The 121,896-nt window shown below is 42.3% G+C and overlaps 2 protein-coding genes, 1 long non-coding RNA gene and 1 pseudogene across 9 annotated transcripts; 3 read left to right on the top strand and 1 right to left on the bottom strand.

Moving 5' to 3' along the window:
* The first annotated feature begins 2,023 nt into the window (after nucleotides 1-2,023).
* On the top strand, nucleotides 2,024-106,500 carry LOC309667567 (olfactory receptor 10V1-like; annotated as a pseudogene). The gene is made up of 2 exons (XR_014268530.1): nucleotides 2,024-4,680; nucleotides 106,177-106,500. The product of XR_014268530.1 is annotated as an olfactory receptor 10V1-like (transcript).
* Nucleotides 23,822-66,023, top strand: PATL1 (PAT1 homolog 1, processing body mRNA decay factor). 4 transcript variants are annotated; one of them, XM_082476093.1, is made up of 19 exons: nucleotides 23,822-23,984; nucleotides 25,957-26,068; nucleotides 33,708-33,925; nucleotides 34,229-34,309; nucleotides 34,906-35,100; nucleotides 36,037-36,138; nucleotides 36,565-36,654; nucleotides 36,876-37,096; nucleotides 38,489-38,578; nucleotides 46,650-46,830; nucleotides 47,341-47,464; nucleotides 47,940-48,037; nucleotides 48,482-48,541; nucleotides 49,570-49,718; nucleotides 51,370-51,529; nucleotides 55,401-55,556; nucleotides 57,398-57,489; nucleotides 57,586-57,735; nucleotides 58,054-66,023. In XM_082476093.1, the coding sequence occupies exons 1-19, from the start codon at nucleotides 23,970-23,972 to the stop codon at nucleotides 58,073-58,075; spliced, it is 2,316 nt and encodes a 771-aa protein (XP_082332219.1). In that variant the 5' UTR covers nucleotides 23,822-23,969; the 3' UTR covers nucleotides 58,076-66,023. The 4 variants fall into 4 exon arrangements, with proteins under 4 accessions (XP_082332219.1, XP_082332220.1, XP_082332222.1 ...); XM_082476094.1 differs by lacking the exons at nucleotides 47,341-47,464; nucleotides 47,940-48,037; XM_082476095.1 differs by lacking the exons at nucleotides 23,822-23,984; nucleotides 25,957-26,068; nucleotides 33,708-33,925; nucleotides 34,229-34,309 and adding an exon at nucleotides 35,482-35,555 and having other exon boundaries at nucleotides 35,035-35,100.
* On the bottom strand, nucleotides 72,911-74,286 carry LOC309667603. Its single transcript, XR_014267834.1, has 2 exons — nucleotides 74,257-74,286; nucleotides 72,911-73,159 (listed from the first exon to the last, which is right to left on the bottom strand). It is a non-coding gene; the product is annotated as an uncharacterized lncRNA (long non-coding RNA).
* OSBP (oxysterol binding protein) lies at nucleotides 75,363-110,079 on the top strand. Of its 3 annotated transcripts, XR_014267811.1 has the most exons (15): nucleotides 75,363-75,871; nucleotides 82,158-82,366; nucleotides 84,842-85,092; nucleotides 89,554-89,752; nucleotides 90,010-90,112; nucleotides 90,437-90,491; nucleotides 90,690-90,821; nucleotides 95,744-95,989; nucleotides 96,271-96,391; nucleotides 103,469-103,572; nucleotides 104,957-105,052; nucleotides 105,808-105,989; nucleotides 106,770-108,248; nucleotides 109,472-109,708; nucleotides 110,023-110,079. XR_014267811.1 is itself a non-coding variant. In XM_082476085.1 (14 exons), the coding sequence occupies exons 1-14, from the start codon at nucleotides 75,510-75,512 to the stop codon at nucleotides 107,233-107,235; spliced, it is 2,424 nt and encodes an 807-aa protein (XP_082332211.1). In that variant the 5' UTR covers nucleotides 75,363-75,509; the 3' UTR covers nucleotides 107,236-109,441. The 3 variants fall into 3 exon arrangements, 2 of the variants coding, with proteins under 2 accessions (XP_082332211.1, XP_082332210.1); XM_082476085.1 differs by lacking the exons at nucleotides 109,472-109,708; nucleotides 110,023-110,079 and having other exon boundaries at nucleotides 106,770-106,990; nucleotides 107,093-109,441; XM_082476084.1 differs by lacking the exons at nucleotides 109,472-109,708; nucleotides 110,023-110,079 and having other exon boundaries at nucleotides 106,770-109,441.
* Nucleotides 110,080-121,896: the final 11,817 nt, after the last annotated feature.

Genomic DNA, 121,896 nt, shown 5'->3' with positions numbered 1-121,896 from the left:
GGTTTACGTCGCTCTCTCCCCCCAAATGCACAGTGCTCTAAAATGTTCCCTCTTTCCAGGGCCTGAAAAAGAAGCTGAATTGATTCTGGCAAATAAGATCAGGTAAGGTGCTGTTGACCAATACAACGGGATCATATCTGACCCTCTTAATGTACACCCCACCCCCATCCATCTTAGCTCACATTTTTATTTTAGCTGGGTAAATTTTCTTTTTACCAGGGAAAAAATTAATTTTATGAATGAGAGTCTTTACAAGGCCTTTAGAATCCTACCCTTCAGGTAAATGTCTAAACTTCCTTCCTGTGAGAATGACCCTGACCCAGGTCCAAGCAGTAATGAACAAAACACATGAGAGTTTGGATGACTTGTTATGTGATGATTTCTGAGTGGGAGGAAGGTTTGTCTGTGTGACAAAGCACCTGAAACAAGACCCTTGTTGTTTTAAATTCTCTAGTTTCCCTTTGAGAGTCTATTCTAGCCTAATCTACTCCCAGTAGTCTAGAAAATGCCGTACATTCAGTGTTCAGTCCCTTTTAGTGGTGCAGCCCAGAGCAGGGCAGTGCCCAGACCAGAAATGCACATCAGCCTGATTTCCTTCAAGCAGAGATTCAGGGAGATGGAGAGGGCGGTTATTTTCCTCATACAGGAAAACAGTTGGAGCTTTGAGCACTAAATTATTTAAAGTCTAACTAATGAGTGCTAATAAGATGGGCACATTTTTAGTGACCATATTTTCTAAACACAAAGGAATTAAGCTGTAGCAGGCTTGTAAAAGGAAGGTTTTCCATCCATGAACACTAGGTCACACTTAACAAGACCGTGTGCTCTGCCTAAATAAAAAACTACCCAGGCCGTGAAAAAGACATGAATTACTTATGCATTCAACAAACATTTATTAGTCACCATAGTAGGCATTAGAGGGGGAGGAACAAGATACAGTCCTTATCCTGCAGGAGATTATATATCTAGGAGAAATAAGACATATATAAAACAAATTATCATAAAAATAGAATGAGTTTGTTTTAGAAAGGTGTACAAGACATTGTACTTGATTTACCATCTAGAAGAATGTGGGCATTGTCCAGTTGTGATGGGGAGAAGAATTTTTAGAAACTCCCCAAAGCTAGAAGTCTATATTGGTGCTGTTTCCAAAACTGCTGTACTTTGCTTTACCCTTGGTGAGAAGCATGAAGAAAGTTTATAAAAGCTATGGGAGTGTTATGCCTATAGTTAAGGGCCAATGTACTAGAAGGCTCAGAGCTTTCTCTGCAACCACAAAACAATAATGAAGCCATCATGCTCAGTGCTGCTGAACTGGCACAAGCTGACCTCTTTTTCTCTCTAGGAAAATAATCCTTCAGAGAAAAATGAAGCATCTTTTATACGGGACAATATGACCCTGATGTATATTATAGGTCTTGGAATCAAGATCATTACGACCTTATATTTGATGGCCAGTATATTAATGCTAGGCAATGTATACGTTTAGAGGCTCAGTGTTTTTAGCTCAGCTTGTCCTTGCAAAACAAAAATGAAGTCAAAATCCTGAGCTCAATTGCCACATGGGGCAAATTAACTTGACTCTTATTCATAGTGATAGACTTTACAGTTAACCTCAGCCAACTCTCTTGAAAATGTGAGCTGACCAACACAAGCAAAGATAGAGAGTGGCCTGCCCAGCATAAACTCATCTTCAAAATTATTAAAGCTTTTTGAACTTCCCTGGTGGCGCAGTGGTTAAGAATCCACCTGCCAATGCAGGGGATACGGGTTAGATCCCTGGTCTGGGAAGATCCCACATGCTGTGGAGCAACTAAGCCTGTGCACCACAACTACTGAGTCTGCGCTCTGGAGCCCGCGAGCTACAACTACTGAAGCCCGCACACCTAGAGCCCATGTTCCACAACAAGAGAAGCCACCGCAATGAGAAGCCCGTACACCACAACGAAGAGAGCCCCTGCTCGCCGCAACTAGAGAAAGCCCGTGTGCAGCAACGAAGACCCAACGCAGCCAAAAATAAATAAATTTTTTAAAAATTATTAAAGCTTTAGGATAAATTAGGAGTTTGGGGTTAAAATATACACACTACTATATATAAAATAGATGACCAACAAGGACTTACTGTATAGCACAGGGAACTATACTCAATATCTTATAATAACCTACAATATAATGGAAGAGAATGTAAAAGAAGAATATATAGATATAGAGAGATATATAGAGAGATATATCTATATATATCGGAATCACTTTGCTGTACACCTAACACAACACTGAAAATCAACTATATTTCAATAAAATTTTTTAAAAATTATTAAAGCTTTAGGTGCTGAAACAGTATCATCGCTGTCACCCTAAAGCACACAGCACTTTCCTTCCTAATATATTTCTTTCTTTTGTCCTAGAAAACCCAATGTGCCACTTTTATGGGGGATGAAAACCAAACCACAGAGATCCAGTTCCACTTTCACCCATTTTCACCCATCCTGGAGGTGCAAATGTTAATTTCTGTGGCTTTCTTGCTAATATATATTGGAAGTCTCATTGGTAACACCACCACCTTTCTCACTGTCTGAGCAGAGCATTTGCTCCACACACCCATGTACTTCTTTCTGGCCAATCTGGCAGTTCTGGAGACCTTTTACTCTTCCACTGTTGCCCCTCTGGCTTTGGTCAGCTTCCTGACCTTGGGGAGAATACTCATCTCTTTCACTGGCTGTGGCACACAGATGTTCTTCTTGGTCTTTCTGGGCAGGGCTGACTGCATCCTCTTGGGGATCATGGCTTATGATCGGTTTGTAGCTATCCGGGATCCCTTCTGTGACTCCTTCCTCAGGAGATGGCAGCTGTGCACCCAGCTGGCTATGGGAGCCCTGGTCCTTGGTTTCATTCCAGCCTTACAACTGACAATTCTGATCTTCCTTCTGCCGTTTTGTGGCCACAGTAGAATCCCTCACTTCTATTGTGACGTATTCCCGATCTTGCGGTTGGCATGTGGAGATACTCGAATGCAGGAAGCCATGATCTTCATTGTCAGTGTCATCATCCTTACCATTCCCTTTTCCCTGAGCTCCATCTCATACCTCTTCATCGTGGCTGCCATCCTGCAGATCTACTCAGCAGAGGGACGGCCCAAGACCTTCCCCACCTGCTCTTCTCATCTGACTGTGGTTCTCCTCCAATACAGCTGCTGCAGCCTTATCTATTTATGCCCCAGCTCCAGCTACAACCCAGAAATGGGCCGGGTGGTGTCTGTTGTCTACATCTTTGTCACCCCTGTCTTGAATCCCTTGATCTACAGTATAAGAAACAAGGAGCTGAAAGATGCACTGAATAAGGTAATGTAGAGACATTTACTGAAGTTGGAAACGTGGGAGTTTCTGGGCTCATGTAAATGGCAGGAAATAATTCTTCAGAAAATGATAAACTCAAGGATTAGATGACATAAACATTTGGGGAACTGGATTTACTACTTACTTTCCTTTACTACTAGGAAATAGAATAGTTCCTATATCTAGCTTCCAAGTATAGTGTAAGCTCCTGAAAGTAAGATAGTATCATTTAAAATAAGAGTGAGTAGGGGAATTCCCTGGTGGTCCAGTGGTTAGGACTCAGTGCTTTCACTGCTGAGGGCCTGGGTTCAATCTAAGATCCCTCAAGCCACGTGGTGTGGCTAAAAACATAATAATAATAATAAGAGAGAGTAAACTCTTGATGGGCAGGTATTTCTGTTTTGTTCACTGATCTATCCCCAGGGCCTAAAACAGTGCCTAGCTAAACACTCAATATATATTTATTGAATTAATGAATTCATTCAAGTGATGGCAAATAATGTCTCTATTTCCTTGTATCTCCCCACAATGTTATTCAGAGATTTGCATACACTGGCTATTCAATAAATATTTGTGGAGTAACTAAAAAGAGATTCCCTCTAAGAGCAATAATGATTCTTCAAGTTTCTACTCATAAACTCTTATTTTTCTCCTTTCTATTGACTGAGTCTTGGGAAATGTTTATTGTGAGACCAATCAGTGTTGAGAAGTTGTAAAAATATAAGACATATATATCTGGTATGTATTGTAATTTTAAAAAGTGTAAATGGTGACTTTAAAATTAGAAACAATATCTCCATTCCACTTTCTTCTCATTACAAATGGGAAATTTCAAGAAGGGGATGAAGGGACCAATGGTTGTTTGGGAGAACTGATATGAGACCTTCCTTTCTCCATTCTTGCCAATCTGTCTTCTTATAGTTCTACTTTTAAAATAACATTTTTCCATTTTTAAATATAGTGATATCTATTTTAGAAAAACTGGAAAACATAAAAGTAGACAGAAAAAAAATTAAAAATCATTTCTAACCCCACCAATTAAAACAAACCTCAGGGGGCTTCCTGGTGGCGCAGTGGTTGAGAATCTGCCTGCCAATGCAGGGGACACGGGTTCGAGCCCTGGTCTGGGAAGATCCCACATGCCACGGAACAACTGGGCCCGTGAGCCACAACTACTGAGCCTGCGCGTCTAGAGCTTGTGCTCCGCAACAAGAGAGGCCGCGACAGTGAGAGGCCCGCGCACCGCAATGAAGAGTGGCCCCCGCTTGCCACAACTAGAGAAAGCCCTTGCACAGAAATGAAGACCCAACACAGCCAAAAATAAATAAATAAAAATTAAAAAAAAAAAGTCCTAGGCTGATTCCAATAAAAAAAAAAAAACCACCTCAGGTAATATTTGGGTACTTTATACATTTCATATATTATATTATGAGGAGCTTTTATACCCTGCTTCATTCTCTAACTCGTAACACAAACATCTGCCATGCTGAAGTAGCCTTCTAAAACATGGCTCTCATAACATATCTATTTATTTGTATTGGCATTTAGATGGCTACCAATTCTTCACTATTCTAAGTATCACTGTGATAAACAGCCTTATATCGTGCGTAATAAATTGTGCGTAACTCTGATTACTTCCTTAAGGTTAAAATATTTTAACCCCCTACTTACACATCACCAAATTGCATTCCAGAAAGACTACTAATTTGTACTCCCACAGACTATTCACAAAAGTACTGGCCTTATAATTTTATGGTCAACACTGGACTGGTTTCCTTCCTTCCTTCCCTCTCTTCTTTCCTCCTTCCCTCCTTCCCTCTTTCCTTCTCCTTCTTTTTCTTTCTCTCTTATCATTTGTCAACTTGATGGTTTTACAATAGCAACTATCTAGTTTACATTTGTTTATGAATTGATCTTTTTATATATTTATAGCCATTTAAATTTTTGTGAGTTTTTCTAAGATTCTTAAAGAATTTTAAGATTTATTTTTAAGTCTTTGTATTCTATGTCAACACTTTATCATATGTGTGGAAAATATTTCAAGATTTTGTTAATGCTTATATATATACATATACATATATAGATTTATTATTATGGAGTTCAGTATTCAAATTTTGCTTTGTGATTTTTCCATTTTTATAGTAAATCCTGAAATTATACAAATGTTCACTCATATTTTGTTCTTGCTGCCTTTTGTTTAAAATTTCACATGGAACTTATTTATTATTCCATCGTGTGCTGTGTATTTATTCTGCTTTACACTGTGCATTAACTTTTCTCCCCAAATAAGTAACCAGTTGCTTTAGCATAATTTTCAGACCCTTTACCCACAGAATTGAGATGTCATCTTTATCACATACTAAAGGCATGTTTATGCTAAGTTCTTGGCTGTTTACTCTGTTCCATAAATCAGTCTGTATATTCCTGCACCAATATCACCTTATTTGCATCACTGGTATTTTATAATCATTTACATCATAATATTAGAATCTGTTTATCTTTCCAGAAAAGTACCATGGTTAAAAGGTCTGGAGTTTGCCTTCACCTAGGCTGTGGTGGTTTTAAAATATATCCATAAATTCATAATATATCTCCCTTTACAAGGTGGGGCTTAATCCTGCTCCCTTTGAGTGTGGACTGTACTCAATAACTTATTTCTAGCAAATAGAATGTGGCAGAATTGATGACATATGACTTCTGAGTCTGGGTCATAAAAGATACTGTGGCTGCAGCCTTGCCCTCAGATTGCTCACTCTGGGAGGAGCTGCCATGTCCTGAGGACAATCAGGAAGCCCCATAGAGATGAACATCCACATGGCAAGGAACCACAGCCTCCTATGAACAGCCAGGGAGGAACTGATGCCTTTTGCCAACAGCCATGTAAATGAACAATCTTGGGCCCAGATCCTCCAGCCCCAATCAAGTTTCAGATGACTGGAGCCCCAGCCAACACTTTGACTGCAACCTCCTGAGACACTCTGAGCCAGAGCCACCCAGCTAAGCTGCTCCCAGATTCCTGACCCGCAAAAGCTCTGTGAGATGGTAAATGATTTTTGTTTTAAGCTGCTACATTTGGGGGTAATTTTTATCCAGCAATACATAACTAACACACCATGTTAGTGAACATAGCCCCCATTGTCTTGGAAGTGATTGCAATGAACACAGCAGCCACTGACAAGTTGAATTTTAGGGGGATTTTACGTGCACTTTGCCTACACTCCACCGTAGAAATCAGGGCATATCCTTACCAGAGATTTAATAAGCCCCCAAATTACAAAGATTTCCCAAGCCTCCTCCAATTCTATCCCATCCTCATACACCATTATAATAAACACAGGTAGTGGTCATGGTGGTGATGACTTCTTAAGGGGAGAAAAATATTTACCTTGTGAGATTTGACTTTTGTTTCCAGAGGTTTCTGAGCCTTTCTTATCCTAAAAGCCTTATCTCCTACTCCTTAGCCGTTGTGACAGACTGTATTTTCCAAAACGATCTTGATGTCATATTCCTTCCCATACGGTCTCCTCACATTATGATGCTGACACTCTTCCCATCCAGAGGTGAGGTCCATCTTTCTTTCCCTCGAATGTTGATGGGCCTATAACTAGAGCAGAAGTGATGCTTTGTGACTTTCTAGGCTAGGTCATAAAAAAGAGACACCCAACTGACCCTTCTGGGACACTTGCTCTTGGAACCCAGCCACCATGCTGTGAAGAAAGTAAGAAACCACATAGAAAGCCCACATGTAAGTGCTCTGGTTGAAAACCCCACTGGGGTCCCAGCTGGCAGCTAGCACCAACTGTCAGATAGTGAGTGAAATGTCAAATGCTTCCAGCACCCAACCGTTGATTCACTCCCAGCCTTCAAGCAGTACCAACTGATGCCACCTGGAACAGAGGTAAGCTGCTCTCATTATGTCCTAGCCAAACTGCAGATTCAAGAGCAAAATAAATCATTAGTGTTGTTTTAACCCACTAAATCTGGAATGGTTTGCTATACACATTATATAATCCCAACTTCACCCTCAAAGTCCTAAATCTCTTGTGTTTTATGTTATAAATATCCTAACTCACTTAATAGGGAAAAAACAAAAGAAAAACATAATGCAGGCATCACCCCGATCAAAATTTTCCTGTCTTCAATGTCAGCTAATAGGTGAGGAAAGCAAGTGTGCCTGAGTGCTTAAGCACCCTTGTAATTTCATCAGGCTTCTACATGATTGTTAATAGAATACCTCCAGACTTTCAATAGTGTTCATGGAATACTGACAAATTTTCAGACTTTATTGAACAAGCCTCTCTTCCTTGAGTTTTGCCCCAAGAAACAGATACAGCCAAGGTCCCTCCAGTACAACAGGCTCATGAAAGCATCTGAATCTCTCTTTGCTTCTCCCAATTGCCCCAGAAAAAGGCCAGAAACTAGAAGCTAACCTATCCTCCCTCACTTAGGTGTGAGTATGGGAGTCTGACTAATGCCAGAAACATAGTACCATTAAGCCTTAGGCATAGGGAATGCCAAGGTATTGGACAGAGAGTTAGGCAGTAGGAGCTGATTAAGCTTTCATAGGATTTCCTTCCTTACTCCTGATCCTTCCCATCCTCATTCTGTTAGCACCAGCTATTGCCAGTAAAATGGGCAAAGATGTATTTTGAATGGGATGCTGCCATCCAACCCTGTTCTGATGATTCTACAGCAACCACAAGAAATCAAGGTAAGGATATATACTAAGAGGTACTTGAAGAGGACCTGGACCTATAAGGTATAGCACGTGAAGACATTGCCTATGAACCAGTAGATAGAGTTATTTTCCCATTTCTTTTCTATACATTGGTTTGTAATTAAAAGAAGAACTCAGAAATGTTTGAACAATTACTATTGAGTGCTGAAGTAGGTGTTGCGGAAAGAATGAAATGCTGAATAAGAAATAGTTTCTGAGCCAAAGCAATCTTGAGAAAGAAAAATGGAGCTGGAGGACTCAGGCGCCCTGACTTTAGACTATACTACAAAGCTATAGTCATAAAAACAGTATGGTACTGGCACAAAAACAAAAATATAGATCAATGGAACAGGATAGAAAGCACAAAAACAAAAATATAGATTGATGGAACAGGATAGAAAGCCCAGAAATAAACTCACGCACCTATGGTCAATTAATCTACGACAAAGAAGGCAAGACTACACAATGGTGGAAAGACAGTCTCTTCAACAAATGGTGCTGGGAAAACTAGACAGCCACATGTGAAAAAATGAAATTAGATCACTCTTTAACACCATACACAAAAATAAGCTCAATATGGATTAAAGACCTAAATGTGAGACCAGACAGTATAAAACTCCTAGAGGAAAACATAGGGAGAACACTCTCTGACATAAATCGCAGCAATATCTTTTCTGATCCATCTCCCAGAATGATGGAAATAAAAACAAAAATGAATAAATGGAACCTAATTAAACTCAAAAGCTTTTGCACAGCAAAGGAAAGCATAAAAAACAAAACGAAAAGACAGCCCACAGATAGGGAGAAAATATTTGCAAATGATGTCAATGACAAGGGATTAGTCTCCAAAATTTACAAACAGCTCATGAGGCCTAATATCATCAAAACAAACAACTCAATCAAAAAATGGGCAGAAGACCTAAACAGACATTTATCCAAAGAAGACATGCAGATGGCCAAGAGGTACATGAAAAGATGTTCAACATCGCTAATTATTAGAGAAATGCAAACCAAAACTACAATGAGATATCACCTCACACCAGTCAAAATGGCTATCATCAAAAAATCCACAAACAATAAATGCTGGAGAGGGTGTGGAGAGAAGGGAAACCTCCTACACTGTTGGTGGGAATGTAAATTGGTACAGCCACTATGGAGAACAGTATGGAGGTTCCTTAAAAAACTAAAAATAGAGCTACCTTATGACCCTGCAATCCCACTTCTGAGCATATATCCGGAGAAAAACATGGTCCAAAAGCATACATGCAACCCAATGTTCACTGCAGCACTGTTTACAATGGCCAAAGCATAGAAGCAACCTAAATGTCCATCAATAGAGGAATGGATAAAGAAGATGTGGTATATATGTACAATGGACTATTACTCAGCCATTAAAAAGAATGAAATAATGTCATTTGCAGCAACATGGATGGACCTAGAGATTGTCATACTGTGGAAAGTAAGTCAGACAGAGAAAGAGAAATATCGTATGATATCCCTTATATGCGGAATCTAAAAACAAATGATACAAATGAACTTATTTACAAAACAGAAACAGACTCACAGACTTAGAGAATGAACTTACGGTTACCAGGGGGTAAGGGTGGGGGGAAGGGATAGTTAGGGAGTTTAGGATTGACATGGACACACTGCTGTATTTAAAATGGATAACCAACAAGGACCCACTCTATAGCACAAAGAACTCTGCTCAATGTTATGTGGCAGCCTGGATGGGAGGGGAGTTTGGGGGAGAATGGTTACATGTATATGTATGGCTGAGTCACTTTGCTGTGCACTTGAAACTTTCACAACATTGTTAACTGGCTATATTCCAATATAAAATAAAAAGTTAAAAAAAAATAAAGTTCCCCAAATGAGTTCATTGTGCGGCCAAAAAAAAAGAAAGAAAGAAATAGCTTCTGGGGAAGAAGAACTACAATCCTGCAGCCTGTGGAACAAAAACCCCATTCACAGAAAGACAGACAAGATGAAAAGGCAGAGAGCTATGTACCAGTTGAAGGAACAAGATAAAACCCCAGAAAAACAACTAAATGAAGTGGAGACAGGCACCCTTCCAGAAACAGAATTCAAAATACTGATAGTGAAGATGATCCAGGACCTCGGAAAAAGAATGGAGGCAAAGATCGAGACGATGCAAGAAATGTTGAACAAAGACCTAGAAGAATTAAAGAACAAACAAACAGAGATGAACAATACAAAAACTGAAATGAAAACTACACTAGAAGAAATCAATAGCAGAATAACTGAGGCAGAAGAACGGATAAGTGACCTGGAAGACAGAATGGTGGAATTCACTGCGGTGGAACAGAATAAATAAAAAAGAGTGAAAAGAAATGAAGACAGCCTAAGAACCTCTGGGACAACGTTAAACGCAACAACATTCGCATTATAGGGGTCCCAGAAGAAGAGAGAGAGAAAGGACCCGAGAAAATATTTGAAGAGATTATAGTCGAAAACTTCCCTAACATGGGAAAGGAAATAGCCACCCAAGTCCAGGAAGTGCAGTGAGTCCCATACAGGTTAAACCCAAGAAGAAACACGCCGAGACACACAGTAATCAAACTGACAAAAAATAAGACAAAGAAAAATTATTGAAAGCAGCAAGAGAAAAATGACACATAACATACAAGGGAACTCCCAGAAGGTTAACAGCTGATTTCTCAGCAGAAACTCTACAAGCCAGAAGGGAGTGGCATGATATACTTAAAGTGATGAAAGGGAAGAACCTACAATCAAGATCACTCTACCCAGCAAGGATCTCATTCACATTCGATGGAGAAATCAAAAGCTTTACAGACAAGCAAAAACTAAGAGAATTCAGCACCACCAAACCAGCTCTACAACAAATGCTAAAGGAACTTCTCTAAGTGGGAAACACAAGAGAAGAAAAGGACCTACAAAAACAAACCCAAAACAATTAAGAAAATGGTCATAGGAACATAAATATCAATAATTACCTTAAATGTGAATGGATTAAATGCTCCAACCAAAAGACACAGGTTCGCTGAATTGATACAAAAAAAAAAGACCCATATATATGCTATCTACAAGAGACCCACTTCAGACCTAGGGACACATACAGACTGTAAGTCAGGGGATGGAAAAAGATATTCCATGCAAATGGAAATCAAAAGAAAGCTGGAGTAGCTATACTCCTATCAGATAAAATAGACTTTAAAATAAAGAATGTTACAAGAGACAAGGAAGGACACTACATAATGATCAAGGGATCAATCCAAGAAGAAGATATAACAATTATAAATATATATGCACCCAACATAGGAGCACCTCAATACGTAAGGCAGCTGCTAACAGCTATAAAGGAGGAAATCGACAGTAACACAATAATAGTGGGGGACTTTAACACCTCACTTACACCAATGGACAGATCATCCAAACTGAAAATAAATAAGGAAACAGAAGCTTTAAATGACACAATAGACCAGATAGATTTAATTGATATTTATAGGACATTCCATCCAAAAACAGCAAATTACACTTTCTTCTCAAGTGCGCATGGAACATTCTCCAGGACAGATCACATCTTGGGTCACAAATCAAGCCTCAGTAAATTTAAGAAAATTGAAATCATATCAAGCATCTTTTCTGGCCACAACGCTATGAGATTAGAAATAAATTACAGGGAAAAAAATGTAAAAAACACAAACACATGGAGGCTAAACAATACGTTACTAAATAACCAAGAGATCACTAAAGAAATCAAAGAGGAAATCAAAAAATACCTAGAGACAAATGACAATGAAAACACGACGATCCAAAACCTATGGGATGCAGCAAAAGCAGTTCTAATAGGGAAGTTTATAGCTATACAAGCCTACCTTAAGAAACAAAAAAATCTCAAATAAAAAATCTAACCTTACACCTGAAGGAACTAGAGAAAGAAGAACAAACAAAATCCAAAGTTAACAGAAGGAAAGAAATCATAAAGATCAGAGCAGAAACAAATGAAATAGAAACAAAGAAAACAATAGCCATGATCAATAAAACTAAAAGCTGGTTCTTTGAGAAGATAAACAAAATTGATAAACCATTAGCCAGACTCATCAAGAAAAAGAGGGAGAGGACTCAAATCAATAAAATCAGAAATGAAAAAGAAGTTACAACTGACACCGCAGAAATACAAAGCATCCTAAGAGACTACTACAAGCAACTCTATGCCAATAAAATGGACAACCTGGAAGAAATGCACAAATTCTTGGAAAGGTATAACCTTCCAAGACTGAACGAGGAAGAAATAGAAAATATGAACAGACCAATCACAAGTAATGAAATTGAAACTGTGACTTGAAATATTCCAACAAACAAAAGTCCAGGACCAGATGGCTTCACAGGTGAATTCTATCAAACATTCAGAGAAGAGCTAACACCCATCCTTCTCAAACTCTTCCAAAAAATTGCAGAGGAAGAAACACTCCCAAACTCATTCTATGAGGCCACCATCACCCTGATACCAAAACCAGACAAAGATACTACAAAAAAAGAAAATTACAGACCAATATCACTGATGAATATAGATGCAAAAATCCTCAACAAAATACTAGCAAATAGAATCCAACAACACATTAAAAGGATCATACACGATGATCAAGTGGGATTTATCCCAGGGATGCAAGGATTCTTCAATATACGCAAATCAATCAGTGTGATACACCATATTAACAAATTGAAGAAGAAAAACCATATGATCCTCTCAATAGATGCAGAAAAAGCTTTTGACAAAATTCAACACCCATTTATGATAAAAACGCTCCAGAAAGTTGGCATAGAGGGAACCTACCTCAACATAATAAAGGCCATATATGACAAACCCACAGCAAACATCATTCTCAATGGTGAAAAACTGAAAGCATTTCCTCTAGGAACAGGAACGAGACAAGGATGTCCACTCTCACCACTATTATTCAACATAGTTTTGGAAGTTTTAGCCACGGCAATCAGAGAAGAAAAAGAAATAAAAGGAATACAAGTTGGAAAAGAAGAAGTAAAACTGTCACTGTTTGCAGATGACATGATACTATACATAGAGAATCCTAAAGATGCCACCAGAAAACTGCTAGAGCTAATCAATGCATTTGGTAAAGTTGCAGGATACAAAATTAATGTACAGAAATCTCTTGCATTCCTATACACTAATGATGAAAAATCTGAAAGAGAAATTATGGAAACACTCCCATTTACCATTGCAACAAAAAGAATAAAATACCGAGGAATAAACCTACCTAGGGAGACAAAAGACCTGTATTCAGAAAGTTCTAAGACACTGATGAAAGAAATTAAAGATGATACCAACAGATGGAGAGATATACCGTGTTCTTGGATTGGAAGAATCAATATTGTGAAAATGACTCTACTACCCAAAGCAATCTACAGATTCAATGCCATCCCTATCAAATTACCAATGGCATTTTTTACGGAACTAGAACAAAAAAATCTTAAAATTTGTATGGAGAAACAAAAGACCCCGAATAGCCAAAGCAGTCTTGAGGGAAAAAAACGGAGCTGGAGGAATCAGACTCCCTGACTTCAGACTATACTACAAAGCTACAGTAATCAAGACAATATGGTACTGGCACAAAAACAGAAACATAGATCAATGGAACAAGATAGAAAGCCCAGAGATAAACCCACACACCTATGGTCAACTAATCTATGACAAAGGAGGCAAGGACATACAATGGAGAAAAGACAGTCTCTTCAATAAGTGGTGCTGGGAAAACTGGACAGCTACATGGAAAAGAATGAAATTAGAACACTCCCTAACACCAAACACAAAAATAAACTCAAAATGGATTAGAGACCTAAATGTAAGACTGGACACTATAAAACTCTTAGAGGAAAACGTAGGAAGAACACTCTTTGACATGAATCACAGCAAGATCTTTTTTGATCCACCTCCTAGAGTAATGGAAATAAAAACAAAAATAAACAAATGGGACCTAATGAAACTTCAAAGCTTTTGCACAGCAAAGGAAACCATAAACAAGACGAAAAGACAACCCTCAGAACGGGAGAAAATAGTTGCAAATGAATCAACGGACAAAGGATTAATCTCCAAAATATATAAACAGCTAATGCAGCTCAATATTAAAGAAACAAACAACCCAATCCAAAAATGATCAGAAGACCTAAATAGACATTTCTCCGAAGAAGACATACAGATTGCCCAGAAGCACGTGAAAAGCTGCTCAACATCACTAATTATGAGAGAAATGCAAATCAAAACTACAGTGAGGTACCACCTCACACCAGTTAGAAAGGGCATCATCAGAAAATCTACAAACAACAAATGCTGGAGAGAAGGGAACCCTCTTGCACTGTTGGTGGGAATGTAAACTGATACAGCCACTATGGAGAACAGTATGGAGGTTCCTTAAAAAACTAAAAATAGATTTACCATATGACCCAGCAATCCCACTACTGGGCATATACCCAGAGAAAACCATAATTCAAAAAGACCCATGCACCCCAGTGTTCATTGCAGCACTATTTACAGTAGCCAGGCTATGGAAGCAACCTAAATGCCCATCCACAGACGAATGGATAAAGAAGAGGTGGTACATATATACAATGGAATATTACTCAGCCATAAAAAGGAACGAAATTGGGTCATTTGTTGAGACGTGGATGGATCTAGAGACTGTCATACAGAGTGAAGTAAGTCAGAAAGAGAAAAACAAATATCGTATATTAACGCATGTATGTGGAACCTAGAAAAATGGTACAGATGAACCAGTTTGCAGGGCAGAAGTTGAGACAGAGATGTAGAGAACAAACGTATGGACACCAAGGGGGAAAGCCGCAGGGGGGTGGGGATGGTGGTGTGATGAACTGGGAGATTGGGATTGACATGTATGCACTGATGTGTATAAAGTGATGACTAATAAGAAATGTATAAAAAAGTAAATAAAATAAAATTTAAAAATTAAAAAAAAAAAAGTGTGGGACACATAGCCGAGGCTCAGATACACGTGCTGGTGTATAGTCAGATGATTACAGGGAGAAGTAACATGGATATTGGGGTTTGTAGGCACAAGCAGAATCTGAAATAAGTTTAGAAGGGAATATTGAAGGTTTTTTACATCTTGCTCTTAAAAATATATTCATTTCTTGAGAAATTGAAGAAGTTTTTTTGTCTTTTTCCATTAATAATCAAAATAAGATTATATTTAAATATATTTTTATATATAGTCCATGCATTTAAACTCCAGTGAGTTAGCTGTCTGTTTTGATAAACTGAATAATCTGTTGTAACTTGTCTGGTGTTCTGTTAATTTGGTGTGAAGATGCAGACAGTCTTCTGTTCTTTTGTTTACAGGGTCCCTTTAATTTTGTGGCTCCCCTGGCAGTAATTCATATTTTTTGCTAAAAGGTAACAGAGTTACAAGTGCAAAACATTTACTTAATTTGTTTAGATTTATTAAACCATGCCCATTCTCTAGGCCTTTGGGACATGATCTAGATAAGAACATATGGCATAATTTATTATTTTCTCAACTCTAGTTATGTGGTAAAGCATTGTTTAACTGTCAATGAGAAAATCTCAGATTGCTCTCCTTGGGAAAGTGATTTTTTGGATAATGTTCAATTAAATTTAACAAAGGAACATTTTGTTTTCTTTAAAAAAAAAAAAGCTACAAACAATAAATGCTGGAAAGGGTGTGGTGAAAAGCGAACCCTCCTGCACTGTTGGTGGGAATGTAAATTGATACAGTCATGATGGAGAACAGTACGGAGGTTCCTTAAAAAACTAAAAATAGAACTACCATATGACCCAGCAATCCCACTACTGGGCATATACCCTGAGAAAACCATAATTCAAAAAGATATATGTAAAACAATGTTCATTGCAGCACTATTTACAATAGCCAAGACATGGAAGCAACCTAAATGTCCATCAACAGATGGCACATATATACAATGGAATATTACTCAGCCATAAAAAGAAACAAAACTGAGTTATTTGTAGTGAGGTGGATGGACCTAGAGTCTGTCATACAGAGTGAAGTAAGTCAGAAAGAGAAAAACAAATACCATATGCTAACACATATATATGGAATCTAAAAAAAAAAAAAAAAAAAAAAGGTACTGATAAACCTAGTGGCAGGGCAGGAATAAAGACACAGACATAGAGAATGGACTTGAGGACACGGGGTGGTGCGGCAGGGGGAAGGTGGGGGGAAGTGAGAGTAGCATCGACACATATACACTACTGAATGTAAAATAGATAGCTAGTGGGAAGCAGCCACATAGCACAGGGAGATCAGCTCGGTGCTTTGCGATGACCTGGAGGGGTAGGATAGGGAGGGTGGGAGGGAGGCTCAAGAGGGAGGGGATATGGGGACATACGTACGCATATGACTGATTCACTTTGTTGTACAACAGAAACTAACACAGTATTGTGAAGCAATTATACTCCAATAAAGATCTAAAAAAAAAAAAAAGTAAACCCGAAAAAGAAAAAAAGAAAAGGAAAGTAGTATTTGGAGAATTAATGGAAAGAAACAAAGTATCACTGGTTGAAAACATTTTCATTGATATCCTAGCTTCCTTGATGCTATCATTAAATTTTTATTCGTAATTAAAAATAGCAATTTTTAATTACTTAATATTTATTCCTAGTTTTTTTCCATTTCCATGTGAATAAAAGTATTCCATATTATGTGCAAAAAAAAAAAAAAAGGAATAGTTTCTGGGAATTCCCTGGCAGTCCAGGGGTTAGGACCTGGTGCTTTCACTGCTGAGGACCTGGGTTCAATCCCTGGTCAGGGAACTAAGATACCACAAGCTACACAGCCAAAAATAATCACTATCGTCATCATCATCATCCCTTTCCCAGATTGTGTAAATGATGAGGGGAATAGCTCCCAATGCCCCCACCCCCGCTCTGCAATGCTCAGAGAGTCAAAAGGAAATAAGGGGGGCAATGGCGCTGTAAGCTCCCCGTTCTCTCACCAGTTCAGTAATAGAAAAATGTGCAACAAAACTGGCTTTCTGCTCTTATCTTCCAATGCCATGATCTAACCCAACAAACCATCGTATTTCCTCACCTCTAACTGACATCCAATCACATACTCATACAGGAGAGATGTCCCTACAACCTGTTCTTACTGTCAAGGCCTGGTCAGCACGGAGCTGCCCCTTCTGGGATCCATGGCAGGAGTGGGGGGCCTGCATGTTCTCTTACTCATTCTTTTTTTTTTTTTTAATCTCATTAATAGCTTTTTAATATGATTTTTTAAAATTTATTTATTTATTTTATTTATTTATTTTTGGCTGTGTTGGGTCTTTGTTGCTGCACGCGGACTTTTTCTAGTTGAGGCGAGCAGGGTCTACTCTTCGTTGCAGTGCGCGGGCTTCCCATTGCGGTGGCTTCTCTTGTTGCGGAGCATGGGCTGTAGGGCATGCAGGCTTCAGTAGTTGTGGCATGCGGGCTCAGTAGTTGTGGCTCACGGGCTCCAGAGCGCAGGCTCAGTAGTTGTGGCGCACGGGCTTAGTTGCTCCGCGGCATGTGGGATCTTCCCGGACCAGGACTCAAACCTTTGTCCCCTGCATTGGCAGACGGATTCTTAACCACTGCGCCAACAGGGAAGCCCTCTTACTCCTTCTTGATTCTCCTTTTAATGGCCCTTCATAGTTTCACCTAGTAAATCTTTTTTCACCTTTAAATAGTATAGGGATGTCCCTGGCAGTCCAGTGGTTAAGACTCTGCACTTCCACTGTAGGGGCATGGGTTCCATCCCTGGTTTGGGAACTAAGATCCCACATGCCACACAGTACAGCCAAAAAAAAAAAAAAAAGTATACAAAACAAACACTTAAACTTTAAAATGTTTTCTCATTATACTATCAAAAATCATTTTGGATACCCCCAATGGTTACCACATACCACATGTGGTAGGCTGAAAAATGGTCCCCCAAGTCCTAATCCCCAGAAACTGTATGTTCCTTTATATGGTAAAAGGGACTTTGCAGATGAGATAAGGGTCCTGAGATGAGGAGATTATCCTGGATTATGCAGTTGCCCCCACTGTTATCACAGATTATTTATAAGAAGGAGGAAGGAGGGTGGGAGAGAAAAATGTGACAACAGAAGGAGGGTGAGAGAGGGAGAGCTTGGGAGATGCTATGCTGCTGGCTTTGAAGATGGAGGATGAGGCCATAAGCCAAGGAATGGAAGCAACCTCTAGAAACTAAAAAAAAGGAAGAAAGCAGATTCTCGCCTAGTGCTTCCCTAAGGAACACAGTACTAGAACCCATTTTGGACTCTGACCTCCAGAACTATAAGAGAATAAATTTGTGTTGTTTTAACCCACTAAGTTTGTGGTAATTTGTTACAGTAGCAATAGTAAACTAATATACTACCATTCAGCACTTAACTCATACCTAATAAACTACCCCCATCCTGCTCAAGACACTTTATATAACAGATTCTCAACTTTTTACATAATAGACTCTAAAATATATTATTAGCTGTTGGAGGCTGTCATTGAAAGGACATGATCGGGACTCCCCTGGTGGTCCAGTGGTAAAGAATCCACCTTCCAATGCAGGGGATGAGGGTTCAATCCCTGGTCGGGGAACTAAGATCCCACATGCCGAGGGGAAACTAGCTCCATATGCTGCAACTACTGAGCTTGCGCACCTCAACAAGAGAGCCCGCCGCAAACTACAGAGCCCATGCGCCCTGGAGCCCACGCCACAACTAGAGAGAGAAAACCTGCACGCCACAATGAAAGATCCCGCATGCCTCAGCGAAGATCCCAAGGGCCACAACTAAGACCCGAGGCAGCCAAAAAAAAAAAGAAAGAAAGAAAAGATAGATAGATAGATAAATAAATAAATAAATAAATAAATAGGACATGATCATCCATGGAGCCATGAGCTGGACCCTGGCAACTGGACACTCCACACCCCCTCCTCTGTCCTTGTAATGTACACTTTGCCCACCATTCCCACAGTGGGAGCTATTTTCAAGGACAAGAGAGTAGGATGTTGTTGAGACCACCTGGACGGTATACGTGACTGGCCCTGTTCTGGGCTCCATATAAACTTTTAAGATTCTGGCAGGCGGGTAAGGAGACCTACTTGCTTGCGGCTGCCCAAGACAAGCCCGTGTGTAAGTTCTCTTGCTCTGTAGGTAATTCCTACCACCTACCAATCTGGAGTGGCTGCCTCTTTCTTCAGTCTCTCCTTGCCCTCTATGTATGGGGGGCCAGTTTGTGAACCAGCATGAGCACGGGCCATTTATTTATCTTGTTAATGACAGAACCGGCAGGATGTTAAGGCTGATTCAAAAGAGATATAAGAAACTATGAACTACAACTAGTGTGGAGAAGAATGCTGGAGTGGGCTTCCCCGGTGGTGCAGTGGTTAAAAATCCGCCTGCCAATGCAGGGGACACAGGTTCGAGCCCTGGTCCGGGAAGATCCCACATGCCGTGGAGCAGCTAGGCCCGTGCACCACAACTACTGAGCCTGTGCTCTAGAGCCCGCGAGCCACAACTACTGAAGCCCACACGCCTAGAGCCCGTGCTCCGCAACAAGAGAAGCCACCGCAATGAGAAGACTGAGCACCGCAACGAAGAGTAGCCCCCGCTCGCCACAACTAGAGAAAGCCCACACGCAGCAACAAAGACCCAACTCAGCCATAAATAAATAAATAAATAAATTTATTTATTTAAAAAAAAAAAAGAATGCTGAAGTAAGACTCAAATGTTAAATATCATACCAGTTAATATCCGGCAAGGCAATAAAACTGTCCCCTGTGGGATTATCTTTTCTATCAAAATGAAATCATCTCAACTGGACAAAATTAATTTGCAATTTAGCAATCTTCTACAAATTAACATCTAACGTCACTGAGTCTGGTACCTCACTAATAGTAAATACTAAGTCAAATAAAGTTGCCTCCCCTAGAACTTCAAATTATCCTGAAGCAGGCTCGTTAGACAACGTTCTTGTTATAACATAGAAAGGGCACACAAAAACCTTTTTTCCTTATTTCCCAGTTTTGTACAATTTTTCTAAACACACTTGTCCCACTTACCTATTAGTAAGTAATAAACTACTCCAAAATTCTGTGGTTTAAAACCACAACCATTTGATTATAATACCACAACCATTTGATTATGATACCACAACCATTTGATCATAATACCACAATGTTATGGGTCAGGTATCTGGGAAAGGCTCAGCTGAGTGATTCTCCTGCTCCCCATGGTGTTGAATGGGGTCACTCGATGACATTCAGTTGCTAGCTGAGCTGGTCTGGACAGCTTCATTCACGTGTCTGGTGGGGCTGGTAAGCTGGGTATAGCTGGACCCCTCTTCCTCTTCACGTAGCCTCAGGGCCTTTCCGTGTGACCTCTTCAGCAAGGTAACTGAACATCTTACACGGACTTACACCATCAATCTTCTTAAAGACCAGACACAGAACTGCCATAGCATCACCCACCCCGACCCCTACTCCATTGGTCAAAGCCATCATAATCCAGTCCAGATTCAAGGAATAATGGAAGTAGAACCCACCTCTTATTTATTTATTTTTATTTTTGGCTGTGTTGGGTCTTCGTTTCTGTGCGAGGGCTTTCTCCAGTTGCGGCAAGCGGGGGCCACTCTTCATCGTGGTGCGCGGGCCTCTCACTATCGTGGCCTCTCTTGTTGTGGAGCACAGGCTCCAGATGCGCAGGCTCAGTAATTGTGGCTCACGGGCCCAGTTGCTCCGCGGCATGTGGGATCTTCCCAGACCAGGGCTCGAACCCGTGTCCCCTGCATTGGCAGGCAGATTCTCAACCACTGCGCCACCAGGGAAGCCCCAGAACCCACCTCCTGATGAGAGAACAAAGAATTTGTAGCCTTGTTTAATCTACCACAAGTTTCGTCTTACACATTTTTATTTTCATTATATTGCTAATCCTTTTGTCTAAAGTCTGCTGCACCAAGAGTTCCCATAGCTTTCTGGGATGTCCGTCACAACTTTGTTGGCTACATGAGAAATGACCCTCTGGGCAGCCCACCACTCTTTTTCTCCCTCTCTGTAACCCTTTGCAAGCACTCATGGACAATATCTTAAAGCAGCGGTACGCACTTTAAGGTCCTAGAACCAACAGCATCAGCGTCACCTGGGAACTTGGCATAAATGCAATTCTCAGGTCCCACTTCAGACCTACTGAACCAGAAACTCCAGGGATGGGGTCCAGCAGTCTGTTATAACAAGCCCTCTTGGCGAGGCTGGGAACCACTGTTGCAGAGCTGTACGTTACTTAATGAAAATGAATACAACATCTGAAACTAGTCTCACAAGAAAGTACATTTTATGTTCTTTTACCATGATCTAAAAAAAAAGAAGCATGTATAGAATCTGTAAATACCACAGTGGATTATTTACAGCCTCTGGAGAAAGGACAGACAATGCCAAAGCACGGTGGCTTTCACTAACTGATGTTTTCTCTCAGCTGTGAAGAGCCTTTTCCGTATGCCCGGGCTCGCAGGAAAGACTTTTCTTCCACCCACTCAAGGGACACTCTCCAGAGGCCTTGTATCTTATTTCTACAGAATTACTTGTGAAAAGAATTTGTATGCTCTCCATCTTAATAATGGGACTATTACACAGCTCAAAAAAATACATTATTCACCTAAAGGGACTCTCATTAATCTCCTTCAAAGACAGTTGGTGCATGAGAAAAACAGGTAATTTTATTGATTGTCTATATGACACCTTGTTTTCTGTTTCCTTCTCTGCTCTGTATTCTTTCCTTATCTTTTCTTTAAAATTTTCCTATAGTTCATTTATATTCAAGCTTTCCTATTTTCTTATATAAACTGCTTTAGCTGTATCCTAAAAGTCTTTATATGTTAATAAGTTTATCATTCAGTTCTAAGTATTTTCTACTTCCCATTATGTTTTCTCAAGTAGTCCATTAATTAGAGGCATGGAATTTTTGTTTTTTTTTTTTTAATTTCTGATCTCTAACATAATGATCAGAAAACAGTATCTGCAACATCAGGAATCAGCAAACTCTTTGTGTAAAGGGCCAGACAGTAAATATTTCAGGCCTTGCTAGCCAAATGGCCTCCATTGTAAGTATACAACTCTGCCTTGGTTGCCCTAAAGCAACCAAAGACAATATGCAAATAAATGACGGTGGTTGTATTCCAACAAAACTTTACTTACAAAAACAGGCAGCTGGCCAGATCTGGCTGTGGGTCACAACTCGCCAACCCTTGGCCTACACGGCACCAATTCTTTGGTCATTGTGCTGTTACCTGTACTACAGGAAGTTTTGTAATGTTCCATGAATGCTTGAAAACTAATTATCATCTTATCCTTGGCCTGCTCCACTTTAAGCTTTAGGCCTGGCCCATGCAAACATTCGCTTTTGTAAAACCATCACAGTGATTAAGAGACTGGATTTTTGGAATCAGAGAGAACTGGTTGCCACTTTCCACTGGGTGGTTTAGGATAAATGAATTAACATCTCTAATCCTCAGGTTCCACATGTCTAGGGAAAATAACAGTACCTACCTCACAGGGTTGGCATAAGGCAGACTTCAGTCATTAGTAGAAGTAGTATTAGAATCATCACTGAACCACTACTCTGTGAGGCAGGTTTCATTAAACCCATTTTACAAAGAGATTAAGCCTCAGACGTGTTTAGATAACCTGCTCCACATCTGACAGCCAGTGACAAAGTACTGATTCCCACCCATAACTTCTAGTTCCAAATCCAAAGTTTCCACTACTCATACTCTGATTAATCAATCTGGTCATACTAACATGTAAGGAATTTATGCCACTCCTAGGCGAGGCTGTATTTTAAGACACCAGGAGAAAGGAGTTGAGAAACCCACTCCTTAATTCTTCGAATTAATTCTTTGTGGTCCAAGTTTAGTCCTTACGGGGAAAGAAAAAGTTCTCCAGGGCCGAAAGGGCATGCAAGGCGCTAGCGGAGGTATACCTCCCAAACAGACTTCTGGAAGCAAGCTGCCGAGGCTTACACCCAGGACAAACGTTTTTCTGGGCTTGATCCTCTAAGCAGGTGGTGTCACCCAGCGGCACACTCAGCCTCGATGACCTTGCTGCCCACAGCTGTGCTGCCCTTCTTGGCTCGCCCACTTCACCTGCCTGGAGCGCCTGGGACCTAAAAATACCTCCCTGGTGGAACCTCCCGGAACATGCATTCGGCTTTTTTTTTTTTAATCGCCCTCATCACTTTGAGACACATAAATCACAGCCCTGACCCGCTGTCGACTCAGCAGATGACGTGCCGCCGAAAGTGGCGACGAATTCAGCCCTTTTCAATGACCTGAACTTTTATTTTTTTCCCTAGACTCGGCGCATATTGTATGTCGTGAGGACTGCCAAGCAAAACCCGCGAAGACCGTGATGGACGCTGGCAAAACAGTCTAGAAATCTCCATTTCTCCCAGTCCAGGCTAATCCTGGGACTCTTCAAAGCCTTACCCTGTGACAATCACAAGGCTTTTCTCCGCCCCGTCGGTGACGGAAAACTCGTGACTCGAACCTGAGCGCCGGGCGGGCGCAGAGAAGCCAGGGGCGGAGCTACAAGTCCAGATCGCGAGGAAGCCCCCGACGGGCGGCGCGTGCGCAGTGTCTCGCCATGGGACCTCCTTCCCGCCGCGGAGACTAGGAAGCGGGACGCCAAATCTGTCCCCGCGCAGCCGCCGCCGCCGGGCGCCGAACGGGGCGGCCGCCCTCCCCGAGGCGCGCCTGCGCACGTTCCCACGCACGCTCCGGCGTACGGCGGCGGCCAGGGGTCGCGAGCCGGTGGAGGACCCGCGCGCGGAGGAGCGCGGAGAGTCAGCGCTTCTTCCCTCCCTCCCCCATTCCCCTCCCCGCTCCCTCCCCCCCCTCCCCAAGAATGTTCCGCTACGAGGTGAGTTGTTGCGACCGGAAGTGACCCCTCCCTCCCTCCCTCCGTCCCGCACGCGCCCCTCTTTCTCTCTCACCCCCCGCGCGTCTGTCCAGCGCTCCTGGGGGGAGGGGGCGGGCGGCGGGACCCGCGGGACCGAGCGGAGTGCGTCGGGTCTGGGGTCGCGGGTTTAATCCGAGGGCTGTGAGCTGGCTTCGGGGGGCGGGACTGTCCTATCAGTTGCCACCGAGGAGAGCTGATCTCTGTTTTGGGGTGGGGAGGGCCCCTTACGTGCCTTAACCAGACCACTCCCCCACCCCCGGAGGAGCGAGGAGTAGAGAGCGTTGCACCCACCCTCGGTGGCTCTTGAGGAAGCGTCACTCGAGAAAGCCCAGAGACGCGTTTCCCGCCCTGGACCCGGAACCATCTCCCCTCCAATTACTTATACACACCCCCTTACAAACCGGCGACCGTCAGGTCCCGGGGGCGTGGACTCGCCCTTTGACTGGGGCCGAAGACCGTTTACTAAAGAGGACTCCGAGTTGGGAAGGGGCGTGTCCAGCAGAAGTTCCTTCTGGGAGAGTGGATGGGGACGTGGGTTTGGTGACGGTCCGGGTATGTAGCAACAGTCGAGAGCCCTGACAGTGTCACTGGTTCGCTCTATGACCTTTAGCGACTCCTAATCATTGGACAGGGTTTCTGGATTTGTAGAACCAAAGGGTTGGTTTAGATGACCCCTAAGAGTCTTTCCAATGTAAAAAGCAGTGATTTGGTTAAGTAGATCTTTGTGATTTGGGAGTGCTTCTGGAAGTTGCCTGTGATGGGGAGGCAGTTGCATGCTTGCTTTGTGTAAGTTTGGGAGACTTAAGATGGGTAGGATGGCCCTTTGACCTAACCTTTCATTTGGGAACAGCCTGGCTAAGAGGTAGCCAGTCAGGGTGTATCAGAAATGTGACTGCAGAGAGAGTGTGGAATTCCGATCCTGAGTCTTTGAAAACTGGGGACACATATACTTGGTATTTGATAGGAATGGTTCAAGATCAAACTGCCTTTATGTAAACATGGAGAGAGATGATGAGATGCAGTAGGCAAAGTTTCCAGAAGAAAAGAAAACTTGGAAAATAAATCAGTTGAAAACTGAAATGGGGGTGGGGGGGGTATGTTTAAGATAGTACACGCCTAAGTTGTTAAACTGGTGATATCTAGCATTGTTTAGCAATACCCAATGTTTGCCTAAATCTTTGCCTCATTTGATCCTCACAACAACTTTCTGAGGTAGGTGGTATTCTCCCTGCATTACCACTTAAGAGATTGTGGCTTAGAGGCTAACACAACCTGAGACAAAATAGATGCTCAGGGGGTATTCATGAATTAATCAGAAAGGATGTGACTTGCCCAAGTTGGTATCACTTGTAAGAGTAGAGACACAACTTAAACCTGTCACATCACAGCTTTTCAAAAGTCCACTTAATTGTGATTGAACACTTAGCTTTCTCATTTATCACCAGAGTTTGGGCCTGTAGGAAAACAGAAGGGGAAAAGGAAAATGAAGAGAAAGCTTTAAAAGGGAATAATAAAATAGTTGAAAAGGTGACATGAATATGGGGAAGATGAGAATTTCATTGGAAAATATGGGTAGAACTCAAGCAAAATAATAAAGTGTTCATTTTCAGTTGTCATTATTATTGTAACCAGTGATGGAAAGGAAGTTGGCAGGCCTCATTTCTTGGTTGCATGAGGAAATGCTATTATTAGATTCCTGATAAATAGAGAAATGGAAGTTTGGGGGAAGAGGTTAAATAAGGAATAGGAACGAGAAACTGAAAGAAAAGGTACTGAAGTCTTCCAGTGTCAGGGAAATTGGGGGATAGAAAAAATGCCATCTGCACAAAAAGTCATAATGAAGCTATTGTGTTGATCGGGAAGATAAAAACATTTTTTTAGAACGAGGTTGTGAACTTCATGAATAGCTGATCTCTTTTTTCTCTTTTTTTAGTCTTTGGAGGATTGTCCTCTGGATGAAGATGAAGATGCGTTTCAGGGCCTGGGAGAGGAAGATGAAGAGATTGATCAATTCAATGATGATACATTTGGGTCAGGTGCAGTTGGTAAGTGACGTCTTTCTTTTATAATGTCATCTTGGTCTCTTGCTGTTTTCACATGCTCTCTTTTATAAGTACTTTTGTCTAAGTAGGCGTAACCTCATTCACAAAGTTGGCAAACTGTTCTGTTCTTCACTCCAAGCATCTACCCTCCTCCTCTGGGCTTCCTTTTTGCCTCACTTATAAAACCAGGTGTTTTCTAAGCCCTGTCCCTTCCAGCTTTATGATCTATGGCTCTAAGTTGACACTATAAGGAATTCAGATGATTAAAGAAGTGGACATTTTACAAAGGTTTAAAATAATCCTAGAAGAAGGAAATTTTTATTTGTGGAACATGGAACTTAAGGAAAACTAGTGGACTAGGAGAAAACTCAGATTCAGGTGTATATGTTTTAAAATTCAGTTGATCAATAATATATTGCATGACCCTGCTATTGCCCTATAGTATATTCAATAAATAAAGCTTTTCATTCCAAGAATTTTGGTGATAGAAAGTCTTCATAAGTTAGAAAAGTGTTGTGCACAGATGAAATTTTCTCATCCTTGGGTATAGATAAATATTCCTGGTGTTGGAAGTGGTTAAAAAATTAAAGAGCCAAACTAAACTAGAGGCCACAGTTGTAATTACTGAGATGAAAGGTTTAGGGAGCAAGCTTACATAATAAAGTTTGAGAGTTAGAGATCCTGGAACAAGTATACTAATAAGTTAAAATTGAACTGTACTTTGGAAAGATGAATAGGTAAGGGAAGTCCCTGGCGGTCCAGTGGTTAGGACTCTTCGCTCTCACTGCCAAGGGCCCGGGTTCATCCCTGGTTGGGGAACTAAGATCCCGCATACCCCGTGCAGCCAAAAAAAAAAAAAAAAAAAGAATACGTAAGGCCAGAAACTATAAAACTCTTAGAGGAAAACATAGGCAGAACACTCTATGACATACATCACAGCAAGATCCTTTTTGACCCATCTCCTAGAGAAATGGAAATAAAAACAAAAATAAACAAATGGGACCTAATGAAACTTAAAAGCTTTGCACAGCAAAGGAAACCATAAACAAGACAAAAAGACAACCCTCAGAATGGGAGAAAATATTTGCAAATGAAGCAACTGACAAAGGATTAATCTCCAAAATATACAAGCAGCTCACGCAGCTCAATAGCAAAAAAACAAACAACCCAATCCAAAAATGGGCAGAAGACCTAAACAGACATTTCTCCAAAGAAGACATACAGATTGCCAAGAAACACATGAAAGGATGCTCAACATCACTAATCATTAGAGAAATACAAATCAAAACCACAATGAGGTATCACCTCACACTGGTCAGAATGGCCATCATCAAAAAATCTACAATTAAATGCCGGAGAGGGTGTGGAGAAAAGGGAACACTCTTGCACTGCTGGTGGGAATGTAAATTGATACAGCCACTATGGAGAGCAGTATGGAGGTTCCTTAAAAATCTAAAAATAGAACTACCATATGACCCAGCAATCCCACTACTGGGCATATACTCTGAGAAAACCATAATTCAAAAAGAGTACCACAGTGTTCATTGCAGCTCTGTTTACAATAGCCAGGACATGGAAGCAACCTAAGTGTCCATCGACAGATGAATGGATAAAGAACATGTGGCACATATATACAATGGACTATTACTCAGCCATAAAAAGAAATGAAATTGAGTTATTTGTAGTGAGGTGGATGGACCTAGAGACTCATACAGAGTGAAGTAAGTCAGAAAGAGAAAAACAAATACCGTATGCTAACACATATATATGGAATCTAAAAAAAAAAATCATAGTTCTAAAGAACCTAGGGGCAGGACAGGAATAATAAACGCAGACGTAGGGAATGAACTTGACACAGGGAAGGGGAAGTTGGGATGAAGTGAGAGAGGGGCATGGACATATATACACTACCAAATGTAAAACCAATGGCTAGTGGGAAGCAGCCACATAGCACAGGGAGATCAGCTTGGTGCTTTGTGACCACCTAGAGGGGTGGGGTAGGGAGGGTGGGAGAGACACGCAAGAGGGAGGAGATATGGGGAAATATGTTTATGTATAGCTGATTCACTTTGTTATACAGCAGAAACTAACATATCATTGTAAAGCAATTATACTCCAATAAAGATGTTAAGAAAAAAACCAAAACATTGTATAGAGGTAACATTTTAACCACAATTCTGTCAGTATTGTGGTTTTTTGTTTTAGTATGTTTTAAAATCATTTCTGTAATTGCTTTAAAATATTATCTCGTAGTTTTAATTTTGTCCATTCCATTTCAATAAGATTTGACAAACACATTTGAAGAAAAAAAAAGATGAATAGGTAAGAGTCCATGCAACTCTCTTTGCTTTGACTGTTGGTGTTGAAAAGCAGCAATGACCACATTTATGTTGGGATGTGTGAATATGTGGGATTTCAAATATTCAAGTTAAGTAATAAGAGGAAATTTATCAGTAGTGGGTAACCCCAAAATGTTCAATATCAAAAACAAATAAGAGGTCTTAAAAATGTTGTATTAGGACTTCCCTGGTGGTGCAGGGGTTAAGAATCCACCTGCCAATGCAGGGGACATGGGATCAATCCCTGGTTGGGGAAGATCCCACATGCCGGTGAGCAGCTAAGCCCGTGCGCCACAACTACTGAGCCTGCACTCTAGAGCCTGCGTGCCACAACTACTGAAGCTTGCCCGCCTAGAGCCCGTGCTCCGCAGCAAGAGAAGCCACCGCAGTGAGAAGCCCGCGCACCGCAACAAAGAGTAACCCCTGCTCGCCTCTACTAGAGGAAGCCCGCGTGCAGCAACAAAGACCAAACGCAGCCAAAAATAAAATAAAATAGTTGTATGGGTTACTGGTTTTGCACTGACCTAAACAGCTTAAGTTTATTTAAGCTTAGACTGAGTTGAATGAACCGGCAAAAATGAAAGAGCATACTATTTTCAATCAGGGTTTACAAAATTCCTTGGAGAGCTAAAACTGCTGCTGTTGGAAGCAGCAAGAGAAGCATTTAAGGTAGAAGCTAGGCTTATTACAGAAGGGAACCAAAGACCTTTTGGATTACAGCCATAGTTTAGGGGATGAGATTGTCCAAGAGGATGACGTGATCTCAGATGCTGTTCTCTCTCCATGGAGATCACAGGGAAAGGGACATAGAACAGAATGACGAAAGCAGGGAACTGATGTGAATTGCAAATTATATTTGAAACTTTAGTAAAAACCTATAGAATACAATAGAAGCTACAAACAGTGTGTGCTTGTTTCTGGAACTCTTTTTCTCTTAAAATATTGTACTGAATGTTACCATTTTTTAGCAAATTCATCTGTATTAAAATGAAATTTATTAAAATGAAGTATGTTGAGGTTAGCCAGCATAGTAAATGTCCTCAGTTTTTAACCTGGACAGAAGAGGAATAGTTTTGCCTTCTCATTGACTTCCAGAGTGCTAGTCTTTTTTTCTGAGTTTTCTATGTTTCTCACAAGATGAGGAAAGTATTGCCTTAAAAGAATTTTAGTGTGTGCAGAACTGCATTTTATGTGGTGGAAAATGAAAAAGCCCCTGGGGTTACACAGTAACGGAACAGGTGATAAAAAGTAAAGGCAGTGAAGTAGCATATGGTTAGCCCATTTTGTACCCTGAGGCACAAGGATGATTAAGGACTTCTTGGTCAACAAAGTTTATAATGGAGAAAAGATTTCCCAGTGTGAGCCCTTTCCATTGAGAGTATAATATGCTTGAATTGTGAAGTTAAAACCTTAGTTCCTCATCTTGATATAAATACTATACGGGTTTATAAAAAGAAAATTGCTTTCTAAGTCGACCTGTGACTTGTTTAATATACTTCTAAAGGTGGATATACAGCTGGTGTAGAGAATTTAAACCAGGAGGTAAAATGTCAGACCTATGACATACATTTTGGTTTGTTGGTTTTTAACTCAAGGAGTATCTTGAGTAATACCTGTTAGTACAGTAGTTATTTTAAGTCACTGGCTACAGATGCTCTGATGTCACCTTTCCTTAAGAAACTAGTCACTGTCTAATGCATGGAAAAATGTTTGCATCATCTTTGAGCAATAAATGGGCCACAATAATCTCAACTCGTTCTCTAAAAATAAAAGCTTACACTTAAAAGGTGCTTATTACATGCTAGGGACCGTTCTAAGTGTTTCACGTATATTGTTAATCCTCATAGCAACCTTGCAAGGTAGGTACTATTATTATCCTCATGTTAACAAATGAAGAAGGAAAATGCCAGAGATGTTAAGTAACTATAAATACAATCAATGTAAGCTACCAGTTATGTTTTAACAGTCTTTGGGGGCTCTTTGGGGATCTCCTGCCTCCACATGGAAGGGCTCCCCATTCTTTCTACTTCCTTTTTATTGATAGCTGCTGAAATCTTTAGGGACTGAGATTGCTCTACAATTAAATCACCTCTACTTCCTGTTCATTTTGTTTTTATTCAAAAACAAATATCCCTGAGACAGACTTGAGGGGAATTACCACAACAAGCATACATTTATAAAAGCAACCAGGAATTCAGTAACCCACATCAGGGTATAGGTTAATTAGTTGAAGGAAAACAGTTACCTCTTTCCCTTCATTTCTCTGTTATTTTTTTCCCCTACCCTTTATCATTTTGACCAATGTGGGTTGAGGTCAAGCATTGGCATAACTAAGTATGTTTCTAGGTCATTTGAAAAAGATACAGAGTGAAGTATCCTTTTATACTAAGGACCTGTGATCTCTGACACACTGTTTCAGATGATTTTTCACAAGAGCAAGAAATACCTAAAATGAACATGATGGTGTTCTGTGTGGCATAGGTTTCTTTGCTTACATGTTTGAAAAAGTAACAATTCACAGCAGAGCTTTTCTCACAGAATATGGCTACTTAACCAGCATTTTTTAAATTAATTATTAAGGACAAATAGATTATCATCTTTGGTGGGGCCTAGTAAAGTTAGTAAATAGGATTATGAGAAGTGAATGAAAGCAATGCAAATTAGAACTCTTTTGCATTAGAATCAATCTTAACAAATCAGTTTCTTAAATTTGGGAAATGTTTAAAAAAATCCCTTAATTCAGGATTATAGACTCCCTTTTTTTTTTCTGGCATTGTTGAGTCAGTAAAATTGCAAAAAGCAGTTAGTCCTTCAAAACATGCTTAGCTTACTCTTCCTTAGCAAAGATGATACAAATATTAATATCACAATGGATTTTTAATTACACTGTTCTTTAAGCATATTTTTTAAATAACTGATAACTTAAATTAGTGCTGTAATTTTCATCTAAAGTAGACTTTTCCCTTTACCACAAGTAGTACATTCACATCTACCACAGTGCTCAAAGACTAGACAGTGGTTCTGATCATACAAATTATAAATTTGGGAGTGTCACTTACCTCGTTTTTTTTGTTTTTTGGCCGTGGCATGTGGGATCTTAGTTCCCTGACCAGGGACCAAACCCGTGCCCCCTGCATTGGGAGCATGGAGTCTTAACCACTGGACCGCCAGGGAAATCCCTTACCTTGTTTTTTTTTTGGATCACCAGTGTTATATGATACATTGTTATGTAATAAATGTAGCAATTTTAAATGTTTATGATCTGACCCTGAAAGGGACTTAGGCTACTTAAATTTGTTATACACCTGAAACTAATGTAATGTTGCACGTCAACTATACTTCAATAAAAAAATTAAAAATTGCAAATAATCCAAATTTCCATCAGTAAGGGATAAGTTAAATTAGTTTATTAGTAGAGTAGAATCTTATATAGGTATGAAAAAGAATGAGATGATATTATCAGTAGTTATGTGTTCCCACTTTAAAAAATTTAACATTCCTGAAGAATTATGGGGAACTTTTACTTTCTAAGTTACATATTTGTGTAATGTTTAAATTTTTTTAACAAACATGTATTTTAACAAGTTGCATATGAGCCCCTCAGAAAGTCTAAATCTTTTTTTTAAGTGGCTACCATTAATTACACCCTTAGTATATACGAGGCACTTTTTTTTTTTCTTGTCATGGTGCTTCCACTTTTTCCTTCTCCTTTCTTTAAATGAGGTATATAGAAAAATTATATGGGGAGGATTGTCATTAAGGACACTTTTTCAGAATTCTGTGTTTTTATGTTAGTCATTACCTGTTATCTCTGTTTTGAATTTTGCAGGACATACAAAACAAAACTAAAATAAGAATAAAAATATATAACATTTACAAAAGAATACATGGGGTTTTGGTGGGTTAGAAAGTAGTGCATGTTCAAATGAGATGAAGGTAGAATTAAAATGAAAAGATTATTTAAGGAAAGCTTCAGTGAGGGGGTAAAGGTATCTGAATTTGAATGCTGAAAGGAGCAAAATAGTAAAGCTTTTATGCTGGAGTCAGAAGGGAATGATGAGTGATGAGGTTGAGGAGCACTGGAATGAGAGAAGCGATGGAAGTAAGGTCTGGTCCTAGAGGAGCTGATAAAAGGTTCTGAAGATTTTCATCTGTGCTGTAGCTGGACTCAAAAATAATGCTGTGTCAGCATAAAAAACAAAAAACAACAAAATAACCTAGTGTCGGTGCCACAGATTATATAGTAGTATGTAGAAATAGACAGTTAAAGCAGGAGAGGACTGACGCGGGTCCAAGTCACCCTCACCTTTCCTGTGGCATACTTGTAGTAGCCTCCTAACAGGCCTCCATGCTTCTAATAGTGCTGCCCCCTTCTCTGCAAATCTGTTTTCAAGACAGCAGCCAGAGTGATTCTTTCAGTCAAGCCACATCCAAACCTGCAGCAGCCCCCCTTTCAGAGTGGCTCTAAGGGCCCTGCAGGAGCCCTCCCACTTTGACCTCATTTTTCTTCTGCTCTTCACCCCTGTTCATTCCAGTCCAAGCACAGTCCTTGCTGCTTCTCAGAATCGTCAGTCTCTCATCTTAAGGCCTTTGTACTGACTGTCCCTCTGCCTGAGACACTCTTCTCCTAGATATCCACATGGCTAACTTATTCTTGATATTTTGCTCAAATGTCACCTTCTCAATGAGACATACCTCTGACCATCCTATTTAAAGTTTTCAATTTGTTTCTCTTCCCCCGTATTCCTGTAGCATATCATCTTCTAATACAGTATCTAATTTACTTATTCATTATGTTCATTATCTATTATCTGTCTCTTCCCTGCTTAAAAAGCCACAGGAGGGCAGGGATCCTTGTCTATTTTGTACACCAATGTACCCCATGCACCTAAAACAATGCCTGTCACATAATAGATGCTCAAAAAATACCAATTGAATGACACGAATGGATTTAAAAGCTTGTAAAGAAGATGACAGTTACCTAAGAGAAAGTTGTACGCTAGCGCGAGTTTTAGCCTGAAATGTCACAGAATCTCAAACCAACGGGTTGTACTATATCACCAACTTAGAGATTGGTTTCAGAATGTAGTTTGTACATCGTTGCTAATGTATTAAGCTATTAGTCTAAAAGTTTGAGTTTATTCCTGGTAGGATGTTAGTTGTTCTCAGTAGTGAAAAGCCCACTTTAAATGTGCCCCTTAGTTTAAACCTTATTTCATGTCTCTAGATGGATAACAGAAGAATTTTATAAAACTTTTTTATTCCAATATGAATTCTGTTTCTTTTTTATGATTTCCTTATAGATGATGATTGGCAGGAAGCACATGAGCGCCTGGCTGAATTGGAAGAGAAGCTGCCTGTGGTAGTTAATGAACAAACAGGCAATGGAGAAAGGGATGAGATGGACTTGTTGGGTGATCATGAGGAGAATCTGGCAGAAAGGCTCAGTAAGATGGTGATTGAAAATGAACTAGAGGATCCAGCTATCATGAGGGCAGTACAGACCAGGCCAGTGTTGCAAGTAAGTTACTGTGATCTGAGAGCTATAGCAGACTGATAATTAAAGCAAAGTATTGGGCTTGGCTATTGTATTTCATCTACTATACTGAGAGAATTACATGTGTTATAGAAATTTGGTAGTATAATTCCTGATGATAGCAATTCTAGACATGAAGTTGGGAAATAAGGTATATTCTAGAACACTGTAGTTTCTATTCTCAAGCAGTTGAGGCTCTTTGGGAGCTTTGCTCACCGAAAGCTGGTAAGTTGCCCAGCGAGCCCACACTCTTCTAGACTGTGTGTGTATGTTTTCCTTTTTTGTTAGCCCCGACCAGGAAGTCTCAATTCCAGCATCTGGGATGGATCTGAAGTTCTGAGGCGAATCCGAGGACCACTGCTTGCTCAGGTATTAAACGTTTTCTCGTTATATAAAAATCCTAATACCCGAAAGCTGGCTCCTGTTGTTATCCTTTCCTTACTGGAACGATGTATGGATGTATATCCTTTGCCAGTCTTACGTTGATTATGTCATCCAGCACCCATAGCTGGACCTGTTTACTGTACCCTCCCCCAGACTCTATGGTCATGCTCACTTGACTGTGCTTTCTTTGAAATGGTTGAAAGGGAGCCATTGGAACTCCAATTTGACAGCTTATGATTTGAATTACTTAAAGTCATTTTTAGGCAAAACTATAGGGACAGAGAACAGATCAGTGTTGGCCAGTGGTTGGGGGTGGTAGGAGAGGTTGACTACAAAGGAACAATACAAAGGAAGTTTGGGGAGTAATAAAACTTCTGTGTCTTGATTTTGGTGTTAGATCCAGGACTCTTTGCATTTATCAAAATTTAGTGCTATACACTAAAGAGGGTAACATTTTTACTGGATGTGAAATAAAACTAAATAAAAATTTTTAAAATAATTTCTCAAGATATCTGGCATCTGTAAAGGTTATTAAAACATTTCAAGGTAGCTAATTTTTTTAACACTACTTCCTCAATTAGGAAATGCCTACAGTGTCTGTGTTAGAATATGCCTTGCCTCAGAGGCCCCCACAGGGCCCAGAAGATGATCGGGACGTTTCTGAGCGTGCATTACCGAGGCGGTCAACGTCGCCTATCATTGGGAGTCCTCCTGTTAGAGCTGTCCCCATAGGCACCCCACCTAAGCAGATGGCTGTACCCAGCTTCAACCAACAGGTACCTCTCATTAACAGGCACTCAGCCCAGGATATTGGGAATCTGGGCAAAATTATTTGGGAAATTGGTGATGCTGGGAGGAGGGTGGAAGTTTGGGGTAGGCATTAGATTAGAGAGAAAAGTAGCCAATTAGAGGAAAAGTTAGTACAAATAAGAGACACATTCCCCAATGCCCATTGCTGGTGCTACTACTGTTGCTGCTGCCTTTTAATTGGGGGAGAAAAAGGGTAGTTAACCACATTTAGTGTAAATGTCCTTTTTAAAGTGTTTTGCTGGCTGCCCAAAACATTGGCAGAGAGGTAACTGAAAGCTGGGGGGAGTGGGAACACACAGCATTGTCCACATCCCTTTTTACCTTTAAGATATCCCTGCTTTCCCTAGAGCCTGTGCAGTCCTGTTCCATAGACTTTCCTCCTCCTGAAACCAGCAGCTGAAAAGGAAGGCCAATTTGGAAGGTATGGGGGGAGGGTGGTATTGGTATGGCCTAGTTAGGCTCAATATCCTATGAAATGGTGGAGTCACAACGTACACGACAGAGCTGAGCATGGCGGCCATATCATAGGGGCTTCAGAATAGGACTTAGTTAATCCTCCAGCTTTCTTATCATTCCATCTCCCTCACTGCTACCAAAATATATCCTCTTGGAGAGAATTTGCAAGTCAGAATATCTGCTGGTACCTCCCTCAGATAGCATGGAAGGGTGGGGATAACTGGAGAATTAGCTAAATCTTCCTCACTTAAAAGTGGCACATTGCTTGATATTTGTGAGAGGAAGTGACCAAAGGTTCTGTATGTGGACCAAAGCCATAGCAATTTGCTTAGAAGTAGGGCTTTGCATTGAGTTCTGTGTCTCTGCCGGTACTCGAGGGGAGGAAGAATAGGTAGAGGAAAAACTGACTTCACTGAGTGTAGTTGTATATATGTTTGTCCTGATAGATTCTGTGTCCGAAGCCTGTCCATGTTCGACCCCCAATGCCACCACGCTATCCTGCTCCCTACGGTGAGAGGATGTCTCCAAACCAGCTCTGCAGTGTCCCGGTATGTCACTTTACAATCTAGTGAAAATATTTTCTGATCACTGCCTAGTATATAGACATCTCCTAAATCTTACATGTTCTTTATAATCTCCATACTTGAATTTCTGGATCTTATAGTCCCCGGGTCAGAAGACATAGTTCATCATGTTCAGCTATTTCTTACCTCAACTCTTTTCTTATCTTAAAAATCTAAACTTGACATGATCTGGTTTCTTGCTATTATAGTCCCTCATTCTACTTTCTCTTTCACGTTGCATGATCATAGTGCTTTCTCACTTCTAGCATTACTCTTTCGTGTTCCTTCAGTGGACCGCTCAGCTCTACAATTTGAGAGTTTTTCTATCCAAGTTAATTCTGTATTTCTGTTGAGTTCCCCTGTTATTTACCTGTTTTCATGGTATAAATATAATTTTTTTTTTTTTTTTAGAACTCTTCTCTACTGGGTCACCCTTTCCCTCCTAGTGTTCCTCCTGTTCTCAGCCCCCTGCAGAGAGCACAGCTTCTTGGAGGAGCACAGGTAAGCCTAGGGTTAGCTCAGCCCTTAAAGAGCTTTCTCACTTTCCTAAGGTTCACTAGCTGATATCCCCCTTTTTTGCTGTTAATCAATCACTGCCGCCTCTTATTTTTTCCTTTACTTTCTCAACCAAAGTTACTGATGGAAGCAGTATTCACTTTTCTGTGGATAAAAGTAAGGGGACTTGCTGACCAACTAAATCTAAGATCTTGTCCGTCTTGTAGCTACAGCCTGGACGGATGTCTCCCAGCCAGTTTGCACGGGTCCCTGGATTTGTTGGTAGTCCACTTGCTGCCATGAATCCCAAGTTGCTGCAAGGGCGAGTTGGGCAGATGCTTCCCCCAGCACCAGGCTTCCGTGCCTTCTTTAGTGCTCCAGCCCCCGCTACACCGCCGCCTCCTCAGCAACACCCTCCTGGCCCAGGGCCTCACCTGCAAAACCTAAGGTACGCAAAACAAATGCCTCCGTTTATCCGTTGTCATCTAAGTCTCTTGATCATTGACGTTTAGTGATATAACACAGAAGTCTGTTGATATTTGCAAGTGATATATTTTGAGATGTTATTTGATCCTCAAGTTGCCAAACACAGAAATGTTTGACAGTCTCCAGGCTTTCTTATGAATCACATTTCCCTCCAGTCACATGCTTCCTGTGTACATTTGCACATTACTAATCACCTTTTTTATTTCTCCTGAAGTTTCTTATGTCTCACTTATTTTACAAACACACACATACTTACGTATGCACAAAGTGTTTGTCATTTAACAAGAATTATCGTATACTAAGGAACAGAGAGGAAGTTCCCTAGCGGTCCAATGGTTAGGATTCGGTGCTTTCACTGCCATGACCTGGGTTCAATGCCTGGTCGGGGAACTAAGATCCTGCAAGCTGCACGGCTCAGCCAAAAAAAAAAAACAAAAAGGGAACAGAGATATAGATGTTGAGTTGTCAGCTAATCTCAGTGCTGGCTAGTTGCTTGCTTCCACTGTGATTTTATAACAAGAGGGGTTTTAAGTTCCTGCTTCAGTGAAATTGTGTTTTATTACATATCGTATTGTATCAGTTAGCATTCTCCAGAGCAGCAGAACCAGTAGGATATAGATAAATAAGTAAAGAAGAGATTTACTGTAAGGAATTGGCTTGCATGATTGTGGGGCTGGCAAGTCCAAAATTCATAGGGCAGGCCAGCAGGCTGGACATTTTGGTAGGAGTTGAGGTTGCAACCTTGAGTCTGAATTTATAGGGCAGGTGGGCAGGCTGGAAATTCAATCAGGACTTCCGTGTTCTAGTCTTGAGGCAGAATTCCTTCCCTGGGAAACATGTTTTCCTTTCAACTGGTTGGGCAAGGCCCAACCACATTATCGAGGGCCATCTCTTTTTTTCTTAAGGTCAACTAATTGTAAATGTTAATCGCATCTACAAAATACCTTCACAGCAACATCTAGATGAGTGATTGTCCAAACGACTGGCTAGCTTAGCCAAGTTGACATATAAAATTAACCATCACACATATATGTTTCAATGTCATTCCCAAATAGTTGAAACTAAGTACATTAAATATATTAGAGACTTCTCTTTAACAGTAGAAAAAAGAAAAAGAATTAAACTGCTTTACTGCTGATTCATTCTAATTTTATGATTGTCCTCTTAGGAGTTGAGAATTGGCTTTTGTGGGAGACATAAAAATACAGTGGTGTCTTCCTTCTGAAAGATCTTAGAATAGACTTTAGCATTACCTTGGGTGAACCTGTATGAAGTTATCCTGTACTGACCACATTGTTAAAAACTTCAAGTCATCAGGATGACAGAATTGCACATCTTTTCCCTTTTTGCTTAGATCACAGGCCCCAATGTTTAGACCAGACACAACCCACCTTCATCCACAGCACCGTCGACTCTTGCATCAGAGACAGCAACAGAATAGAAAGTAAGTACTTATCCTACTCCTTTGTGGTTTCTTAATTTAGCATTCATTTTTGACTGATTTAGTTTACTTTTTAAGTAAATCTGATCAGTATTGCACTTATTTTAACTGGTTAAATCAGATCATATATGCTGTTATTTTATGTTTTCAATGCACAAATTTTTTTTTTTTAATTTTTGAATTTTACTTATTTTTTATACAGCAGGTTCTTATTAGGTATCTATTTTATACATATTAGTATGTACATGTCAATCCCAATCTCCCAATTCATCCTGCCACCACCACCCCACCCCTGCCACCTTCCCCCCTTGGTGTCCTTGTCCATATGTTTGTTCTCTACATCTGTGTGTCTATTTCTGCCCTGCAAACCGGTTCATCTGTACCATTTTTCTAGGTTCCACATATATGCATTAATATAAGATGCTTGTTTTTCTCTTTCTGACTTACTTCACTCTGTATGACAGTCTCTAGATCCATCCACGTCTCTACAAATGACCCAATTTCGTTCCTTTTTATGGCTGAGTAATATTCCATTGTATATATGTACCACATCTTCTTTATCCATTCATCTGTTGATGGGCATTTAGGTTGCTTCCATGACCTGACTATTGTAAATAGTGCTGCAATGAACATTGCGGTGCATGTGTCTTTTTGAATTATGGTTTTCTCTGGGTATATGCCCAGTAGTGGGATTGCTGGATCATATGGTAATTCTATTTTTAGTTTTTTAAGGAACCTCCATACTGTTCTCCATAGTGGCTGTATCAATTTACATTCCCACCAACAGTGCAAGAGGGTTCCCTTTTCTCCAGCATTTGTTGTTTGTAGATTTTCTGATGATGCCCTTTCTAACTGGTGTGAGGTGATACCTCATTGTAGTTTTGATTTGCATTTCTCTTATAATTAGTGATGTTGAGCAGCTTTTCATGTGCTTCTTGGCAATCTGTATGTCTTCTTTGGAGAAATGTCTATTTAGGTCTTCTGCCCATTTTGGGATTGGGTTTTTTGTTTTTTTAATATTGAGCTGCATGAGCTGTTTATATATTTTGGAGATTAATCATTTGTCCATTGATTCGTTTGCAAATATTTTCTCCCATTCTGAGGGTTATCTTTTCGTCTTGTTTGTAGTTTCCTTTGCTTTGCAAAAGCTTGTAAGTTTCATTAGGTCCCATTTGTGAATTTTTGTTTTTATTAACATTAGGAGATGGATCAGAAAAGATCTTGCTGTGATTCATGTCAAAGAGTGTTCTTCCTACGTTTTCCTCTAAGAGTTTTATAGTGTCCAGTCTTACATTTAGGTGTCTAATCCATTTTGAGTTTGTTTTTGTGTATGGTGTTAGGGAATGTTCTAATTTCATTCTTTTACATGTAGCTGTCCAGTTTTCCAAGCACCACATATTGAAGGGACTGTCTTTTGTCCATTGTCATAGATTAGTGTGTGGGTTTATCTCTGGGCTTTCTATCCTGTTCCATTGATCTATGTGTCTGTTTTTGTGCCAGTACCATATTGTCTTGATTACTGTAGCTTTGTAGTATAGTCTGAAGTCAGGGAGCCTGATTCCTCCAGCTCCATTTTTCTTTCTCAAGATTGATTTGGCTATTCGGGGTCTTTTGTGTTTACGTACAACTTGTGAAATTTTTTGTTCTAGTTCTGTGAAAAATGCCATTGGTAATTTGATAGGAATTGCATTGAATCTGTAGATTGCTTTGAGTATTATAGTCATTTTCACAATATTGATTCTTCCAATCCAAGAACATGGTATATCTCTCCATCTGTTTGTGTCATCTTTGATTTCTTTCATCAGTGTCTTAACAGTTTTCTGAGTACAGGTCTTTTACCTCCTTAGGTAGGTTTATTCCTAGGTATTTTATTCTTTTTGTGTGATGGTAATTGGGATTGTTTCCTTAATTTCTCTTTCTGATCTTTCATTATTAGTGTATAGGAATGCAAGAGGCTTCTGTGCATTAATTTTGTATCCTGCAACCTTACCAAATTCATTGATTAGTTCTAGTAGTTTTCTGGTCGGGTCTTGAGGATTTTCTATGTAGTATCATGTCATTGGCACCAGTGACAGTTTTACTTCTTCTTTTCCAATTTGTATTCCTTTTATTTCTTTTTCTTCCCTGATTGCTGTGGCTAGGACTTCCAATACTGTTGAATAATAGTGGCGAGAGTGGACATCCTTGTCTTTTTCCTGATCTTAGAGGAAATGCTTTCAGATTTTCACCATTGAAAATGATGTTTGCTGTGGGTTTGTCGTATATGGCTTTTGTTATGTTGGGGTAGGTTCCTTCTGTGCCCACTTTCTAGAGACTTTTTATCATAAATGGGTGTTGAATTTTGTCAGACGCTTTTTCTGCATCTATTGAGATGAACATATGGTTTTTATTCTTTAATTTGTTAATATGGTGTATCACATTGATTGTTTTGCGTATGTTGAAGAATCCTGCATCCCGGGGATAAATCCCACTTGATCATGGTGTATGATCCTTTTAATGTGTTGTTGGATTCTGTTTGCTAGTATTTTGTTGAGGATTTTTGCATCTATATTCATCAGTGATATTGGTCTGTAATTTTCTTTTTTTGTAGTATCTTTGGTTTCGGTATCAGGGTGATGGTGGCCTCATAGAATGAGTTCGGGAGTGTTCCTTCCTCTGCAGTTTTTTGGAAGAGTTTGAGAAGGATGCGTGTTAGGTCTTCTCTAAATGTTTGATAGAATTCACCTGTGAAGCCATCTGGTCCTGGATTTTTGTTTGTTGGAAGATTTTTAAACACAGTTTCAATTTCATTACTTGTGATTGGTCTGTTCATATTTTCTATTTCTTCCTGGTTCAGTCTTGGAAGGTTATACCTTTCTAAGAATTTGTCCATTTCTTCCAGGTTGTCCATTTTATTGACATGGAGTTGCTTGTAGTAGTCTCCAGGACGCTTTGTATTTCTGCGGTGTCTGCTGTAACTTCTCCTTTTTCATTTCTAATTTTATTGATTTGAGTCCTCTCCCTCTTTTTCTTGATGAGTCTGGCTAAAAGTTTGTCAATTTTGTTTATCTTCTCAAAGAACCAGCTTTTAGTTTTATTGATCTTTGCTATTGTTTTCTTTGTTTCTATTTCATTTATTTCTGCTCTGATCTTTATGATTTCTTTCCTTCTGCTAACTTTGGGTTTTGTTTGTTCTTCTTTCTCTAGTTCCTTTAGGTGTAAGGTTAGATTGTTTATTTGATATTTTTCTTGTTTCTTGAGGTAGGTTTATTGTATTGCTATATACTTCCCTATTAGAACTGCTTTTGTTGCATCCCATAGGTTTTGGATCGTCGTGTTTTCATTGTAATTTGTCTCTAGGTATTTTTTAATTTCCTCTTTGATTTCTTTAGTGATCTCTTGGTTATTTAGTAACGTATTGTTTAGCCTCCATGTGTTTGTGTTTTTTATGTTTTTTTCCCTGTAATTGATTTCTAATCTCATAGGGTTGTGGTCGGAAAAGATGTTTGACATGATTTCAATTTTCTTAAATTTACCGAGGCTTCAGTTGTGACCCAAGATGTGATCTACCCTGGATACTGTTCCATGTGCACTTGAGAAGAAAGAGTAAGCTGCTGTTTTTGGATGGATTGTCCTATAAATATCAATTAAATCTATCTGGTCTGTTGTGTCATTTAAAGCTTGTGTTTCCTTATTTAATTTTATTTTGGATGATCTGTCCATTGGTGTAAGTGAGGTGTTAAAGTCCCCCAATATTATTGTGTTACTGTCGATTTCCTCTTTTATAGCTGTTAGCAGTTGCCTTATGTACTGAGGTGCTCCTATGTTGGGTGCGTATATATTTATAATTGTTATATCTTCTTCTTGGATTGATCCCTTGATCATTATGTAGTGTCCTTCCTTGTCTCTTGTAACATTCTTTATTTTGAAGTCTATTTTATCTGATATGAGTATTGCTACTCCAGCTTTCTTTTGATTTCCATTTGCATGGAATATCTTTTTCCATCCCCTCACTTTCAGTCTGTATGTGTCCCTAGGTCTGAAGTGGGTCTCTTGTAGACAGCATATATATGGGTCTTGTTTTTGTATCCATTCAACAAGCCTGTGTCTTTTGGTTGGAGCATTTAATCCATTCACTTTTAAGGTAATTACTGATATGTATGTTCCTATTACCATTTTCTTAATTGTTATGGGTTTGTTTTTGTAGGTCCTTTTGTTCTCTTGTGTCTCCCACTTAGAGAAGTTCCTTTAGCATTTGTTGTAGAGCTGGTTTGGTGGTGCTGAATTCTCTTAGCTTTTGCTTGTCTGTAAAGCTTTTGATTTCTCCATCGAATGTGAATGAGATCCTTGCCAGGTAGAGTAATCTTGATTGTAGGTTCTTCTCTTTCATCACTTGATATATTAGGCCACTCCCTTCTGGCTTGTAGATTTTCTGCTGAGAAGTCAGCTGTTAACCTTATGGGCGTTCCCTTATATGTTATTTGTCATTTTTCCCTTGTTGCTTTCAATAATTTTTCTTTAATTTGTGCCAATTTTATTACTATGTGTCTCGGCGTGTTTCTCCTTGGGTTTATCCTGCCTGGGACTCTCTGCGCTTCCCGGACTTGGGTGGCTATTTCGTTTCCCATGTTAGGGATGTTTTCGACAATAATCTTTTCAAATAATCTCTTCATCTCGGGTCCTTTCTCTCTCTCTTCTTCTGGGACCCCTAATGCGATTGTTGGTGCATTTAATGTTGTCCCAGAGGTCTCTTAGGCTGTCTTCATTTCTTTTCTTTCTTTTTTCTTTATTCTGTTCCACGGCAGTGAATTCCACCATTCTGTCTTCCAGGTCACTTATCCTTTCTTCTGCCTCAGTTATTCTGCTATTGATTCCTTCTGTTGTATTTTTCATTTCAGTTATTGTATTGTTCATCTCTGTTTGTTTGTTCTTTAATTCTTCTAGATGTTTGTTCTTTAATTCTTCTAGGTCTTTGTTAAACATTTCTTGCATCTTCTCAATCTTTGCCTCCATTCTTTTTCCGAGGTCCTGGATCATCTTCACTATCATTATTCTGAATTCTTTTTCTGGAGTTGCCTATCTCCACTTCATTTAGTTGTTTTTCTGGGGTTTTATCTTGTTCCTTCATCTGGTACAAAGTCCTCTGCCTTTTCATTTTATCTTTCTGTGAATGTGGTTTTCCTTCCACAGGTTGCAGAATTGTAGTTCTTGCTTCTGCTGTCTGCCTTCTGGTGGATGAGGCTGTCTAAGAGGCTTTTGCAAGTTCCCTGATGGGAGGGACTGGTGGTGGGTAGAGCTGGCTGTTGCTCTGGTGGGCAGAGCTCAGTAAAACTTTAATCCACTTGTCTGCTGATGGGTGGGGCTGGGTTGCCTCCCTGTTGGTTGTTTGGCTTGAGGCGACCCAGCACTGGAGCCTACCCGGCTCTTTGGTGTGGCTAATGGTGGACTCTGGGAGGGCTCATGCCAAAGAGTACTTCCCAGAACTTCTGCTGTCAGTGTCCTTGTCCCCACGGTGAGCCACAGCCACACCCATCCTCTGCAGGAGACCCTCCCACACTAGCAGGTAGGTCTGGTTCAGTCTCCTGTGGGGTCACTGCTCCTTCACCTGGGCCCCAATGCACACACTACTTTGTGTGTGCCCTCCAGGAGTGGAGTCTCTGTTTCCCCCAGTCCTGTTGAAGTCCTGCAGTCAAATCCCACTAGCCTTCAAAGTCTGATTCTCTGGGAATTCCCCCTCCCGTTGCCAGACCCCCAGGTTGGGAAGCCTGACGTGGGGCTCAGAACCTTCACTCCAGTGGGTGGACTTCTGTGGTATAAGTGTTCTCCAGTCTGTGAGTCACCCACCCAGCAGTTACGGGATTTGATTGTATTGTGATTGTGCCCCTCCTGCCGTCTCATTGCAGCGTCTCCTTTGTCTTCGGATATGGGGTATCTTTTTTGGTGAGTTCCAGTGTCTTCCTGTCGATGATTGTTCAGCAGTTAGTTGTGATTCCGGTGCTCTCACAAGAGGGAGTGTCCTCCATCCATTTCCACCTTCCAAAACCCAGAGCCCTGAACTTTATGTTATTAGATTCAATACCTGCCTGCATACCAATGCACAGGCTTTAAATGACAAGAGCTTATCAACTTATTTCCAAGTTACTATAATTCTGAAATACAATTTAGATCTGGGGGGTGGGGAATAAACATTTTATATTCACTGCTTACCAAGTTCTTACCGTACTTTTAACTACCTTTTGTTGACCATCTCAGCTCAGACATAATCTTGAATATAGTCTTTCGCATTACATTTGGGTCTTATGTAAAGCCAGCAGTCACTCTTTATCTTTGCCTCTGTTTAATCCTCATTCAAATATATATTTATATATGTGACCTCAGCTGTGTACCAGGCACTGTGGTCAGTTTTGGGGATTGAAAGAAGAACAAGACATATCAAACCCTTGCCTTCATGGAGCTTATATTCTATCACCATTCTTATATGTAAAATAGGAGAATTAAACATAATTTTGAGGGGTTTTTTCAACCTTCCATTTTATGGTTCTTTGTGTGTCGTTTATTTTTTCTTTCAAAAAAGTTCCAGAATATTTTTTTCAGGGGGAAAAAAACCAATATGGGCTCTTAAGACACAAAAAGTACAAACCATAAAGGAAAAGATTAATACATTTGACTGTTAAAATATGAAACTTCTTGTGCCTGCAGTTAACATTATGGTATTGTGTACTTCAGAATTTAAGAGTGTAGATCTCATGTTAAGTGTTCTTACCACCACCAAAAAAAGAGAAAGAAAGGGACACAAGGAGTAGGTGTTGGATATGTCTATTACTTTATTTATGGTGATGATATCACAAATGTTTGCATATGTCCAAACTTACCAATTTGTACACATTAAATATGTGCAGTTCTTTGTATATCAGTTATCACTTAATAAAGCAGTTTAAAAATATTTTAATAAAATTGCAAAAATATATTAAACTTCTGTGTAACAAAAGGCATCAAACACATGTAATTTTCAATAGAGGAAACCTACATGGCTCATAAAAATGAAAAGATTTTTCAGATTCACTTGTAATCAGAAGAGTGCAAGTTAGATAGCCATTTTATATCCTCAGGCAAAACGTGAAGTGCCTCAACTGTCATTGTTGGCAGGAATGGCATGCACAGCCTTTTGAGAGAGAATTTGGCAATAAATAATAATGTCGATAATGTGGATACACTGCATCCTAGCAGTTCTACTTTTCAGTATATACCTGTGTATATTATCGTCAACATGGAGAAATATGAAAGGCATAATGTTGAATAAGAAACAAGGAGCAGACCTGTATAGACAGTACCAGTTATGTAAAATGGAATAATACTGTATAATATTTAAAGGTGGATGTACAGGTAATAAAAGTATAAAAACATTTCATGGAGGTTGCATAACAAAGTCAGGATAGTGGTTCCTATAGGAAGGAAGGGAAGCTGGAAACCGTGATCCGGAGGGGTATAGGTGGGCCTTCAACTGTAAATGTAACACTGTATTACTTTAATATTACTTTTTAAAAGTCTGAAGCAAATTTGACCAAATAATTTTTTTTTCATTAAGTCTAGATGGTGAGTAAATGGATTTTTTTTTAAATAGTATTTGCTGGGCTTTTCTGTATGTTTGAAGTATGTCATGATTTTCATCAAGTTTTTTTAAAAGTATATAGACTTGGGGTCAAATTGGCATGTGTTCAAAATCTCTCACTCTGCTGCCTGGTGTCCTGCTTTAGGCAAGCTACTTGATCTCTTTTGGCCTCGGCTTGTTGTCTTAAGTGGAGAAAATAAATCTACCTTATTACCTCATAGGGTTATTGTGGGGCTTATACAAAAGTCCATAGGTGAAAGTGCTTAGCTTATGGTAGGGCACTTGGATCTTAGTTTTATTTCCTTAATTATGTATTGCACAGCTCTTTCCTTTCAAATTCTGTTAAGGTTCGATTCTTTTTCACTCCTCTCTTAACAAAAGCAAAGGGGAACCTTTTTTTTAGTTGGCCTGGTTTACTCCAGTGCTGTTACAAGGCATAATGCTTGTATCCACTTGGAGTGAATGTGGCGTATGTTTCTTTCTCAGTCGGCATCGGGATCTCAACGGTGCAGGAGACAGAGGAAGTCACCGGAGCGGTCATCAGGATCATCTCCGAAAGGATCCGTACGCCAATCTCATGTTGCAGCGAGAAAAAGATTGGGTCTCTAAAATCCAGATGATGCAGCTGCAAAGCACTGATCCCTACCTGGATGATTTTTATTACCAGGTGAGTACTCTGTGCTAGTTTTGAGGATAATAGTTTAGTCCCTTACCCTGGTGAAGGTACTCATTTAAATATTGGTAGAATTAAATATTGATAGAATTTTCTTTTGAGGTAGTCTTCAAGTGGATAAGAATTGACTAAGCAAATTCTGTCCTCTTTTCAAGCTGAAGAACCTGTCACACTATTCACTCAAAGGTTTGCATATATGCCTTTTATTTCTTACCTACGGAGGCTCTCAGACCAATATTTTCAAATCTTTTCGGCATCAATAATCTGGTTCTTTCAATGAAGAAGATTGGCAGTCTAACTTTAAAGATATTTCCATTGATGATTATTTTGAAGGCTGGGATTTTTTGATAAAGTAAATTGATAGCAATCTAACAAAAGTTAAAGATCAATATATTTATAGAGTACGAGTAGTGTTGCTACCACCAGTATAAGTTAATTACTTCATGATAAAGAAAGACCATATTCTGTGCTTGTTGCAACTGAAATCATCTTCTCATGTGGTAGAATTATTTTGAAAAACTGGAGAAACTGTCAGCTGCTGAAGAAGTGCAAGGTGATGGCCCAAAAAAGGAGCGCACCAAGCTCATTACCCCTCAGGTGGCCAAACTGGAGCACACCTATAAGCCAGGTGAGGTCCTGGAGACCATGATGGAGAGATGATGGAGAGATGGGGTGCTGCTGGTAGGATAGAATAAAAATAACTGTATAGATGATTGGATAGAGATGTTTGAAACTGATGTATAAAGTATCATTGTCCTTGACAAACGCACAGGTCAGCCTTATTCGAGCATGGAGTGAATGGTTTGACAGATGGCCTTTTAGATCCTTTTCTACTTGAGAGTCCATGACTTTTTAAAACCTGTTATAATTTCTAGTATCCATAAAATAGATAAGGGGGAAATACTTCAGATTTTTATTTATTATTACAACCAAAAAAATGGGAAAGGATAGATGTTGATAAGAGATTGCTTTAGATAATACATAGATTTTTGTAGTAAATTGTTAGGCTCTGAGTAAAGAATAGACAATATAAAGATCTTCTTTGAAAGCTGTCTGCCTGCATTGCTGAGTTTTTATTTGTTGGAAATTTTTTGTCCCTGCAGTGCAGTTTGAGGGCTCTTTGGGAAAGCTTACTGTCTCTAGTGTGAATAATCCCCGAAAAATGATTGATGCTGTTGTGACGTCTCGGAGTGAGGATGATGTAAGTGTCTGTAGAATTGTGTGTTTAAAAAAGTCTGGGTCATCACTACTTCTTTGGGGGTCAGTGGATTGGAATCCTAAGGCAGCCAGGCAGGACCTGGGTGGCAGGAGTCTTTGAACTAGGTAACTCTGGCTGCAGACAGCATCAGCTATTTACTCCAGTTTTTAAAACTATGATTTTCTCTGTCTTTTAAGATTTTCCTATGATATCTTCATCTTCCACTGCATTGTGCAATTACCTTTTGCCTATCTATGAATTCAGTTTATGTGTGGGTTGATTCAGTCAACTCTATGACCTTTGTCCACATTAGTTTTGTTTTAGAATATTAACTTTCAAAGAGTCAGTATTCTCAAAGTATTGTTACAAATGGAATTACCTATGTGCCAGTAAATTATTTTTAACATGGGTAAAGAGTTCACATTGAATAGTCTTGTCTTTTTTTAGGAGACAAAAGAAAAACAGGTTCGGGACAAAAGACGAAAAACCCTTGTCATAATTGAGAAGGTAAGTTTTAGAATTTGTTACTGTCGTTTGTTTCAAATAAGGAACTATTAAATGTATGTGTACTCAACAATGGGAAAGTAGACAATCAGTTAGTGTTCCATGATTTTAATTAATGGATATATTTGTGTAAAGTGCCTATTGTGTACAGGGCACACTAGAAAGGAATGTGGTATACCTCACCTATGGCCTCATGAAAAGAACACTGCAATTAAAAGTCCTGGGTTTTTGTCCAAGCTTGTTCAGTTAACAACTGAATGTTTTGGGGCAGGTCATCTTCCTAAGAAAATGAGAATAAAAATTACACTGTTCTGCCTATGAATTAATTCAGGTCTATTCAGTCAGCTCACATATACTTCTTGGACATTCCCTGGGTGCTGGGCACTGTCCTGGGTTCTAAGGAAAATCAGGTAATATATAAGCAGTTAGTGTTAAAGCATAAATACATATTGCAAGGCATAGAGCATAGGGTTAGGAGCACAGACTCTGGAAACAGTCTACAAATCATGTCTTTTCCGTTTCTCAGAGCTGTGACTTGAGGCAAGTTATTTAACCTTTCTATGCTGTCCTCAGTTTCTTTATCTTTAAAAATGAAAACAGTAAGAGTCTCACTGGGCTGTGGTGAGTGAGTATTCAGTAAATGAGTACTTGCAGAGTGTTTAGAGCAATATGCCTGGCACCCAGTAGTAAAATTAGCTGTGACCATTTTTATTAATATAAGGCATTACTTGGAGCAGTGGTACACATTGTTTATCTTACAGTGCTGTTGCTGCTGCTGGAGAATTTGGAAAGTGTGTAATCATTTCACTGTCTGCCTTCTGGATTAGAGGTCAAGGAGGTACAGGGAATGATGTTCGAAGAATTTTTTAAGTTATTTCACTATGTTTTTCTGGGTTTAAAAGAGCACTTTTTTCCTCTCAGTCTTATTACAATGCGCTCTCACTCTTTTGTCTTTATCTAGTATTCCTAAACTGTGAAGTTGTTTATCTAATACTCTGAGCTTGCTGAGGCCTGTTTTGTCTCTCACTTAGACCTATAGTTTACTCCTTGATGTGGAGGATTATGAAAGGCGTTACCTCCTAAGTCTGGAAGAAGAGCGACCTGCCCTGATGGATGAAAGAAAGCACAAAATTTGTAGCATGTATGACAACTTAAGGGGGAAATTGCCTGGACAGGAGAGGTAAGAGTAGTGTACTTTGGTAAAAACATAGACTAGCTAGACTCCTTCCTCTGCTACATTGAACTTTATACGTTCTACCCTTTGGATATCCTTCCTTACCCTCTCAGTAAGCTCAAAATCTTTCCTTTTGGCCTCAAATGCCACTTCATATAAAACATTTCATAATTCTTTCCAGCCAGGAAAAAAATCTATTTATCCGGAATTCATTTTTCAGCAAGTACCTCTTCAGGTATCAGCTAGGAACTGTGCTGGGCACTGGAGACACAGTGGGGAGCGTTACTTAGCCTGTGTTGTTGAGCTTACAGGTTGCATCTGGCTTATGCTTACTAATGGTCAGCCTTGTGATCTTTACGTATTTTCTTTCCTACTAGGAGGGAGAGTATTAACACTTACACTTCCTTGGGATTTCCATACAATACTTATTTGCTATGGAAACCAATTGGTTTTCCAGTGGAGACTAAGCTCCTTAATATAACGTCTCTATATCTCTCTCATCTCTCTCCCACCCAGTATCTGGAACAGAATCTTGCTAATGGTAAATGTTCTATAAATCACAATATTTATTTGATGAATGTAAGAGGACTGTGTCTCCTAATCACTCCCTTTCTCTTTGCCCATTCAAGAGAATTGATGATTCTTCTAAGCCAGGACGTAGGCAAAACAGAACTTCAAAAAAGGACCTTCTTTTCGACACACCTTTTCTGGAGTCGGGCTGACAGGGAACTGGTTGAATAAATTTGGGTTTATCCATAGATTTGACTGTTATGCAGCCATTAAAATGTATGTAGTTAAAGTATTATTTACTGCCGTAGAAAAGTGTTCACAAGAAGTTGTTCAGTGAAAAAAGTCAAGTAACAAAGCCATATAAATTATATGGACCCTTTCTTTTAAATGAAAGATAAAAATATACAATAGACAGCAAAAATGTCTTCAAAATGGTAACACTAATAAATTGTCTCTGAGAATATGAATATTTTATTCCTTTTTTCTCATATATATTCAGATTTTGCTGTTTTAACCATGTCATTTGTGTAGTTACTTAAAAGTTAATAAAGGAAATTAATGCATATAGTTTGATCAGTTCTTTAACATACAGTTTTTGAAATGATGATTTTCAGTATTTATGAAACGAAGAATTACTTTTTTTTTTTTTTTTTTATTCTTTGAGACTATACCAAAACTCCACAGCAGCTTCTTTATTTATTTAGTTTTGGCTGCATTGGGTCTTCGTTGCTGCGTGCGGGCTTTCTCTAGTTGCGGCGAGCAGGGCTACTCTTTGTTGCAGTGCACGGGCTTCTCATTGTGGTTGCTTCTCTTGTTGCAGAGCATGGGCTCTAGGCGCACGGGCTTCGGTAGTTGTGGCGCACGGGCTTAGTTACTCCGTGGCATGTGTGATCTTTCCGGAGCAGGGCTCGAGCCCATGTCCCCTGCGTTGGCAGGCAGATTCTTAACCACTGCGCCACCTAGGAAGCCCCGAAGAATTACTTTTTATTATTTGGTTGAGAGTTGGAGAAGTAATTCTATTTTGGAGTACAGATAATTGTAGAGTGAAAATAAATGCAGTGTATTCACTCAGTAACATGTAAGAGGAAAAAAGGGATTTTTTACATTGTTCTTGCCGACCTAAGTTAGCATTTTTCTTTCCCTGCAGGCCCAGTGATGACCACTTTGTACAGATCATGTGCATCAGAAAAGGGAAGAGAATGGTTGCCCGTATTCTTCCTTTCCTCTCCACAGAGCAAGCAGCTGACATTCTCATGACAACAGCCAGGAACCTCCCTTTTCTTATCAAGAAGGATGCACAAGATGAGGTGATCCACTTTATGTGGGACATCTTTCCTTTGGGTCTTCATAGTTGATAAGATTTCTAGAGTCCAGATTTCTTTTTGTCCCCTTTTCCCTTTTGTATTCTTTTATCTTTGGCAGAGTAATATGATTATTTAAAGCAAAAACTTTACTCCAGGCCTGTATTTTTAATGTCACTTTTTATCCAACAGACCATGTTCCTAAACAGGAGGAAAGCGGTAATTCCGTCTTACTTGACGTAGTTGTAAAAGCTGTGGTCTGTATCAGAATTGCTTGGGAAGCAGATAATTCAGCCCTACGCCAATCTCGCTGAATCAGAATTTACAGAGAGATGATCAGGGCTTCTGGGTTTATAACAACATGCCCAGCTGAATCTGATGCTCACTAAATTTGCAACTTATGATCTTGGTTACTTTGTTGGATATAAAGTATCATTCATTGGGTTGTTATTAGCAGCTAACATTGACCTGTAGACTTAGTTGAATGGTGTCCCACAGGAATTGGGCCAGTGCTTTTAAATTTTATCTAACCTAAACTGGGCTGGAATTTGAAACATGATTATCAAGTTTATAAGTTAACTCTTGGTAAGAATTGCTCTCTGCTTATGCCTGTCGTAATACTTGAAAGATTAGCACAATTGAAAATAGTGTTAGAATTTCAAAACAAGGAATTGATAAGGTTAGCACAAAGGGCTAGTATTACTAAATGTGAGATTCAGAATAATAGAATTTATGAGTGTGAACCTGAAAGATGTGAAAATTATTCCTTCTGAAATGATAATAGAATTGAAAGAATTTCTTCATTCAGCAAATATTTATTGAACACTTCTGTGTACCAGGCACTGTTTAGGTCCTAGAAATATAGAACCTAGTTCTAGGTGCTGAGAGTTAGGAGTCCAAAGATGCCTGCTTTGGTAGAGCTTATCTGCTAGTGAGGAAAACTTGGTTAAATGTAGAGGCTAAGTTTTTACCTGTATGCATTGAAGAGTAATAGACCACATCTCTAAACACCATTTCTTTGAAGTAATAGCGTGTTCCAGGTCCTGAGGCATAAAATGTACAAGATAATTCTGGAATATCTTGTAATCAGAAAGCAAGGAAGCTAAAAGATTACTAGGGTCCTGTGTAAAAGATGCACAGACCAATTTGAAGGGGTCTCCTTTTGGTCAAAATGGGATAATTTGCATCAGAAAGAATAATTATAGGAGTGGATTGAAGTAAATCAAATATATTTAATTTAATGAGTTCATAATGGTATGAAAAAAATATACTAATCACCTTCAGAGATTGCTAGGCTATCAACTCATTATTCTGAAAAGTGGTAAATAAAGGAAAAGAAGTATTTATCCTGCCGCATTACAACCAGATGTCATGGTGACCAGAGAGTGATAATAGAAAAGTTCTTCTTTATAGAAGATATATCAGCTAATAAATTCAAAAGAAATGATAAAATTAGAAGATTGCAGTTTTACAGCTCCTAATGGAAAAGCAGTCAATCTGGGCAGCAACCATTACTGGTGCTACAAAAGCATTAGGTAAAAGGTGGATGGGGACCTTTACGGTGGTTGGAGCAGGCTGGCGACACCTGAACCCACTGATGACTGTTTTTGGTTTTATTTATGTATGTATATATTTATTTATGGCTGCATTGGGTCTTCATTGTTGCGCGCAGGCTTTCTCTAGTTGCAGCAAGTGGGGGCTACTCTTCATTGCGGTGCACGGGCTTCTCATCGCAGTGGCTTCTCTTGTTGCGGAGCACAGGCTCTAGGCACGCGGGCTTCAGTAGTTGTGGCACGTGGGCTCAGTAGTTGTGGCTCATGGGCTCTAGAGCGCAGGCTCAGTAGTTGTGGCGCACGGGCTTAGCTGCTCCGCCGCATGTGGGATCTTCCTGGACCAGGGCTCGAACCCGTGTCCCCTGCATTGGCAGGCAGATTCTTAACCACTGTGCCACCAGGGAAGTCCCCCACTGTTTACTGTTAACACCACTAAGGGGAACAACCGGACACTATGTGCACCTTGATGTGATGCAGTAGAAAACACACAGTTCTCTCCATGAAGTTTCCTTGCCATGCACCACCCTGACCCCTCCATTGAACTTGAATTGAACCAAACCTCTAATTATCAGTTTTTATGGGAAAAAACAGAGGATGGTGAAACCTGTTAAGTGACACCACAGAGGTGCAATTAGCCAGATCCAAACTATGGGACAGATGACCCAGTTTCTTCAGCAAATAAATGACATGAGAAAAGGAGATGGACAGTGACAAAGGAGCTATTAACAGATTTTAAAAGCCTTGCCAGCCAAATGCAGTGTGTGGATTTATTTGAATCGTGATTAAAATAAATCAGCTACTGGGACTTCCCTGATGGTCCAGTGGTTAAGACTCCACTCTCCCAACGCAGGGGGCCCGGGTTCGATCTCTGGTCAGGGAACGAGGTCCCACATGCTGCAACTAAGAGTTCGCATGCCGCAACTAACGATCCCGCCTGCTGTAACTAAGACCCAGCGCAACCAAATAGATAAATATTTAAAAAATAAAAATAATAATTCACATTGCTGGTTCTAGACTGAATGTCCTTCAAGCTAGGATGGGCATGTACCGTATTGGCCAAAGCATTGAGGAAAGCCTTTGCTGTGTTGGACTATATTAACTGATGGCATTTTAAAAAAAATAAATAAAAAGAATAAATCAGCTGTTAAAAGACATTTTTGAGACAGTTGGACAAACTGAATTTGGAATAAATATTGGATGATAATTAAGGAATTAAACTTTGTTAGGTATGATAATATTGTGAGATATTTTGTTAGCGATGCCAATTGAAGTATTTATGGATGGAATGATCTTATATGGGAAGAACATAGATTTAATAAGGTTGGCAACCTGTTGTTGATTGAATTGTTGTTGAAGTTGGGTTATGGGTATGTGGACTTCACTATACTGGTCTTTGTACATTTTGTGTATGTTTAAGAATGGTTTCATTTTTAAAGCTCTGTTTATTTAGAGTAGTAGATCATGAAAAGGAGTCTTCTGCATCCTTGGATGCTGTTTAAAGTAGAACCAGCCATCACTTTTTATGCCATGGGCATTGAGTGCTGGAAGCACCCTCAATTTCCTTTCAAGTGTCATAACCTAGTTATACCAGTAGCTCTGTATTTTAACTTCCCAGTCCGGGCCTTAAGGCACAACGGAATGAGTGGACAGCAGGCTGGAATCCAGCAGCCTTGGAGTCTGGTTGTAGCTCCTAGCTTTGTAACCAAACACTGAGTTTCTGATCGCTTAGCTTCTCTAATAATCTATAAACATTGATTAATCATTTCTCCATTTCCTCATTGAGCTTTTATAAAAAGATAAAACAAGATACAGTTAACTCTGAAAATACTTCTCGATAACTCTGTAGCACTGAGAATTTCACCTGTGTTAGAGTCCCTCTCAGAATATGTTAAAGTTGCCAATTTACTCATGGCTTCTCCTCTATCCTTGAGACCTCTGAGGGTCTGTGCTGTTCACTATTTGTTTTTAGCTCACACGCCTGGAACACTGTAAGCATCTAAATATTTGTGGAGGGAACACTGATGTTTTATCCTGAATCTTGCTATGCATTTGAGAAGTGATTTTTACACCCTTGGTTCACACAAGGAATGCTGTTTCCTTTACAAGTTGAGTTGAAAAAGTTCTCAGTAGCTACCATAGAATCCGCTGTTAAGATGCTGGTAGTATCTGCTAGGCTTGTCAGCCCTTCTTGGTTAAATCTCGCCTCGGGAAGTTGAATGTACAGCTGAGCATCCTTCCATCCATGCCCACTGACGGGGTGTGACTGAAGTAACAGTTGCCAAGATGTAATGCCTTTTTTTTTTTTTTTTTTTTTTTTTTGGTAGGTGCTGCCATGCTTATTGAGTCCCTTCTCTCTTCTCCTCTATCATCTTCCATCAGTGACTGTCACCAGCCTTCTGCAACAGCTAATGAACCTACCTCAGAGTGCAGCTGCACCAGCACCCGCCAATCCTCACCTCACTGCTGTGCTCCAGAACAAGGTGGTCTTGCCCTTTTGTGTCCCTGAACTTTGAGAGGCGCATTTAAATTTGAGTTATGAGTAAAAATAATGACTGCTGTGGCAATTGTAAAAAAAAAAAAAAAAAAAAAAAGGCTTCCTTCAGCCTTTTACATTAAGCTTATAGTGATAAAAACTAGAAATAACAGTGGTTTCAACACAATAGAACGTTCTGTATCTCATGTGGAATAAATCTGGTATGGTGACTGCACGGTGTCAGGGGTGCAGGCTCCTTCAGTTTCCCTTCTTTGCCACCCTTAGCAGTGGCTGCCTTGCTTGTGACCTCTACTGGTCCACGATGGTTGTGGAATTTAAGGTTCCACTTTGCTTCAGGAAGAGAGGTGTGTTTAGAAGGCCAACAGGTGTGGAGTAGCCGTCTGCCCTCCTTATTTGGACGTTTTCCAGGAGCTCTAGCCACCAGCTTCTGCTTCATCTCAGTGGCCAGATCTTAGTCATACGCCTTGCCTAAACTGCAGGGAAGGCTGGAGAGCATCTCTTAGTTCACGCCATTGCCACCACAAATAAAATCAGATCTAACAGGAGAAGGAAAGCATACAGAATTAGGTAGGTAATTAACGGTCTCTGTCATAAGAGACCATTTCATATTTCATCTATATCAGGTTAAAGATCCAGAGACTCCTAGGGGAAGCAGGATACAGAAGAAGAACATGAGCTTTTAGAGAGAGCAGGTTTCCACTCCTTGTCTGCCACATCCTAGCTTTGTGACCCTGAACAGATTATTTCACTTTGCTGAGCCACACTTTTCCTGATCTGTCATGTGGAGGTGATGAGGTCGATGTCAGAGCTGTCCTGTTTCTTAGATGAGAAAGCAGCCGTGAACGGTTCAGTATAATGCCTGGTACGCAGTGAGCACTCACGAAGGGCCATCTGTTACAGTAGAGGGAAAAGGAGACCCAAGGCCTCTTTCTTCGTATACCTGAAAACCTGCCAGGCGTGGCTCGGAAGGGCCGTGAGTACCTCAGAGGCTGAGAGGGTGATGGTGCCTCAGGGGACCTAAGACAGGGGTTCTGGGGTAATCAGTTGTGTGCCTTCCATGTTATTTGGTCTCTTAGCTTTAATTTTGATAAAGACAGTAGAAAAGCATGAAGTCAGACAAGGTTATGTAACCCGTTGTTTTTCTGACAATGACATGAAGGGAGCTGTTGTGGAAAGGCAAGGTTATCCTGTGTGAGGTGAACTCAGAAAGGAGGGATGGAATCCCAGAATATCCCCAGCTGCTCTTTGTGGTCCATTATGGCTGTGATTCGTACACTTAACCTAGGACTTGGACATCCTCTCGAAGCCTTTATATTCCCAGATATGTGTGTCCTTTTTAAGGAAATTTTCTCTTCATACCCTGATCATCCCAGTTACCTTTCTTTGTATGTTTTCTCACAGGTCTTAACACCATTTTTCTTAATTCAGATTCTATTTAATGTTTTTTGTTCTATGAACTGTAATTTTCTGTATCAAAATTTGTCTTCATTTAACTCTTCTTTTTAATCCACTTCTGTTCTAGTAAACAGGAGAAAAGCTAAATCCCACATTACCCATGGCAAGGAGAAATTATCTTGTCCTTTCAGGGTGGGGTGGGGTGTAGAGGACTGCTGGGCACTGGGGCTTCCTGTCCCCTTTGAGTGAGCTCGCTGCTGCTGTGCCAGGAGAAGGACACAGCCTCTCGGCTCGGCCCGCTTCCACAGAGCAGCACGGCAGTGGGCTTGTTGTGATCCAGCGCCGTCCCCCATCTAGTGCTGCGGTCCCCTCAGCGGTGATCCAGGAGGACTGCGTGCAGTGTTGTTTGACACCCTCTGTCTCCTCTTGTAGTTCGGCCTGTCGCTGCTCCTCGTCGTCCTGAGCCGTGGGGAAGACCTGCAGAGCTCAGACCCCACTTCAGAATCAACGCAAAGCAACCAGTGGTCAGTCTGCACTGTGTTTCTTCTCTCATTTTAAGTTCTTTTAGGTCATCTTTTCATTCTTTTTCTTATATTGTTATTTTCGATTTTCCCTTTCAGGACGGAGGTGATGTTCATGGCAACCCGAGAACTTCTGCGGATTCCCCAGGCAGCCCTGGCCAAGCCAATCTCTATACCCACAAATCTAGTATCCCTGTTTTCTCGTTACGTTGACCGACAGAAACTGAACTTGCTGGAGACAAAACTGCAGTAAGTTGGAAACAGGAGAGTTCCACATCTCACTGAAGTTGGCACTTTAGAAGTTATGTTGAGGAGGCTGGGGAGGGCATAAAACTGCATTTGGTGGAAGAGATTAAAGATTTCTGTCAAATACATGAGTATCTGCGAGATATAAAAGACTGTATTGGATGCAACAGAACCCTCATTGTTAAATAAATGATAAGGGTACAGATATCTTAGGTGTTTTGTTACGAGAGTTCATACAAGGATGTAACTCTAATACAAATGACTGACTTCTGTTTTAACTCATTTATACAGGTTTCCTTTCTCTCTTTCTTTGTACCGTAGGCTAGTTCAGGGGATACGATAAAAGATCTCCACATGTGTCCTGTACCTCCTTTTGGCTGCCACCTGCACTGCTGCCATCACCAATGGAGTGTTGTTTTTAATGAGGGAGGGAAGGTAGCTTATTCCCCAGAGCGTCTTGTGGGACCGATTCCTGTTCACAGGGGTTGTCTCTGAATGCCAGGTATTTCCCCACTGGTCTGTGAAATTTGGCTGGGTGATACCTCTGCTGGTTTCTTCTTACCTTCTATGTTACAATTCTGCATGTCCTGCTTTTACTCAATTCTTCTCAATTTTGCATTTTCTTTGCCCTAGAAACACAAATATAATCTCTCCCTTTATCCCACCACCACTACTCCAGTTCAGAGTAGATTGTAGCTTGCCAAAGGATTCCTTCCCTCATCCTACTGAAGTCTTTTTTCATTGCCCCATATTAATATGACTGTAGGAGAGCCAATTAAGTAGACGTCTATATATATGCGCACACACACACCCCTATACACACACTTATGTGGTCTCCAAAGGATGCTTAAAGAACGAGTTTTAGATTGAGAAATATTTAGGTGACACATCCCTTCTTTAACCACAAACCAGTTGATGTATTTTTAATCTGTTTCTCGGCCCTCTTGTAATTAATTTGGTGGGTTCTACTTGTTTTAATATAAATATAGGGTATGGAACACGTTTAATAAAATCAGAACTCTTGATTGGCTGACGCCCAGCTCTAGGCTGAGAAGTTCTTTATCTCCTCCCCACTTGTATTTCCTTTGGTTCTGTCCACCTTAGTGGAAACAGCACACGGTTAAGCCTTTTTCCTGCTACAACTGCAGTGTACTTGAGCCTGTGCCCTCAAGTGCACGGAAGATTGCCCAAGATGATCCTAACCTAGAGCCTGCTTCCACAGTGTAGCTTTTACACACTCAGTCTGTCTTCCTGAGACTACTTCAGTAAGCCATGCTTTTGCTTCTCTCTGTTCTGTTTTTATTTGGTGTCATGGGGAGAAACCCCCACACGTATAACCGTGGAAGCCGGGTCCGGCCTGTGCTGCTCTTCAGTCTCCTCCACGCTGTGGGCAGAACTGCTGTCCTTGCTGCTTCATCCCACCCAGGTCCCATTCCCAGGCAGCCAGGGGCCTGGGTCTGAATGCTAGCAGGGACAAGCCTGCTGTGACCCTAGTCACTTATCCCTCTCCCATTCAGCAGTCAACCAGGATAAGGGGTTTTGGTCCCTGGTGATGCTAGCCCTCAAGAAAATTAAATCTGAATTAATTTCACATGACTGTCCTGATGCACATTTTGCTGTTCTCGCCTTTTCGAATGTAGTGGGGGGACAGGTTGTGATATTTAATGAGAGTAAACATTTTGCACATAAATGTACAACAGTAAGGTCCTCCGTTATATCCAGCTCTCCTTGTTCTCCACCTCCATTTCTTCCCATGCGGTGGCCCTAGGTTCCGCCAGCTGTTCCCCATGACATTCCCTAGCTTCCCCTCTGCCATCATTTTCCACTAGGCGCCTTTCCTACCTTCCCTTCACAACCGAGCAAGTGAAGGCTTGATTATTATTTCTTCTTTTCTGTGCTTTATCTTTTTTGTTTGGTTTTAATTAATAAAAATTAAAGTTTCTAAATTTACATTTTTATAGGGTATTGTAAATAAAAACAAATTGTATACTTGAAAAAAAAATGTGTGCCTCCATTTCTACTTATTCTGAACATGCTTTTTAATGTGTTTCTAGCATATTTAGATAGACCTCTTGGTGTTGGGGATTGGTAAGGATATTATTACCTAATTTTTTATCTTTTTTATTTTGTCATGAGGGAGACAACATAAAAAGATCTTATGTTTACATGATAACTTTCCTTTAAAAACCTAGGATGCTTTCAGGACTTCCCTGGTGGCACAGTGGTTGAGAATCCGCCTGCCACTGCAGGGGACACGGGTTCGAGCCCTGGTCCGGGAAGATCCCACATGCCGCGGAGCAACTAAACCTGTGCGCCACAACTACTGAGCCTGTGCTCTAGAGCCCAGGAGCCACAACTGCTGAGCCGATGTGCTGCAACTACTGAAGTCCGTACACCTAGAGCCCATGTTCCACAACAAGAGAAGCCACCGCAGTGAGAAGCCCGCGCGCCACAACAAAGAGTAGCCCCCGCTTGCCGCAACTAGAGAAAGCCTGCGCGCAGCAACAAAGACCCAACACAGCCTAAAATAAATAAATAAATAAATATATTAAAAAAACAAAAAGCCTTTAAAAAAAAAAAAAAAACTAGGGTGCTTTCGGCCATTGTCGTTTGCCCGCAACATTTTTTTTTATAAATTTATTTGTTTGTTTGTTTTTGGCTGCATTGGGTCTTCATTGCTGCACGCAGACTTTTCTCTAGTTGTGGTGAGCAGGGGCTACTCTTCATTGCAGTGCGCGGGCTTCTCATTGTGGTGGCTTCTCTTTGTTGCGGAGCACGGGCTCTAGGCACGCGGGCTTCAGTAGTTGTGGCTCGCAGGCTCTAGAGCACAGGCTCAGCAATTGCAGCACACAGGCTTAGTTGCTCCGTGGCATGTGGGATCTTCCTGGACCAGGGCTCGAACCCGCGTCCCCTGCATTGGCAGGCAGATCCTAACCACTGCGCCACCAGGGAAGTCCCTCCTCTCCAACTTTTAACTACAAAGCAGAATTATAAATTTCAATAGATGGACTGCAGTTCATCTTCATCTCTAGGCATATGAGACTTTTTTTTTAAATTTTTGGCTGCGTTGGGTCTTCGTTGCTGTGTGCAGGCTTTCTCTAGTCGCAGCGAACGGGGGCTACTCTTCATTGCGGTGGCTTCTCTTGTTGCTGAGCACGGGCTCTAGGCTCACAGGCTTCAGCAGTTGTGGCTCACGAGCTCTAGAGCACAGGCTCAGTAGTTGTGGTGTGTGGGCTTAGTTGCTCTGCGGCATGTGGGATCTTCCTAGACCAGGGATCAAACCCATGTCCCCTGCACTGGCAGGTGGATTCTTAACCACTGTGCCACCAGGGAAGTCCTGGCATATGAGACTTTTTAAAGAAACTTCACATAGCCCAGTTTGGCCTTAAGCTGCCCTCATGGTTAGTATTTCCTTAGCTCTCATTTATATCTCCTCAAAAGAGGTGGAAGAAAGTTGGTCATTCTTTATAGTAAATTCATGTTAATTATTTCAAACTTATCACAGCATTATTCATGATAGAAAAATTAGAAATAGCCTAAATGCCCAAGATCACAATAATGGCTAAGTAAATGATAATCTGTGTCATGGACAATTAGAATATTCAACCATGGAAAGTGTTTATGATATAGTATGGGAGGAAAGCAGAAAGTATATATGCTTTGAATCCAATTCTTTTTTTAAGAAAATGTATATATGATGAGAAAAAAATTGGGAGGATATGCTCCTGCAGGTTACCCCTAAAGGTGTCCATCTGTAGATGGCAGGATTATGGGGAACTTTCTTGTCTTTTGCTTTTAGTATTTTCCAAATCTTCTATAGAGAAAATGCATTGCTTATATTCTTAGAGGAAATATTGTCTTTGAACAGCTTAGTTACATGGGAAAATACTTAAAAATATAATGTTAAGTATAAATAGTTTTTATATATGTATATGACTTAATCTGTGTGGGGAAAAAAAATGGGAAAGGAATGCAATCAAGGGTGATCAGAGAGCAGTGGATGCCTTTAAGGGGAAGGGTTGTGGAGGATTTTGTGTGTAGTTGATTGTTCCTGCTTTTCCATTGTCCAAATTGTCTTCAATGAGCATGTATTGCTGTTACAACCAAAAGGGGGTTATTCTCTAAAAACAGCTAAAATTAGTAGCCCTCTACTTTCTGGTGAGAAAATAAGTTCTAGTGGGACAAAATTGTCTGATCTAGTTGTGCTTGATTTCAGAGCCAGTGCATTTGACTTTGTAGCAGATGAATGTGCTGAAAAAAATACGTGAAAGCAAGGCAATTATCCTGTGAGATGTGGTCAGGTATTCCACTGCTGAACATTTAAAATGATATACTAGGGACTTACCTGGCTGTCCTGTGGTTAAGACTCTGTGCTTCCACTGCAGGGGACATGGGTTCGATCCCTGATTGGGGAACTAAGATCCCACATGCCATTCAGCATGGTGAAAAAATAAAATGATGTACCAGTCGAGGGGGTCAAAGAACCACTCTGATAAGTCCAAGCCATATCTCCCAGTAAGCTTCCATATGTACACGAAATTGCATTTTTTTCCTGACTGCTAAATCAAGATGGATGGATCCCAGCTCCATCTCCAGAAAGATCTGCTCAAGTCCATTTTGGTCTAAGTACCAGTCAGCTGGCTTTCACCAAACCTGCCCTATCAATCGTCAGGAAGGCCAGGACGATCTTCTGAATTTGACAGAGGTCACTGGATGCCCTCCACCATCTACTTTTGGAGAGCAATAATGTCCATTGTGTGAAAAGTCGAAGTGGGAGATTGGAAGGCATCTTATACTTTCCTTCACCCAGCTATGTTTAAATATATTGATACTGTGATCCTTAAGAAATTTATATATGGGTTTTTAGGCAACAAGTCTTTAATCTGAGGAATCTGTATCTTAAAATCACCATTTACCTTCTTGAAGCAGAGGCACAGTTGTGAATAGATTGCAGTTCTCATAACAGCCTCTACTTTGCCTTTTATTTTGTGAATGTTGCATGTAAGGCTGTTCCAAGGAGCTTGTCATTTATTATTCAGCGTGACTCTCTAAGCTCCCCAATTTAGCCAAGTTCATTCTCCAAGGCAGTATTAACCTAAGTCAGACCTGAGAGCTGGGAAACATCTAGAAGGGGGCTAGGTAATCAGTGATGTGTGCACTTTACCAGTTGTGAATAGAATCTCTCATAAGTTGCTTAGATTTTACCAATCTAAAAAGAATTCCATCACCACCACCACCCCGGAAAAACCATGGCTAACAGTTTGGCATATTGTCCTCTAAGTGATTTTTCTATGCAATTGCATACATAGATAGAATGGTAGATATTTTTACTTTTTTTCTCAGTATATCATGGATATCTTTCTGTGTTAGTATATAGAGAGGTACCATGTTTGTTTTAATGGTTGTATGGTGTTCCACTGTGTGCCATAATTTATTTAACTGCTCCCCTATTAATAGATTCAATCTCCAAATACTTTTTGTCAGTCATTATTGTTCATCCAACAGTGAACAAAGGTAAACCCACAATATCGCCTTACATTTCTATAGTTTTTTTTTATAGTGTAAAAAGAACACTAACATTCATTTACTAATTCAGATCTTCTCTATAACTTTTTGAAATAGAATGGGCAACTGTAATTGTACAGTAACAAAACGAGATCAGCAAGACCATCCAGCTAGTAAGGGCTAACACTAGGATTTAACCCGTAAAGTTTCAAGCTCCACATCTAGCGTCCTGGCTATAAGAAAGCTTCTGTTCCTGGACCCAAGTTTCATGTAAGAGCCACCTGAGAAGCTACAAGCATTTAAGGACACATCTGCAAACCCTTTTGATTGGGTTTTAATGCCTTCATTTTCAGTAGACAGATTAAATAATTCTCTCTCAGTAATGTCCAAAAAAGGTAATTCAGGTTTTAACTATTGGAGCCAATTGCAATATATAAGGATCTGAATTACAGAAAGGCAGCTGTCAGGCATCTGTATGATCCTTTTGGTTTAAGCATCTTGAAAAGGAGATTTAAGAAAAGATCTCCTTCCACACCACTTCATCCCAATATTTTGAAATGCATTTTTTATATTAGATATATTCGGTCACAGGTGGTTGGCTCACTCATTAGTTCACTGCGTTAGTACGTGAACTCCACAAATGCAGCAATTGCCTTGATCACAGCTGTGCCCCAATTCCCAGCACAAGGGCAACACCTAGCAGGCATCCAACAAATGTCTTGTTCATAAAATAGTTGGGCTGTGAAGAAACAGCTTAAAGGGGTTATTCAGAGCACAGACCTTAATGTAATAAATTAATCTGTGTGTCCAAGGTGCATTCCACACTACATTGTCACTCATTATATCACAACAACCCCTAGGTCAGGAACAATTTGATAAGGTAAATCAGACAAACGTTTGTGAATGTCCAGCGTTACTCCAGGTACAGTGGTGACAAAAACAAAGACTCTGCCCTGGGAGGATATTTGGTGATAAGTGCTAAGAAGAGAACAAACGAGGGTAAAGGAATGAAAAGTGATGGGATTTGTACTTAGAGAGGCCAGGAAAGGCCTTGATGGGCATATGATATTTAAGCAGGTACATGAATAATGAGAAGAGGACGGCCATGCGAAGGTCTCAGAAGAGCATCCCAAGTAAAATGCAGGAGATGGCCTCTCCCTGAGATGAGAATGGGTGAGGAGTTCATGGGAGCACGGCAGGTTAACGTCGCTAGAGTGAAGGGAGCTGGTAGAGTGACCACACTACCTTAAAGGGATTTATTCACATTGCAACGGGAAGCCTTTGCAGAGTTCTTAAGGAAAAAGTACAAAACATCTGATTTATGCTTTTAAAAGTCACTTAGCTGGCTGGGGGGTATAAATTAGGAGTTTGGGATTAACAGATACACACTACTGTATAAAATAGATAAACAAGGACCTACAGTATAGCACAGGGAACTATATTCAATATCTTTTAATTATAAGGGAAATAATCTGAGAACGCTTAGATAGATAGATGTATAACTGAATCGCTTTGCTGTTCACCTGAAACTAACACAACATTGTAAATCAACTATACTTCAATTTTTTAAAAATCACTTTGCTGGAAATTCCCTGGCTGTCCAGTGATTAGGACTCGGGGTTCAATCCCTGGTCGAGGAACTAAGATCCCGCAAGTCGTGCTGCACGGCCCCAAATAAAATAAAATAAATTTAAAATAAATAAAAAATAAAAATCATTTTGTTGTATGGAAAAGGAAATAGGCAAAAGAAGGGGCCACTTATGAGAAGGCCTCACAACACTGTTCCTGCTCTACAGGATGAGGAGAGTGAGCCTTTAAAAGGCAAAGTGACTGAGGGACTAATTTTTTTTAAGTAGGTTTAGGACGGATGTTACCTTGGGGTGTGTGGGGGCTGTGGTTAAGAGAATGGGATTGGTATAAAGATGTAGGAAATTGGTCATTTATATTTCTTACATTGAGTTGTGGGTTGACAGGTATTCATTTTACTTTTGTGCTTCGTCACTTTTATATATCATGTACTCTGTGAATGTTATGGGCTGAATTTTGTCCCTCATAACTCAAGTTGAAATGCCATTTGCAGCAACATGGATGGACCTAGAGATTATCATACTAAGTGAAGTAAGTCAGGCAGAGGAAGACAAATATCATGTGATATCCCTTATATGTGGAATCTAAAAAAATGATACAAATGAACTTATTTACAAAACACAAATAGAGTCACAGATGTAGAAAACAAACTTATGTTTACCAGGTGGGAAGAGGGGAGGGATAAATTGGGAGATTGGGATTGACATAATCATACTACTATATATAAAATAGATAACTAATAAGGACCTACTGTATAGCATAGGGAACTCTACTCAAAACTCTGTAATGACCTATATGGGAAAAGAATCTAAAAAAGAGCAGATATATGTATATGTATAACTGATTCACTTTGCTGTACAGCAGAAACTAACACAATGTTGTAAATCGACTATACTCCAATAAAAATTAAAAAAAAAAACAAAAACTCAAGTTGAAGTCCTAACCCTCAGTACCTCAACATGTGACCATATTTAGAGACAGCACATTTGAAGATGTATTAAGTTAAAATGAGGTCATTAGGGGAATTCCCTGGCAGTCCAGTGGTTAGGACTCTGAGCTTTCACTGCCGAGGGTGCGGGTTCAATCCCTGGTCGGGGAAGTAAGATCCTGCATGGCATGGCCAAAAAAAAAAAAAAAAAAAAAATGAGATCATTAGGGTGAGTTCTAATCCAATGTGACTGGTCCTTACAAGAAGTGGTGGTGAGGACACAGGCACAGACAGGAGACCATGTGAAGATACAGGGAGAAGACAGCCATCTAAAAGTCAACAGCTCAAGACTTCCCTGGTGGTCCAGTGGTTAAGACTCCTCACTTCCACTGCAAGGGGCACAGCTTTGACCCCCTGTAGGTGAACTAGGATTCTGAATGCCGCACAGCCCCAAAAAAATTAAAAATAAATAAGTCAACACCTCAGAAGAAACCAACCCTGCCAACACCTTGATCTCAGACTTCTAGCCTCCAGAATTGTGAGAAAATAAATTTCCATTGTTTAAGCTACCCCATCTTTGGTACTTTGTTATGACAGTCCTGGAAAACTAATAAGTTTAGGTGTCAAATATTTCATCATTAATTTTTTTTTAATCTTTAAAAATCCATAGGATAGTAGAAAAATATGTATCAAACTGTTAACAATGGTCATTTCTGGAAGGTGTGATTATGGGGAATTCTGATTTTCTATATTTACATTTCTGAACCCTTTATATCTTTTATAATGAGTATATTTTGGTTTGTATTTAAAGGAAGGAAGAAAAGGGAGAGAGAGCACGGACATGATTTGTCCAATATTGTAGTGAGTGAGTGGCAGAAAAAGAATAACTGGATTACATTTACAATCATTTTCCAACATTTCTCCATCTAACAGAGAAGCAGACATGTTGTATGGGACTTCCAAAAATGTTTCTTAAAAGAAAGGAAATTCCCTTTTGTCCTCGTTCCTTCCCTCTTCTTGCTGCCTAGAATGAAGCTGTAATGACTGGAGCTCCAGCAGCCATCTTGGGGCAAAAGATAATCTCAACAATAGTAACAATGCACAGTGGAGGAGAAAGACGGAGGCTGTGTTTCTGAAGACTTCAGTGAGCTACCATACCAACCCTGAGCTTCCTACCTCTGGATTTCTTTTCGATGTAAGAATAAACTCTTATGTGTTTAAACCAACATAAATTGGACCTCTGTTACTTGCAAATAAACCTAGTCCTAATTATTACAAAGGATTTTTTTTAGTCATTCGATATTAGAGCTCATTAAGTGCTATTGGGGAAAAGTTCTTTGGGGTAATCTTTTTAAAAAATTATTACAAATTTGAGGGAATTCTCCACCCACAACCTCCATTTTCTCTGAAGTGCAATGCATGATTATCTGATGTGAAACAGGAGGGTTTGTGTAGCCTAAAGAGGGTGCTTAAAATGTTGGTACAAGTTCCTGGGAGGAACAAGAACAGGGGCAGGGCTAGTGATACTTTTTAAAAATAAAAGAAACTAATTCTATTTTCTGTTATCAGTTTTAACTAAACATCAGTTCATTGTGGGGATGAGACATGACTTAACTATTTGAATAGTTTCTGTTATTAAGAAAAAAAAAAAGATTCCAAGCCACCAGCAGTATGAAGCCTGCCAAGGCTGAAGGCCTATTCATATCTGTGTTTGAATGCTGGCTTTGCTTTTATAAGTTATTTTACTTGTTTGAGTCTCAATTTCCCCATCTGTAAAAGGGATGGCAAAACAACTGGGATTGTGACAAAGAATAAATGAAATTACGTTTGTAAAAGTGCTTAACACTCAGTAAAAGCTATTCCCTCACTTTATTAATCCATTTGTGCCTCATATAAAGTTCCAGTATTTCTAGGCTTGTCATACCCTCAAGGAAGACCTGTGGGTCCCACCTGGATGAGTTATGTTGTGCTGCAAATATAATCTTAAATAATTAATAATTGCAGTTAGCGTTTATTGATTATTTACTATAGACCAGGCACATTTCATGCGTTTTTACTTAATCCTTCCCCAAAACCTTGAGAAATAGATGCTATTAATATGGTCATAAGGAAACTAGGAGAGGTCAAGTAAACAGTCCAAGATTTTTTTTTTTTTGGCCATACGGCACAACTTGTGGGATTTTAGTTCCCCAACCAGGGATTGAACCCAGGTCTTCGGCAGTGAGAGCTCGGAGCCCTAACCACTGGACAGCCAGGGAATTCCCAACAGTCCAAGATTGCATTCACTTAGCAAAAGCAGGATTTGAACCATGGAGACAGTAAAAAGAAAACTGGTCGCCAGGGGTTCAGGGAGAAGGAGGGAGGAACACAGAGGATTTATAGAGCAGGGAAACTATTCTGCATGAGACTGTAATAGTGGATACATGTTATTATACATTTGTAAAACTCACAGAATGTACAGCATCAAGAGTGAACCCCAATGTAAACTATAGACTTTGGGTGATAATCAATTATAACAAATGTACTACTCTGGCTATTGATAGTAGGGGAGGCCGTGCGTGTGCGGGGATGGGGGATATTAGAATTCTCTGTACTTCTGGCTCAATTTTTCTGTGTACCTAAAACTGCTCTTAAAAAGCCTATGTTTAAAAAGCATGAAAGCGAAAATGTCCAAAGCATTGGTGATTGGCAGGTAAACCAGTCTGGACTGAACAGAGGAGTAAAACAATGGGGTAGGAAAGGAAAGTTTGAACCAGTAGTGAAGGGCCTTAGACAGTCAGGTGGGTAATTGGGGCTTTAGCCTGTAAGTCAATGGGGGTTGTTGAGGATTACTGAGCAGGGAACTCAGGTAAAGAACAGACTTGTAGGAATAAACCTCTGGCTGCTATTGTGTGAGGAGAATTCGGGAAGATAGATTGGAGGCAAATAGAGTAGTGAAAAAGCAGGTAAAAAGCACAAGTGGGGGGATTTCCCTGGTGGTGCAATGGATAAGACTCTGCCCTCCCAATGCAGGGGGCCCGGGTTTGATCCCTGGTCAGGGAACTGGATCCCACATGCATGCCATAACTAAGAGTTTGCATGCCACAACTAAGGAGCCTGCGAGCCACAACTAAGGAGCCTGTGAGCTGCAACGAAGACCTGGCGCAACCAAGTAAATGAATAAATAAATATTAAAATAAATAAGTAAAATAAAATAAAACACCAGACCATAGGGTAGAAATCCAAATGATATTTAAAAAAAAAAAGCACAAGTGGACCTGTAAAGAAAGGGGTGCATAGCTGTTGGTGGGAATGTAAATTGGTGCAGCCACTATAGAAAACAGTATAGAGGTTCCTTAAAAATTAAAAATCGAACTATCATGTGATCCAGCAATCCCACTTCTGGATATGTACCCCAAGGAAAGGAAATCAGTACATCAAAGAGATCTGCACCCCTCACTGCAATGTTATTCACAATGGCCAAGACATGGAAACAACCTAATTGTGTGTCAATGGATGAATGGATGAAGAAAATGTTATATATACATATGAATATTATTCAGCCATGAGGAAGAAGGAAATCCTGCCATTTGTAACAACATGGATGGACTAAGTGAAATAAGTCAGATAGAGAAAGACAAATACTGTATGATCTTACTTATATGTAGAATCTTTTTTTTTTTTTTGGCTGCATTTGGTCTTCGTTGCTGTGCAGGGGCTTTCTCTAGTTGCGGCAATGTTGCGGTGCGCGGGCTTATTGCGGGGGCTTCTCTTGTTGCGGAGCACGGGCTCTAGGCACGTGGGCTTCAGTAGTTGTGGCTCGCGGGCTCTAGAGCGCAGGCTCAGTAGTTGTGGCGAACGGGCTTAGTTGCTCCGCGGCATGTGGGATCTTCCCGGACCAGGGCTCAAACCCGTGTCCCCTGCATTGGCAGGCGGATTCTCAACCACTGCGCCACAAGGGAAGCCCCTTACTTATATGTAGAATCTTAAAAACCCAAATTCACGGACTTTCCTGGCGGTCCAGTGGTTAAGACTCCATGCTTCCACTGCAGGGGGTGCAGGTTGGATCCCTGGTCGGGGAACTAAGGTCCCACATGCCGCATGGTGGGTCCAAAAAAAAACAGGCTCACTCTCCTAATCCCTTCAATTGCTTCCTGTTGTACCTGTAACAAAACCCACACTCCTCAGGAGGACTTGTAGGCCTTTCACATCTACACTCTCCACCTCTCATCCCTCTACCTCAGGTACTGCCTCTCTTTTCCCCCTCAGGTCTTCATACAAGAAAGACTATCTCCATGCTTTCTCTTTTTTTCTAACTCCTCCCCAGTTGCTTAAAGTGAGTTTAATCCCTGTTTGAAACAGCTTACACCGTCATTCTCTTTCCTAGCACCTTGGTTGTTCTCCATGTTACCTTAGGTATATCATTACTGTACATATTTTCTCTATGCAAATACTGTATATATTCGTTTGTATGCTTCTAGTTTAATACCTGCCTGTCCCCAAGATCCTTTACGTTCCATGAGGAAACAGAGCCTATCTGTACATTCACTACTCTGCCCCCAACACTTGGCAAAAGCCTGGAGATTGTATAGGAGATGCTCAATTCATATTTGTGAAATGAATGAATATGCTAGGCTGTGTGCTGTCATGAGGGAACCAAAGATGAAACAGGTATGGATCACACACTGGAGGAACTCACCCTCGAGTAGGGGTGATATGGCAGGAACATAAATAACTATAGAGCAAGACAATGAACATCACAGGAAATTCTATGAGTCGCGAGGAAGGGGCATTATTCTAGGCAGGGAATTCAGAGCAGACTCTGCGAAGGGAGAGTACTATGTTGGGCCTGAAAGGAGGCAAAGTGGAGGGCAAATGTGGATAAGACATAGGGATCAACTTAATTGGAGTGTGGAGTATATCAAGACAAAAGAGTCAGAGAAGCTGGGAAAGAAGTGACACCAGATTGTCAAAGGGCTCACTTGCCAGGCTAAGAAACGGGACTGTATTCTGGAGGCAGCGGTGGGCAACAACATTAACTCAGCTCAGCCTTTGAAAACCTTTTAAAAATGTTTTCAGGTATACAGTAAAAGTAGAGATACTAGTACAAAAAATACCTGCATGCTTCTCACCAACATTCAACAACTAACATTTTGCCTATTTGCTTTATATATATACAGTTACGCAGATGTAGATATATAGATATGTGTGTGTGAGCATTTCAAAGTTTGTATTACTTTTCTTTCTTCCCGTCTTTCCTCCTTCCTCCCTCCCTCCCTTCCTCGCTCCCTTCTTTCCTTCCTTCCTTCTTTAATTTTCTGAACATTTCAAAAGAAATCAACAGACTCCTAACATTTCTTCAAAATTTTTTTTTGGTCTTTGTTTTTATTTATTTATTTTATTTATTAATTTTCTTCCAGTTTTATTGAGATATAATTGACATACAGCACTGTGTAAGTTTAAGGTGTACAGCATAATGATTCGACTTACACACATCATGAAATGATGACCACCATAAGTTTATAACCCATCTGTCATCTCATATAGATACAAAAGGAAAGAAATAGAACAAAAATATTTTCTTTCCTGTGATGAGAACTCTTAGGAATTACTCTCTTAACTTTCATGTATAATACAGTATTAATTATATCGATTATGTTGTGCATTACAGTTTCTAGTACTTATCTATCTTGTAGCTAAACGTTTGTAACTTTTGGCTGCCTTCACCCAAGTGCTCCTCCCCCACCCCTGCCTCTGGTGACCTCAAATCTGATCTCTTTTTCTACGAATTTGTTTATTCATTTGTTTGTTTTTGAAGTATAACTGACCTACAACACTATGTTAGTTCCTGTTACACAAGATAGTGATTCGATATTTCTGTATATTTCAAAATGTTCACCACAGTAAGTCTAGTTACCATTTGTCACCATACAAAGATATTACATAATTATTTATTCCCCACACTGTACATTTCATACCCGTGACTAATTGATTTTGCAACTGGAAGCTTGTACCTCTTAACCTCCCTCATCTATTTCTCTCCTTCCCCCAGCCCCCTCCCCTCTGGCAACTGCCTGTTTGTTTTCTATCTATGACTCTGCTTTTGTTTAGTTATGTTTGTTCTTTTTTTTTTTTTTTTTTTAGATTCCACGTATAAGTGATAACATACTTTCTTTCCTGCCTTTCTCTGTCTGACTTATTTCACTAAGCACAATACCCTACAGGTCCATCCATTTTGTTGCAAATTCAAATTTTCATCCTTTTTTTTAAGGCTGAGTAGTATTCCATCGTGTGTGTATACCATATTTTCTTTAGCCATTCATCCATCAGAAGACACTTAGGCTGTTTCCATGTCTTAGCTGTTGTAAACAATACTGCAGTGAACACGGGGGTGCAGATATCTTTTAGAATTCGTGTTTTCATTTTCTTCAGATAAATACCCAGAAGTGGGATTGCTGGATCATATGGCAGTTCTATTTTTAATTTTTTGAGAAACCTCCGTACTGTTTTCCATAGTGGCTACACCAATTTACATTCCCACTAACACTGCACAAAGGTTCCCTTTTCTCCACATCCTCGTCAACACTGGCTATTTTTTTGATAACGGCCATTCTGACAGGTGTGAGGTGACATAACATTGTGGTTTTGATTTGCATTTCCCTGATGATTAGTGATTTTGAGGATCTTTTCACGTGTCTGTTGGCCATCTATATGTCTTTTTTGGAAAAATTTCTATTCAGATCCTCTGCCCATTTTTTAATCGGGTTGTTTGGCTTTTTGATGTTGAGTTGTACGAGTTCTTTGTATATTTGATATTAACCTCTTATCAAATATATTGTTTGCAAATACCTTCTCCCACTCAGTAGGCTGCCTTTTCATTTTGTTGATAATTTCCTTCCTTGCGCAAAAGCTTTTAAGTTTGATTAGGTCCCATTTGTTTATTTTTTCTTTGTTTCTCTTGCCTGAGGAGACATAGCCCAAAAAATATTGCTAAGACTTATGTCAAAGAGCATACTGCCAATGTTTCCTTCTAGAAGTTTTATGGCTTCAGGCCTTACATTTAAGTCTTTAATCCATTTTGAATTTATTTTTCAGTATGGTGTGAGAGGGTAGTCCAGTTTGATTATTTTGCAGGTAGCTGTCCAGTTTCCCCAATACCACTTATTTTTTATAGTACTCTTTTATTTATTTATTTATTTTTATATTTATTTTTGGCTGTGTTGGGTCTTCGTTTCTGTGCGAGGGCTTTCTCTAGCTGCGGCGAGCGGGGGCCACTCTTCATCGCGGTGCGCGGGCCTCTCATTATCGCGGCCTCTCTTGTTGCGGAGCACAGGCTCCAGACGCGCAGGCTCAGTAGTTGTGGCTCACGGGCCTAGTTGCTCTGTGGCATGTGGGATCTTCCCAGACGAGGGCTCGAACCCGTGTGCCCTGCATTGGCAGGCAGACTCTCAACCACTGCGCCACCAGGGAAGCCCCCCAATACCACTTATTAAAGAGGCTGACATTTCTCCAGATTCTAAAGATGCTTTCATTCATATCCATCATACCAATATTACATTGAACAAATGTAATAACTGCTTTTTACTGGTATTAGGTCATCTAATACCAGTCCATTTTCAAATTTCCCCAGTTATCCCCCAAATGTCTGAAAAGCAGTTTTTTTGGGTTTTTTTTTTTTTGTTTTTTCAGAACCAGAATCCAGTCAAACATTTGATTGTGTGGGTTTCTTTTTAAAATTAAAAAAAAAAAAAGTTACAACAATCACCACGTGACTCTGTTATGATATCACTTTTCCTTAATCTTTATATTTTATCTTCTGTAAAACCAGTTGTCTTATAGAATATCTCACATTTTTTATTTACTTGATTGTCTCCTTGGGGGTGTTGTTTATCTGGTTCCTCCAGCCCCTGTAACAACTTACGTTTTTGTAGCTGTTTAGTTTATCAAACACGTTCGTATGCATTTAATCATAACAGTATCGCTGTAAGGCTTTATTCCTATTTAACAGAAATGAACACTGAGGCTTGGAGTGCTTAAATGACTTTTCCAAAGCCAGAGAGCCAGTAAGTAGCAAAGGCAGGACTCAAGCATAAAGAAATTCACTTTAGCTGAGTTAAAACAACAACAATTAATCCCAAATAGCCTACATCTAACTGCAGATTTTCGAAGTGCATTATCTCTCCAGAATTCAATAGATATTTCTCTTCTTTTAAAAACGTTTTCAGAAAAAGGATCTTTCAAGAAATATTTTATTTTCCTGATACCGTGAAGCACATTGCCAAGAAAAAGCAATTTGTTTTACAACTTCTAACAGCTATTTCTCTTGTCCAGCAAAACTAGCAAAATGTAACAGATACCGGGTTCCCCTCAAAGCTGCGTTTGTAACAACAGTTCACAACGTCTAAATGTTAAATAAGTTACTGAATTTATGACTTTCATAAATGTGTGAACAAAGTCAATTTATCTAAAATAACTATTTTCTGTGCAAAGTTAAGCATACACATGTGCGCTTATGATGCTAATACCAACAAGGGCCTTTCGGACTGTTTGAGACGCCGGTCGGAAGTACACGTAAACTCAGGTCTTCGCCAGTCTATTTTCTCCTCACAGCTGGGTCAGCAACTCGTGGAACAGAGTTAGGAGAAGCTTATGACAGTCTACAATCAAGAGATAAGGGGTGTGGTGCGACGATGAGCAAACCAGGCAAAGGAATTAGGACGGTGGATTCACGAGGAAACTGGGGAAGACATTCCTGGGCTCCCCAGGAATTCAGGCCTCCAGCTTGGAGCCAGCTGCTAGAAGGGGGCCCTAGAAGGGAGACTTAGGCAGGGGCTGACTACTGAGAAGTACTCTTCTCAGCAAGAAACTATGGAAATCTAACTCAGAGAGAGGGACTCCCAACACTGCGCGTACATCAAAAATCGCTTTTAAGAAGCTGACTCGCTTTCGCCTCTCACAAACTTCCCCGAAGGTGGAAGCAGACGGGCACGCCCCGCAAGGGCCCTTCCCTGGTTTTATTGGCTGCCCTGGCCTGCCCCTTTCTCAATCTGTTTCTTTCATTGGTTAGCATTGATAAGCTCCTGCTTTCACAGACAATTCCCGGAACCAATCATCTCCAACCACCGCTCCGTCTCTCCCGCCGACTTGTGAGTGGCATCCATTCCAACCAATAAAAAATGAAAGTGAGGCTGTGAAGACTACACTCCTCCCCTTTCTCCTCAACTCGTTCAGCAAATGGTAGAAAAGGTTGAGCAGCTGATACGAACCACCAATCCGTAAGGGCGGAAGAGGGGCGAGGAGAAGAGTGATGGGAGGGGGTGACGTGGCGGTGACGGGGGCATAAACTAAAATGAGTGGCAGAAATACTAGCCAATCGACAATCAGACTGGCTGGGTAGTCTGCATTCTCGAGTCCTCCCTGAGCGCCGGAGACTTCGGGAAAGCACCAATGAGCTTTTCATGAGTCTGATTGGCCTTCACCTGCACCAATCAACGGCGTTCCTGGCGGAAGCGTCCCACCACGGGCTCTCACTGGGCGCTGGTGGAATGACAGGCCCAAGAGAAATGCCAATGTCCGAGGGGTCTTCCGCAAGTGACACTCAGCGGCACCAATCGACTTCCTCCTTCCCGGCGGCAGAGCCCTCCTCCCCGCGGCCGGCCTGGCTGGGCGGGGACGCTGCGCGGCGGCGGCTGATGCGCTAGCCAAGTGGGGCCCTCCGGGCGGCGACGGCGGCTCTCGTAGGCGGTTCCGGTCCTGTATCTCCGGGCGGCGGCGGCTCATGGCGGCGACGGAGCTGAGAGGAGTAGTGGGCCCGGGCCCGGCAGCCATTGCGGCCCCGGGCGGTGGTGGCGGCGCCGGTCCCCCCATGGTGGGAGGAGGCGGCGCCGGCGGCCGCGGAGACTCGGGGCCGGGCTCCGGGATCGCCCCGGGCACGGTGGCCGCGGTGGCTGCGGGCGGCCCGGGCCCCGGGGCCGGGGGAGTGGCGGCGGCGGGCCCGGCTCCTGCGCCGCCGGCGGGGGGCTCGGGCGCTGGGGGTTCGGGCTCGGCTCGCGAGGGCTGGCTCTTCAAATGGACCAATTATATCAAAGGCTACCAGCGGCGGTGGTTCGTGCTGAGCAACGGGCTCCTGAGCTACTACAGGTAAGTGCTTCCGGGGCGCCGTCCCCCACTGCAGCCCATAGCCCCCGCGCCGTCACCCTCTCCAGCCCGCACAGCAGCCAAGGTCGCCCCAGGCCCCTTTTCGTCACTTGCGCGCGTTGACAGCCCGCGACACGAGTCCACCATCACGAAAGTGAACGCTCCAGGACTTACCGCTCCACCTGGGTGACCCACCCTTGGTGCCATACCTTCCCCTCGGTCCCTGGCCCTTCCAGTTGTTCGGAGAGCATCTTCTCTTCCATTGTGTTTCCAACAGCGTATGGGTGCAATGATTAATTCTGCAAGGAAGGCGCTGTTGTAGGTGTTTCAGGGACACGTATGGGAGGGCAAAGTCCAGGCACCGCTCCCAAGGAACTTACTGTAAAAAGTCCCAAGGTTTAGCTCTCTGTGCCTGGTCTCCAGAATTCAAGGTTATTAGCAGCCCTTGATGTACCCGCCTTTGCTCTCTCCACATTCAGGCACAAGGACACCACGCGTAGGGTGGCCTCGATATCTGTCCCCTCTCTTTATCTCTTCAAGATTTGCCTAGGCTTTCGCCTTCTGGACAGACCAGAATGGAGAAGTGCACTCCAGTGTTTCTTTTTGCCTGCCCCACCTCCTCCCATGGGAATCATTAAGTGTTCCATCCAGTATTTCTGGGGTCTTCTGGTCAGTGAGGTTTAAGTTTCATTCAGGGAAGAGTCGATGTCTTTTGTATGACTACTTCTGTTCAAAAATGCTTGTTTTGGGATGTTTAATATATGTTTACGGTGACCCACAATCTTCCCACAACATAACATGCTTTTGGCTACTCATGTTACTATAGATAGAGAGGTTAGGACACTGGATTTGGAGACAGGACATAAACATTTCCTGAGTGCTGGACAGTTTGGATAGGTGTTTTACATATGGTATTCTTTGACTCCCCAAAACAATCTGGAAGTTAGGAGATATTCCCATCTTACCAGTGAGGAAACGGAGACTTAGCTTGGGCAGCTTTCCCAAGGTCTTGAGTCAGGATTTGAAACTAATTCTTTTCACACCAACACAACCTAAAACCCAGGTTAGTGTTACATGGATCAGTCAGATATAGAGATAACTACTTATCCATAGCTAGTACATTTATAGATCGTGATACTATGTATATTTTATACAAAATGTATAGAAGTTCTCTTTAAGGGAGATTTTGCTTAATATAATGGCATTTCTAAGTGAAATCTTTTTATAAAGACCATTCTATTTGGGCCCCAAAACAGTGTTGTTAAGAACGGCTCACTCTATATTTCTTTTCCTCTGCCAGTAGTCACTTTACCACCAGGAGGGTTCGGGTGAACGAATCTCTTTTCCACCAACTCCATTGTTTTGGCTCTTAAAGAATTTTGAGAGGAAATTGAAGATGGGAGTTGGAGGTTGTTGAAATAGGAACACATGCTTATCTGGTCTCTAACACAGTGGAAAATACCTTAGCACATCCTCACTGCTTAAGCCACATTAATTGTGAACACTTGTGTATTTCATTTTTTTTTTTTTACCATCTTTATTGGACTATAATTGCTTTATAATGTTGTGTTAGTTTCTGCTGTATAACAAAGTGAATCAGCTATACATAAACATATATCCCCATATCCCCTCCCTCTTGCATCTCCCTCCCACCCCTCTAGGTGGACACAAAGCACTGAGCTGATCTCCCTGTGCTATGCAGCTGCTTCCCACTAGCTATCTGTTTTACATTTGGTGGTCTATATATGTCAGTGCTACTCTCTCACTTCGTCCCAGCTTACCCCTCCCCCTCCCCGTGTCAAGTCCATTCTCTACGTCTGCGTCTTTACTCCTGTCCTCCCCCTAAGTTCCTCAGAACAATTTTTTTTTAGATTCCATATGTCTGTGTTAGCACAGGGTATTTGTTTTTCTCTTTCTTACTTCACTCTGTATGACAGTCTCTAGGTCCATCCACCTCACTACAAAAACTCAGTTTCGTTTATTTTTATGGCTAATATTCCATTGTATATATGTGCCACATCTTCTTTATCCATTCATCTGTCGATGGACACTTAGGTTGCTTCCATGTCCTGGCTACTGTAAATAGAGCTGCAGTGAACACTGTGGTACGTGACTCTTTTTGAGTTATGATTTTCTCAGGGTATATGCCCAGTAGTGGGATTGCTGGGTCGTATGGTAGTTCTATTTTTAGTTTTTTAAGGAACCTCCATACTGTTCTCCATAGTGGCTGTATCAATTTACATTCCCACCAACAGTGCAAGAGGGTTCCCTTTTCTCCACACCCTCTCCAGCATTTATTGTTTGTAGATTTTTTGATGATGGCCATTCTGACCGGTATGAGGTGATACCTCATTGTGGTTTTGATTTGCATTTCTCTAATGATTAGTGATGTTGAGCATCCTTTCACGTGTTTGTTGGCCATCTGTATGTCTTCTTTGGAGAAATGTCTGTTCAGGTCTTCTGCCCATTTTTGGAGTGGGTTGTTTGTTTTTTTGATAATGAGCTGCATGAGCTGCTTGTATATTTTGGAGATTAATCCTTTGTCAGTTGCTTCGTTTGCAAATATTTTCTCCCATTCTTTCGCCTTGTTTATGGTTTCCTTTGCTGTGCAAAAGCTTTTAAGTTTCATTAGGTCCCATTTGTTTATTTTTGTTTTTATTTCCATTTCTCTAGGAAGTGGGTCAAAAAGGATCTTGCTGTGATTTATGTCATAGAGTGTTCTGCCTATGTTTTCCTGTAAGAGTTTTATAGTGTCTGGCCTTACATTTAGGTCTTTAATCCATTTTGAGTTTATTTTTATGTATGGTGTTAGGGAGTGTTCTAATTTCCTTCTTTTACATGTAACTGTCCAGTTTTCCCAGCACCACTTATTGAAGAGGCTGTCCTTTCTCCATTGTATATTCTTGCCTCCTTTATCAAAGATAAGGTGACCATATGTGTGTGGATTTATCTCTGAGCTTTCGATCCTGTTCCATTGATCTATATTTCTGTATTTGTGCCAGTACCATACTGTCTTGATCGCTGTAGCTCCGTAGTATAGTCTGAAGTCAGGGAGCCTGATTCCTCCAGCTCCGTTTTTCTTTCTCAGGATTGCTTTGGCTTATGTATATTGTTTGCATTATTATATTCAGAATTGATTTTCATTTTAACCCTTTCTAATTACTCATCCAGGGCTATCAGTTTAAGGTTAAATCACAAATCTAAAACTTTAGTCTGCTCCAAAGTTTTTCCCCTACTCAGGTTCATGTTTTCCTGTTACACTGGCCATCATTCTAATGTTCAGTTGATTCATGTCCTAACTTGGCTTGTAAGTCACTGTTAACACTGATTCCCCATTTTCAAAAGTTGTGTATCAGCTGAGGGCCTTAATGTGTGGTCATTTTTCCTCATCCAAGTTCCTAATCAAATCTACTTTCTAGCCCAGTTGAGTCTTTGATCGGTACCAGTCTTGATCAGTATTGATCTTGGTTGGCCAGTAATAACCTATATGTTGCTCTCTTTTAAGTACTTGTAACCACTTTTCACTTCTCTCTTACAATAGCTAGTGGTACCTGTCTGACTACAGCTAAAACTACTTCCAAAACATATCAAACCACATATTGGGAAATATACCACATGCCTGTCCTTGCCAGCTAAGATGGTTCCACCCACACACCAACCAAGCAGCAGGATCCAAAGTTATCAAATCTACGCACTACCCTCAAAATCACATTGAAGTACTTCCTATCAACGAATTGGTAGTTTATTCTTTCAAACAGGTTCTTTGGGTCCCCATCTCCTTATTTAGCTAACTCGTCTTTCCTCCTGCTTTTCATGCCTCCAAAACCAATCGTATCCTGTATATGCCTTTTACAAAATACTGTTTTCTTTTTAACTGAGTACTTCCTAGACCCGTGCTCTGATGAACTGTCCTAATAGGCTTTGGCATGCCTTCTTTTTACCTATCCTGTTCTTCCTCACAAAGTTACACAGATGTCTGGTTACTTAAAACCATATGTAGAACCCCAGCTCTCCTAGACACATCGTGACAAGCCCATAGTATTAGTTTTCCTGGCTAGCTTCTAGAGACTGAGTTACTATTTCTGCTGGCCTTTTCAGGGAAGACCTTACTAACCAGAAAATACCACCTAATACTGAGGTGCCTAAAGAACTTATCTTGCACTCTGAAAAGCATGTCTTTCTCGCTTCTGCACTAATCATTTATAAGCATAGGTGTACCTGCTTGAACCCAAGAGCTCCGAAGTTAAGCCCGCCCTACTTCCAGAGTTCTTTGGTATTTTAAAAACTGCTACAGACGTTATGTGATTTGAGAAACTTCTTTAGTTCATGAAGATGACCCAAGCAGAAGAGATTCCTAGGAAGTGGCTTGTGGAAAATACCAACACGTTGTGAGGAATGTGGTAGACGGTCCAAGTAACACCTTTGGAGTAGAAAGCAAGGGTGAGCTGGCCTGTCAGCTGTGGGTCTGTAATTCAGCCTGCATTATTCATAATGTAACTGAAGCTTGGGGGCAGGGGAGGGGAGGTAAGAATAGAAAAACCAGGGATTCACGTTACAGTGTGGCAGGTGCGGGCGCGATGGAAAGTGGCCTGGTTTATTGAGGACCCGTTCCCCCCCCCCCCCGCCCCCATCCCGGCCATCCCATACTGCTCATTTGTGCATCTGAGGAAGAAAAACCAGTTTCATGGGACAAACCGAACGATAGCAAATCTGTCTTCCTAAACACAGCACACAGACTTTCTCAAAGCCACCAAATCTTAGTTTCCAGAGCTGGAGTGTGTGTCATCTCTGGCATGCAGGAATTCTGGATGTGCCAGGTATGTTTGGCCGCTTGGCACTCGTGAAAGAGAAATGGCTCTGCTTTGCACTGTGGCAGTTGGCAAAGGACTTTGACCTCTTTATGTTCCAAGTTGGTCAGGGGAAAACTGCAGTCTCAACATGGCAGGTCCCTGGGCATAATCGGCGGGTGGGGGAAATTAGCACAGTTTGCCCTGTACACTCAATTGTGCTGGCAGCTTGATCTTTTATGGCAGGTCTCTTGTAGCTTGTTGTCACCAACCAGTGCTGTAAAGTTCAAAAGTTAGTCTATTAATAGAACTGTCAGTCAGTAGAAATGGGGAAAATTTTTATACCCAGTCCTCTGAGAACAGATTTGCTGAATCTCTCCTAGCTATTAATAGGATGGCTTAGGAGTTCCCACCAATAGAAGTCAGTGGACCCTAGGAAAGAATATATTCCAGAAAGATTATACCACCTGGTGATTCTTTAATGATTATTCTTTCTTTACTCCCACAGAAAGCTGGTTATTCCTATTTCATATCATTTGAGCTGTAGTCAGTATTTAATACTCTAAACGTCTAAGGGTGCCTTACACTTCTGCAAGATAGTTGTTAAGAGTAGTATGAGAATTTCATTTGGGCTGAGTTATAGTTGGGGGAATGGGTTGTTCAATACATGTAAAATGGAGCTATTCTTAGAGAATAAGATTATTATACAGAATTTTGTTGCATGAGTTTATAAAGCACTATTTCATAATTATATCTTGCTAAGTAAAAGGTAATTCCTGACTGCAAAAGGGCATGAGGGGGCTTCCCTGGTGGCGCAGTGGTTGAGAATCTGCCTGCCAGTGCAGGGGACACGGGTTCGAGCCCTGGTCTGGGAAGATCCCACATGCCACGGAGCAACTGGGCCCGTGAGCCACAATTACTGAGCCTGCGCGTCTGGAGCCTGTGCTCCGCAACAAGAGAGGCCGCGATGGTGAGAGGCCCGCACACTGCGATGAAGAGTGGTCCCCACTTGCCGCAACTAGAGAAAGCCCTCACACAGAAACGAAGACTCAACACAGTCATAAATAAATAAATAAAAGAACGTGAATTTCTTTAAAAAAAAAAAAAAAAGGGCATGAGGGAACTTTCTGGGGTGATGGAAATGTTCTACATCTTGATTGTGGAGGTGGTAGCACAAGTGTATACATTTGTCAAAACTTACTAAATTGTACTCTTAAAATTGCTGGATTAATACTGTATGTAGTTATCCTTCAGTGAAGCCTATTTTTTAAAAGCTAAGGCTGAGAGGGACAGCAGAGCAATAAAATCTTATAGGCTCTGAAAGGAAATCCCTACTGATTGTCTTTTGAATTTTAGGGAGCCATTTGAGGGAAATATCAGAACTGGCTAATTCCTAAGACTGCTGTATCTTCGAAAGGCTTAGAGTTATGAAATGGAATGTGAGGAAGGATAAAACCACGCATCAGCTTTCTGCTTAGCTTGTCTTTGGCTCGTTATTGCAGGTCGAAGGCAGAAATGAGACATACCTGCCGTGGCACCATCAACCTCGCCACAGCCAACATCACGGTGGAGGACTCCTGCAACTTCGTCATTTCCAACGGGGGTGCTCAGACCTACCATCTGAAGGCGAGCTCGGAAGTAGAGCGGCAGCGCTGGGTCACAGCCCTGGAGCTGGCCAAGGCCAAGGCTGTGAAGATGCTGGCAGAGTCAGGTAGGGAGCAAAGAGTATTGTGTCTGGGGAACATTCTGTTTGCCCCTCTTATGCACACATCTTATTTTGTCCCTCATTGTCATTGTCATTTAATTATCCGCTGTCTCCTGGATGTCTCAGGCTTCTGCTCATCCGGCAGAATTTCTCCTGGAGTGCTGGTTTTCAGCTGGGGGCAGTTCTGCCCCAAAGGGGACATTTGGCGAAGGCTGAGGAGTGGCGGTGTTGGTGGCATCTAGGGAGTAGAGGCCAGGGACGCTGCTAACCTCCTGCCAGTGCACAGGGCAGCCCCACAGCAGAGAGGTGGCTGGCCCAAAATGTCAGCGTTGTTAAGGTTGGGAAACTCTGCCTTAGGAGCATATCAGTTATCCTTTTGGCTTTTAATGCCAACTGACTACCTTAAAATTTTTTTTTTTTTTTTATATATATATATATATATATATATATTTTTTTTATTTATTTTTGGCTGTGTTGGGTCTTCGTTTCCGTGCGAGGGCTTTCTCCAGTTGTGGCAAGTGGGGACCACTCTTCATCGCGGTGCGCGGGTCTCTCATTATCGCGGCCTCTCTTGTTGCGGAGCACAGGCTCCAGAACGCGCAGGCTCAGTAATTGTGGCTCACGGGCCTAGTTGCTCCGCGGCATGTGGGATCTTCCCAGACCAGGGCTCGAACCCGTGTCCCCTGCATTGGCAGGCAGATTCTCAACCACTGCGCCACCAGGGAAGCCCTTAAAATTTTGAGAAATAATTATTTTATTGATAGATCAGTCAGGATTATTACAACTCACACTTTGGATCTGTCCTGACTTTTTTCTTTTCTCCTGGCATCTTCTTACTTAACTCTTTTCTGGTGGAATTGAAACCAACAATCTTCGTAGATTGCCAAAAACATTATATGTGAAACCCCCTGGCAGTGGGCAAAGAGACACCTGATGGGTGGTGTTGCTCTTATATCAGTCGGGGCAGAGGGGCGTACAGCCCTTTGTTCAACCCAGCTTGGTGCCTGCGTTGGTGGCCAGAGCTGTTTCATGCTTGAGGCACATGAAAAAAATAATAATTATATGTGATATTTTCTGTGAAAAATCTTTATTTTGCTACCGTAGTCTCACTAAAAAGAACAATCTAATTATGTTTTGATTTTTCTAAAAGGAAAATGGTAGGATTTCCCCGCAGATGTTGATAGTTTAGTCATGCTGAGCTTGGTCATCATAGAGCTGACCAAGATGCTCACCTGCTAACTTCTGGTTGTTCATCTCTTGTGTTTCTTATCCCTTGTTCTTTCCCGTGCTGTGTTTACTATCTCTTAAGCAATGAAGGGAAAGTTTACTGCTTTGTTAGTTTCCGGGTAACAGCGAATATTTTGACTCTGGCCCTGCTGTCTGCCTAACAGATAGGGCAGGTCCTTCCTTGTTTCTTTTGTTTTGATTTTAGTGCTGATTTCAGCACCCCCAAAGGAAGTGACACTGCTGGAAAAGAACTTTGCAGTTGCAAAGTGTTAAGGACAAAACTGATAGCAAGAGGCACAACACAGCTCTCTGCTTGACTTATTATTTGAAAGTCATTTAACAGAAGACCTGGCACAGCTTTCAGTGCAGGGGTGGCTTTAGTGTCAGGTGAGCTCATCATGAAGTTCCCGAGTTCTCCTTTAGAAAAGATAAGTTGGGCTTCCCTGGTGGTGCAGTGGTTGAGAATCTGCCTGCCAATGCAGGGGACATGGGTTCGTGCCCTGGTCTGGGAAGATCCCGCGTGCCACGGAGCGACTAGGCCCGTGAGCCACAACTACTGAGCCTGTGCTCCGCAACAAGAGAGGCCGCGACAGTGAGAGGCCCGCGCACCGCGATGAAGAGTGGCCCCCGCTCGCCGCAACTAGAGAAAGCCCACTCACAGCAACGAAGACCCAACACATCCAAAAAAAAAAAAAGATTACAAAAAACAGATTAAAAAAAAAAGGTACAAGCTTCCAGTTATAAGATAAATAAGTCCTGGGGATGTAAATACAACATGATGACTGTAGTTAACACTGCCGTTCAGTGTATTTGGAAGTTGTTAAGAGAGTAGATCCTAAAAGTCTCATCACAAGGAAAAAAGAAACTTCTTTTTATATCTATATGAGATGGTGGAGGTTAACTTCTTTTAATCATTTCACAATATTAGTAAGGTGTATATGCTGTACACCTTAAACTTACAGCAGTGCTCTATGTCAATTATATGTCAATAAAACTAGGAGGAAAAAAAAGCATGAGCAGAAAAAATGCTTATTGTTGTCTGCCCCGGGAAGAAAAAGTAGTAGTACCCCAGGTGTTTGTGACACAGGTGGGCTGTGGACCACGCTGTAGGCGAGTCATCTGGCAGTGGTGAGCTCTCAGTCGGTCAGAACGCACAGCCTGAGGAGTGTCGGTTTGGTTGTGGGCAGAGTGGGTAGGGTTCCGACTCTCAGCCCTGGGCTTGGAGTCCTATCACTCACCTTTCCGCCCGTACAGATGAGTCGGGAGATGAAGAGTCCGTCTCACAAACCGACAAGACCGAGCTGCAGAACACCCTGCGGACCCTGTCCAGCAAAGTGGAGGACCTGAGCACGTGCAACGACCTGATCGCCAAGCACGGCACGGCACTGCAGCGCTCGCTCAGCGAGCTGGAGTCCCTGCGGCTGCCGGCCGAGAGCAACGAGAAGATCAAACAGGTCAACGAGCGGGCCACGCTCTTCAGGATAACGTCCAACGCCATGATCAACGTAAGCGCGCACGTGTCTGCCTTTTTGCTTCTTTCCCTCTTTGAAATGTAATTCTCCCCAAATGCTGGAAAATCGTAGTTGGTAAAGCATAGGACGTTAGGTCCAGCTTAATCGTTCAAGGGATTTGAGTTACATTTTTTTTGTTGCATGTAATGGAACAGGGTGCACAGATGGAATGACTTTCCCGCTCTGCTTGAATGGCAGGAGGACACTGCTCCAGCCCTGCGTCTGCCACCAGCAGGGCATCTGATGGTGACGTTAGTTGAGTCCCTTCACCTCTCTGGGTTGTGGTTCTTTCTATCTATCTATCTATCTGTCTGTCTGTTTATCTATCTACCTATCCATTTATTTTTCTCTAACTTTATCTATTGGAACTAAAAGATCTTCATGGGCCCTTTCCACTTCCATGTTTCTTGAGATTTTGGTTGGAGTCTGACCCCCTACTTTGCTAACGCGCCCTGGCCTACAGTGTGGTAAGTGGGGGCTGGATTAAGTACTAGTGAGAACCTTGTAATCCTGGTTAGTCCCATCTTTAGTCTTGGATTTGTCGGTTCTGGGTGTAATTCTGGGTGATAAGACAAAATATTCAACCTTGGGTACTTTTCTTTTCAAAAGAAGGGGCCAGTGCTTCTGCCTCCTTATGACTCCTGGCTCGGGTGCTGTCGTTGGTTTAGGGAATGCTTTGGCTGCTTGGGTGCAGGGCTCCAGGTAAACCCAGAGTGCCACTGGCGTTGGTGATGTGTGTCCGATACTGGGTGATAGGTGTGGAATGAGCGCACAGTTTAAACAGCGCTCTTTCTCCCCTGCTGGTGGCTGATCCTCACCCGGCAGCTTATTTTAGTCAGCTTCCACATAGGAGCACGGGAGGATAGTTCATGAGGCACGTGAGAAAGGGCTTCTGCACGTGGTGGTTTCGTTTTTGTTTTTGTTTTCCTATCTAATTAAATGGGATGAACTTACTTCACTAGGGTCAGATTTTTCCTTGTTTGAGGAGTGATAATAAGGCATCTGCTTAGAACTTGTGTTCACGTGGCTCTTAGAGATCGAAGGTCTTTTCCTATGACCAAGGGAAATTTTGGTTTTTCGCATTTAAAACCCCTTTGTTTCTTAATAGAAAGTTGTAGTAACTTTTACTTTCGTGTCATTTTCTGAAGCGTTGAACACTCCTCAGTGCTCCGACTCCCACAAAGTAGAGGAGAGAAATTATTTTGTCCCCTTAAGGACTGCAGGCAGGTCAGTGTCTCCCAGCGCCATTCCGCAGACCAGCACTGGCGCTTGTGTTTCTGATGTTTGGTCGTGTGCTCTCTTTCCAAACTCCCGTACTTCTTGGTGCCTGTGTGCCTGTTTTTCTGGTCCTCCTGTGATCAGGAAGACCTCATAAATCATACAGGTCATTTGATCAATAGTAAATCAGTACACTTTTGAAATAGAACAGCTCAGGGCACAACCATCTGTTACCTTTTATCCATGTCAGGTGAACACCCTGCTCCATGACAATTTTTTTCCTACTCTGATAGGAAAAATTTGCTACATGAAACACCTCTCGATTTAAAAATGTCTCATAAAACTGGAACTTTATTTTGGACTTTTCTCTTGAAAATATGCTTATCTTTGTTCCTGGGGACAGTTCTTTTTCCCTGAGTTCTAGGTATCCAGAGTTTGTGTCAGTTCTCATTCTGTTCCCCCTGGGTGCACTGTCTTTGCCCCTTTTATAGCCAGTTACTGCAGGAAATGCATTTTTTAGCCCTGTGTTGTTTCCTTTGTACCTTTTAGGGGATGATGGCAAGGCCTTAAAACTGACATGCTAGCACAGCACATCTCTAAACAGGCAGTGTTATAGCAAAGGAAGAATGCACTCATTTCACTCAGTTGCTTGCTTGCTTAGGATATAGCTTTTCTTATTATCAGAGTGAATCTAAGCAGGGGAGTGCATTTGACACTGTTAATGTATGCATTTGCTAATGCACTGAACACCTGTTGAGCACCTTCTGTGTTCTAGGCACTGTGCTGGGGATATAAAACTAATGTGGCTGTGGTCCCTGCCCTCAGGGAGATTACTGTCCAGTGAGGGGCCTGAGAAGTGAACAGATCATTATGGAGTGTGCTGCGTGCCAGGAGGGATGTGAGCACAGGCTGCTGTGCTGTAGAACCGCGGGAGTGTCTAGCTCAGACCAGGAGGATCTGAGAAGTTAACACCTCAGATAAATTCTGAAAGACCCGAGAGAGTCTTCTAATGAAAAAAAAGCAACAGAGAGTTTGGGGTCCTGAAGTCCAACTGCCCCAGTTAACCATCTCTGTAACCTGGGGCACCCTAGTTCCTCGGTGACCCCAGTTCCTTTTCTGTAAATGGTGATGATCCTAGTAGCTGCTCTCAGGGTGTGGAGAGGCTTTTATTAGCTAATGGGTGTCGAGTGTTCAGTAAAGCGCCTGGCATATAATCTTCTCTCACTAACTTTGAGTTATGACCCCTGTTCTTCAAAGGAAGTGAGGGAGGAGAGTTGATCCAGGTGTGGTGTGTGTGGATCCCCCCCCTCTCTCCCAGAGTCTGGGAACCACTTGCAATTGACTGTTAGCCAAGCAAGGAAGTAGCTAGAGATAAGGCTGAAGAGGAGTTAAGTATGGGGGGTGGGGGGCTGTGTGCAGATCCTACTAAATGGGCTTGGTAGTAGTGGATTAGAAGAGGATAAGACCGATTTTGATGCAGGCTTAACTCTAATAGCTAACACCTTATTGAATGATTACTGTGAGCCCTGTCTAAGTGCTTTACATGTTAAGCAACAACTTTTGAGATAGCTACTGTTGTCACTCTTTGTTTACAGGTGAGGAAGATGAGGCACCATGAGGTTAAGTAACTTGCTAAAAATTCTGTAGTTAGATAGTGAGAGGGAGCTGTGACAATTCCAGAGTATGTCCTCTGTACTGCTTCTGAGTGTGCAGGATGGAAAGAAATGTACAGATTCCAGAAATATCGAAGAAAAATCAGGATTTGATCATTGGATGTGGGGAGGGAAGAAAACTAAGAATCAAGGATGCCTTTTAGTTTTCTGGCTTGGGCAGGTGGAAGGGCCCTGGAACTGTTCTTGGGATGGAGATGCAGAGTCAGAAAGGGAACATGGTGAGTTCAGTATGGGACCCACTGATTCTGAGATTACTTTGAGCCATTGAGCAGGCAGTTGGATAGTCTGGTCTGCAGCTCCCTGAGCGCAGAGCTGGAATTACTGATTTAGTAGGCATCAGCCCATAGGCAAAGGTTGAAACCACGGGAGTAGATGTTCTGTTTACCTTTTAGTTTCTCTTTAACAGGTTATAGACTTTTAAGCTTACATTGCTCCCTTCCTTCATTTATTTATTAAGCAAACTGTACCAGGCTCCCACTATGTACAAAGCAGCTAAGTCAGGAGCTGGAGATAAGGATGTGAATAAGCTATAAATGGTGTCTTCAAGTGTCTCATAATCCATCTGGAGAGAAAGTCACGATACTGCTGTGGATGGTGCAAAATAGAAATATGTGCAAAGTGCTGCGGAAAGTAGAGGAGAGACTGGCTACTTACGAGATGGGGGTTGGGGGGGAGTGTCACAGAAGAAGTGACATTTGCCACAGACCCTAAAGAATGAAGAGGACTTGGCCAAGCAGAGAAAGGGGGTAGGAAGGCATCCTAGGCCAAGCAAATAGCACGTTCTCCGATGGGCAGGCCTGAAAGAAATCTGCATGTCTGAGAAAGGGCGAGCGGTTCAGGGTGGCTCCATGGCAGGGTGCAGGGGTGGGTCCAGCTGCCTGGACAGGAGGATACAAGGGCCATTTATGTCCATAACCAATAGTTAGGATTTGGTCCTAATGTCGATGGGGAGCCAGTCCCAAGGGACTACTATGGTCAGGTTTGTGTTTTGTCTCTAGATCTCTTCTTCGATTCCTCAGGTAGGCTTTCTAATTTTTAAGATCAGTTATTATCTTAGTGACCAAAATAAAAACCAATTAAATTTCCCCATATTTGGTTTAATTCAGTGCAGACTCTCTGTTCTCAGTGTCTGAATTCCTCGGTTTTAGGTGACTTGAGTTCAGTTGAGAATGTATTGAAAGCAATACATGCTTATCTCATGCTTTTCCTCACCTTTTAGTCAGTAGGTTTCTTCTTTGGAGCGGTTCACATAGCTGCCCTTTGTGATGTTGCACAAATACTTTGTCTAGGTTTGTTGCTCACTTGGCATTTGTTTGGTCCTCATGACCAGGAAAATATGAAAGAACTGTGACAACCCCATTCAATTTTTTTTCTCTGGAGTTGACCTTGATTGTATCATGGAGCTGGCTGTCCCTGATACTGTGGAATAACAGGGAAGGCCTTTCACTGTAATTTGCTAGTTCACGTTCCCAGAATAAGGTTGCTTACTGGGCTTACAGAGGCCTGAGGGGAATCTCTGACCAGCTGAGTTGAGGTGACCTATATCGGCTCTTTCTCCATACAGGCCTGCAGAGATTTCCTTGTGTTAGCCCAGACCCACAGCAAAAAGTGGCAGAAGTCCCTGCAGTATGAAAGGGACCAGCGCATCCGCCTGGAAGAGACCCTGGAGCAGCTAGCAAAGCAGCACAATCACCTGGAGAGAGCCTTCCGCGGAGCCACGGTGCTGCCGGCAAACGCCCCTGGCAGCGCTGGGTCTGGTAAAGGTGAGCTGCTTGCTTGGCTCTTGGATGGCCTGTTCTCATCCAAGCCAGATGCTTTTCTGCAGCTGATAGAGAGAGCTCCAGATTCTCCAGAATCAGCGACTCATGTGAGATGGGATTCGAGCCCTTTATTTCTTCTGACTTCCCCATTGCTTTCTACCATTTGTTACTCTGTTTGTGGTTAATATTTGAAAGCTCCAGCTGTGCCAGGTTTTGATCAATGCAGCCAAAGGAAACAAATGCGGCTTTCCCCCTTGTAGGTCAGTGCTGCTCTGGCAAGGGAGACGTGAGTGATGAGGATGACGAGAATGAGTTCTTTGATGCTCCTGAGATCATCACCGTGCCTGAAAATTTGGGCCACAAGTAAGTCATTCTTGATTCCCACCCCCCGCAAGATGAGCATATCTGGCCATGGAAAGGTTAGAAATGTTTCAGTGGGAGTGTCATAGTTGTTTACTAAGATATGGACTCTTTTCCTTACGTAAGTGGAAGACTGTCAGCGTTTTTACATGAACAAGTTCTCCAGAGATGTTTATTCATACGTACTGTTTTCTAAGTGTCGTCGTTTGATCACTCATCGATAAGTCTGTGCAGTGTCCTTAGCATTCTGCTTTGTAAAGACATGCTGAGGACCAAACGCTAGTTCTGACGTTTATGCTAATTCTCATACGCTTCCCATCTGTGTAGACGTACTGGCAGCAACATCAGCGGAACCAGCAGTGACATCAGCCTTGATGAACAGGTAACTCTTATTTGGGAATTACCAAGTCTGAGGGACTTAGGTGTCATTCCCAAGGATTTGCTTATAAAGTACTAAGAGAAACAGAAAATGCTGATTTTTTTTTTTTTTTTTTAATTTTAGCATGGGGGAAGGGAAGCTTATAAATACTGGGTTTTCTGTTCTTTGTGGGTGATTGAATGGCTTTGTTTCTGCGCTTAGTACAAGCATCAGCTGGAAGAGACCAAGAAGGAAAAGAGAACGCGGATACCGTACAAGCCAAACTACAGCCTCAATTTGTGGAGCATCATGAAGAACTGCATCGGAAAAGAACTCTCCAAGATCCCCATGCCGGTGAGGGTCCTGCACGACCAGGCTCTGCCCGGAAGGCCTCTCAGGCCCCGGTCAGAAGGGTGCTGCCGGGACAGCCTCCGCCCACTCCTGTGGCAGTTTGTGGCATGGTCCTTGTTACCCTTACAGTCATAAACGATCCCTTAAAACTAGCTGCTTTAATTTTCGCTAGGGATCTGGTATGTTTCCAAATCACCTAGGATCAGATGCATTTGTTCAGTAACGGTTATTTATGAGCAAATTCCTATGCCAGATGTGCTGAGGACCTGCAAAGATAAATTCAGCATCGTTTCTGTTTTCAAGAAGCATGTAGTTCAAGAGGCAGACATGAAAACAGGTAGAAAATATTCCTTTCTATGATGGGAAGTACTGTGCGTACAAAGGTTTGGGGAGACAAAAGCAGAACCAATTCATTCCAACCAGGAAGCTGTGGACCATCTCCCTGGTGAAGGAGGTGTTTGGACTGACCTCCCTGCCTCCTGTCATGCCCTCCTCCAGTCTGTCCACACTGTTTTAAAAAGGGATCTTTTTAATATTGCAAGTGTAGTCATGTCATTCCTTAGCTTAACATCCTTTACTAGCTCCTTACTGCCTTGAGAGTAGTCCCGATCCCTTAGTGGGCTTGATACTTCCTCCCCGAGGACAAGGCTCCACCCGTACACATGCCGTGTTCTGGTCTTCGGGAGTTACCTTCAGGGACTCACCGGCATCTTCCCCCCCCCCCCCCCCAGGGCATTTGCACACACTGCTCTTTCTGCCCAAACTTTCATCAGCTTCCCACGCACCTATGCCACTTTTCTTTCGCCCTGGCTGATACCCTTTTTTTCAGGATTCGACTATGGTGTCGTCTCTTTCCGCAGACCTTCACCCATGCATCTGGTCAGGGTGAGCCGTCTCTTCCCTGTGTTCCGACAAGTGCCACTGTGTATTTCTGGGCAGTGGGTTTAACTTGCTGGTTCACTCCCCAGGAGTTTAATGACTGCCTAGCTGCCTGGGGTTGTATCAGTGTATCAGGTATAGGTTCAATTTAAAGAATCCAAAATATGTTGGTTTAGACCAGGGGTCAGCAAACTGTGGCCCTGGGGCCAAATCTGGCTGCCATCTGTACAGCCTACAACCTAAGCATAGTTTTTGTGTTTTTAAATGGTTGAAAAATATCAAAAGGATAATATTTTGTGATGTGAAAATTATATACAGTTTAGATGTTAGTGTCCATGAAGCTTATTGGAACACAGTAAATGCTCATTCATTTACAGATTGTCTGTGGCTGCTTTCATCCTAGGACAGCAGTGTTGAGTAGGTGTGACAGAGGCCATATGGCCCTTGAAGCCTAAATATTTACTATCTAACCTTTCACAGAAAAAGTTGGCCAACAAATATTAGCTTAACTCATTATCACATTAAAGTCCGGAAGTAGGTGGTCCAGGGCTGGTACGATACTCCACACTGTCACGACCGGGCTCCTTTCTGTCCTGTTGTTCTGCTGCCTGTGGCCTCAGTTCCTGGGTGTTAAGTGGCTGCTCCAACTCGGGCCGTCAGGATCGCGTTCCAGTCAGCAGGAAGAGGGAAAGAGGAGAAGGGCATGTCCTGCCTTTTAAGGGTGCTTCCTGGAAATTTCATGAACCATTTTCCCTTCAGTCTCTTTGGCCAGAACTTAGTTATATGGCCTCAGCTAGCTGGAGAGGAGACTAGAAATGAAGACTTCTATTCTTGGTGGCATGACCTAGTTAAAAATTGGGGATTCAACTACTTGTAGAAGAAGGCAAGAATGGAGAGTGGGGGATGGCTACAGGCTCTGCCCATAGCCGGTTGCACGGCATACAGACAGCACTCTCGTAGCCTCTTGGGGCTTATGGACCAGTGAGTGGTTTCTGCCTCTCCGTGGACTGTTCTTCATGGGCAGAGACTGGTCTTTATATCCTTGATGCTTAGCCAGTGCCTGGCACATATGTATCATTCAGCAAATGTTAAAGTAATTAATTAACTGAGTCTTGGAAAACAAATAGATTTGTATGTAAGTGCATAGGATTTCTGTTAGAAAAATGTTGACCTCCAGACAGGGAAAGGCCGTGAGTAAGCACACTGGAGAAGCATAAAATAAGTGGTTGACTAGGGGCCTGAAAAGAAGCCCCGCTTCTTTGCCTAGTGCCTTGAAGGAAGTGGTGGAGAGGCGGGCTGGAAAGGCAAGTCCTTGCAGCCTCAGAAATGCAGTTCCTGCTTAGAGATAGGTTCTGAGTCCAGGTGACCTCTCTGTCCTACTTGACCATTAGTTCCTTGTTGACACTGTTACGAGGAACGTGCAGTCCTGTACCTGCTGGCCTGTGGATCTAGTGCTCACCCTTCCCCTGCCCTGTGCTGTGTCACAGGAAAGCTGATCCCTCCAAGCTCTGTTTCTCAGGCTTCCACGTCTGCTGGCTCTGGCTGGGCTCCACCAGTGCGAGGCACCAGAAGGAGTTTGGAGCGGGAGGAAGGGAGAAACCCCAGGGTACTCCCCGCCCCGGCTACATTCTCTTGGGCAATGCTCTGGCAGCGGCTGTGTGGCTCTGGTTTCCACTGGACAGGCCCCCCTGAGGTTTTAGCTTCTGCGCACGCCTCCGGCCTCTGTGCTGCAGCAATACCACTGCTGCGCTTTGCTCCTCCTGCCTGTCAACAGTTACGGCTTCCTGCTGCTGCTGCTAATCTCTAGGCTGTCATTTTATGCTGCCCAGCTCTCCATCAGCCGTATAACTAATGCCCTGCTTCTTTCCACTGTAAATTCTCAGATTGGTTTGTTTCCCTGTTAGCCCTCTGAGGGATAAAATGACCAGTATAAAAAGCTTGGCACTTTCAGAGAAACTGTGGTTCCTGGAACAGCTGTTGGGGGACAGGGCTGTGTGTGTGTGTGATAAGCGGTGATGGGCTAAGTAAGGATAGACTGATTCTAGGCCCAGGTGGTGCTCATCTGTCCTGTAGCCACCGGCGGAGCACATCACCTGTCCCATTTTCCTCGAAATGTATGGAAATGTTACTACTGCGTGTTGCCTGCAGTTCTGCCACGGAGAGATTTTGTTGGCATAGTTAATAAGTACCGTCTTTTAAAAAGACACTTGAGGATTTGAGTTCTGTCCATCCATTTCCCCTCGGTGTGCATTTTTCTTATCATAATGCTTTTCTCTGTGCGGACAGCGTGGCTTTGGAGTGTGGTACACTGTTTTTAGTTGAGGCAGGGTAGATCCTGCTTCCCCGTTGGGAAATTTTCACAGAGAAATGCTTAGTATATTTCTCAGAAAAAGCAGGCTCTAGTATATATATATATATATTTTTAATGTATAAATGCATGGAAACAAATATGAAACTATTAATAGTGGTTATCTTTGGGTGATGGTATTTCAAGTAGATGTTTTCCTTTATACTTTGTTTCCAAAGTTTGTTATAGTGGAAATTACAAGATGTTTCATAATTGGGAAGACAGTAAGCATGAAGGTAGTATGTGACTCAGAGATTGGGGGTAGGAGGCTGGATAAAAATGCAGAAAAAGAAAAAGAGGTAGGACTGTAGGAAAGAAAAGTGTTGTTTTATTAACTGAAATTTTGCGTTAGGTCAGCTCCGTTCAATACAAAGGACATTTTTTTTCTTCCTTCCTCTCTTCTTTGGACTCAGCTTAGGCTAGTGATATTCAGGCTTATTTAGCTGTATTGCTGGTTAAATAAGCTTTATGGACTAGCCTGGGAACCTAACCTCTTTTTATAGTAATTTTTTAAAGTAGGAAAGTCATCATAAATTCCAGTCAACTTAGAAGCTAATTCTTTGGGGGATGAGGGGACAATGTCTGTTTTGTTCACTTCTCTGTACCCGCTGAGTTGTACAGGGTCTGGCACACATGAGGGCTCAATAAATATTTGTGGCATGAATGGACATCTTCTGCCCAACAGAGGTACACAGACACACACTTGCTTCACCTGTGGCTGAGTGCCCTAAGTTGGCTCTAAAACTTGAAAGGTAGAAGCACTCAGAGCCCTCTCTTAGCCCCCAGCATGAATACTCCAGGTGCAGAAACGCAACTGTCCAGCCTCAGAGAAGAAAGTAGAATCCTGGCCTGATGTAGAACTGACCTGAGACTCGGCGATGGTCTAGTCTGGGAGTGAAGCTAACTGCTGTAATGTTTTGTCCACTAGTCAGGACACGACTGCACTTAGAGTCTACTACCCTTTCTCTCCTCCCTCAAAAATGTTAAATACCTAACTTCTTCTCTGCGTATACTTGTGCTGAAGTCCATTTCCCCTTTTATTCGTTCATTCAATACCTATTTGATGACAGTCTCTCATGGGCCACGCATCAGTGGCTCTTGGATATGCAGTGGTGAGCAGAGGAGGCATGGTTCCCATCTCAGAGTGCTTCCAGTTAGTGAAATAAATGAAAATGGAGATTTCCACCACTCATTGACATGAACAGTTGACCAAGGAGAATGGACTGCTTTCAGGCTAGATCTTGGAGTTGCTCTGCTGAGCAAAGGCCTCTTCTTTTCCCAGTGATTTGCTTTTTTTTTTTTTTAATTAATTAATTAATTTTTATTTTTGTCTGTGTTGGGTCTTCGTTTCTGTGCGAGGGCTTTCTCCAGTTGCGGCAAGCGGGGGCCACTCACCATCGTGGCCTCTCTTGTTGCGGAGCACAGGTTCCAGACGTGCAGGCTCAGTAGTTGTGGCTCACGGGCCCAGTTGCTCCGTGCCATGTGGAATCTTCCCAGACCAGGGCTCGAACACGTGTCCCCTCCATTGGCAGGCAGATTCTCAACCACTGCGCCACCAGGGAAGCCCCAGTGATTTGCTTTTTCATCTTGACGTCTCAGTATGTGTCTCCCTCCGACCGCAAAAAGAAAAAAAAAAAAAAAGAAATTGTCTCATTTGGATGTGTGGACAAAGTTTTTATATCTGCTCTTTTCCTGACAGGTAAACTTTAATGAGCCCTTATCCATGCTTCAGCGCCTTACTGAAGATCTGGAATACCATGAGCTGTTAGACCGAGCTGCAAAGTGTGAGAACTCTCTAGAACAGCTCTGTTATGTTGCAGCTTTCACCGTGTCCTCCTACTCCACTACTGTCTTCCGTACCAGCAAGCCATTCAACCCACTCCTTGGGGAGACCTTTGAGCTAGACCGATTAGAGGAGAATGGCTACCGATCCCTCTGTGAGCAGGTAAAGGAGCCTCAGGACTGTGACACGTTGCCTTTTTGAAGGAAGGGATGATTTTTTTTGGTTGCTACCCCTGGGTGTTCACGTTTGCAGAAATTCCAGACCCCGTCATCCCAAACTGCCTTCTTTTCCTTCAGGACTTCAACACTGGAGGCCCTGGTATTCATCTACTGCTATGGGTGTAGACATGTCAAGTGTGAATTGGGGGTGTTTATCGCCAGTGAACAGGCAGTATCTTTTTTTTCTCCTTTCTTCCTTTAACTTGAACCACTGATTTCTTCAAGGTGAGTCATCATCCCCCTGCGGCTGCACACCACGCTGAGTCCAGAAATGGCTGGACATTGCGTCAGGAAATCAAAATCACCAGCAAGTTTCGAGGCAAATACCTCTCCATTATGCCCCTTGGTAAGGCCACCATCTTTGTAAGAATTTGTGCTCCAGAAAGGAAAGCTTTTCTGGCAGGATGGAGGAGGTTACTGGTTCAGTAGTCAGGAACCTGGAGGTCTGATTCAGGCGCTGAAACTTATGAGCTAGCTTTGTGCAGATCATTTAACTTCTCAGCTGCTGGGTGGGTGAGGGGGTGTGAGACTCTTGAAGGACCCATCCGGTCATAAGTTCTTTGTCTTCTTAGCTATATTTAATGCATCTTTAAGTACTATTTTAGAATACACATTTTAGCATGCATTTTAAAAATTCTATCTTTTAGTTGGTGTTGTTTACCCCATTACCCTAGCAATCAGGTTCTCTCTATAGATCAGAACTCTTGTGACTGCAAGGTTAGGTTTCCTGGGTAGCCCCTCCTCCTCCTCCTCCTCTCCTTTCTCCCCTCTCTCTTCCTCCACCGGAGGGGTTAGGTATCATTTATGTAACAGCTGAACTCCAGGTAAAATGAAACTTTATTTTAAAAGATCTTATTGGATTACAAGTTAATTTTGCACCAAGATCAAAAAGATCAGACCTGGGAATAGGAATCCTAGCATGCAGTGTTTGTGTGTCTGTACTTTAGGGGAAATGAGATTATTCAGAAAGGGTAGTAGATTCTTGACGTTCTTTTGAACTAGAGCCAGCCACATTTGGCCATGTGTGTACTGAAGAGTGAATGTTGGTCTGCAGAAAAAGAAACACAAAGCAGGTAGAGAGAAAGCAAGTAGCTCCCTAGAGACAGAGCTGATAGTAACTGCCTGAGCTCTCGATGGCTTTCCATTTCCTGGTTCTAGTCTTTCATGTGGCAGAGCTGCAGTGCTGGGTTATTGCAGTACAGTCTTCTGCTTTAATAAATCCCCCTTTCTCTCAGAAACACACAATGTAGCAAGTACAGTGCAAACTAGAAATTAGCCAGAAAAAAATCCAGGGATGTTTGTAACATATTAAAAGACAAGAAACTGAAATGTTAACTCTGTTGCTTCATGGTTAATATGCAAGAGGCCCTTAGATGAAAAGGAGACTAAGTGATTTTGGTCTTGATCTTTACTGAGAACCTTTGAAAAGGTTCTAATTGCTTAACTGTCTTTGAAGCTGATGGTTTCCGAAGTGTGTTAGGTTAAGAGTAGTAAACACCTGAGATGTTCACACTTAATCTGCAGAACTAGGGTGTCAGTGGTCATATTGCAGTATAACTTTCATCCATGGAGAAGAGTTTCAGAGGCCCCCTGAGGGTTGCTAAAGGGATCGGTTATATGTATTTAATTCTAAGGAAGGTTATATACATTTTAAAAATGGCAGTAAACCTAAATTACCAGTGATGTGCTGTACATTTTCTCTGTAATTTGACTAATCTAGAATTCTTTGAGGGGTAAATAACTATAGGAACATGATATAAGTGGTAGATCTAATTTTTTAGAGTTAAAAAAATCTTGGATAGGATTTCATTCCTTTGGTTGTTTAAAGATTCATCAGGATGTATTATGTTAAGTCACCCCATCTATTAGATACTGAGTATATATCTACCACGTACTAGGTATGGTTCTAAGGTGTTCAGGAAATGTGAGTGAACAAAACAAAGATCCCAGCCTTTGTAGGGAGATTGAACAAGAATTGACATAGTGGGACTTTCCAGGTGGTGCAGTGGTTAAGAATCCGCCTGCTAATGCAGGGGACGTGGGTTTGATCCATTTCCAGTGGTGTTCAATTCTCAGAGGGTAAATTGTTAAGCCAAGAGATGTCATTGAAGAAAGACAAATGGACAGGGGTGTGAGTGAGTAGGCAGATGGATGGTTTTTTGAGGTGGTGGAAGGGAGTCTGAGTCTTCCAGTAAAATAGACTGAAAAGGTTAGAATTCTTGCAATCTGGAAAAAAGAATGCTTCTAGGAAATATAATTGAAGTTTGCAAAATTATGAAGACTGCAGTAGAGGATAAATCTGAGTTTGCTCATCCACGCATTTTGGAATTGGGTGGTAGCTTCAAGTTTAAAGAGATACATTTAAATAGAGGATTATTTTATAGTTTGGAGTTCTCGAACCCAAGAAGAATCACAATTTGATATTATGAATGAAACAACCACTCAGCCTGTTGATCTCTGTATCAGTGACACTGCTGGGCTCCATGCACCTTGAATTTGCCCCAGCAGCACTTCAGTCAGAAAGTCCTCCTTATATATTTTATCCGTTTTTCCAATTTCTACTTTTTGATTAGAGTAATTAATCCATTTATATTTATTATAATTACTGATCAGTTAGGATTTACATCTGCCATTTTGGTATTTTGTTTCTGTACATCTTATGTCCTTTTTGTTCCTCCTCTACTCCTCCGTTGTTCCTTCTTTTGTGTTAAATAGATATTTTTCTAGTTTACCATTTTAATTCCCTTGTTATTTCTTTTACTATATTTTTAAAGGTATTTTTGTGGTGGTTATCCTGGGTATTAAAATTAACACCTTCTAATAATCTAGTTCAGATTAATACCAGCTGAATTTCAACAGGATATAAAAACTTTGCACTTATATGGATCTATTACCTTTTCCCTCCTTTATGCTTTTATTTTCATACAAACTATTTTTCTACATTATAAGTCCATCAACATTGTTTTATAACTGTTGCTTTATGTAGTTGTCTTATACATCATATAGGAGAAAAAAGTTATAAGCAAAAAATACATTTATGCCGTCTTTTATATAGTTTAATTGCTGTTACCTTTACTGGTCTCGTAATTTCTTAAGGTAGATTTAAGTTACTGCCTAGTGTCCTTTCATTTCAGCCTGAAGGACTTCCTTTAGCATTTCTTGAAGAGCAGATCTGCTAGCTAGGAATTCTTTCAGTTTTTGTTCTTCTGGGAATGTCTTCGTTCTCCTTGTTTATGAAGGATAATTTTGCTGGACATAGAATTCTGGGTTTGATGGTCTTTTTCTTTCAGCATTTTGAATATGTCATCCGACGGCCTTCTGACCTTCATGGTTTCTGAGGATCGCTTGTGTATGATGCATCACTTCTCTCTTACTGCTTTCAGGATTCTCTCTTTGTCTTTGTCTTTCTAGTGTGCTTATGATCGGTTTCAGTGTGGTGCTCTTTGAGTTGATCCTACTTGGCGTTCATTGGACTTCTTGGAAGTGGAGATTAGTGTTTTTCGTCAAATCTGGGGAATTTTGGGCCATTATTTCTTCAAGTGCTCCAACTGTTATCACCACCTCTGGCAGCTGTTGTGTTAAATAATTGCCACGGATTGTTTTGATAATTGCCCCAGGAAAAAGGCTGAGGTGAGCGGGTGCTGAATCAGATCAAATGAAGATAAGCCCAGCGAGTGGGAGTTTACAGGGAGCCACCAGATAGGTCAGACAGTGACAGTACTTTGGAGCTGGGCTTTGGGAGCTTCACGCTGTTCTGCTCCCTGCAGTGTTTGCTAGACTGCTTGCTGGTGTTCACGGCTACCATGACTGTGAGGCTGCCAGTTTTCAAGGCTACTGCTGAGCTGGGGAGAGAAGGATAGGAATGGGGCAGGTTAAAATGCCACAAAGCTCATTTTGCTTACTGAGATTCAGCCATTTTTCTTGAATAAATGTTTCTTGGAGTATTATAAGCCTTTGGTTAATTTCCAGAGTTATGAAAAAGTTGATTCTGATCACTTTTGTTAGTGTGTTCATGTTGATCTTACTGGGGAGCTGATACATGGAAGTTCTTACTCTACCATTCTGCAAGTGGCTGTCTTCCCCTTTATACATTTTAAATGGCTCAGTTTTTGGATCTTTGACTTATTGCCAAGTTTTCAACACACAAATAATATATAAACGAAGGTAGTCATAGGGTGTTCTTTATTTTTCCACTATCCCAGTGAACTGGAAGGGCCACTCTGCAGAGCAGCAGGTACATCATCAGGGTGGGATATAGGGTTGTGGTATTGGACTGTACACGTGTTCTGCTCTTATTTTGAACTTCAGCTCTAGCTGTCACTAGCTCTGGGACCTTGGGAAAATTATTTGACCTCTCTAAGCTCAGAGTCTTCATTTGGTAAAATGAGGATGTGGTGGGTTGAATAATGCCCCCCTGCCCCCAAATATATCCACATCCTAATCTCTGGAACCTATGAGTTTATCACTTTACACAGTGAAAGGAACTTTGGACGTGTGGTGAAGGATCTGGAAATGGGGACATAATCCTGGATTATTCTGTGGGCCTAATGTAATCAACAAGGGTATTTATAAGAGGGAGGCCAGAGGTTCAGAGTCAGTGACAACAGAAGCAAGAGGTTTGAGTGATGCTAGGAAGGGTCCACAAACCAAAGAATGCAGGTGGCTTGTAGTAGCTGGAAAAAGCAAGAAAATGGATTCTCCCCTTGAGCCTTCAGAAGGAACACACACCTGCCGACACCTTGATTTTAGACTTCTGCCTTCTAGAACTGTAAGAGAATAAGTTGTGTTATTTTTTTAAAATTTATTTATTATTTGTTTGTTTTGGGCTGCATTGGGTCCTCATTGCTGCGAGCGGGGGCTACTCTTCGTTGCAGTGTGAGGGCTTCTCATTGCGGTGGCTTCTCTTGCTGTGGAGCACGGGCTCTAGGCACACGGGGTTCAGTACTTGTGGCACGCGGGCTCAGTAGTTGTGGCTCGTGGGCTCTAGAGCGCAGGCTCAGTAGTTGTGGCGCACGGGCTTAGTTGCTCCACGACGTGTGGGATCTTCCTGGACTAGGGCTCGAACCCGTGTCCCCTGCATTGGCAGGCAGATTCTTAACCACTGCGCCACCAGGGAAGTCCCAAGTTGTGTTATTTTAAGCCACAAAGTTTGTCATAGCTGGTTTCAGCAGCAGTAGGATACAAATGTAGCCTGCAGCTAAGGTATCAACAAATATCTGAGTGCCCACTATATGCTGGTAACTATTCTAGTTGGGTACATAATGGTGAACAAGAGCTACTTTGCCCTCATTTAGCTTGCATTCTTAAGTAGACACAAAAGTAAATAAAACAAGTACTTTGATTTCATATAGTGGTGGTTCAGTGAAGAAAATAGAGCAAGCGGAGATGGGGTTAATGGTGGAGGAAGGGAGAGTGTTGTGTGTTCCCTTGTAGCGGAGTCAGGAACTTCTCTGAAAAGGTTACATTTGAGCAGAGACCTGAGAACAAAAAGAAAGAAAACCAAAAGATGACTGGCACAGAGAACCCCAAAGATAAGGGCCCTGGGGATGGAGCAAGCATAGCACGCGTGAGAAGCAGCAAGGCCACAGCAGCTGGTTCAGAGTGAGGAGGGGGACGCGGTGGATGAGACCAGAGGGTAGGCGGGGGCCTGATCTTATAGCGTCTTGTACACCGTGGAAAGGAGTTGAGTTTTATTCTAACTACAGTGGGGAGTAATGGAGAGATTTTATGGTGTGGAAAGTTGATATGGCATGTTTTAAACAGATCATTTTGACTAGAGACTTGAAGGGGGCCAGAGTGGAAGCTGGGAGGCCGAAAAGAGGTTCGGGCAAGAGCTGCTGGTGGCTTAGACTGCAGTGGTGAAGGACAAGCGACTTAGGCCGTAATTAGGCAGAGCAAATGTTTCTGAAGATGGCTGTGAAGAGTAAATGAGTGAGGAGAGCCTAGCACAGTGTCTGGTACACAGCAGGTGTTCTCAGCAGAGCTGCCATTGCTGCTGCCAGGGTCATTGTCACCATTGTTATCCTCATCAGCGTGACTGCTGCTGCAGCCACCGGGGCTACTTTAACCTTTTGTACAAGAAAGACACGCCTCAGCGACGTTTAGTGTTCTTTTCTTTAGTGGTTACAGAGGGAGCTTAGAGTTATACCGTTACTGGAATTAACTGTGTTATTTAATGTATATACCTTCTGAAATTTTTTGATTATTTTGAATCTCCACTCACCTCTGTTGAAGCCACTGATTTTGGTTTGGTATTCATTTGAGATTATAGGAACAGGAGAAGACCTTACGTACTGAGTGCTATCAAGGGTACAAAATCAGGACGAGCCCCATGGAGAGCCACATAGCAGAGGGTGTGGGAGGACCCTGGACATGAGTTTGCATGCCCTCTCCCCATGAAATCAGGGCCCGGCACCTTCCTGGCACATTGATGTGTTCAGCATCCTAGAAGCTCCACCAGGCTTCCTTGTCCAGAGATTTTATTGGGGTTTCATCGTGTGGGCACAGTTGATCAAACCCTTGGCCACGTGACTGAACTCAATATCCCGGCCTCCTTCCCTCCCTGGAAGGAAGGAAATATCATTCTCAGGAGGTCAGGAGGCCAGGTCTAGCCCATATCAGGTGACCCGCAGCCGCTGCTCTCTAATGACATGGTTGGTCTTTCTGGCCCACCCTCGTCCTAAGTCATCTTGTTGGCATAAGCTATCTAGGGGCCCACCTGAGGCACCTCCTTGGCATATATCACCAGGGCCCTCATGAGTAACAAAGACACTACTGTCACTTGAGAAATTGCAAGGGTTTAGAGGTTGGACAAAGACCAGACAAGTTCTTTATTATACAGCACATGCTCACACATCTGATGAGTGGTGGAGCCAGTGCCCCTGCTCTATCCACTACTCCCTAATTTTTTTTTTTTTTTTTTTTACTATTAAGGCCCGTAGGTAGACAAGTGATTTGCTTAAAGTCACACAGCTAGTTACTCACAATAGGGCTTGTCCCCAGTACTGACTACCAGTGTGTGCTCTTTTCCATAACGCCGCTTTATTTTTTCATGTTGGGGCAGATGTGACCTGTTCCTGTAAATTTTGCAGCTAGTATGGCAGGTGCAGTTAGTGAAAAGATTGGGGTTTTTGCTTTCATTTTTATTTCTACATTTGCAGAATATTACTTCCCAGCTAAGCTGTATCAGCTGTCAGTGTTTGTCCTCATTAGTTCTATTTTATTCATAAATTTAAAATTCACGTGAAAAATTCAATCAGTGCTTCCAACATGTATAAAGGTTATAAGTCCTTTCTGACTTACTGTTTTCTTTTTAAAAGTAAGAAATATTGATAAAGTAAAATCAATCCATCATTGTTTCTAGCCAGCATGGTGCTGTTTTTCTAATATTTGGCTTAACTTGTGTCCCACTCTGTGCCTCTAGGTAGCATCCACTGTATCTTCCACGCAACTGGGCACCACTACACTTGGAAAAAAGTTACCACGACAGTGCACAACATTATCGTGGGCAAATTGTGGATCGATCAGGTGAGTAAAGGGACTCAACATGCTTCTGAAGTTCAGAAGAATACCTCCCTACGTCCATCTTTGTAGTATTTAGGACATGTGAACTGGCCCCAGACTGCTGTTACTGGTTTATCAGTTTTGCCTAAGGAATTTCTCTCAGGCAGTAATCCCACCCCCAAACTCCCCGAGTTTCTATACCACAAACTATTACCTATAAATGACCAGGTTACAACATTCATTCAGTGACTACTCTACTAGGGCTGTGTTAGGTACTATGAAGAATACAAGAAAATAATAAACATGGCTCCCATCCTTCATCCTTTCATTATTCATCAAACATTTGTTGCCAGGCTGAGTGCTAGGTCTTGGGAATACAAAGTCATATGAGGCATTGTCCTGCCAAGAGTTATTTTATCATTGGAGATATATGACAGATATGTGTAGGATGAAAAGTATTTGACAAAATAGACTAGTGTAAGAGCTGTACTAAAATACTATCTAGGGGCTTCCCTGGTGGCACAGTGGTTAAGAATCCACCTGCTGATGCAGGGGACACGGGTTCGAGCCCTGGTCCAGGAAGATCCCACATGCTGCGGATTAGCTAACCCCGTGCGCCATAACTACTGAGCCTGCGCTGTAGAGCCCTCGAGCCACAACTACGGACCCTGTGTGCCACAATTACTGAAGCCCGCATGCCTAGAGCCCATGCTCTGCAACAAGAGATGCCACTGCAATGAGAAGCCCGCATACCACAACGAAGAGTAGCCCCCGCTCGCCGCAACTAGAGAAAGCCCACACTTAGCAACGAAGACCCAACGCAGCCATAAATAAACAAACAAACAAACTATCTAATTCATTGTCAATTTGCTCTTAAGACAGTGGTTGCAGTAAATTCAGAAAAGAGAGGGAATACTGTCTGAGCAGTCAGGAAAGGCTTCACGGTAGATGTGGGAATGAAGCTGAGTCTTAAATAGCTTTTTGGGATTTACAAGATAGAAAGGAGGAGAAAATGCAATGAATAAAGTGTAGAAAGGCCCACCATATGTAGGCCTGAAACCGTGAGTAGAATACTTTAAGCACAGAGTTCATGAAGGGTACGAGTGGAGGACTGGTTTGGGAAGGTAAATTATTGTGTGAATATCAATGTGTGTGCTGAAGGTCGAATTATGCCACTGAACATGTGACACACAGTTTTTTAAAAAAAGATCATTTGGCCTTGATTCCAACCTGGAATACCAGGATTACAAAGGGATTCCACAGCATCTCAAGGTTGGCTAAGACCTGAATCTTAAGCACGGGAAAGCTAGATTGTAAGATTGAAAGGAATTATGAGGCATGGGGCTTAGCATATATTCAAGTCATCCAGTCTTAATAAAACCAGTCCATGATTCTTTTCTTTTTATAGTCTGGTGAAATTGATATTGTGAATCACAAGACAGGAGACAAGTGCAATCTTAAATTTGTTCCTTACAGCTACTTCTCTCGGGATGTAGCAAGAAAGGTAAGAGAAGTTGAAATTAAATTGTTTTTCACTTAGTGTGTATCCCATAGAAAGTCTGCTCCTTTGGAGCTGGTGTAGATGGATGGATTGTGTGTGTTCAAAAGAAAGGAGAGGTAAAGGAGAAAGCAAAAGACAACAAGTTAGAGAGTAAAAGTCAAGAGCAATAAGGGATTGGCATTTCCTGGCGGTCCAGTCGTTAGGGTGCTTTCACTGCCGTGGGCCCGGGTTCGATCCCTGGTCGGGGAACTAAGATTCTGCAAGCTGTGCAGGCGTGGCCAGAAAAAGAAAGAGCAATGAGATTTGAAAATGGGAAACACTGAGGAAAGACGAAGGAAAGGGTTACCGGAAGAAGGCATGGGTACTTTGACCCCTGTGAAGTCTGAGTGAGAGTTCTGGTACCACCGCAGTGGAATTGTGCCGTGAGTTTTGATGGGAGAGTGAAGAAATCTGTTTGTGGCTCTCTCTGATTTCTGGGGAGAAGAATATAACATAATTCTGAGTACAGTCAGATCCTTTTCCTACGTATATCATTACAACAAAAATCTATACAACAAAATGGTAATGAAACCTCCAACTCATGACTCAGTTGTTTTAAGCAGCTCAAGAAAACATAACAAAATAATTTGAATGGCTCCATGGAGTTTGTCATAACAGGATTTAACCAGTATTTACCCTGGGACTTTGGTTTCCAGAGTAGTCAGGTAAGCTAACACAGCGAATGCCGTACTCCAGAGCCCTGCTTTCCCTCCTTGTAGGTGACAGGGGAAGTGACAGATCCATCAGGAAAAGTTCACTTTGCCCTTCTGGGCACGTGGGATGAGAAAATGGAGTGTTTCAAAGTACAGCCAGTCATCGGGGAAAATGGGGGTGACGCTCGGCAGCGAGGCCACGAAGCAGAGGAAAGCAGGGTCATGCTGTGGAAGCGGAATCCTTTACCGTGAGTATCAGTGTGGGTCCCGCCTGGGTCCTGCTGTGACCTCAGCCTTGGAGCAGTGTTGTGGCATGTCTGCCTTCCTTCCCACTTAATTCTGTGAGGGACTGAGCGTGGGAAATCGGAACCTGGAGAGATGACCGGAAGGCTGTCCCTGTGTGGTTGGGTGGTAGCGTGCCTTGTCCCAGGAAAGTTCAAACTACTCAAACCACGTCTGCCAAAAATATTTGGTGTTTCCTAAAGGTCCCTTGGATTGTGATTCAGAAGGATGTTTTTCTATAATTTAGAGTAAAACTATTCAGAAGTGGCTAGAGGAGAAAGATGCCTACCACCTGTGGCCCAAAGGCCTAGCAGCGGTGTAAAGGTCCCTGAGATAATGTGCAGGACTTTGGAAATAAATTAAGATGGAGGCCATTTGTCTCCTCTCATTATTTAATATGTTCAGTCCTCAGTAATAGCCAAGATTATCCCAGAGAGAGGTTAAAAAGAAAGCAAAGGAAACAGGAAGAAAGAAGTTTTATTTAGTAGAATGTTTCATCCTTCCTAATTTCACCTGAGCATAGCACAAGCCCAGAAAACTATCCAATTGAGTGATCCTGGGGAGGCGATGGGGAATGGTCCAGTCGGGTCTCTTAATTAGGTGAACCTGATGTGGTCCTAGAGTCTTTCCATCTGTAGAGCAGCCTGGGTGATGTAGCCCTTGGAGTGAACTTAGTTGGTGCTCTGTAACTAACAAGGGTCTCAGCTCTGGCATTACCCTTCCTCTTTCTCACCCTTTACTTTTAGGAAGAATGCAGAAAACATGTACTACTTCTCAGAGCTGGCTCTAACTCTCAACGCCTGGGAAGCTGGCACGGCCCCCACAGACAGCCGATTACGGCCTGACCAGAGACTGATGGAGAATGGGCGCTGGGATGAAGCAAATGCTGAGAAGCAGCGCCTGGAGGAAAAACAGAGACTTTCCAGAAAGAAGAGAGAAGCCGAAGCTATGAAAGCCACGGAGGATGGTAGTGGACGCCTTCTACTCTGTTTCCCAATCCCGATGCGTGGCAAATGCCCATGTGTTTTCGGCTCTAATTCTGTTTTTCTTTACCCTCTTTCCCTTTTAGGCACGCCCTACGATCCCTACAAGGCACTGTGGTTCGAGCGGAAGAAGGACCCCGTTACCAAGGAGTTAACCCATATTTATAGGGGAGGATACTGGGAGTGTAAAGAGAAACAGGACTGGAGCTCGTGCCCGGACATTTTCTGAACCGGCCGTGAGGAAAGGAGGAGGATCGCAAGGAGAAGAGGACAGGATGCGCGGGAAAGCTGGCAGTTGTGACTCTCTTATTACGGAGAGCTTTCCTCAAGTTTGTCTGTCTTAACCAATCATTTTTTCCGAATCAATCACCAGAAGCAGACACCGTTGGTGGTGATTGGCTGGTTGCCTTAGCTGATTGAAACTGAAATCGACATTCTAGATACTGTGTGTGAAGGAGAGGCGTCGTGGCCGAGTGTTAGTGTCGCCCCACCTCCGCAGAGTCTCGTGCTCCTGACTCTTCCCTCTCCCTCTGCCCCGGTTTGAGATACTGTCCCTCACCCTCCCCTGACAGAGCCTGCCCAGCCAAGACCTGCGGAAGAGGATGGTGCGGGGGCGTTCCGGTGCTGTTCAGAGCGAGAGCTGATTCTAGAGCTTCCCTTTAAAAAGAAACACGTAAGACTTACCAACAGAGGCATTGTGAATGCTCGTGGTGGAGCTCAGGCGTGACGTTATGAAGTGTTCACAAATGGGGTCAATGTAACGGGGTGTCCGTGCAGAGAACACCGTGGCACTGGAACACTTGCGAGAGGGACTGTTTTGCAAGGCCGGGACGTTCAGAGTTAAATTCTTGGAAGTTTCGATCTTCACTCGCGTAAAACACCCTGCTGCTGTTCTCCATCTTCTTTGACAGCAACCACTTGGGTGGTCGGTAGGAGGGTTGCATTATCCTCACAAAGGGGTTTTACGGACTTGCTCAGGTGGAGAACTTCTGAGAACACCAGGCAGGATGGAAGAAGACTGCTGGCCACTTTCTCGCTTTCCCCGTTCCTCCTCACCCCCATCCTTCATTGCCTTTCCTCTCTTCTCCCTCCGCACAATACTGATGCGGGTTTGTGCCCTGTGGAGCAAAGCATTACCTGTCCCATCTGATATACTTCAGAATCTGAGAGAAGGAGTTTATCTGGAATAAGTTTTCACCATCTCTCAAGCCCCAAGGACTGGAGCCACCTCTGGAATAATGCGTTAAGTATCTGTATATTATATATATGTAGAGAAAAATCTAATTTTTCTTTGGTTTGATTTTCCTTCTTCCCATTAAGAATCTTGATTTTTGATATCACTTGTCTCCCTGGGACTCTCTTGGACACACTGATGTGGATCGGAGCCCCCTCTGCTTTCCCTCTTTCAGGGGCAGACAGATTCCAAACCTGAGCAGGATCCCACCCAGCGGTTGCTGAGCAGGGACTTTGTCCATGGTTTGTATCATGAGGTGCCCACTGCTGTCTAGACTCTGCTCTTCTAATTACCTGACTCTTGAAAATGAAATCCATAACCTCTTTCCTACCTTTTTTCCTTCTCTTACTAGGAAGAGTATGGGTAGAAAGTCAGGAGGGTAATTTCCAGTTTCAGCCTGCCTCTGTCCAAATCTCAGCACACAGAGCTGATCCCCAAAAGAGCCTTCTTCCTAGGAATCGGAGCTAAAAGCGCTGTCCCGTGGGGTGGGTAAGAGAACTGCTCCTGCTGGGCCCTGGTTTCCTTCATTTTTTTGTTCTGTATTTGTTTAAGTTGTCTTGTTCAGAAATCTAACCCCTGTGCCACCCACCCTTGGTTGAGGATCACAAATCGAGGTGCCTTCCTTGTATGCTTTTTGTTAGTGTTTTTTGTTCCTGTTCCTTAACTGCCGAGCCTCAGCCAGTGTGGGTGCTAGGGGGGAGAATCATTCCAGAGGAAGCCATCCCTGCGGGGAAATTGGATTTATACTGGGTAAACAGTACTCTTATTCCTTCCCCACCATCCCTCCCTTCCTAGCTGTGATGAACTTGAGAGAGGGACAACTCCTGGGGAATTTCCTCCTATGAACTCGATTCCCAGCATAAGCAAGGGATTATTCCAGGGCTGCTGCTTTCAAGGAGGCCCATAAAAGCGTTGACGTAACTGGGGTGGGGGGCGGAGCTTTAGACAGCGGGAACTCCCCAAACAGACGGAACTTCCCTGCTCTGTCTCCTGCCCCCCCTTCCCCGTTCTTCCGCCACCATCTGCACTACATTTCCAGCCTGATCCCCAGTGAGGTTCCTGCTAATGGAAGAGGCTTCGAGTCCTTCAGGTGAAATAAAGTCACATGAAAACAAAACAAAACTATATATATTTTCGGTTTTTTTGCCTTATTGTTTTTTTTCCAAGAAAACTACTAAATTAAATAATTTTTAAAAAGTCATATTGTTTGTCTGATTCACTTCTACTTAAGGAGGAGACAGTGGGAAGAGGTGGAGAAGTGGCCCCTCGGTGATTTGTTCTTGGCAGTCTGGGAACTTGATCGTCATGGGAGATGGAAAGAAAAACTGGGCGCGGATTTCCAGATGTTTCGACTATTCAACAACATTCCGGAGGACCTAATGACCACATGAGTAGTTTTAACAGCCCCTGATGCTTCAGTGCCATGTCACTGTCAGGGTCCCACCTTGCCATAGGGGAATGGTTTCTAGTGTTTTTTTTTTTTTTTTAATTTTTATTTATTTATTTTTAATTTATGGCTATGTTGGGTCTTCGTTTCTGTGCGAGGGCTTTCTCTAGTTGTGGCAAGTGGGAGCCACTCTTCATCGCTGTGCGCGGGCCTCTCACTATCGCGGCCTCTCTTGTTGCGGAACACAGGCTCCAGACACGCAGGCTCAGTAATTGTGGCTCACAGGCCCAGCTGCTCCGCGGCATGTGGGATCTTCCCAGACCAGGGCTCGAACTCGCGTCCCCTGCATTGGCAGGCAGACTCTCAACCACTGCGCCACCAGGGAAGCCCTCTAGTGTTTTTTGATACTGGGCCTGTTTCACCTCAAAAAATAAAAGTTTTCTTGAATTTAATTTCTCTTGCCCATTTAGATTTTTCAGGATCTTAGCTGTTCCGTGTAAGGATTCAAATTCTATATTTTGAAACATAAGCAATTGAGTATTGATTTGAAGACCTTGGAGAGAAGTAAAAGACAGTGAAAATGCTTGTTTTTCTCTGCACAGTTCAGGGAGGGGAGAAGGTGGGCAAAGTGAACGAAGGGGCATGGAGTGGCCTCCGATGAGGGTGAGCGCCAATTCCTGCCCGGAGGGGGCGCTGCACCTCACTGATCATCTGCTTCTTCGCCCAGAGTGCTGAGACTGGAGCTCTCAACTTTGCCAGGCTTCCACTTAAACACTTTCAAGAAGTATATGTTACAGTTGTCATGTTGAATATGAGGAAAGGTTCAAGAAAGAAACTGAATAAATCTACTCAAGGTCACATAGCTGATTGGTTAGTCACAGTACTGGAATTCAAAGCTGGGTTGGTTTAACCCCAGAGTTTGTGACCTTTACAAACTTGTGCTCTGTGAGAAACTGGGTTGGAAGGCGGCTGGTAGTTAAGTCATTTCCTCCTGGATTATACATCGTGCAGAAATGCATATCTCTGTTTCCAGAAGCTTCTTAATGTGGATAATACCATTTTGGGAGTCCCACGTGAAGGAAGGGGCATTGGAGCATTCTTTTTTTTTTTTTTTTTTTTGTCCATGCCATGCAGCATGCGGAATCTTAGTTCCCCGACCAGGGATTGAACCCACCACGCCCCCTGCATTGGAAGCATGAAGTCTTAACCACTGGACCGCCAGGGATGTCCTGGAAGGAGCATTCTTGAAGTTCAGCCTTCTGGCTCCTTGATTTCTCAAGGCTCTCATGCCCACAAAATCAGCTATGTTGTCAGGGATTGTCTTTTCTAGCCTGGTTCTTGGGAAGGCCACTTAGCCTTGATGTTAAGTATCGGCAACGTTTTTTTTCTGGCAAGCTAAAAACCGTGGTAGTCGACCCTTGACACTTGGTGAGAGCTGCATCCTGCGATCTTGAATACCGTATGGTATGTAATTTCCTCCAATAGGGGCAGTCAATGTACCTGAAACATTTGAATAATCCCTCCTTCAGTCCTTTAATGGGCTACTGTGACATGATGGGTTGGGATGTGGATCCCAAGGAGTGTAGCTTACTCATGATTCAAAATTACACCTGTCAGGGACCTCTGAACTCCCACAAAAATGTTAAACCTATAAATTTCAAGGGTCTGCTCTACTTTCTTCAAGATAAGTGAAAATCAACCTATAGTATAGTCCTAAAAGGAAGTGTAGAAAAATCTTTAGAATTTATTCACTATAAGGTATATACCTTGTGAAACCCTAAGATTATCAAAATTTAGAGCTTGCTTCTAAAAGTTTATAAAGCTTTTGCCCAGTACTGTGCCCTGCCCTGTGGGACGCATCCCTCAAGCCTTCCCTGGCTTTCCCTTCTGAAGCTCATAAAATTATCTGTGGTTATGTTCTCCTCAGTCTTTCCTCCCTACTGTCTTTTCAAGTAGAGTGCTCCTTTTGGGGTTCACAATGATGCCCCAGGGGAAGGAAGCAAGCTGGTCAGATGAGGCATCTTTAAAGGCAAGAACTAAAGAGCTCAGAATCTTCTATAAGTAGCCATGCAGAGGTCACACCTGAGTTTGACCAGGTGATTTAAGAAGTTAGTAAAGAACCAGTTGGCCCTGAGATAGGTATGGCTAGGAATGTCTCCATTCGTTCATTCATTCATTCAACATTGACTTCCAGCTTGTTACATAACATAACATTAGAGCTACAAATGGGAAGAAAGAGCTCAGATAAACGGGCAATTACAATCTAGTTTGATAAATGGCATGAAAGCACTGTAGAGGGGCAACAAGCCTATAGGGAGTGGGAGGGAGGGGATAAAGACATGTCAGGGAAGCCTTCTATTCAATACAACTAGGAGAATGTATCTGAGTTGAGAGTTGCAGGTTTAATAGGGGTTAGGGGAAGGGCAACGTATAAGATGCTGCATGGATAAAGATGGAGAGCAAAGTCGAGGAAAGCATCCTGCGTTTGGATGGCTGCATGAATGGCTGGAGTTTAAGGTCAAGGAGAGGGCACTGATACAGTGATGGAGAGACGTAAGGCCCAAGTCACGGAAGTCTTTATATACCGCATAAAGAAACCTTGGTTTTCGTTTTCAGCAAGGGAGCCAGTGAAAGATTTGTAAGCAGGGTGATGGGTTCCAGTGTGGAAAATGATTGGCAGGTAGTCAGATCAGTTAAGAGACTGGAGAAGTTGTGAGAATGAAGAGAAGTGCAGGGATTCCAGTATTGCCTGGAATGAACAGCACTTGAGTATGATCATTGGTGGAGAGCAGAGGGAGGGAGGGAGGGAGGAACTTGTATTTTTCTGGCTCAGGAAACTTAGAAGGAAGGTGGTAGCAAGCTAAACAAGTCTAGAGGGAAAGATGGGTTCATTTTGGGGCATTCTGAGTTGGAGGAGCCTGAGGAGAGGTTGAGGAAGCGATTTAAAACATGGGTCCAAATGTAATGGCTACATTTTTGTGAGAACTGAGGAATGAGATGCTGAGAGGGGCTGCACATTAAAATCACCTGCAAGTTAAAAAATATATAATCCTGAGCCCCATCTGCAGAGATTCTGATTCAATTAGGGTTAGGGCTAGTGCAATTTTATACATATATATATATAAAAGCAAGGGTCACAGAATTATGAAATGGGAGGAGGAGGTGGGATAAATCAGCATATTAGGGGATATTATTAAACCACAGCTTGCTTCTCAGAGTTTGAGAGGTCTGAGCCAATTCCACATTTTGACAATGTCTATATGTTTCAAATTTTTTAAACGCTAAGATGAGATTACAGAAATTGAGGTACACTTTAGTTAGGTTTAGCAAATCAGTGCTTTTAACATACAATGACTCTATATATACTTCATCAGGAGGTAACATTGAAAATTTACATTTGAAATCTTTACAAATGGCCTTCCTGTCTGTCCTCTTGCATACATTTCTTGAGACCACTTTGACAATATCTGAAAAATTCAAAATGTTCATGTCTTTGGGACTTGCGAAATCTGCCTTCTCACAAGAAAAACAAATACAAAAGGATAGTCATTGCAGTATTGTTTTTAATAACGAAACCTAGGGGAAAAAAGTCAAAATGTCCATCATTAGGAATTTGATTACATGGATTGTGTTACATCCATACAATCCAATACTGTGCATGGGTTAAAAAGAATGAAATAGGTCTACATAGCTGACATGAAAAAAAAAAAAGTCCATGATTTATTTTTAAGTGAGAAAAGCAAATTGCAGGGTAGTTAAAAAACAGAGAAAAGTAAAATTATTTATCACATCTAGCTTATAAACAGAGGCCTTGCCTCATCACCTCTAATATTTGTTAAGTGCCTACCTCCAGCTGAACCTATAACCGGATCCTTTTTTGCTGCAATGGAACAGATATTATTTCATTATAGATATGAGGAAAACCTTTTCCAACGGAAGTCGAAATAGCTCAGTTGGGAGACCATTAGAATGAAGATCTAAAGATCCCTGGTTCGATCCCGGGTTTCGGCAACGGTTCCATGACTCTCCTCTTCTCAATAGTATGCGTACTTGTCTCCGCCTCTGTAAGGAGGAGATTTCAGGCTGTCACCCAGCTCTTACTTGGGCATGGATGATAATGAGCTTGGGTAGACCCGGAAGGATGGGTCGGTTTTCTTTCTTTTCTCTGGGAAGGAGGAAACCGTGAAGGGATTTATGTCTTTGCTTTTAAGCTGCTCTGTGTGGCCGGCCGGCTCTCCCCACACACCGTGCGCCGTTCGCTTTCTAATTCATCCCAGCCCGCCGACTTCTTTCCGACCACGTTCCAGGAGCTGCCGGCGTTGGACTGTCTCTCCGCTGGGACGGGTGCGCCGGGGCTCCGCAGGGGGATTTGGCGGTCACGGAGCCACCACGTGCGGGGCGCGGGGCTGCAAAGAAAGAAATCCTCGATTTCAGCTTGGGGTTTAACAATAACAAGGACAGCTTTCGCTGATGGTGGCGGTGGCGGGGTAGGGTAGGGTTGGAATTCCTTTCTGGTTTATGTCTACACTAGCGTTACCAAATCAAATACAGGACGCCCAATTAAATTTGAATTTCGGAGAAACAATGACTATTTCTAGTATAAGCCTCCCAAAGATTGGCATGGGACATAATAACCCATTCGTTATTTTTCTGAAATTCAAATTTAACTGTATTTTTATTCGCTAAATCGCAAACCACTATGGCACATCATATCCCCACGCATCTCTGGATGCGCCCCTCCACCCCACACCGCGCCCCCGGAAAGATACTCAGAAACTATAGTCAGGACGAAGTGGATTTCAGAAGAGACTGGTAATTTCTTATTCTCACCTCTCAGGTTTCAAAATGCATTTGCGTCCATCAGCTGATTTGTTCTTATCACCACCGGACAAGACCTTGGTGGGGATCCCCAGGAAGCTCTCCAGGGATCAGCCATCTCACCTGGTCCCAGGCTTCCAGAGCTGTCCGCTCTCGCTTGGGATGGCGGTGGAGGAAAGCGAGATTTGGAAGCTGGAATGAATCTTAAAAAAAAAAAAAAAAAAAAAAAAAATCGTGTTAAGATGATGAGCCACTCCATTCAAGGCAGTGCAATGGAACACACGCTCAGGGAATGCCTTCTTTTCTGCCAGCTCCCAGGCTGGGACATGGGGAGAGAGGAATGAGACCTAGTCCTCACATAAAAGGCAACATGGAGAACTATTGCTTTTGGACCTATTATTTGTCCTCCCCTTTCTGTTAATCTGTGCCAAGATGCCTGCTGATGAGGGGCTTCAGTCCCCAAAACTTTGCGCTCTTGGGTGGAAGGATGCATTTTGCTTAAGGGACTCTTTGAAAAATTCAATGATCATCAAAAGGAAGGAAAACAAAATGGTGGATGGATAGATCGGGCAGTTCAAACTTTGCATGATGTATGTCGCCATGTGTGATGGTGAATTTTATGTGTCAATTTGGCTAGCTATGGTGCCCAAATGCCAGTCTAGGTGGTGCTGTGAAGGTATTCTTTGGATGTGATTAACATTTAAATCAGTAGACTCTGAGTAAAGCACATTACCCTCCATAACGTGGGTGTGCCTCGTCCAATGAGGTGAAGGTTTAAGAACAAAGACTGGGGTTTCCTGATGAAGAAGGAATTCTCCTCAAGACTGTAACACAGAAAGCCTGCCTGAACCTCCAGCTGGCTGCCCTGCTGAAGCTGGACTCAAGATGCAACATCAACTCTTACCTGAATTTCCGGCTTGTTGGTCAACCCAACAGATTCTAGACTTGACGGCCCCCACAGTGCCCTGAGCCAATTAAAAAAAAAAAAACAATAAATAAATCTCTATCCACCCAGACAGCATGCTTTAAAGTGTTACACACAGGTGGGCACCATACTCCTAGGAAATGTTGGGTCTTTGCCCTGAAATGGCAAACCCTTCCCAGTTTCCAGCCTGAGGAATCCCTTTGGGAAGTATTTGGATACAAGCAAGAAGCTCCGAGAAGACAGGTGTGTCTGCCTGCATCTCCAAGCTCGCAAGCCTGGCATACTCCTACTCACCTTTCAAGGCACAGTTCTAATGTCTTTTTTCCTGCCAGATTCTGCTCTACCCACATTCTAGTCATTCCTCGGTGTTACCAAAGTATATATTCCTTTATTAAAGCATTGATTACACGGTCCCAAAGGTCTGCTACCAGCTCTATAGTAGCTCCCCAGTGCAAGGGAGGAGAGCAGGGATGGTGCGGGTCAGCAAGAGCTTCCCCGGTGGGATGGCGGTTAAGCTGACTCCTCAAACGTGCTTTGGGCGGACGAGGGGGAAGAAGTGAAAGGGAGGTGGCATTCCAGTTAGAGGGAACACCGTGAGCCAAGGCCCAGAGGATTGAAAAGGTATAGCGGGATCTGTAGTACGAAAATAGTGGCGTGTACGCTTGAGAAGTGGAGGGAGGTGGGTTTAGCCTACCCAGAATGGGGTGAGCGCGCGTGCGCAAAGGCCAGGCCCGTGGGGGCGGGGCGGGCGAGTGTGGCAAGGGGGGGCGGGCGAGGGGGGCGCGGGGCGCGGGTGGCGAGCGGGGCGAGGGTGGCGAGCGGGGCGCGGGCGCGCTCTCAGAGCCCAGGGCGGTGGTGGCTGCCACCACTTCTGGCTGGATCCCAGATCGTCTCTTTCAGCTCATCCGTTTCGTGGGCGCCTAGGATGGGAACAGGGAACTGCGAAGTGGCGCTTCTCGGGAGAAGTAGCAGCTTGGTACCTTTAACACTGAACTGTGGTCTCCGACCCTGTGCGCTTTGGGTTTAGGACAAGGAATCGCGGAGGGGCGGAGACAGTGAGTAAGTGGCTTCTCCTCCCTCCGCAGCGTTTTGCAGAAATCAGGATTCACGTTTGCCAAGGGGTCTCTATATAAAAGAGGACGTGTTCTGTTTTATGAGAAATCTGTATTCATCTGCCAGAGAACGACTTAATCACCTTCTTTCCATACTCCCCACTTCGCCTGCCCGGCGCCGTGGGATCTCTGGACTGGAATTGGATTGAATCACACACAAAGGAGGAGTCCGGAAACTCACCCGGTATCCCGCCCACTAGCTGCAGCGCAAACGATTACATGGCTTTCATTCACCGGAGTGCGCCACTTTTGCAAGAGCCCGGATAGCTCAGTCGGTAGAGCATCAGACTTTTAATCTGAGGGTCCAGGGTTCAAGTCCCTGTTCGGGCGGTACTTCTTCTTTTTAACAGGTATTTTAAAAGTGAGAACCAGCTTTAGGGGCCTCTGATTTTTAGCCGGTTGACTTTGGAAAAGGGAGTAAAATGTGGAGCGTGTACCCTGCGTTTCCAACGACTTCCCGGGGGTAAAAGCCAGGCAGACACCACGGGCCTTTGTGCAAAGGCCTCCGGGAGATTCGCAGTGCATAGCTGTAGGGTCTAAATAAGCTGGCTTACTCGGCAGCCGCCGCCTGGGCTGCTTGGTCTCAACTACTGCTGCAATTAAAGAAAGGGGGACGAAGCCTTCAGGAAGTCGCTGGGGCTCCCGCAGTCGCCGCCTCCCTTCGCTCTCCGTGAGCGAGCCCTGCACACCCTCTCTCTCGGGTTCCCTCCCTCTGGGTGACTGAGGATTGTGGGACGGATCCTGCACCCTTCCACTCCACCTTGCTACCCTTCTAGAGAATATTTTTTGCGCTCTGAAAAGGAAGAGGTGCCATCTAGAAACTGAAGCACCAAGCAGGGCAGCTCCTCCTCTCTACCGAGGTCCAGTCTCTCCGCTAACCCCCAAAGTGTGACCCTGAATCCAGGGAGAAGTTGAGGTTGAGATGGCAGCTTCTGCTGGTGGGAGAAGGAGGGTGCCTGCTGGGAAAGAGTGCGTTTGAGGGGCTGGAACGCGAAGTGTCCTGGAGTTCGAAAAACAAAAATGTTAGCTCCCCCTGACTACAAATTAATAAGGACAGCATTTGGCTCCTGAGAAGTTTTGAGGAAGTCGGGTTGTGGACACAAGAGCTCAGGCATGGATTCACCAAGACTAAACTAATCTTCCCTGGGAGGTGAAGGGACCAGGTACATCCTTGCTTACCTGGAGACTGAGCCTTCCTTGCTTCTTCCAGGCAGCAGAAGAAAGTCGATCTTGAACTCATTAACAGGATGGGGATGTGGGCTGATTGAGTCAGCTGCCCTCTTAGGTGATGGACTGTGTTACCTAACGTACCCAAAGAATGCTGATTGGTGAGGCAGGGCGAAGGTGGACGTAGAACTCAAGTGGGAGGCAGGGCCTTCACCCCTTCACCCTCCAAGCTGAATGCCTTACCCTGTGCCTACACAGACCCACAATTTTCTTCTCTCCAAAACACAGCTTCCTCATCAGGAGAAAGGGAATAATAGTAATAACATCCCTCTCATAAACTTGTGCTGATTAAATGAGGTAACAATGCATGCAATAGTGCTTAGTAGAGTCTTTGCCCCAAAGCGAGCATGCAGTACATTGCAGCTATTATTATTAAAGAGCTTTCAGTCTAGGGAGGGAACAAAAGACACACTGAAACAGGTAAGAAACCATTTCAAAGAAATATGTTCCCAATATGTGAAGATCATGAACCCGTATTCATGTGATTTGTGTTGGTTGGTATGTGCTGAGGCGACAGCAATGGTCACCGACCCAAAGAAGAGTGGGCTTCTTTCTTGAAGAAAGTGAATCATGGCGTTCAGGTGGTGTTCTAGGGAAACAAAGTAAGGGAGCTGAGGCAAACACTCGGATTTTGCCTCTTCTTCCTGAGGAAGTCCCCTGGAAAGCGATCAAGTCCATTTCTGGCAACCTTGAAAAGTGGAGTCTCTTTGCCCTGATCATTTCCTGACTGAACAAGAACACACCAGGTGGGGGAAAGGAGAGGACAAGGGGAGGAGAGCACTGAGACCTCCTGGCTCTTTCCTCCTTCCTGTCCTCAAGTTCACTCCCTCTCCCTTTCACCAAGGGGTGAAAAGTGAGAAAAAAGCAAAACAAAACAAAACACCAAAAATAAAAAGGAAAAGACAAATCAAGGTCTCTCTCTATCAAGACCTTTCGAGCTTTGGAGCTGAATAGCTCTGCTTGGGTTCTGGATGATTTGAGGAAAAATTAGTTATTTCATTTAAAAATTATCATACTATATCAACCTTAAGGCAGGTGGGGGGTGTGGGTTCTGAACTGACACCACGTAGATGACGTGCTGGGCACACAGTAGGCACTTAGTAGGTGGCTGTCTTTCCTCTTATTAGGGTCCTGGGGAGACGTAGAAAAAGCCTTAGGAAGACAAGAATATGTAGCCTGGGACAATTTCCCCACATGACAGAAATTCTTTTTCTCACTCACTGCCCTCGAAATCTCAGAGCTAAAATAAGATGCAGTTTGGAAGGTGAAATTGGGAATTGGAAAGGTAGTGATGAAAGACTTAGTTTTTTTTTCTTTTTTTCTTTTAAGTTTCCTTAACAGGGTAGAAAGGCCCCTCATCCTCGCCGAAATAGCTCAGTTGGGAGAGCGTTAGACTGAAGATCTAAAGGTCCCTGGTTCGATCCCGGGTTTCGGCAGGGCTTTTGCTGACTCATCATTGGACGGGACTGGAGTCTGGAGTACCTTCCTTTCCTTACAGTGTCTCCCCTGAAGGCTCACCTCTCTCCCCGATCCCACACAGTGCGAGGATCCTAAGAGCTTAAACCTCTTAAAGATATCACAAATCATGGAATGACCTGGACCCATTCCGCTTAGACTATGTGTCCGATGTTTCATCGTGTGATGGCCACCACTTCTGGTCTACACGTAGAAGGTCTTGAGTTTGATGCCAAGTATAGGTACGCTGGGCTTGCAAGTGTTTCTCATTGACGACAGACACGAAGACTTCAAAAACGTTTGTCTATACACGCAAGTCAGGGTCCTATCAGCGTGTTAGAAATTTGGTCAACAATGGTTCTCGGCTGAAGATGTGATTTATAAGCACGTGTGTTGACCTGAAATATTTCTTGGAACCCCAGTTTTCTCACAGCGCTTTTAATAAACAGTGCGTGAACTATTATCACTTAGTGCCAAAATTTGCACATTTACTGCCAGGAGAATTACCATCCGTGACTCTGACGACAGGGGTGTAATTTTCTTGGTTATGTGTTTATTGACGTTTTCTATATAAAATGATACATGTTAGTTTTAAGGAAAAAATATCTGAAGACAAAGTATCTATCATACAAGGTTGGAAGAGAAAAAACTGAGGTTGGAAGAGAAAGTTATCAGTCGCTTTCCTCACCGTTCACTTTTTCGGCAAAATCCACCGTTGGTCTGGCCTGGGTTGTAAACTCCAGGAGGGCTGAATCAAGTGTGTTCCGCATAACCTCACACCTGCTCAGCGAGAGTGGTGGGGACGCACACTCAAATTTGTTTTAGGAGTTTAGAAGAACCTCCTGCACAGGGACTTGAACCCTGGATCCTCAGATTAAAAGTCTGATGTTCTACCGACTGAGCTACCCGGGCTCGGAAAGGCAACGGGGCTCCTAGTCTATCCGCAGAAAATAGACCACGTGGCCCTATTCTTTTCCTGTTCGATTAAAATCCCGAGTCTTTTTGTTGATTATGTGAGTGGTGAAACTGCAAAATCAAGGTCGGGAAGGCGTTTGGCGAAAGAATCTTTTCTGATCCCATTACAGAAAGGCTATAAAGAAAATAACTGCCTGCCAGACCATGCTTCCACCCCAGCAGCGCCCCCTCCCCTCGCATCCTAAAGGGAGCATCCCAGGAGGAATTCTCCAGATCTAGGACGTCCGGATTTCTAAATCCAATCTTGGTCTGTGAAGAGTCCCGGAGGGTCTTGCGGGTGGAATCTTATGAGTAATTGATTAGGTCTCCAATCTTTATTAGTCAGAACCCACCCAGGACCAAGACCCGGTCCTGGTCCTCAGTGGGGCGGGAAGGCACGCAAAACAGAAGTCAAGCGCTTTGATGGTGGGAAGCAGGTCAACACCAGAAGTAAGCGTCCTGCCAAGTATTCCAGCGGGAGGTGATGCCCAGATGAGCTACCAATGGTGACTGGGGCCCTGAAGCCTTGGGAAGAGAATTTTGAGCAGAGGAAACAGCAAAAGGAAAAGGACCTTCGCCAGGGAATCTGAACATTTTCCTTGAAGCTCCCATTGAAAGGTTTGGATCAGGCTGGATTTTATATTTTTAGGAAGTCCCATTACCCTGGCAGCTGTGTCCTGAATATAACTAATGTGGACACACAAAAAAACAAAAAGTTTCCCGCCATTTCAGGAAACAACCCATGTTGCCTACCATTCCACTAAACAACGAATGTTGCAGCCCATCAAGCCACCAGCCACTGCAGCTTCCCTGATGGTGCGCCCAGAGGGGAATTCAGGATGGAGAAAAACAGGATACTGGCCCTAGATAGTTAAGATGCATGTCAAAGGAATAATTTCAATGAACCCAGACCCTTGCGTCTTCCCATACATAGAAAAGCACTAAAATAATTAACTTGAGATGTCTGCTTTTTTTGTGTGTGTGTTTGGCAGTAATCATTTGATGTTCAACTACATGTTTTTTTTTCCCCAGCAAAAAATCCTAAATATCCTGGCCCCTCCCTTACCTTCCTGGAACAGTTCCTCAGAGCTGAGAGGCCGATTCCCTGGCTATAGTAAGGTCCCTGAATAAAACGGAACTCTCAAGTTTCAGGTTGTGTGTTTTTTCAGTTGTCACCAATAGGCGCATTTTTTCATTACTCCTGTTTCTTCATTGCCACGTTATTCATCAAGGCATTGGATAAGATCCCTTGAAAGGGAAGGGGAGGGAATCCTATGGGGTAGAGGCTCATAACCATTATAGCTGTCCTCGGGTTTCAGAGACGCTCTGAACTCTGTGGGGGAAGGATGACGTCTGCAGTCTTTTATGGAGAAATGTATCCGTGTAACCGAGCAGGACCCTAGGGGGCCTCCCTGGGACAGAGACCCCCCCAACTCCACCTGGTGTGCTCCACCTGCCTCTTGTTTGTAGAAAAGCGTTAGTCTCCCAGGCCTCCCAAGAGTCAGAAGAAGCTAGCTCAAGAGGTAAGGATTGGAAGAATGTGAACATATAGTAACAAAAGCTAGCAGTTGGGCCAGGAGAACTGGTAACAATGTAAACAGATCAGCCATATAGGAGTCACAGAATCTTTCTTCCCTGAAGGACATAGACAACGGTGTCTGATGCACATTCCTGAGTTGTTTTGCAGATACTAAAACCACCACCAGAGGGAAAAAGCTAACTGCATGATGACCAGACCGTAGCCTTGACACAAGCTGCTCCATCTTGGGCAGTACTGA

Source organism: Balaenoptera physalus, assembly GCF_965194825.1.
Source record: "Balaenoptera physalus genome assembly, chromosome: 10".
Taxonomy (NCBI): domain Eukaryota; kingdom Metazoa; phylum Chordata; class Mammalia; order Artiodactyla; family Balaenopteridae; genus Balaenoptera; species Balaenoptera physalus.
This window is presented reverse-complemented; position numbering and strand designations above follow the sequence as displayed.

Bases quoted from the DNA above. Each gene is read 5' to 3' on its own strand.
- OSBP (XM_082476084.1), top strand. From the start codon at position 75,510: ATGGCGGCGACGGAGCTGAGAGGAGTAGTGGGCCCGGGCCCGGCAGCC. The intron at 95,990-96,270 runs GTAAAGGAGCCT...GATTTCTTCAAG, and splicing joins ACCGATCCCTCTGTGAGCAG to GTGAGTCATCATCCCCCTGC. The intron at 96,392-103,468 runs GTAAGGCCACCA...CTGTGCCTCTAG, and splicing joins CCTCTCCATTATGCCCCTTG to GTAGCATCCACTGTATCTTC.
- PATL1 (XM_082476093.1), top strand. The intron at 26,069-33,707 runs GTAAGTGACGTC...ATTTCCTTATAG, and splicing joins ATTTGGGTCAGGTGCAGTTG to ATGATGATTGGCAGGAAGCA. The intron at 49,719-51,369 runs GTAAGAGTAGTG...CTTTCCCTGCAG, and splicing joins AAATTGCCTGGACAGGAGAG to GCCCAGTGATGACCACTTTG.